At 37.8% G+C, this 144,179-nt stretch overlaps 1 protein-coding gene and 1 long non-coding RNA gene across 9 annotated transcripts; one reads left to right on the top strand and one right to left on the bottom strand.

The window, feature by feature from the left end:
* Positions 1-5,422: 5,422 nt before the first annotated feature.
* On the bottom strand, positions 5,423-13,661 carry LOC148791088 (uncharacterized). 2 transcript variants are annotated; one of them, XR_016077839.1, is made up of 3 exons: positions 12,821-13,661; positions 6,845-6,959; positions 5,423-6,673 (listed from the first exon to the last, which is right to left on the bottom strand). It is a non-coding gene; the product is annotated as an uncharacterized LOC148791088 (long non-coding RNA). The 2 variants fall into 2 exon arrangements; XR_016077838.1 differs by having other exon boundaries at positions 6,850-6,959; positions 12,821-13,660.
* Positions 13,662-28,609: 14,948 nt separating this feature from the next.
* LOC104601937 (vacuolar protein sorting-associated protein 52 A-like) lies at positions 28,610-123,103 on the top strand. 7 transcript variants are annotated; one of them, XM_088890782.1, is made up of 22 exons: positions 28,610-28,809; positions 29,024-29,122; positions 32,562-32,630; positions 33,093-33,187; positions 50,531-50,591; positions 58,062-58,157; positions 60,665-60,766; positions 61,639-61,722; positions 72,139-72,219; positions 77,624-77,767; positions 85,955-86,046; positions 99,866-99,947; positions 101,246-101,428; positions 115,234-115,349; positions 115,451-115,509; positions 116,576-116,676; positions 117,900-117,950; positions 119,673-119,852; positions 119,941-120,075; positions 121,018-121,092; positions 122,215-122,272; positions 122,364-123,103. In XM_088890782.1, exons 3-22 carry the CDS (start codon positions 32,604-32,606, stop codon positions 122,666-122,668), a joined length of 2,127 nt encoding a protein of 708 aa, XP_088746908.1. In that variant the 5' UTR covers positions 28,610-28,809; positions 29,024-29,122; positions 32,562-32,603; the 3' UTR covers positions 122,669-123,103. The 7 variants fall into 7 exon arrangements, with proteins under 7 accessions (XP_088746908.1, XP_088746910.1, XP_010263753.1 ...); XM_088890784.1 differs by having other exon boundaries at positions 28,636-28,809; positions 50,534-50,591; XM_088890783.1 differs by having other exon boundaries at positions 28,676-28,809; positions 29,053-29,122.
* The last annotated feature ends 21,076 nt before the right edge of the window (positions 123,104-144,179 follow it).

The following is a 144,179-nucleotide window of genomic DNA, read 5'->3' as shown; positions in this document are numbered from 1 at the left end:
TTGTTTCCTCTTGAAAAAAAGAATCTTACAAGAACCCTAACCCATTTAGGGTCCACTTGAATATGACTTTATGAAAGTTAGTGGGAGTCATTATGGTAAAACCTAAAACCGTCTTAGGGACTAATATAATTGTTCTCTCATCAATGATATAAGTGCTAGATAATAAGGAATATCATAAAATGACATCTCTAAAGACCTTCCGTCATTAACATGAAAATGGGCTTATAAACATCCCAATTGGTTTGAAGGTTCACTCCATTATAGATTCACCACCCATATATTTGAAAGGCAAGGAGTAATGGATGTTCCATGCTTAAAAATAACAAAGACTCCCATACCCTAATGGAATTTCTAGGCATCACATGGGAGGGAGAGGGAAGGTGTTCGGCACCCCTCTCCCATAGTTTGTGTGTAATGTCAATCCTCTTAAGAAATCAAAGTTTGTCCCAACAATTTCAGCAAGTGCATTTGGGAACCTTCTCATTATGAGTGACAATCCATTGGAAGTTAACCCCTTAGTCCTTTCGGAATTCTCACTTGGAGCAAAGTGTGGTAGGGATTTCCCCTTCCTCTATTTTTCATCCAAGTGAGCTTCTTACAAGTAACACCTCTTTTGAAATTCCTAGAGGGAAGCAAAGCAATTGGGAGATCTCATTCCAATCCTTTTTTAGAGGACTTGGGAGATCTCATACTCCCAACATGTCTCTAGAGGACTAATCTCCAACCTTCATGCTTCATTAGCAAGCTCCCAACATGCATAAATTCAAATACAAAATGGCATTAAGAGGCAAGAGAAAACAAGAAGACCATAGGTGGCAAGTCATCTAAGTGGATATTGATTTTTCTATTGCTAATTGATGTATGCATGAAGCAGCACAAAAGTCAAAACCGATTTTAGATGTACTTAATTTCATCCCATGGAAGCAAAGAAATCCTTAATGCAATAAACTAGCCGCATTTTGGAAAGTCAGCTTGAGGGTGATAACTAATTAAACAAAATAAAATAATTCACCTAATAAAAGGATTATATGTGCTGCATGGAAGATTAATTACCACTGAACTATCGGTTGCCTATGTCCAAATCAAATTTAACATTTAAACAGAGTAAGGCAAAATAATAATAAAAAAACAATAGTAAGCAATTCTCAAATTGGTCAAATGAAGATTAATTTCCTAAGGTTGTGTTTGATTGTAATGCAAATTTATTTGTACTGATGTAAAGTCATGGTAGTACAAATGATTTCAATGCAAATTCTGATTTATTTTTATTTCAAAAACTAACCTTATTTTGTTTGATTGTAGTACAAATAAAGTAAAATAAGACCTTAAGCAGAATAAAGTAAAACCCAAAACAAAATCAAACTAGAATTTGCATTATTTTCATTTGCACTCCCAAGCTTTTGTACTAGTGCAGATAAAATTGCACTACAACAACCAAACACAGCCTAAAGGACTTCTATTAAATGAACTAATGGAATAAACTAAAAGTGGGACATATTATTCTCCTCGACAGCCATGATTGAAACCAATGTTTTCAACCCAAGGTTGACCCGGCCGATCGAACCATTCAAACCATGACTCGGCCAAGATTTCAAGTCCGGTTCAATCAGGACCCATCATACGATAAAAAAACGTTGTCTTGGTCAAGAACCATTCGACACGACCGGTTCGACCGTTGACCAATTCGACCCGGTGACTAGGTCACAGGTTGCACACTCAATGCATACAAAACTTTCGAAGGCCATATCTTTGCACTCCAATGTCCGATTGGAGTGATTTGTTTTTTTTTTATTTTGGGTAACTTTCCGAGATCTATGTGTGTCGTATGTGCTTTGCCCCGCTACTTTCTCGAAAAAAAAAAACCTTTTTGGCCTCAAATTGCAATAAAAATTTAAAAACTGAATTAAAAAACATAAATTAAATATAAAATAATACATATGACATATATATATATGTAGATAGATAGATAGATATATGTATATAAATAAATATATATATATATATATATGCAATGATGTGGCATGATGTGAACTGTTCAACCTGACTAGTCGAGCCGATGACCTGCGACTTGGAGGGAAAAACGGTTCGGCCTCCGGATCTGTTTTTAAAATATTGATTGAAATGGTAATCTGAACTAACCATGCTGGTTGCATCTAACCATAACCGGTGAGCACCAAACACTACCTACTTAATAGACCAACTAGTTATTTAGCATTTGTAGTGAGCCATGGAGGTGAAGATGTGCCTTCGACCTTGCAATTTATTGGCACGAAGGTGAGAACACTAAAACTGTTGTTATGGCCTGCTTCTATATATGGATCTAAGTATCCAGCTTGATTGGAGCAGTTAAGAACGGCTTAATCGAGAACAGAGGCACTCTGCTCAATCTGACTTAATCGAGACAAAACCTAGGGGGCAGGAGGGGCTTCTCCGTTGCTAACGGTGAGTAGTAACTGGGTCTTGGTGCTGGTTCAAGGTTGCTGTGACTGGTAGCATTAGAGGTTGCAAGTGAGATTTGAGAAATGTCACCGCCACTTCTAGTTCTGGATCGTGCATTGAATTGGGAAGGTTTGATGGAGCAGCTTTAGAATATAAGCACGACTTTAGAACTTGATGGCAGCTTTGATGTAGTAGCCTTAATTTTCTAGGTGAGACAATGGTGCAACTCAGCAGGGGTCCGTTCGGCGGCGTTGGTTCATTGGTGACAGAGAAAATAGGGAACGGAAAGGAGCTAGAAGACAAGGAAAAAGGAAATTAAAGAAAATAGAAGAGAGAGAGAGAGATGAAAATGCCACTTGCAGCAGCAGGGATGATGGCAACTATAAACAGGGGCGGAGATGATGGAGTAGAGCGAGGAAGGAGGAAGGGGGAGCCCGGAGAGACTGAGGGACGTGAATTGAGGAAAAAGAAGAAAAAAGCTTTAAAAAAGGAAAAAGATAAAAAAAAAAAAACTAGAGATTGAGGAAGGCAACTGTGAATTGTGTCACCTTTTTCTTATTCTAAGAAACATTCGTGGATTTATATCAGGGCATTTCGAATATTTTCATTATTTTGGAGAACATCAGGGGTATTTTGGTAACTTTACAAATTTTAGTGGTATTTCGATCATTTGGGGTTAGGAGAGGTCAAACTGAAATTCTTATTTGATGGTGGGGAGTCTAGGTCTAATTGTGAAGGGTTGAAATGGGTCCGAGTGTACATGAAAGTTCTATGTGTGCATGTCAACAAGATTAGTCGAAATGGAATCGTTTTAGATAAATGGATAAACAAGGGTATTTTTAGCTGAAATTTGGTAGGGTAGGGCTTTTGGTTATTTTGGATCGATTGGTGGGGCCAAATTGGTCCAATAGTGCTCGAATCAAAGGATTTTAACATATAAGCAATTCGACTAATGAGAAAACCCAAAATAAAATTTCCTTTGCTAGATGGGTAAATCGAAGAATTTTAAGTTAAAATTTAATAGGATGGGGTTTCTGAGGGGCCTAGATGAAACCTTAGGGTTTGATCAATTTGGATATGTTCGGATTGGGGGAATCAAAGGTATAGGTGATTTGACCGATAAGAAAGCTTGAAATGGAATCTTCGTCTGATGGATGAGTAGATCGAGAAATTTTGAGTTGAAATTTTGTGCGATCAGATTTCTAAATGTCTCGAATGATTTGGAAAGGTTTGGTCAGTTCAAATGTGTTTGCATCCGGGGAATTTAAGGTACGAGCATTCTAACTAACTAGAAAGCCCATAATAGAATATTCATTCAATGGAGGGGTAGGTAAAGGAATTTTGACTTGAGATTTATCTAGGTTAGGTTTCTGACATGCCTAGACAAATTGGTAGGGTTTGATCGGTTCAAATTATTAAGAGAATTTATGGTATAAGTGGTCAAACCAGTGAAAATTATTAAAATGTACTTTGTGTATCATAAATGGGTAAAATGGAAAGTTTTAGAATAGAAATTATCCTAGGGGTTGAGTAGTCCCGAGGTGTGTTGGGGTAAAAATCATGATTTAAAAAGTAGCGGGCAACAAGAACAGTTAGATTGAGATTTTTCTTGATAGAAGAGTAAAATGGTCATTTTGGGTTAAAAAATGAGGAGGTTTGATCGAGGTGTCTAGGAAGGTGACAACAAGATCTAGGTGTATTGGAGGGCGTATCATAATACAAATATTAAATTTGGGTAATTACGGTATACGAAGGAGCTTGATTTGGAATCTTGGCGTACAAGGGGTAAAACAGACATTTTTCGGTCTGAAATTTGTTAGGTGGTTAATGAAAGTTTTGGTGAGGTTTGGGTATCTTGGGAGTATTGTTGTGATGGAACATAAGAATTTGAGAGTAGTGAGCAACGAGGGTGGTCGATTTAGAGTCTTTTTATATGAAGGGTAAAACTGGAATATTTAGGTCCAAAATTTGGTGGACATACATCTTAGGATATTTTGAGTCTAATGGGTGTGTCTGATGGCTTTAAAAGTACTAGAATTATTAAAACCAAGGTTATAGGTATTTTAGCTAATGAAATGACTCAAAATGAAATCTTGGTTCGATGAATGGATAAAATGGTGAACTTTTAGGTTGGACTTTGATGAAATGACATGGATTTGAATTAAAAGATTGCTAGGAAGGTTTGATCATTTAGGGTCAAATGGATCATAGGCTTTAGGCTCAATAAATGTCGTAGTATCAAATTCGTTAAAATGGAATCTTTGACGGATGAACAACAAAATAAAGGAATTTAAGGCTGAAATTTGGTGTAATGGGTTGTTTAAAGGTTTTGCTTCACGTGATGGGGTTTGATCGTGTGCAAGGAAAGTGAGAAGTGGGTTTTATGAGGGGATAGAGCAAAAATCGGGTGTTAACAAGGCTGAATTGGTGGGCAGAGATGTACCATAAAATTACGCTATATTATTCGATGAGATAATTAATTGAATTACTTAATTAGATGATAGGGGCATCATAGACTAGTAGAAGAGACTTATCCTAAAATGGAAGATTCTTTCACAGTACATTGGGTTTCCCGATATATAGGATCAATACTTACTGATTATAAAGGTTTAACCTAAAATGGCAGGAACGAGGAAAATATTTTTTCCTGAAACCGGGGATGGGGCAGGGATGTGGTTTGCATATAATTCCCAAAACCTATTGGTAAATTAATAACATATTCATAAATTTAGTACTGATTTTTAAAATATCTCTAAAATTTCCCAAAATTCTTAGGTCTCGTTTGACATCACTTCTTAGGATCGTTTTTGGTGATTCTCACGATTCTTAGAATGAGAATCGCATTTGGTTTTGCCTAGCCCTTGTTTCTCATTCAAAATGGGATGAAAAAAAACCTTCTGTCGGCTCGACCCATTAAAGTGAAAAAAAATTGAATTCTTTGAATAAGAACTCTCGGTCAAATTCATTTTTGTTATGTCCTTTAAAAAATGAACACGTGTGACAAGAGTCGCACGTGATAGTGAGGGTACAATGGTAATTGCAAACATCTTCGACCTAAAATCCTCGTTCTCTTCACATTTTGCCTTTCATCTTCTTGCAAGTTGCAACGACTCTCTCCATCCCTCCAACGTCGTCAACATCATCTTCCTCATACTCTATCTTAGGTAATATTTCAACCAATTTTATTTTCTCCACGTCACCTTCCTTATATGACATCTTATTGCAGGTTGCAATGACTCTCTCCATCATTTTTTTTCTTTTCTTCTCAATCTAAGGGCAATCATTCTTTCTCCATCGGTCATCTCCAACACCATCGTCGCTCTCCTAACTCACAAGTATGAAACTCTTGATCTCAATAAATTTTATTGTTGGTGCATGATAAATGCCCTCATAAAATGATAAATTGGTTGTTTCGTTCTCCCTTGATCCCAAAAATTTGATTGTTGCTCATGGATGGTGATGTTGTAACTAGGATGACAATGTAGCAAATAAAAATATTTTTATTTGAAGTCCTTGTATTGCTCATAGATGGTGATATTGTAGATAGGACGGGTTGTTTCTCATGGATTATTGTATCGTTTTGTCTATCAAAGAATTTATTCAAAAAAATTGGTTGCTGTTAAACGTGATTCTATTTTTGAGAAACATGAATCAAATGATTGTGCCAAATAGGAATGCAGTGATTCTCATGATGCAAATTCTCATAATCCATCCTTTTCAGGAATATAGTGATATGTCCTAGTCAAATCAAAAGAAATTGTTAGTGAAAACATCATTAAATGTCTATATAAAATTAAAGCATGTTGTGCGTGTGCTGAGAGGAAATCAAGAATAGATAAAGCATCAAAAGTGAAGTGTGGATGAATGTATTTAAACATAAATACATGACACTAACATTTCTAATTCAGCAATCCAAGATCAAAAAATAAAACCACTTTTTTTGAAGGGTAAAAGGAAATTTTTCAATAATCGAGAAAAAAAACGCAATCTGAGAGGTGTCAACTACCCCATATCAATGTTCGACATAAACAATCTTAGTTTGCTAATCAAAAACCACCACTAAGCCTAATTCCCTAAGTTATCTCTATTCATACAAATAGTGAATCATAAGCTCCAACCATGAAAACTCATTTCGATCCTTAGCCCCCGAAGCTGAATATTTCAAATGGAACAAAACAAATAACTCCATATTGTTTGAATCCACAAAAAACCACCAAAAGTTTATGAAATCCACCTGTCGCAAACAAACAATCTCCCGGATTTGAGCAAGACAATCAAATTGATAAAAAAAACAAAAAGATACAATGGAATACACACGAATTCCAATATGAAGGTTTTGAAAGAGTAAGCTATAAAGGGTTAAAGATCAAATGTTAAGCATTTCAGGTAGAGAGAGGGAGTGTACTTCACCGTGTAACCGGAGTCGAAAGCGAAGACCGAAAAAGTGTCAAGTAGAAACAAGATGAATGCAAAGTAGAAGGACATTCAAACAGTCGAAAGCATCGGCGTTACAGTCCGATCTGTCAGAATATGATTAAAACGAATGTATTGAGTCTATTGCTCTATTGACAGTTTGATTACAACTGAAAATGCTGAACTGAAAAGATTTGTATAAGGCTTTGAGGAGGTTGTGGCAAAAGCTTTCTTTGATGACTCTGAATCTCCTCTTTTCGACATGTCTACCCATAATACACTACCTCCATATAAAGGCTAAAATATTGGTATCGCGTACTGTATCGGATAGTTTAGATACGGATACAAATATAGATACGCTATGCACACTTGATACACACGACTGATATCAGTATGCTTCAAAAATGCATAAAAATCACATAAATACATTAATAACATTAAGTTTAAATATGGATTATAAATAGGCTATAAACATATGATAAATGTACATTTTAATAAGTTATATAAATAAACACATAACAACCAACAATTATTGGTAATTCTTTACTATATACATGTCATATAATAATATTACAATTTCTATCTAACATTATTTATAATTTTAATATAATAAAGATTATTATAAAATGCATTAATCACAATGAAATAAAGAGGATATAAAATAAGAATGTACTTTCGAAGTCCAATATCCACAACCCAAGTGAGCTAAATCAAATAATTTGATACTTTTCATGACGTAGACAATATATAATTAAGAATGAGAAAATGTTACATGAAAATAAAATTATTAAAAAATAATAAAAAGACTTAGTCATTTAATAACATACCTAACACTAATACCACATGGACTTATGTTGAGACTGATAATCAAGATCAAAGTGGCTAATATCAATGTTATGTGCATTTCTAACATAATTGCAGTATTAGACCCAACTCATAAAATTGTGATAATAATCTTTAATTTCATTCAAGAGTTGTTGATATCTTTCTTGAGGAACATATTATGTTTCAAATCCATGTGAAAATCTACTACCACTATCACCATATCTTTCAAAACGATCAAAACAAAAAAACTAAGAACCAACTACAAACTAGAAAAAATTGTAAAATCCATATAAACAATAACCATATCCATATGAATCATATCCTAAAACTGATGAAAACAAACTCATACTATTAAAATCTTACACCATTTCATCATAATAATGAAATTGTCTTTTCCGATTACGATTTTGTGTCTAATTGTACGGTTAGAATGATTTTGATCTTGTGTAGCATAATCAAAAAAATGTTATTTAATAAATACAATCCCTTCATCATTATTAACATTGCCTCTTGGTGGTGTATATTAAGTTTCACTATAACCACCACCATTTCCTCATCATTGTCACATTCATCATTATCATCATCATCATTACCACCATTACCATCATGACTATCATTGTCATCATTATCTTTGTCATCAAAAGATTGTATTTCATTTGTACCCCTTTGGATGCATTATTCCTTAACACAACTATCAACATATACATGTAATTTTTCAACAATGAATGTGCTAGGTCTAAGTGAATCACCAGGTTCATCAAATAATATTATATTCCTTTTGATGCATTATTCCTTAACCCAACTATCAACATTTACATTCTATTAGTGGATCATCGTTATCATATATTTCATCTAAATTTATAGATCAAAACATCCCTCTAAATGTTTCCTAACATTTATAAGATTTATGATCTTTAACCTCATATTATAGTGGATATAAACTAACATTTCCAAGTTCTAATATAATAGACGATTTCACTACTTAGACATATAAGGTCAAAAGTGCTCTAATTACGTTCACACACACTAGATGGTTCAGTTTGTGATAATATTTTCACTGCAATTTATTTTAGAATTTGAGCGCTTTCTCCAAATAAAAACCACCATTCAGGTGCAAAAAAATCATATATTAGTATAAAACATAACTTATAATAATATATTTAATATTATAAAAATAAAAAAAACTAGATTACCTAAGTCGGAATTCTCTTAATATTTTACTTGACGAATTTCCAAAAGACTTTTGTGCCTCATGAAATATTTTTATATATTTTGTAACAACGGTTGTTAATATAAGAGCTTAAATATGTTATTTTAAAACCATTCAAAATTTTTATCTTTTACTTTTTCTAATGCCCTAGTTGCCTTATCCTAATCTCTTTACAGTTTCATAATAACAAGACTTTACAGTTTCATAATAACAAGACTTAAAGATCTTAATAAATCTTAATTGATACAAAGATCCAATAAGTATTGATATTTTGAATGTAAATATTCTAAAATTCAAAAATAACAAAATATTATTAATATCAATTTAAATAATAAAATTATGTAAATATAATTAAAAATAATTAACTAAATATACATGTTGCATGCAAATCATGAAGTAGTTACTTATCTCATCTATTTTCTATGATAGTTAATATCTATTTACAAGATCTTAGACCGACATTTTCAATAGCATCACATGTTTTACGCATTATTGCACAGACAACACCCATTGTTATTTATTTTTCACCATCTACAATCCTTAGAATTTTCACAATTGGCTCAATCATTTAACAACATAGTTCACACTGCTTCCAAAAGTTAATGTCACTGATTATGATTTCACATCTCTCACAATTAATGTTGGAGTTGCTTTCAACTTTCTCCATTAATCAGAATCTATCATAGCCCTCAAACATGTTCTCTAAATAAGAATGCTTTGAAGTGTAATAAAATTTGTTGCAAATCTAATATACCTTGGACGCATTATTTCACAATTTGTATAATGTTTCATTAAATGAAGAATTAAATGGTGATTATAAATAAAATTTGTAATTTTTCGACATTCTTCAATGAGTTTAGCAACATGTGAAAGTTTTGAAAATCTTCAAACATTAAGATAATGCAACAAATTATATTGTTGTTTTGAAACCATTCAACATGGAGTTCAATATAATTTGGTTTTAAACTCCATGTGCAACATTAGAACGACCTAATGTGGAAGTTTTACAACCATTCAACAAGGAATTCAATATAAGTGATTTCTCTTATGTTCTAATAACTTTATAACTTCCTTATATATACTTCCATTGTTAATGATTATTTAATTGACTTTTTTGCTCTAACTTCATCAACAACTTTATCAATCAAGTTATACAAATAATCTGCGTCATTGTTTCCTAATGCATCAATTGACCTATGAAAAATTGTTTGTCCATAACAATAAACCATGAAATTAATGATGGACAATCTTATTGGTCCTACCCAATTATCATACATGATGGTAAGTCTATATGTATTAACTTTTTGAAAATAAGAGTTGAAATACTGTTTAAGCCCTTCAACTTCTTCATCAAGAAAAGTACTCATAATCTCATATGGTGTAGGGCCTTTAATTCATTTTCTTATTGCAGCTATCTCATCAATCATTAGTTTATAATATAGGGATGTGGCAACATGTGCTGCTTTGTGATTATAAAACAGGAATTTTGCAATTAACTTCTTGCCATTAAATCTATAACATTTTTCCTGAAAAAGCACATTCATAGCATTCCTTTAATTTTTTTCTACCCCACATCTTGATGCCTGTACATATATGGATTAATTTTTTTAACACTTGGAAATTGTCCCTTTAATCTTGATTATTTCTTGGATAAACTAAATTTACTTAACAACTCTTTCATAGAGTATCGTTGTGCTACTGTATTTTGACTTCTATCCAATGATAATTATGATGAGACTCTTTATTGATGTTGTGATTCTTGAAAGACGTGCATTTTTCTTTCTAATCTACACATTTGCTCTTGCTCCCTTTTATCAGTTCGGGACATATGTCTTGTTGTATTAAAATTTATTTCTTCTTCTTCCTTTTCATCATTATTCATCATCCTCATTAATAATACCACAACTCACCTCTTAGTCTTGTTGCTTTTTTAGTGTCATTTCAATACAAAAATATTTTCACTATATCTAGTTACACTTTGATAATAATGATACATAAATAGTAATTATTTTATTATGCATGAACAATATGCAAAATTTGTATATGCATAAACAAATTACATGTATAAACAATTTGTACAAATGATAAATATGCTTTCATTTTTGTTTTTATGATTTTAATTTTTAATATAATTAAAATTATAATTTTTTTATTTTATTAATTTAGTATATTTAGTATATTTATACAAGGGTAAATCTCTTAAACTATCCCTACTTTTCACGAAATTGACAAATTGTACCCTTACTATTTAGATATTGTCTTGCGATACCCTTAAGTTTTCTTACAATTGTCCAAACCCTCCCCTATGGTTAGTCGACTGTTGGGTCCCATTTGCATGTGACACCACGTGATTGATAATTGTGAACATCTCATTGAAATTGAGTTTGAGGTTCACTTCATGGCTAAAAGGAACATGGGAGTGATGGGCCTCCCAAGTTTAAGAAACAAAACAAGACATGACTTACACCCAAAAACAAAGCGAATCTAGGTACTTTTTAGGGGAGAGAGGGAAGGTATTAGGCACCCCTCTCTCACAATTGGTAAGTAGTACCATTTCCTTGATTGACCAAAGAAAATAAGTAAAAAAAAAAAGAGCAACAAAGAATCAAAGGTTTTTTATGAGGGGTAATTTGGCACGACATAGTAAGTAAAGGTCACGTGGACGCGATCTGCCAGCAGGATGACAACTTGGCAAGGGAAGCCTAGTTAGCAGTTTGGGAGTTCGAGTGTTTGAGCACCTCGGTACAAAGCCACCTCGACACCTAAGCCAGTTTAAGGCCCAGGGACCGAAGTGACACATAATCGACTCCAGAAGCTTCTCATCAGACTCCGAACCTCCCAGAATCACATCACGTAATGGCAAGCCTTATCCTCTCCCCGCCCGGATCAGGCGGTAACGATAAACTTCATTGACTCGTACGTTACTCCTCGTCTAAAGCAGAAACGGATCTCATCTACTCAGGCTGAGGATTCCGGAATCGTTTCGTGAAACACACGACAATTCAACTATATAAAGGCATCAACCCCTCCAGGGTCTAGGTACGCGTGATTATTTACACACAAGCTCTCTAGCATTCAAGCTTTCAGCTTGCAACCACAACAAAGGTACTAACTTAAGCATTAGAGCGACCTCCCCGGGTTATCCACCCCAGTCTCTATGATCTCTATTTTGTAGCTTGGTCCAGCTCGCTACACGAACAACGCCCAGGCATCCATCCAGCTAAGAGCTTTCAGATCGCGCATCATTAGTTTTGTATATCCGAGAGTTAGCTAGTCAAGGTGAGTTTGTCTCCCAAGTGGTTCAATCCTCTCATTCTCTATTCGGGTGTGAGGAACCCTTACAGGAGAGAAGGAATAGACAACTACATGCATCATCCTTTTTTCCAAGGTCCCTCACACTTCTACTAGTCAAATGAGTGAGGTTGCAACACAAGGAATATGATTTCCATGAGCCATCTCTCTTAAGGCAATTTCAACTTAAGACTTATGGGAAATATGGAAGCAAAAAAAGAAAAACAAAAGACAAAGAAGAAATCTAATTCAAATTTGTATTAAAACAGAACTAACAACACCCATAGAAATAAATTATAATATTCAAGCAAATAATTCTAAAATGCATGTCCACTTAACTAAACAAAACCAAATTGAGACACCTATGAAAATGAGCATATTTCAGCACTGATATTAATTTAATCAAGTTAAAAAAAAAAACTAAAAGAACCTAGAACACTCATATGAATTAACTAACAAGTCAATCTAATGTTTCCTACATCTCAATAACATGAAATCAACTAAAAACATGCATAATATTTAATCCATAAGAAGGTAATTCAATGTTGAAAGTAAAAAAAATACTAGAGAATGAACTACCATATCAATAAGATTTAACAAAATAATAAAAAAAAAGTAGATTAGATGAGGTGAGAAGTTCACCTCTTTGTAGGCCCTTTGACAAACACTACAAGATAAGTGATTGAAATTGTTGGTTGCTCTTTTTGAGGTTGAGCCTTGCTTGAATCAAATGGGTAGAGGGCTATTTCTCTGAGGCTCCTTTGAGACTTTTCTTTTTATTCTTTTTTTTTCTTGGATTGAATGATGATGGAGGATTGGTTCAGCTAGACTCTTCGAAGGGAGATGAGAGTTTGAGAGATGGAGAATGATTTCGGTGAGGGTTTTTGGTTTCTGAAGAAGGAGATAAGAGCTTGGGGATTTTGGTTCAAGCGTGAGGGAAAGAGAGATTCGATGGCTAGGGTTCTTGGAAGATCATGGAGTGTTGCAAAGATGGAGATGGGAGTAAGGATTTGGTGGGTTTTAGTTGAGGGAAGAGGGTAACGGAAGATTCTTCTTACCTTGGCCGAAAGATGGAAGAGATCCAAGATTTCTTCTTCTTCATAGCATGGCTGAGAATGGTCTTTTTCTTGCTATTTTCATCTTTGTTCTTATCCTTTATTCTTCCTTCTTCTTCACAGCATGACCGAGTGGAGCCTTACAATATGGAGAGCAGAGAGAGCTTTATAGGGGTTTTGATGGTGGGAAGTTAGTGAGGGAGGAGGGTTGGTTCTTTGGTTTCATGGAGGTTTGGGATGAGAGAAGGAAGGAGGAGGATCAAGATGGAGCTAGGGTTCGATTGGGTTCTGTTCCATGGAATGAGAGTAGGAAGAAGAAGATGGGGGGTTAAGAGTTCAGTGGTCTTGGTGTGGGAGAAGAGAATGGAAGAATGAAGAGAGTCCCCCTTTAGATTTTTCTTTTTTTCATCTTTAGGGTTTTTTCTTTTTTATCCAAAACCCAATTGGGAGAGGGGTTTGCTAGGTTGGTTCAGTTAGGGACTGGTTTGGTTAGGCTTGGACTAAATAGGAAAGGGTTTATGGTCTAGTTTGGTTTGAGAAAGAATGGTTAGGGTTTTAGGGTTTTAGGTAAACTCTCAAGATGATGGATGGCTAAGATTTTTTTTATACTAATCTAAGGGATGGAGGGCTGCCACATTTTTCCTTTTTCGTTGTTTTTCTCTCATTGGTCTTTTCCCCTTTTGACCGAATTTAATGCCTTGGGGACAGCTCACCTTGATTTTCTCCCCCTTGTCCCCTTTCCTTTAATGCCTAGAATAAGAAGAGTTTTAAATTTAAAATTTGAATTTGAGGGAGAATGGATAGGTGGCGGTTAGGGTTTTTGGGTGTGGAAGTGAGGGTTAGGCCAATCTTAGGGTGGAGAAACAAGGGGGTCTCAAATCTAGGGTTAGGATTGATTCTAGGTTTAGTGGGGGCTTTGGGTGATTTTCGAAAATGTGTAGGGTCCTAATTGAAAATATCCAGGGAGTTTTTGCAATGAAAGGGCAAGTCTAAGGGGTTTGGTGTGCAGGATTCAAGGGTTGAGATTAAACTCAAGATATTAGGGTTTTCCTCAACCAACGAGATCGCATGAATTGGAATCTTCGTAGATAGAGGGGCAAAATGGGGAATTTTGTAAAGAAATTTTTAAGGGGGTTCTAAGGTGTTTTAAAAGGTAAATAATGGGGTTTGATGTCCTTGAGGAGTGTGTCAGAGTGAGAAATCATGATTTAGAGTGTGTCGAGCAATGTGGACTGTTGAATTAGGATTTTTCTTGATAGAAGGGTAAAATGGTAATTTTGGGTCTAAAAATGGAGGGTTTATCCAGGTGTCTAGGAAGGGGATAATGTGGTTTAGGTGTGAGAGTAGCGGCCAATGAGAGCCCTCGATTTGGAATCTTTATAGATAAGGGGTAAAATGGTAATTTTAAGGTTTGAAGTTTAACGAATTGATGAGCAAGAGGTTTTGATGAACTTTAGAGGTGTTAGATGATGTGTGATGATGGATCTTGAATTTGGGGTGTATCAGGCGATGAGGATGGTCTATTTGGAATCTTTTTAAATGAAGGGTAAAATGGTAATTTTGGGTATGAAATGTGATGGATCATCTATCAGGAGGTTTTGATGGTATTTGGAGATGTCGGATGATGCATGGTGACGGATAACTTGAATATGGAGCATATCGGGTGATGAGGATGGTCTATTTAGAATCTTTTTAAGCGAAGGGTAAAATAGTCATTTTGAAATCTGAAGTTTGACAGATAGTCGATTAGAAGGTTGATAAGGGTTTTGATATAGTTTGAACGTCCCAGATAGTGTGTCGTGATGGAAATCTTGGATTTGAGGAGTGATAGCCAATACGGATCGTTGATTTGGAATCTTTTGGAATGAAGGGTAAAAAGGTAGTTTTAAGGTCTAAAATTGTATGGATGGTTGATCGAGAAGTCCATGGAGGTTTTGGTAAGTTTTGGGGGTCTTAGATGATGTGTTTCGATGAAGATCTTTGATTTGGAAAGTAGCGGCCAATGAGGATCATTGGTTTGGAATCGTTTTGGATGAAGGGAAAAATGGACATTTCGAGGTTTGATGTTGGACATTTGGTTGATCGGGAAGTTGATGAAGGTTTTGGTATGTTTTGGGGGTCTTAGATGATGTGTTTCGATGAATATCTTTGATTTGGAATATAACGGCCAATGAAGATCGTTGGTTTGGAATTGTTTTGGATAAAGGACAAAATAGACATTTGTTTATGTCTGATGTTGGAAATTTGGTTGATCGGGAAGTTGATGAAGGTTTTGATATGTTTTGGGGGTCTTTGATGATGTGTTTCGATGAATATCTTTGATTTGGAATGTAGCAGCCAATGAGGATTGTCTATTTAGAATTTTTTTAGATGAAGAGTAAAATGGGTACTTTTGGGTTTGAAATTTGTCAGATGGTCAGTCAAGTGGTTGATGAAGGTTTTGCTGGTTTGAGAGTAGCGAGCAACGAGAGTGGTCGATGTAGAATCTTTATGTATGAAGGGCAAAATGGGGATTTTTGGATCTGAAATTTATGTGGTGGATATCTTGGGATATTTGGGGTCTAATGAGAGTGTCTGATGGTTCCAAGGGTGTTGGAACTTTGGGAATTTACGTCATGGATCTTTCAGTTAATGAAGGGGTTCAAAATGGAATCTTGGCTTGATGGATGGGAAATGAGGAAATTTTACGTTTAAGCTTGGTATAGTGGCATGGATTTGAATTACAAGGTTGTGAAGAGGGTTTGGTCATGACAAGGTGGATCATAGGTTTTTTGTTCGAGAAGTACCGTAGTGTGAGATGTGTCAAAATGGAACCTATGAAGGATGAACGGCGAGATCAAAGAATTTATGGCTGAAATTTGGTGTGTTTGGTTGTTTGAAGGTTTGGTTTCATGTGGTGGGGTCTAATTGGGTAACAGGCATGGTGATGTGGCGTAATCGGGACCATCTTATGGATTTAACGATGGATTTGAGGGTATTTCAGTTAAAATTTGGTTTCTTAGGGTTTTGGCATATCCTAAAAATGTTGGCAAGGTCTGATCGGGCATTTAGAGTATGAGAAGTGGGTTACAAAGGGGACCGAGCAAAAATTGAGTGCTTACAATTTTAGTTTTACTTCGGGTTCGCTAGCTTGGTCAACATTGGACCGTTTTGACTGTTACTTCTCAATAGCACTGGAACTACGGGGTAGGTCTCACCGGCGTCCTCTTGCTCGTCACCAACACTGGACCGTTGTTTGTCAGCGTCAGCACCGTCGGTCTGCACTGGACGTTTTCTTAAAGTATGACCTGTCACTGACGTCCTCTTATAGAACAACGTCATTACCGTCATTGGTGACCCATTTGTAACCAACGGTGGGTTTTGGAACTACAATGTCGGGGAGGATACAGGAGAACGGCGGTGACCAATGGCACTGCGGTGTGGGGGAGGAGAGAGGAGAACGGCAATGGGTTTTCAAATAGATGAAGTCATTGACTGGCATCTATTTGACAAAATGCCTAGCCACCCACCCCTTTCTGCATGCAGCCCCCCACCCCCACCCCGCACGCCTAGCCCCCCTGTCGCACGCAGCCCCCATGTCAACTCTAACACATCTACCACCTCTAACAGACCTCCCCTCCTCCTTGTTCTACCACCCCTACCAGACCTTCCACTTGTACTACCAACTACTGATCCTGATGATGACCCAACTTCATAAGTTGTTGGAGTTTGATGGGGCATGTATGAGTCAACAACAACTTATGTAGATATAGCCCCTCTCTTGGGTGGCAAGACTTTCCTTCTTGCAGCCTAGGTAGGATCATGATCAGCAACAGGCCTCTATACCTACAATTCAAATACCCTATTTAGTACATAGTACACAAAAAAAAAAGATGGTAACAAATTCATTTGTATTGAGGCTTGTGTGATTTTACCTCTAGAGTCTCTTTATTCATATTCGAAGGAGGGGCTCTACAATTCCATCTATTGTGCTCCGATATACCACAAATTAAACACCTGACTGTCTTACATTTTAGTGGGTCACGGTACAAAGGGGCTGCTTCATCCTCTTCTCTTCTTCTTCTGGTTGGGGTCGACCTGACCTCCTCCTCACTATGGGAGGTCTAACTGGGTGGTATTGTACTTGTTTCTAGTATATCTACCCTAGGAGAGCATGAATAAAATGATTGTACACCTTTGCATAGGTTGCCATGTGGAAGGCCTTGTCAAATAGGTCCTCCACCCTACCTCTTGTAAAAGTAAGCACCGTAAGTGCATGAGCACAAGGTATGCCACTTATATCTCAAACCTTACATGTGCATGACATTACATCCATCTTGGTGATAGTGTCAACCAAATCAGCTCCTAGTGTTTGATACACATATTGTCCTGATTGGAAAACCCTAACATGCCTATTAATGCATTATACAATAATTAAGTACATGTACAATGAACTTCTCAAGCCAATAACACACAACATAATGGATCTAAAGTATATGGGCAATAAACATCACCAAGCTTCCTTTTTTTTCTTGTCAATGATTGCTTGCACCTTCGGCAATAGATCAAACCCAGGTGCAATAGATGCCTTGTGTCTATAATATATCTTCTACATTAATCTTTTCCTTATGTCCTCCAACATCTCAACAATAGGCATTGCTTTGTCCTCCCAACCGCATTAAATAACTCTATTTAGTTGTTTGTTATGTCATTAAACTTAACTACTGGGTCAAACCCATGCTTGGACCGACCATGTCTCAGGGGGGATTCTGTTAAGCCATTCATATGCATCTCTAGATATGTTTTTTATTACTTCAATGTAATGAACAAATTCAACATGGGTATATGATTTCCCAAACCCATATGACATCCTTCAATGCCTTCCCCGTGAAGATTTTTTTGAAGTTGCTATAATAGACAGAACCTATGATTTGCACCAGGCATGCAACATGATACTGCTTCAACAATGCCCTGCAAACAATGATCACATTTATTAGTGCTAGTTGTACTCAAAACAAAGGAAATTAGGCATTAACTATAAACAAATATATACATACATTCTACCTATTTGACATAAATGTCCACCTATGCGGGTCATCAATACCGAAATCTTCTCTTAACTCAACCAAAACCATGTCCAACTATCCATGCTTTCAGCTTTCACCACAGAATATGCAATAAGAAAGATGACATTATTACCATCAATCCCTACAACTATAAGTATTATACCCCCTATTACACCAGTCTTGGTGTGGCAGCCATCCAGTCCAATAATCTTTTTGTATCCATCCAAGAACCCATCCCTTGGACATGCAAGGCATATAAAGACTCTCTTGAAAACCCTAAATGTGTTTTCTTTTAAGGTAAGTGGGGCATGTAGCTTCACAATAGATCTAGGGTTGCTTGCAAGCAAGGTTGTACAATACTGAGGGAATACTGCATATGATTTTGTCAATGACCCCCTAATCCTATCAACAACCTTAAGCTTAGCCCTATGTATTTTCCTCCAGGAAGCATCTACCCCATACATTCTCTAGATTTCAGACCTAAGCACATAGCTTGACATGTTAGGATCAGCCCTTACCGGCCCTTTAATCTTTATTGACAGCCATGTATTTGTTGCCTCCCGATTTGTAGTCACCCTAAAACAACTATGTGTATTATTGAGGGTCTTCACTATGAAACTGCCTTCATCATGGTTAAGGGATGCATGAATCCTCTAGCCACAATCAACTGTAGGACAAACCCCAGTAAACCTACTATTCTCATTTTTCTTTCTTTTAATCTTTATACCCACCACCACACAATAATGCCTCAATGCTTGCCTAAAATCTTTCATAGTGACAAACTTCATACCAACCCAAAATCTTAGATTGGAAAAGTCAAAATCCCTTGTATTGCCCTGGTCCCTTGGACTATCATACTCACTAATAGGCTCATAGTCAGACAAATCAGCACCAATACCATCATGTACACCCTCATTACCACCATCCTGTACACCCTTGTTGTCAACACCTTGATCATCCCGACCTGCATGGTCCACACCGTCATGGTCCCCACCATCATAATCCAAACCCTCATGATCCCCAACATCATCATCTTCATAATCCTCACCATCATCATACAAACCTCCAAATTCCCCATCATCAACCTCATGATGACCATATACATCATCAACATCATCATCAAATTCCATCCCCTTATCATGGCCATGGCTATCATCAACAACACCTCCTTCAACATCAACTACATAACAGTCGATATCATCATCATCTTGCAATTGGTCGTTTCCCTTGCCACTGCACCCATCATCCATACCAACACACTTGGCTTCGGTATAAGTAATATAGAACATTATCTTACGGAGGTCTCCGTGGGTGGCAAACATTACCATCACATCATTCTCACAACGAAAAACACCTAAATGCTCATCTAACTCCATCATGGTATCTTGTAGTTGATAGTCACCATGCTTCCAAGAAGTATACCAACCAATGAACAGAAGTCATTCAAGATGTTCAAATAGCATATTCTATCACTGTCCACATTATCCACATATCCAACCTGACCATTTACGTATGATAATTTTCCATCTGTGGTCTTCCAATGACCACTATAATTGATGATGAACTTGTATCTACTTCCATCCATCAACTACATCATAGATATGGACAAATATAGTTAGAATATGTTGATTATAAGCAACAATTACTATAGTTTATAAGCTATACTATAACTGATATAAGCTATTGTTTCCTCTTGATTATATACATTATTAGTCTACAATATAAGCTACACTATTACCTACGCCATAAGCTACACTATAACATACACCATAATCTACACAATAAGCTACACTATAATCTACACCATAAGTTACACTGTGAGCTAAATTATAAGCTACATTATAACATATAACATACACTGTAATCTCTATAAGCTATATTTTAAGCTACACCGACTATATTATAAACACACACAATCTAAAACATAAGCTAAATTCCCCATTTATAACATTCCAATCATGGGCCCTACATTTATTTACTATTATTGGCAGTTTCATGTGGAAATAGTGTTTTGAACATTTTGTCGAGCACCTGGATCCATGTGTGGATCCCATGTGTATGAATTAAAGCATACACATGGGTCCCAACACACCACATATACCCACATTTGTGAGTGATCCCCCAAAACCTAGCTATCTACCACAATTCCATGTGTCGTTTTACCCAAATCGAATGGGGGGTTTTCAACGAATCTCTGTGAGTGGTCCCCCCTAAACCTACCTAAAAAGCACATAAAAAGCTGGACCATATCTCTATGGTGACAGAAAACACAGGCTTTTAAAACTCCTTTTGGAATCCCACTGCAAAACATTGAATCAGTTGTAAGAAAAAACTCTAAGAACAAGCTCAAAGAGAGGACAAATGTCATCCTTCCATCGAAAAAAATATGATGGAAACAAAAACTTTTCCATACAAACCTGTTGTGCACCGCCATACCACTTGTCGAAGTTTGCAACGAAAGTCGTAGAAGATGATTGTGAATCCTTCTCCACTAGAACGGTGATAAACAACTTTTGGGAGAGAATAATATCGATTCGAGCCTTTAATCGATCCCTTGTTAAGGGTAAGAAAATAATTTGCAAAATGGGTTCGACCTAAGTGAGACTTAACGAAAGGGTAAAAATGTAAAATCAACTTTTCCATCCCGATTTAACAATGATGACAATTGTCAGAAAACTTAAGGGTACCGCTAGACAATATCTAAACAATAAGGGTACAACTTGTCAATTTCGTGAACATTAGGGGTAGTTTAAGAGATTTACCCTTTATATAAATGATAAATATGCTTTCATTGAATTATACTATTAAATATATTCTTTTTCATTGTTATAATTATGGGTTTGTATATATCACTCTATTTTAGTTTTTCATAATTTCCATTTTGATTTTTTCATTGTTTTTAAAAACATTATTTATTTATATAAATAATAGCTATAATTTCTAAGTAATACAAATGTTTTTAAATAATTACCACACTATTTTAGTTTTTTATGATTTTAATTTATAATTGTTATTATAATTATAATTTTTTTATTTTACTTATTTAGTATATTTATATAAATGATAAATGTGCTTTCGTTGAAATATTTTATTAAATATATGCTTTTTTCATTGTTATAATTATGGGTTTTTATCACTATATTTTAGTTTTTCATAATTTTAATTTCGAATTTGTATTTATTATTATTTTTAAATTATTTACTTAGTTATTTATATAAATAATATCTATAATTTTTAAATAATAAATATGTTTTTAATTAATTACCACTCTATTTTAGTTTTTATGAACTTAATTTTTAATTTTTAATATAATTATAATTTTTTATTTTACTTAGTATATTTATATAAATGATAAGTATGCTTTAATTGAATTATTTTATTAAATATATAATTTTCATTGTTATAATTATGGGTTTATATCACTCTATTTTAGCTTTTTTTGTAATTTTAATTTTGATATTTTTATTAAATTTTTAAAGAATATTTATTTATTTTTTACATAAATAATAGCTATATTTCTAAAATAAATATGTTTTAAATAATTACTACTCTATTTTAGTTTTTATTATTTTAATTTTTATTTGTATTATAATTATAATTTTTTATTTTATTTATTTAGTATATTTATATAAATGATAAGTATGCTTTTTGGAAATTTTATTTATTTAGTATTTTTATATAAATAATAAGTATATATTTTCAAATAAAAATATGCCTTACTTTTAATATATATGTAGAATAAAACATATAAATTTGTTATATTAAATTACTTTTTTATTTTTTTAATCTTTAGTTTAATTTTTTCTAATTAGAGAAAACTAATTGTTTAAAATTCTTATATGATATTAATAACATCATATAAATTGATATCAATTTAAATAGTCAAAATTTGAGCATGAATGCATGGCATATAAATCATGTAAATCTATCTATAAATTACAAATAGAACTACAATTACAAACATATTCTTTATCTACAAAATAAAAATATAATTCATAAAAATTTAAATAAGAAAAAAGTAAAAAGTATACTTTCCTACGATGAAATCTTCTTCTTCTTCTTTTTCTTCTTCTTCTTCTTTTCTCCCATTTTTTACTCTTTCTTTTGTCCTAAAGTAGAGCTCTTGGCGGATGGTTGAATATACTTTCCACCGAAAAACATGTAAAAACTATTCAAAAAGTAAAAAACATGGGCAAAGTTCTTGTGAGCAGCAAAGGTCTTGTGGGTAGACGTTGGTAGAGTTCTTGTAAGCAAGAGATCCACACTCTTCTTTGATATCAATCCTTGGAAAATGAAATGGAACTATAGGAATGGCGAGGGAACAGGTTTTGGGTAGGGCACCCCCTCCCCATCCCTAACCTGTAGTCAAGATACTTTATCCCGTCCCTTACTCATTTATAGTGGGGAGATGGGTTTAAAGCAGGGTGATTTTTCTTCATTGAGGTAGTGAATTCTCGATCTTTCCCTACCCCAAACCAACCACTTAAAAATAATCTCATTTATGGACATTTTACAAATAACATTATTGGAATTTGGAGATATTTTAGGAATTGAATTATGAAAATTTAGGGGTGCTTTAGAAATAGAATTATGGAATCTTAGGATTCTAAGGCTCTAATTGGCATCAACCAAGATAATCTCATTCTCAGAATCCTTTATGAAAATGGATGGAGTCTGAGAATTTTCATCCTAAGAATCACTGTATTCCTGTTTGGCACAATCATTTGATTCATGTTTCTCAGAAATAGAACCACATTTAGCAACAACCAATTTTTTTGAATCAATTCTTCGATAGACAAAATGACGCAACAATACATGAGCAACAATCCGTCCTAGCTTCACCATTTGTGAGCAATACAAGGACTTATTAAAAAAGTTTTTAGCTACTGTATTGTCATCCTAGCTACAACATCACCATCTGTGAGCAACAATCAAAATTTTGGGATCAAAAAAGTATGAAACAATCAATTTATTGTTTTGTAGATGCACCTGTAATTGCCCATGCACCAACAATAAAATTTATTGAGATCAAGAGTTCTATACCTGTGAGTTGGGAGAGTGACAACGGTGCTGGAGATGACCAATGGAGAAAGAACGACTGAAAGAATTCTTAGATTGAGAAGAAAAGAAAAAAAAACAATAGAGATAGTCATTACAACTTGCAATAAGATGTTGTATGAGGAAGATGATGTAGAAAAAACAAAACTAGTTGAAATATTACCTAAGATAGAGTTAGGAGGAAGATGATGTCGACAACGCTGGAGAAGGATGGAGAGAGTCGTTGCAACTTGCAAGAAGATGCAAGACAAAATGTGAAGAGAACGAGGGTTTTATGTTGAATATATTTGCAATTACCATTGTACCCTCACTATCACGTGTGACTCTTATCACACGTGTTCATTTTTTAAAGAATGACGTCACAAAAATGAATTCGACCGAGAATTCTCATTCAAAGAATCCAATTTTTTTCACTCCAATGAATCGAGTTGGCGGAAGGTTTTTTCATCCCATTTTGAATGAGAAACAGGGACTGGGCAAAACCAAATGCGATTTTCATTCTCAAAATCATGAGAATCACCAGAAATAATTATGAGAATTGATGCCAAACGAGACCTAAGAATTTGAGGAAATTTTAAAGATATTTTAAAAATAATACTAAATTTAGGGATATTTTATTAATTTACCAATAGGTTCAGGGAATTATATAAAAACCACATCCCTGCCCCATCCCCGGTTCTAGGCAAAAATATTTTCCTCGTCCTTACCGTTTTAGGTAAACCTTTCTAATCGGTAAGTGCTGACCTTATATATTGGGAGCCCCAATGTTCTATGAAAGAATCTTCCATTTTAAGGTAAGTCTCTTCCACTAGTCTATGACGCCCATATTATTTAATGAAGCAATTCAACTATCCCAATGAAACATATAGCTTAATTTTATGGTGCATCTTCAATTTTAGGATAAGTCTCTTCCACTAGTCTATGACGCCCATATTATTTAATGAAGCAATTCAACTATCCCAATGAAACATATAGCTTAATTTTATGGTGCATCTTTGCCTACCAATTTAGCCCTGCCAACACCCAATTTTTGCTTGGTCCCCTCATCAAACCCACTTCTCACACTCCTAATGCACAATCAAACCCCATCATATGAAGCAAAACCTTTACACAACCCATCACATCAAATTGTAACCTTAAAATTCTTTATTTTGTTGTTCATCCGACAAAGATTCTATTTCGATGAATTTGATACTATGACATTCTCGAGCCTAAAGCCTATGATCCATTTGACCTTGACACGACCAAACCTTCCTAACAGCCTTTTAATTCAAATCCATGTCATTCCACTAAAGTTCAACCTAAAAATTTATCATTTATCCATTCACCAAACCAAGATTTCATTTCGAATCATTTCATTAGCCGAAATACCTATAACCTTGATTTTAATAACTCTAATACCTTCAAAGCCATCAGACACACCCATTAGACTCCAAATATCCTAGGATGTCTGCCAACCAAATTTCATACTTAAATATCCCAATTTTGCCCTTCATATAAAAAGATTCCAAATCACCCACCCTCGTCGCTCACTACTCTCAAAATCATATGTTCCATCACAACAATACTCCCAAGACACCCAAACCTCACCAAAACTTTCATTAACCACCTAACAAATTTATGACTGAAAAATGTATGTTTTACCCCTTATACGCAAAGATTCCAAATCAAGCCCTTTCATTAGCCATAATTACCCAAATTTAATATTTGTATTGCGATACGACCTCCAATACACCTAGACTCTGTTGTCACCTTCCTAGAAACCTCGATCAAACCTCCTCCTTTTTTCTCAAAATGACCATTTTACCCCTATATCAGGAAAATCTCAATCTAATGGTTCTTATTGCTTATTACTCTTTAAATCATGACTTTTCACCTCGATACACCCCGAGACTACTCAACCCTAGGATAATTTCTATTGCAAAACTCCCCACTTTACCCTTTTATGATACACAAATTACATTTTAATAATTCTCATTGGTTTATCCACCTGTACCCTAAATTCTCCTAATTTGAACACATTTGAACCAATCAAATCCTGCTAACTTGTCTAGGCATGTCAGAAACCTAACCCAGATAAATGTTAGGTCAAAATTTCTATACCAACCCCTCTATTGAATGAAGATTCTATTATGGACTTTCTCATTACTCAGAATGCTCGTACCTTAATTTCCTCGGATTCGGACACATTCAAACTAACCAAACCTTTCCAAATCATTCAAGACATTTAGAAATCTGATTGTACAAAATTTTAACTCAAAATTCCTCGATCTACTCATCCATCAGAGAAAGATTTTATTTCAAGCTTTCTTATTGGTCAGATCATTAATACCTTTGATTCCCCCAATCCGAACATATCCAAATTGAACAAAGCCCATGGTTTCATCCAGGCCCCTCAGAAACCCCATCCAATTAAATTTTAACTTAAAATTCTTCGATTTTTCCATCTAGCAAAGGAAATTTTATTTTGGGTTTTCTCATTGGTTGGATTGTTCGTACCTTAAAATCCCTTGATTCGAGCACTACTGAACCAACATGACCCCACCAATCGATCTAGAATAACCAAAAACCCTACCCTGCCAAATTTTAACTAAAAATACCCCCGTTTGCCCATTTATATAAAAGATTCCATTTCGACTAATCTTATTGACCTGCATACATAGAACTTCCATGTACACTCAGACTCATTTCAGCCCTTCACAATTAAACCCAAATCCCCACCATCAAATAAGAATTTCAGTTTGACCTCTACTAACCCCAAATGATCGAACTACCTTTACCCGTATAGTTACCAAAATTCCCTTGACTCTTAATCCATGTTGGACACAACCAAAAGTTACTAAAATTGCCCTTTAATGTTGGGTGATTGGAAAATAAAAAAAGGGGGTTCTCGTTTCTTTCTCTATCTCCCTCACACTCTTTCACTCACAATCATATTTATCTGCTCAACGACTATGTGATTTGAAAATAATAAAAATGGTCTTTGATTTCTGTATTTACGTTCTCTATATCAATTTCTCTCATTCTCTCTCTACCTATCGTTCTCCCTCAATCTCTCTCATTCTCTTTCTCGGTCGATCTTTCATTCTCCCTTAATTTCTATCATTCTCCCTCTGTTTCTCTCTCACTCTCTCTCATTTTTTTATTTTCTTATACACTTATATGGTATTAATCAAATCGTATAAAAGAACATGAGACTAACTTGGTATGGTTAAAAAATTATTACACTAATTTGATAAAATTTCACAAGAAGCTCTTGGTTATGAAATTTACACCAATTGGAGAACGATAGAGATTGAGGCAAAATGAGATATTGACCAAGAGAGAGAGAGTGAGGGAGAAGAATGAGAAATATTAAGGGTATAGAGAGAGATCAGTTTTGATTTAGTTATAGACCAAAGTTGAGAGAATGAGAGAGACAAAGGGAGTAGGAGATCGAGAGATGAATGTGAGAATGAGAGAGAAGGGAGGGAGATCGAGAGACAGAGGGAGTGGGAGAGAAACTACAATCCTATTTTTGGTATATGTTTTTTTGTTGTGTTCAACATGAACTAAGAGTCCCATGTTAGCAACAACCACATAAGCCTCCGATGACATGGCATGGGATTTTATAATTTGAAATGTAGAGCCGGTTGTTAGAGATCTGTCAGTTTCTGGACTTACCTATAACTTAATTTTAAATGTACAACTGACTTTGACTATAATTTTCCTTTTAAACTGTATATTTCATTTACATTATATACAATATTTTTTACTTCACACTTAATTTTTGTTTGTCTATGGTATCATTTGACTCAGACCACGAACCCACCATCTAAAAAAAAATTATTTGATTTCTAGGTTGACATTAAATTTTGTATTACATTTCCATCATTGATAAAATTGTTTGTTATGTATAAAACTTATTTTTGTTTAACATAATGATTGCATAATATTAGAGATGTATCCAATATTTTATTTTTTATAAATATATAACATTAGATATGCGCCCGAAATTTTCTCTATCTTTTTTATTTTTTTTTATTTTTGTGATTCTTTGTATTATTTATTATTAAAAATTTTATTATTTAACTATGACATCATTTAATTTCTAGGTAGATTTTGAATTTGACATTCCATTTTCATCACTAATAAAATCTTACATTTTATAATTATTTATTATTTAATCATGACATTATTTATTAATCCATTTGACCCCCAATGGTTGAATTGCTTACCCACCAAGAGGGAAGAAAATGTTTTATTTTCAAATTACTTTTCAAAATATTTATTTTTATACTATTAAAATTAATATTGTAGATTTAATTGCAAGAATTTAATGATGAGAAAAATATATTTTAAATATAGGATTTAATGAGAGAGAATAGGAAACTATTTTTATTTCTAATTGGTTTTAAATTTTACATTCCATTTCCATCATTAATAAAAATATTTCTTATTTATCATACTTATTATTGTTTAATATGTATGTTAAAAATTTTTCCAATTTTTTAAATTTATATTTTTTTTCATTTTATCTTATTTATCATACTTATTATTGTTTAATCTGGATTAACCCATTTGACCCAAAATGATTAATTTTTACCACCACCTAGATGAAAATACTATTTTTGCTAGGTAGATTTTAAAAGTATAAGTTTTTATGTTTTTGGAATTATTAATTTATTATGTATAGATTTAATTAATAGAACTCAATGATGAGAAGAAACAAAAATGACTTAAATATATGATTGAATGGACATGAATGCAAGTTAATAACTTAAATGTTGGATTTTATGAGAGAGAATTGAATGCATTTAATATCTTTAAATTACCTCTTTTCAACTCATTAAATATCAAAACCCATTACCCTATCTGCTCTTATTTTTTTATCAATAAATTTAAATATAGAGGAGTAAATTTTGTCCTTAGAAATTCCATAAATATTCTTGAAGCCATTCGTGCTTTTTAAAATAGTATAGATTTACTTTTTTCTCTTTGATCAAAGTGGGTTTTTGTGATTGGAGCTTATGAATTTAGGGGCAACAATTTTTAACCCAACCCGCTCAACCCGCCCAACCCACCCATTTATTAGCGGGTTGGATTGCAATTTTAATACTGGGTTCTTAGTAGGTGGGTCAACCTAATAACAAAATTTTAAATGGATTGGGCGGGTTGGGTCATGGGTATCCAATGGATATCCGTCAATTATGATCCGTTTGGTTGCCGATCCGTTTGATTGCCGTTTGGTTGCTGAGAAAGTATGTATAAGAAGAAATGAATCTTTAAAGAATATATTATTTTCCAGGTGTTTGCTTTGAAGGAAGAAATGGAATGGGAAGAGAAAGATCTGAGAGAGACCCCACTGAGAAAGGAAAACAAAAGTCATTCGTGAGAAAATACTGTCGAGAGCGCCAACCCAGAGTGTCATCTTCTCCTCACACGCCGTCCAATGGTTATCTCGCCGGCGCCATCTCCGACGATTTTTTCGAAGGCAAGCTCAGATTTTGCATCCTCTGGCGATTTGCGTTCATTTTTTAACCATTTTTGTCTTCTTTGAGCTCCCCCTTCAAATCTCACCGTTGTCTACCTTCATCCCTGCTCGTCCTGACCAATTTTCATCGCCAGAAAACGGCTGATCTACCGTTCAAGGCGTTGTTCTTCCATATCGACAGCCATTTGCGTTCATTTTAACGTTGGAGCTCCAGATCTGGCTTCCGGCGTCTGCCTCTTCCAGATCTGGCGTTTTATTTTTGATTTGTTTCAGGTCATCTCAAGCAAACCAAGTAGGGGATTTTTAGCCTGAGGTACCACATACCCTGTATATGTTGATCGTATAATCTCTCTTTCATTTTTCCCATGTGTTGATCGATAGAAGTCTACTTTCCATTGTCATTTTTTGTTTCGTTTTTACATTCATATGATTATCTGTCTCTGGATCAGAACAAATGTTGAATAAACATCAGTCACCATGGGTTGCTGTGTTCATGTTTTTTTTTTTTTTTTTTTTTTTTTCATTTTTCTTTTGAAGTTGTCATACCAGAAAAATTAAAAACACCTTCTTGAAATGTATTTTTGCATTAACATTACCTGTCTGCTTCCTCAGTATAGAATACACTGTGAAAAATAAAATACACAGGCCAAGATCGATTCCCACAGAAGTTAAAAGAGCAGAGAGTCAGAGACAATCATTACTTCAATTTGTTATCAAAAGGAGGTCAGAACAGAGTATCTTCCTATTCTCTTAAATGCCCAAATTCAACTTTTAAAAGATGAAGACCTGTAGAAAAAGAGGGGAATGTTGTTCGAAGCAAATCACTTAATTGTTGGAAAGCAGGTAAAAATAATTTTAATGTAAGAATCCCCAAAACAAACAAGGAGCTACTAGGGAACAATTATTTTGATGGGTGGATAGTGAAACTAGTAACTTCATGCTACAACCCTCAAAGCTCCAAGGATAGGTTCCAGATTACAAGGATCAATTGTAAGATCCAAAAAGAAATCCTTCAAAGTTCCAAGGGTAGGTTCTGGTTGGGCCAGAAATAACAGCCCTCAAAGCTCACAAAAAAAGAGCCAAGAAAAATAGATTATTCTGGTCAAAACATCTGTTACAGATGAGCAGATCTCCTTTGCTTGTTTCTTATCTGATTAGCATAAAAGTAAACAAAAGAATATAAATAAGTTTTAACTACAATCTCATGGAATATGACAAGTAATTGGGTGACTGATCATGATTTTGTCTTATGATCAGAACTTGGGGTGAATTTAAACTTTTGCTCATTTCTTCCCCTTCTGTTCTGAGATGGATACCATGGAACCCGACATGTATAGTGGGTCATCTCTTCCTTTGTATTGCTTTATGTATAGCATTTTTTAATTATGACTGTGCTTTATGGGTAGCATTTTAATTATGTCTTTTTGTGCAGTAGTATCTTAGAGAACTCCATAGACTAGTGGTTATCCATAGCATAGGGTCTTGGGTTAGTTTTGACTATTGAAATGAGTTATTTACATGAAGAAGGCTTGGGTTGCCGAGCTGTATTGATTTTTGCAAAACAGAGGGATTCATGGGTGTTTTCTTGATTAAGGCCTTCATGAGTTTAATTTGTGATGCCCATTCCAAGCGAAGATAGAATGGGTCATGTTGGTCTGTGCATGGTGTCCTATAGGTCTTTACAACCCAGATCCCCTATTCTATAGTTCATTAAAGAATAGGCTGGTTTGACGGAACCATTTATATTAACTATTACAAGTAAGCTATATATTTAATATATAGGACTATAGGAGCTTTTAATTGTGCAATGTTAGCACGACACATGGCAATATTAAAATACTATTGTGCCATGTCATCCAATAAACAAGTCTTGTATTGTGGAATTGGAGATTGCATGGATTTGTCAAAGTGGAATGAATCCAACCATCCTGCAAAGTTTTCTCAGCAACCAAACACTGGAAGCAGATTTGGTAGGATAATTGGTCTCAACAACCAAACACAAGTGACAGGATTGAGAAAAAAAATTCCCTTCTCATCCCATCCCATCCCATCTCATCTCAGCCTTTCTCAGAAACCAAACGGATCATTAAGGATTCTATTTTTTCATCATTTGTTTATATCTTGGAGAGAAATCTTGACAAATTTCTCTTCCTCTACGAGTGGCAAGTCTCCTCCTCTACAACTCTGAAATCTGAGGGCAACAAGTCTCCTCCTCCTCTACAACTTTCAGATCTGAGGGCGATAAGTCTCCTCCTCTACATATTTGAGATCTGAGGGCGACAAGTCTCCTCCTCTACTAATCTCTCTCTCTCTCTCTCTGGACCAGAACCCTAATCTAATGGCAATAGTATCAGTTCGGAAGAACATTGATTGTTGGAGGAAGAGAAACCATCATTTGAGTTAGGGTTTTTTCTTGGATTGCCTCCGTTCAACTGTTTTTTTTTGAGGGAAGCGGTTCATTGGAATATGGAATCAATAGTATTAATGTGTGTGTGCAATGGGGCTACTGTTATTGTTTGCTAGATATCTAAACGACAAGTATCCTTATATACGACGAGAGGCATTTTTCCCAACAGTGGTTTTTCTACAAATTTTTGTAACTTTTCCAGTAGCTATTTATATTGTCTGTAATTTCTATTATATTTCTTCACTCTATGTTTTTCTATGATTTTTTATATCATTCTTGAATTTCTGTTCCTTTTTTTGCAATTTCTAGTTTTTCTTTGTTTTTTGTAATTTCTGTTATTTTTCTTCATTTTCTCTATAATTTTTACTATATAACTATGCAATTTCAGTTTTTTTTTGTAATTTTCTGTTTTTTCAATTTTTATGTCATTTCTATTAATTTATGCATTTTTGTTTAATTTCTATTTTATTTCCTGCAATTTCTATTATTTTTGTGTAATTTTCATTATTTTATCTAAATGGGTTGGGTTGGGTTCAGGTGGGTTTGGGTTGAACCCAACCCATTTAATTCTATCTAATTGGGTCATTAATGGGTTGGCGGGTTTGATGGGTTGGGTTGAAACTCAACCCAAAACGAACCCAACCCAACCCGCCCAATTGCCACCTATACTTATGATTCACTATTTGTATGAATAGAGATAACTCGGGGAATTGGGCTTAGCAGTGGTTTTTGATTAGCAAACTAAGACTGTTTCTGTTAGACATAGATCTGGGGTAGTTGACACCTCTCAGATTGTTTTTCCTTTTTTTTGAAACGCAGTTTAAAACTACATACCTTGTTTAAACACGTAATGTAAAACAATCCCCACGGACTCCACTCCCTCAAACCTTATCCTCTCCTCTCCTTCTAGAATCATTAAAACTACCAACCAACCCAAATCGAAGACAATGAAAAGCAAACAACCATGGCCTCAATACTTCTCTGTTTTCTCCTTCCTTCAGTACCTGTAGTGAGCAGGCTTGTATGGACCTTCAACGGGGACACTAATGTATGCAGCCTGTTCGGGGGTAAGCTTGCCAAGCTTGCCAAGGTGAAGAGTGGTGACCTTCTCGATTAATGAAAAGTTTCTTTTTACTCTTCAAAAAAAGTGCTTTTCTTTTTTGATCTTGGATTGCCCGAATCAGAATTGTCAGCGTCATGCATTTATGTTAAAATACATTCATCCATACTTCACTTCTGATGCTTTATCTGTTCTTGATTTCCTCTCAGCCCAGGCACAGCCTGCTTCAATTTTATATAGACATTTGATGATGTTTTCACTAACAGTTTCTTTTGATTTGACTAGGTCAATTGTTAAAACTTGCAGTGAGTGAGCTGTAAGCTTAACATGGATGCTTCGGTGAAGAACAAAGTTGTAAGCCTCAAATTTCTCCTTTTTCATAGTAACTTCTATTATATTAAGACTCATAAAGATCACATTTGTGAAAAAACTCACTAAAACTGAAATAAATCCCACTGACTCGGCACAGTTGTTTCCACATCAGATTAAGTTTTCTCATTTAAGCCAGCTTATTTCCATATACCACTCATAAAGGCACTTCAGTTTCTTAACTTATTTTTGCATCTAAAATTTGAGAGAGCATACTACACATCCACTAGATTCATGGCCACAATCTGATACCATCTCCCTGACAAAATGGAAGAGAAGAGCACAATATCTAAATATGCCATCCTTGTTTTTTGGAATGTTGTTACTATGATAAGTTTTAATTGGCTCACTATTCTTGACTATACTATGCTTTCCTAGCTTTCTAGTGTCTATAAATGAACTATTTTATGATATATCAACCTAAAAGAAAATTAACATTTATTGCAGAGTGACTCCTATAATGAAACACTTGACATACCAAGAGCTGGATTTGATTTGGGAGTATTTGTTGGTGATTTGGCTTTTGAGGAGGATGCAAGCAGGTATTTCCTTGTGGTTTTCACAAAGTATATATGAGAAAATTGGCTTTGGCTCTCCCAAATACTGTAACATAATGAAATTCTATGCATGTTCTTTGCATATGAGAATGCTTTTATAGTGAGAATGCAAGCAGATTTCTCTCCTAGTGGTCTTGAAAAAGTCCATATAAGAAAAATTGAGTCTCCCAGTCCTAAATACTGTATCCTTGTGTAACTTTGATGTAAATCCCATCTGCAATAATTTGGAACAAAACAAAAAATAGAAAAGAAGAAGAAGAGGATTGAAGAAGATGAAAGAGAGAAGCAATGGAGAAAGAAGATGAAAGAAAGGGAAGGAAGAGAGAATGTTGAACCTCTCTCCAGCCACCACAGTTGTGCTTTATTCTTTGATTGTTAAAATGGAATAATTACATGAATACATTCATAAAAAAATAATTACATGAATACCCTTAGTAGGGAGGCCAGCACTAGAAACTACTATAAAAGAGATCAGGATGGTGTCTCTCCCCAAACTGGTGCTACCTATGTGAATCTAATGGTGAAACTGCTTATCATGTTTTTATCTCTTGCCATTTTGCTTGCTGCATTTGGGATTGGTTCTTCTCACTCTTTGAGTGCAGGTGGAACACTCCAGGAAGTTTGGACAGGTTGTTTGACCCTTCTACTTTTAGGTGGCCGAAAAAGAGAGGGAGAGTAATGTGGAGATGTATGAGGGCAGCAATCATATGGACCATTTGGGAGGAAAGAAACCTGAGAATCTTTGAGGAAAAGAAAAGAAGCAAGGAAGCTGTGATAGAAGGGGCTATGGTAAGGGTGTACATTGGGTTAAGACTTTAAGTCTGTTTTCAGACTTTAGTCATGATGATTTAACTAGGAACTGGAAGGTAATAGCAGATTCTTCTCATTCAAAGAGGAAACTGATAAAATCATGGGATCCACCGGTGAATCACTTCCTTAAACTAAATTTTGATGAAAGCAGTTTGGGTGATCCGGGGCCCTTTGGAATAGGAGGGGTGGTAAGAGATGACAGTGGAACAATTTTGGGATTATATTCCTGCCCTCTTAGTCCAGGGGACTCCATAACAACAGAATGGAATGCTATGACATTTGGGATACAAAAAGCTGTTGAAATAGGAGTCCATAAATTGATAATAGAAGGAGATTCAAAGGGTAATCATCAGCTGGATGAAACAGCCTGAAAAAGCTCCATGGTACTTTCAAAATGAGATAAAAAAAGTCAGAAGATTGCTAAGTAATAGGCAAGTGTAATTTCAGTGGGTCCCAAGGTTGGCTAATAACATTGCAGATCAACTTTCTAAACAAGGGGTTAACAGGGCACGGGGCTTTTGGGCTCAATTATAATGCTTTAGTCATTCTTACTGTTGTGTTTTCTTGTTGCTTTTTTGTGTAATGGGGTAGCCGAGGCTGCCCAATCTTTTCTCTCCTAATTAATAAAATATTTCTTGGTACTTATAAAAAAAAACAGGGAAATGGTGCAAATTTGGCTCAGGGGAGAGGATCTTTTAATTGAATTCTATGATAAGAGTCATTGACATGCAATAGTTTTCCCAATGGGGAAGAGAATGGAAGGATGCAGAACTCTACAAGAAGTTGGGGAGTGCCTATGAGCAGATCTCAGTGACACTAAAAAATACAGGAATGTAAATATTAATGGTGACAGGTGGTCCATTGCTAGGGGGGTTGGTAAATGCAATGGCCCAAATTAAAAGTCCTGACCCATGCAGAATTTGGAGGGAGGCAATGGCTTCAAAGTCCTGATCTGTATTTGGTTTGTCAACTTGACAACCATCATGTTGAGCTGTATTGCTTCTTTTTAAATTTAATAAAATTTCCTTTTTATCCTTAAAAAATGATGGTCACTCAGTTTAGGATGTGTTAAATCCTTAATTTTGCTGGATTGGGAGCAGGTTTTTAAGGTACTCCCAATCACAACTAAAAAAAAGAAAAAGGGCTTTGCTTCCAGTTTGATGTTTTAAAGCCCAATCAGTCCTATTGGTGGGCTGAAACAATTTAGGAAAGGGGCATGCAGTCCAGTTTTGTGAACACCAGGCCCTAAGTTAATTGGGCCTTGTTTACAATGCAATAAGCATTTAATTTGCTTGCAGTAGAGCCCATTTAATGGGACAACAAGCCCTAAAAGAATTAAATTTATATTAATTAATAATCTTGTGAGGTCCCACTTATTTATAAAGGGGATGCCACTTGTCCTATCTTAACAAGATGACTATTTTCCCTTCTTTAACCACTTGAAGTGGTGGGGGGACACATGTCCCACTCATTATCTTTTTTTTTTTTTTGTTTTTGTTTTGATCAACAAAAGAAAACCAAATTTTATTAGAATAAAGAAATAGCAGTACAACAAGAGGTTGCAGATTTACATTACAAATATAGAGAGTGAGCATAGCCCCTGCTATCCCACTCCACTTCAGATTTGATTCACAACTGAGCCCAATACAGCTGATGTCTAGTAACCCCTTGCTTTGCTAAGCTATCAACCAAGCCATTTGCTGATCTTTGTACCCACTGTATTTCTATTTGCATATGTCTTGATATCCCATTAAACCTTATAATTTCATTTCTTTAACACCAATTAGCTTTACTTCTATCCAACAACCAGCTTATAATTATTTTGGAGTCACCTTCAACAACTAGTTTATCAGTACCCACTTCCTTTCCTTTTTGCAATCCGATCACTGCAGCCTTTAGCTATGCTCGAATAGAGTCTCCTTGCCCAATGGGCCCTGAAAATAAAGCAATTTTGTTCCCCTTGTCATCTCTAACTACTCTAATTCCTAAAGAACTCGTCCATTGTGAAGTTTGAAAATAGGTCCAAAGTCTTTATCCAGTGTGCTACCCTTACTGTGATGAGATGGAACATGGTTGCAGAAGCTTCCTGCGAGATGGAACATGGTTGCAGAAGCTTCCTGCTAAAACTGGTAGGACTTCCCTTCCACCACCTTTGGAATGAGGCAGACCTGGGAAACATAGTGACACTGCTAGGTTGGGCGATGGAGGAAGTCCAGTTGCAAGATTTACAAGTTGCAGAGGTTAGGATTGTTGGGGTGAAACCAGAACCGATTCCAAGAACAATTGAAATTCTTTCTAACAGAGCTTGGTATGGAGTTTGGCTTATTTCAGAGGTAGAGGCAAAGCTCTGGGGGCGAAGAACCAAGGTAGAAGACGATACTGACGTGGCAGGCTGGTTTACATGTGGCAAACAGGTGTTGGCGAGACAGGTCGATGAACATTGCTGGCCCAAAGGGGAAGCTAGAAAGTCGATGGAAGAAAACCAAAAGGCACGCAAGCTAATAAAAGAAAGAAATTTGGAAAATTTTGAATTAAAGGAAAAGTTGGGGGCCCAAGCTTCATTTGCTGACGTGGTTAAGAAGGGAGTTGAATCAGTCAAAGGTTTGGTGCGGGCCGGCTTATCTGAACCAATAGGAGGATAATGTGGTCCAACAACAGGGTTGAAACCCGACCCACGTGGACTGTTTAAGTGAGCATGTGGATCGGGGGAAAGAACTGGGGATAGATGATAGAAATAGTCTATCTTCTTCAAAGAAGGCAAATGGGGGTATTCCAGCTTCAACTAAGCGGATAGAGTAGTTTCCGATAGGCTCCTTATAGTGGACTTCTCGCCCAACTTTTGATATAACTAAGGCAGGCCATTTGTCACAGGACCGGCCAAATCCCAGGTCTGCAAGAGACTTCAACGAGGAAAGGGAGGGTTTGACGAGGGCTAGGTAGACTGTAACTTGGAGGAAGAGGAAATGGAAGAAGACTCTGATGACTAGTCCAGCATAGGAAGTGTTGGACTCAAGAAGATGTCTGAGGAAGAGCTCGCAATGACTCTAAATCTCGATTCGCTATTTACAGGAGAAGTAGAAGATGAAAATTGCGAAGAACAACCTCTTTGGTTTGTCAAAAAAGTGCCAAGCGGAACACAATCTCAATTTTGGGGGTGGAAACTTTGACTCACACTCAGAATCTCTATTACCAAATCATCTTGCAAAACAAGATTTGCGTAAGGAAGTATTTGAGATTTCTTAGAAGCAAGACAGGGGTACAAAAGTGAGGGACAAAGAAGAGGGTTAGGGAAGAGATCCTACTGTACAACAAATGAGACGGGAAGGCAAACTCTTCAGAACCGAGCCAAGGAGTTAGGTGACTCCCTCACTCCAAAACAGGGCCTGACAGATTTTGCCTCCACTTCCAGCATTCTTATCCTATCTCAGCATAACCCAGGTATCTGTGTCCTTTTAGTTTGTGGTACTAATGACCGCTTTGTATCTTGTGTCCAGATACTGATCCCAATCCAAAGGTTGCAGCCCGTGTGGGAGAAGAAGGGGTAAGAGATAGCAGTAGAGATAGGGAGGGTCAGGTGAGAGAGAGGTAAGAAGGGAGGAGGAAGTAAAAAGAAATAAAAGAATTCTGGAAATCCTCGAAAGTTTGTTAAATGAAGTTGAGGAGAATAATTTATAGAACGAAGGGGCAAATGGGGTTTGTATAGAAAGAATTGAAGAGGAAGGAGGTAGAGGTGGGGAAACAAGTCGGGAAGGAAGGAATGGAAAGATTGACAAAGGAGAGATGATTAGTGAGGATTCTGTGCCAGCCTTTGGGGAGAAGTTGGGGTGCAAATCGAAAGATCCAAATGATCTCAAAGTGTTTCTATGAAAAAAGAGAGAAGTTTAGGTAAAAAAGAGAAAACTGAGTGAGGCTGAAAGGTTGATGAAGGATGTGGAAGGAGATAAAAGTTTTGGTGTTAAAGGGAAAAAAGAGGAAAGGAAATAAGTGAGGGCATTAAGAGTAGGGGGTGGAAAATAGGGATAGATGAGGATCATAAGCTGGAATGTTAGAGGGTTTGGAAGTGCAAGGAAGAGAGTAGTAATCAAAGAGGCCATCAAGAAAATAAATCCAGATGTAGTAATGTTGTAGGAAACCAAAAGAGCAGATTTTGACATTAAGTGGGCAAGGAGTGTATGGAGAGGTAGGGGCATTAGTTGGGCTGCCCTGCCTTCCCGGGGGTTTGTAGGGGGCATTGTGACAATGTGGAAGAATGATGTACTTTTAGGTTTGGAGGAGTTGATAGGACAATTTTCAGTCTCTTTGAAGTTTAGGCAAGTGGAGGATGGATTTGAATGGGTGTTATATGTTAACCAGTGTTTATGGGCCGAATGACTATAGGGAGAGGAGGAAGTTATGGGAAGAACTGTTTGGTATAAGGGGATTGTGGGAAAGTCCATGGTGTTTATGAGGTGATGTTAATGTCATTAGATTTTTGGAAGAAATAAACAGTTCTAGGCAGAGGTTGACTACGAGCATGAGGAAATTTAATCAATTTGTGGATGCTTTTGAGCTTAAAGAATTCCCATTGTTATATAGCTGTTTTACTTGGTCCAATCTCCAAGTGAGTCCTATTTGTTCCAAGTTGATAGATTCTTATTTTCAAATGACTGGGAAGAACATTGGGGGAACTTGACCTCTAGAGCACTTCCAAGAGTAACTTCGAACCATTGGCTTATTGTAATTTGTAAGGAGGAGTTTGGAAGTGTAGGGCCTGTTCCATTCAGATTTGAAAACATGTGGTTAGGACACCCGAGATTCATGTAGAAAGTTAAAGAGTGGTGGTTAGAGAGTAATCCGGTAGTGGAATGGGGTGAAATGAGGTTTCACAAGAAGCTCCAATATCTGAATGATAGAATGAAGGAATGGAATCTCTTAAGAGTTTGGGAGGCTGGAGGAAAGGAAGCAACCTGTGACTGCACAAATTCAAGTCCTGGATATCAAAGAAGGGAGGGGATGCTTTACAGAAGAAGATAAGGAACAAAGATGGAAATTGTGCAAACAATTAGAGAATTTCTGCTTAAGGAGGAAATAAGTTGGAGGCAAAAATCAAGATGCAAGTGGCTGAAAGAGGGGGGGATAGAAATGCCAAGTTTTTTCATGCAGTGGCAAATGGAAGAAGGAATTTTATCTCAAGTCTGGAGATTGAAGAGGTAACAGTTTCCAATCAAAGAGAGATTGCTGGGGCCTTTGCGGATCACTTTAGGTCTATATTTAGAAGACCCCTAAATAATAGCCAATAGGGTGTGGCTTGAGAGGTTGGAGTGGCCAACTTTGAAACTAAAGGATAGGGAGTGGCTAGAAAGGAAATTTGACTTGGAAGAGATAAAGGAGGCGCTGTTCTCCATATGTCAAAGGCACCAAGTCCAGATGGATTCACGATGGCTTTTTATTGGGATTGTTGGGAGATACTAAAAGAGGACCTAATGTTGGTATATGATGATTTCCATAATAGAGGAGTGATTAACCCTGGGCTGAATTCCACATTCATTGCATTGGTGCCTAAGAAAAGAGATGCAAACCATTCGAGAGACTACAAGCCGATCAGCCTAGTCAATAGCCTTTATAAGATTATCTCTAAGGTGTTGTCCATTCGGATTAGGAAGGTTCTCCCAACAATTATAGCAAATAACCAAGGAGCTTTTGTGAAGGGGAGGCTGATAACAGATCAAATACTTATAGCAAATGAGAGTTTGGAGGATTTCAAGAGATCCAAGAAAAAAGGGGTGGTATGCAAATTGGATTTGGAAAAGGCTTATGACTTGGTTGATTGGTATTTCTTGCTAGAGGTGATGATCAATTTTGGGTTTGGAGACAATTGGTGCAAGTGGGTGATGGGCTGCATTAGGACTTGCCACTACTCCATCTTGGTGAATGGGGAAGTGGTGGATTTCTTTCAAGCTCTGAGAAGGATTAGACAAGGCGATCCCCTTTCTCCTTTTTTATTTACTTTGGTTGCAAAACTGTTGGGGAGACTAATTTCCATAGCAGAACCTAGGGAACTAATAAGGGGGTGGAGAGTTGGAAAGGAAAACATTACCACTCACACATTTGTAGTTTGCAGATGACACAATACTTTTTTTGTGAAGGAGGAGATCTCAATAAGATAAGGAATTTGAAGCTCACTATACAACTCTTTGAGCTAATGTCAAACCTTAAAGTGAATTTTGAGAAAAGTTGTATAGTTGGAGTTAAGTTGGGGGAGGGGGAGATATCTGAACGTGTAGACATTTTGGAGTGCACAATGCCTAATTGGCCCTTAAACTACCTTGGTTTGCCATTGGGAGATACTCCTTAGAAAGGAAAGTTTTGGATTCCAGTTGTGGAGAGGTTTGAAAAGAGGCTTGCTACTTGGAAGAAAAAGTATCTGTCTCTTGGAGGGAGAATCACTCTAATTAGGTCTACATTAGCTAACCTTCCTGTCTACTTTTTGTTAGTCTTTAGGGTTTTGGCTGGGGTGGCTAGCAGGTTGGAAAAACTAATGAGAGACTTCCTTTGGGAGCCAGGGGAGGAGAAGAAGGATCACAAGGTTAGGTGGGAGGTGGTGTGTAAGGAGGGAGGTCTGGGTATTGGGAACATAAGGAATAGGAACATGGTACTACTAGGGAAATGATTGTGGAGATTCTTAGTGAAGAAAGAAAAGCTTTGGGTTAAGATAATGGGAAATATTCATGAGGTTGCAGACAATGGATGTGACTTTGGGATTCTGGTATGGACTACAAGAACATCTCCCTAGAAAGCTATTCAAGCTATTTTGCCCTTGTTCTCTCCCTGGATCAGGTATTACTTGCACTCAGGCAATCTCATTAAATTTTGGGAACATGTTTGGGTTGGGGATTCTCCTTTAAAAGACCAATATCCAGCCCTTTTCGCTATCTCTACCCTTAAAAATGAACTAGTTTCCACCTTTCTTGTTCCTTCTAACTCAACTTTTGAGTTTAGCTGGAACTTGGGTTTGAGAAAAGACATCAGGAACATAGAGTTAGACTGTACTTTAACTATACTATCAGTAGAGATCACTATTTTCTGGTTCGGTCAAGCTTCTTGTGAAAGAAAGAGGAGGAAGATGAAGATTTCAGCAGTAGAGAGGGAAGGAGAAGAAAAGAGTAGGAGGTCAACTAGGATTATGAGAAACTTAACCCTAGCCGCCAGCCCCTCATTATATTTATATTTAACTTAAAGATGAGATATTACAAAGATGCCCTTAGTAGGGCGACTACTGAAACTGAATAGTCACAACTTTTAAAAATAAAAAACTAATGGGCCTAAGGCCCAACAACTTCCTAATTAAATAAAAGCAAACTAAAGACAAACCGGGCCACTCAACAAAACAAACCGGGCCACTCAACACTCCCCCTCAAGTTGGGAGTAAATGTCACACATTCCCAACTTGCGTAGATCATGCTCCGGCTTGTTCTTTGCAACACCCTTTATGAGAACATCAGCGAGTTGCAGATCAGAAGCAATGTATGGAAGACAGACTTCTCCAGAAGTTACCTTTTCTCTGATAAAATGTCTATCCACTTCAATGTGCTCAGTTCGGTCATGCTGGACTGGGTTATGGGCAATGTTAATTGCTGCCTGGTTATCACAGTATAGCATCATTGGTTCTTCTGCTTGTACACCAATTTCTTCTAACAGAGAACGGATCCAGAGAAGTTCTGAAACTCCATGCGCCATGGCCCTGTATTCGGCTTCAGCACTTGATCTTGCCACCACTGTTTGTTTCTTACTCTTCCATGAGACTAGGTTACCCCCAACCAGGGTGCACACTCCTGAAGTTGATCTCCTGTCATCAAGGCATCTTGCCTAATCGGCATCTGTATAAGCCTCTAGTTTCAACTGTCCATGATCAGTAAACAATATGCCTCTGCCTGGGTGTCCCTTCATATAAGCAAGGATCCTGCCAACTGCCTCCCAATGCTGGACTCGTGGGGCATGCATGTATTGATTTACTACACTCACTGCATAGGAGATGTCTGGTCTTGTCATACACAAGTATAGCAGCTGACCCACAAGTCTCTGATATCTCCCAATGTCCTTTATTGGTTCACCTTCTGTTGCACTGATTTTATGGTTCTGATCAATAGGGGTGCTAATTGCCTTTGTTCCAAGCTTCCCTATCTCTTGAAGAAGGTCCAAGACATACTTCCTTTGAGAGATAAAAATTCCATGTTTCGATCTTGCAACTTCAATGCCTAAGAAGTATCTCAGTTCTCCAAGATCCTTAATTTCAAATTCCTTATGTAGGTTCCTCTTCAGACTATCAATCTCACTCAAATCATTCCCAGTGACAACAATATCATCCACATAAACAATTAGGACTGACACCAAAGATCCCCTGCGCTTCACAAACAAAGTGTGATCGGATTGAGTTTGAGTGTAGCCAAAATCAATCAAGGCCTTTCTGAATCTGTCAAACCATGCTCTAGGAGATTGTTTCAAACCATATAGTGACTTCTTAAGCCTACATACCTTTCCCTTTTCAGTATCTTGTAAAAACCAGCAGGAAGATCCATATACACTTCTTCTTGCAAATCCCCATTTAGGAAAGCATTCTTCACATCCAGTTGAAACAAGGGCCAAGAGTATGAGGCAGAAAGGGAAAGGAGTATCCGAACGGAGGTCATCTTTGCAACTGGCGCAAAAGTCTCTAAATAATCAATCCATAGGTTTGTGTGTACCCTTTTGTGACAAGTCTTGCCTTGTACCTCTCTATACTTCCATCTGCCTTATATTTTACTATGTAAGCCTATCTGCATCCAACTGTCTCCTTGCCTTCTGGTAGGTCCACAATGTCCCATGTCTGATTCTTAATCAAAGCTTCCATCTCTTCCTGCATAGTTGTCTTCCACTTAGGTTTGGAGAGAGCCTCACTAACACCCTTGGGTATAGACACTGAATCAAGAGAAGAGAGAAAAGCACGGTAGGAAGGAGAAAGTTCATTGTAGGATAAGTACTGTGAAATACAATGAGCAGTACACTTTCTCTTCCCTTTTGTAAGAGCAATAGGGAGATCAAGGTTATCTGTAATAGAGTTAGTAGGATCAATGAGAATTGAAATAGTAGCGGGATCAAGAGGAGTACTTGAATCCATATTAGCCGAATCTGGAGTCTCCAAGGGATCGACAGGAAGTGATGTGAGTTCTGTTGTAGTGGAATCAACCACCTTGTGAAGTCTCTGTCGTGAGTAATGCTGAGAGACAGAATGCAAAGGAGGTGGCAAGGTAGGTGGCATCGGGTGGTGGTCAAGCACAGGAGGTGACATAGGGTCTGGAACTGGGAGAGGGATAGATTGCTGACTTACTTCCCCAAAACACTCCCCCTGAGAAGGATTCTATGAGAAGAAGTACGTGGATTGAAAAAAGGTGTCATCCATGGTAACATATCGGTTCCCAGAGACTGGATCATAGCAGCGGTACCCTTTCTGATTCTCTGCATATCCAAGGAAGACACACTTCTTTGGCTTGGGATCAAGCTTCGAGCAGTGAGGACCAAGGATGTGTGCAAAGCAGACACACCCAAACACCCTGAGAGGAATATGAAACATTTCCCCTTGAGGAAAAAGAAGGCTGAATGGAGTGCTGAATCCAAGTATACGAGAAGGCACCCTGTTAATTAGATATACTGCTGTGAGAATTGCATCACCCTAAAACCAAACCGGAACTGTAGATGTGATCATCATGCTTCTTGCAGTCTCAACAATGTGTCTGTTCTTCCTTTCTGCAACACCATTCTGTTGTGGACTGTAGGAGCAGCTGCTTTGATGGACAACACCATATTCTAACAAATATGAGGCAAGATGTCTTTCAAAAAATTCCCTAGCATTGTGAAATCTGAACACCTTTATTCTTGTTCCAAACTGTGTTAGTACCATCTGATGAAATTGCTTCACCAAGGATGGTACTTCATCGTGGGATTTCATCAGGTACATCCAAGAGTATCGGGAGAAATCATCCACAAATAGGAGAAAATAGCGATAGCCTCCCATAGAAGGAACATGGTAAGGGCCCCACATATCTGAATGAATAACATCAAAAAAAGAATAACATCTTTTATTACTAGGTTTAAAAGAATGTCTACAATGCTTTCCAAGTTGACAACCTTCACACTCCAGACTTGACAGACTAACAAACTCAAAGAGTTTTGGAAACAAAGAACTCAAAGAAGAAAAAGATAAATGGCCCAAACAATTATGCCAAAGCATAATCTGACTCACAGATCCTGACTCACTGTCCCTGCTAACATGATGACTTTGGTGAGGAGGAAGAACATCCAGGAGGTAGATTCCATTCACTTCACGACCAGTCACAATCGTCCTCTTTGAATCCAAATCCTGCAAAATACAACGTCCAAGAGAAAAAATTACTGAGCAGTTCAGATTCTTAGTCAAACTACTAACATATAACAAATTAATGCTCAATCTGGGAACATGAAGGACAGAGGGTAAACAAATAGAATCATTAATCTTGACAGATCCCTTCCCAGCAATAGGAACATGGGATCCATCAGCTGTGGAGACCCTATCTCTGTCAGAACAGAGCTGGTAAGAGGAAAAAATAGTGGAGCTATGGGTCATGTGCTCTGAGGCTCCAGAATCTATAATCCAAGGAGGTCCCTCCTTACCTGAAGTGGAAACATAATTTGCAGTGAAATGTGAACTACCTGTGTGAGCAAAGGAGGTAGAGTGAGCTCCACCAGTGCTACCTGTACCTTGTTGTCCACTTGCGGCTGAACTGGAACTAACTGTACCCCGTTGGTTCAGAAGTAGCCCATACCTCTCAAGTTCGGCCCTTACTGCAGCAGCTGCAACAGACTCCAAAGCAGCTGTAGTAGGAGGGGCCGGAGTGTCACCAGTAACTGCCATGAGCGCATTTCCCTTCTTATTTTTCAATCTAGTTGGCACAAGATGTGGGTAAAGCTTCCAGCAAGTATCTCTTGTATGTTTATGCTTCTTACAGTAGTCACAAACCAAGTCTCTTTTGTCTTCCTTCTTGATTTCACTGTCACTTTGTTTGCGTTTCACAACACTTACCATGGCAAACTGATAAGAAATTTGGGTTTTCATCATCACATTCCTCCTGCACTCCTTCCCTGACACAAAAGCATATGCTTGGGAGAGAGTGGCACTATCCCTGGAAAGAAGATGCTGTCATGCAATATCATATACAGGGTTAAGGCCAGCAAGGAATTCAAACACCCTATACTTCTCTAAATGTCTCTGATAGGTAGCTGCATCCTTGGTGGTTTCCCAAGCAAAGGTCTCCAAATGGTCAATCTCTTGCCACAAGGTCTTAAGGACTGAAAAATAGGCTGCAACAAATCTATCTCCCTGCCTTGTAGCAATAATCTGATTTCTCAGCTGATAAGCCCTAGCAACATTCTCCCTTTGTGATAGGTTTCTGCAACCCCATTCCGTATCTCCTTAGCAGTATTTGCCCATAAGAAATTTTTACTTATATGTGGCAACATGGAATTACACAACCAAGTCATCACCATATAATTTTCCTACACCTATCGGGAGTTGCTAGTTTCGGGTTTCACCTCTTCACCAGTGATATACCCTAATTTCCCACAAGCCCCAATGGCCATCTTTGCAGATTGTGACCATTCCAAGTAGTTTGCACCATCCAACCTAACTGTAGTAATGGTTCCAGCCCCGAAGGGGTCTCCAACACCCCCTCTCATTGGTCCCATTTCACTCCCAGGCTTATTTTCAACTCTGTGGCCCTCCATGCTTCTCAAAAAAGGTAAAGAAAATAAATAAAATTTGCAGCAAGATCAAACAAGACACCTTTTGGAACCAACAACACTTTCTTGGTGTCCCGGGCTTTCTTTCCACAAAAGATTCCTTTTCTATGGAATGGGAGAAGAGAGAGAAAAGACAACCGCCCTCTCTAGAAGCCTCCAAACCACGTGGGACTTGAATCACTCTTTACAAAAAACTCCAAGGAACCTTAAAATACTAGGGCACCTCTTCCTAGGTCAAAATTGAAGAGTCCAACAAAAACAGTACTCTTCCCCTTTCTCCAGTTTTTCCTGATTTTGATGAGAAACCCTAGACCAGCTACAGGGCACACAGATCCATCAAGAAAATCCAAAAATTGGGCTTACCTGAGAGCTTCGATCAGCCTCTTAAATCACCATGCAGTCGGCTGATCTAGGGCTGCATGAGAGAACAACTTCAAGAACCTTCAACCTGCTCTGATAACAAGTAAAGATCACTATTTGCTGATTCGGTCAAACTTCTTGTGAAAGAAAGAGGAGGAAGATGAAGATTTCAGCAGTAGAGAGGGAAGGAGAAGAAAAGAGTAGGAGGTCAACTAGGATTATGAGAAACTTAACCCTAGCCGCCTGCCCCTCATTATATTTATAATTAACTTAAAGATGAGATATTACAAAGATGCCCTTAGTAGGGCGGCTACTAAAACTGAATAGCACAACTTTTAAAAATAAAAAACTAATGGGCCTAAGGCCCAACAACTTCCTAATTAAATAAAAGCAAACTAAAGACAGACCGGGCCACTCAACAAAACAAACCGGGCCACTCAACACTATCCATCCTTGATGGGGTCTTCCTGGAGCTATCCAAGGCAGACAATAGAATCTGGAGACTCACTCCCTTGGCCTTGGGTTCCTTCACTTGTGCCTCAAGCTCTATTACAACCTTCTTCTTTTGGACTGACCTTCCCTGTTAAAGAGGTGTGGTGTCAACCTATACCTCCGAAGGTTGGGAGTTTCTGTTGGGAAGCCTTTTTGGAAAGAGTTAATATAGGAGATTTGCTTCAAAAGAAAAGACCTAATAGTTGTTTGTCTCCTCATTGGTGTGTCCTCTGTAAAGCTGATGGTGAGTTTGGATAGCACTTACTAATTTCCTATCAGTTTGCTAAACTCATTTGGTAGTGGTTTACTTCTCTGTTTGTGTGCAGGTGGACTCCCCCATTGAATGTGCAAAGCTTATTCACATCTACTCCTAATTGGTCTACAAAAAGGGCTAAGATTATGTGGTGATGTGTTAGGGCTGCAGTTTGTTGGATTATTTGGGAAGAGAAAACTCATGAATTTTCTCAGAAAAGGAGAGAAGTTTGGAAGTAATATCGGAGGTTACCCATATTAGGGTGATACATTGGTTGAAAACTTTGGACATGTTTGCAGATTTCTCAGTAGATGAGATGCTAAGAAAGTGGAAGTAGATTGCAGAATCAGCTTTAGCTAAGAAGGTTTTGAGCTCTTGTTGGACCCCTCCACCTCACGGTTTTACTAAACTGAATTTTGATGGCAGCAGTATGGGCAATCCAGGGCCATTTGGAATAGGGGGAGTCATAAGAGATGAAAAAGGGAATCTATTAGCCATGTATTCTGGTCCAATTGGGGTGGGAGACTCCTTGATGGCTGAAATACTAGCAGTTCTTGAAGGGGTACAAAGGGTTAAAGACATGAATATCAATAAATTGATCATAGGAGATTCCAAAATTGTGGTGAACTGGCTAAAAGAGGACAACTCTAGGCTTTGGAATTACAGCAATGAAAAGAGGAAATTTAAGTGGCTGGCTAAGGACTTTGAAACTCAATGTACATGGGTAAAGAGAAGTGCAAATTCATTGGCAGATGGTCTAGCTAGGCAGGGGGTGAACAGAAACTCTATTTTTTGGACTGTGTTGTAATTGCTTTTTATTTTGGGTGTACCTTGACTGTATTCGGGAGTTAAGATTGTTTAGCTCCCTTTCTATGTAATCGTCTCAATCTTTCAATAAAGTTCATCGTTATTGATAAAAAAAAGTAACTCATAAATTTGGCATCTCTATCTGAAACAATAGTATTAGTTAGGCAATGCAAACACACAACTTCCTTAAAGAATAGTTGTGTAATGTGTACAGCATCAGATGTCTTGCTACTAGGAATGAAATGAGCCATTTTGGATAAGCGGTCAACCACAACATAAATGGAATCATGCCTCGGTAAAAAGATGAGAGATGGTGAGAGATGGTTGGTTCTAGGGATGAGTAGCACAAAATCCATGCTTTGTTCTAGGGTGGTTGCAGGATAATGAGTAGCTCTGTGGTCTCATAGAAATGAGTTAAAGATATTTAAATGGCTGACTAGAGGCTTGGATGTGAGGGTTTGAATGGGTACAAAGGGAAGTGAATAGCACGGTTGATGTTTTAGCCACATAAGTGGTAGGAAGAGATCATTTATTTTGGATGCAACTGTAGGAAAGTAAAAAGATGAGAGATGGGTCCTTATCTCTTCTAAGGGTGAATGTATATGTACATTGTTCTTGTAAGGGCAGCGCAATGCATGAGGCTCCCGCTAATGCAGGGGTTTGGGGAGGGACTGAAGTACACAGTCTTACCCCTGCACATACATTATTCTTAATTAATAAAATTAATTTGATCATAAAAATAATAAGAATATAAGGGCCTGTTCATTTGCTCTGAAGTCTGACATCTGAAAGTGCAATAATTACATTAAGAGGTATATTGGTATTGGTGAACTTTTCTTTCCTCTGAACTCTGAATGTAGGGAATGTTGTTCTGAACTCTGAATTCTGAATTCTGAAAATTATCAAATATCCATTTTGACCCCATATATGAGAGTTTTTATTTGTCTTTTTTGGGGGTATCATTGGAAAACAAAAACTTGTATGATTGCACTTTAAGAGATAAGAGATAAGAGGAAACGAACAACTATTTTTCTCTTAAAGTTAAAAGATTCCTCTTAAGAGATAAGAGTTAAGGGGAAACGAACAGGCCCTAAGTAGTTGTTCAAAAAACACGGATGTAAGGTTTCTAGATGAGTCCTTTGTATTTCTTTACTGGAAAGCTGAGCATATGTAGTCTAATATTTTTTTGATCAGAAACACAAAAATTGATTCATTAAATTTAAAAAGAAGATATAAACAAGAACTCGTGGGCAGAAACAACATGCCCAAGAAGAACTATCCCAATATTTAGAAAACAGCCCAGAATATGGATTGTCTCTGAATTCCTTGTTTAGCTAAACCATCGGCCATACTGTTTGCAGATCTCTTAATCCACTTTATTTGAACTATCATGTCTTTATATATCTGTTTGAAGTTCTTGAACTCATTCCTTAGCTTCCATGTTACTTTTTCCCCTTTTCAGCCAACCCACAACTATTTTTGAATCACCTTCAATAATCAGCCTATCAATCCCCATTTCTTTAACTTTCTCTACTCCATACACTGCTGCCATCAGTTCTGATCTCACCACATCTCCATGCTGAACAGGACCTGAATACATGGCTAGAATGTTTCCATCTTCTTCCCTAATTACCCCACCAATACCTGTTGGGCCAGGGTTGCCCATGCAACTACTATCAAAGTTCAATTTCTTCCACCCAACACATGAAAGGCTGTCTCACCATACAACTTACATAAGAAGCACCAACTTGGGGACAAGCACCAATTGGTCTTTTCCTTTGAAGCAATCCGCAGGTGTTAATGGAGCCATGAAGCACTTCCCAATAGAAAGCATTGACTTTTGGAGGAATAGGCCGAGATCAAATCTCCATAATAAGGAAAGGAGAGTGGGAGGTGGCTACAAGAGAATTCATAAAAGATTTGCAGGAAAATGGCCCTGATTGATTATGGGCCCACACTCTAGAATCTGAACCCCCCCTCCTCAAAGCCCAGAGTTATCAAATACAGGTTTTCCTTTGAAACTAGAGAGATCAAAGAGAGAAGGAAAGACCTCTTATGTAGTCTAATATTAACAACTTATACTTTGCACTGAAACTGTTGTATTATTATTATTATCAGCAACACAGAAGAGAATTCTTTGTACTGAAACTGTTCTGTTTCTATCATCAAGTTTTGGAGTTTTGGATGATGCACATGGACTGCAATAATGTTTGTATTGTCAGGATTTTTCATACATGCAAAAGAACCTTCTATTACACCTGCTTAGTTGATGATTAAGCATTTTTTCTGAACAAGCTGATTGTTGAAGGAAATTCCAAACTAATGGTGGATTGGCTAGAGTCTGCAAAACTGTTATTAGGGCTTATAAGGATGAAATTAAGAAGCTTAAGTGGTTAACCAATACTATGACAGTGAGTGTGCATTGGGAAAGGAGGTTTGCAAATAACCTGGTTCATTTTTCTAGCTAAACAAGGGGTGTATAGGGGTCACTGGATCAGTTATATTGGGTTCAATAATAATGCTTTTTTAGTTTTCTATGGATGAGGTGAACCTCACACCTCTCCCTTGGGATGTTTGTAATGATGTATAATATTGATCTTCTGATGAATTTAAGTTACTTATCAAAAAGGTTTAGCATTTCTTCTGTTCTCTTTTTCTTTGTGAAGTATATATTTGTGAATGAAAGAAAATTGATACATTTTCTGCCTTATTTTTCTTCAAGCTCTTTTTTTTTAAAATTTTTTAAGCTATCGACTTTTGTTGTCACTTGCTTTCCTTCTCAATATCACATCACGAGGAATATCTTGAACTTTTTCCAGCAGTGATGATTTGTCTCTTGAAGGACTTCAAGAAGAACTGGAAGAATGTAAGAATGATGATGTAAGTAATCAAGGTTTTATTTTCTTTTAGGTCTTACTGGCCTTATGAAGCATCATTATATTGTTTTTCTGATGGACATTCTTTCATGAGAAATTAACAGTTCTATAAAAAAGAAAGCAATTTTCTGAATCAATGATATCTTGAATATCATATATTATAATTTATAAATATTTAAATGATATCAGATAATCTAATTATTTGCAAATATCTTTTCATCTATCCAAATATCTATCTACTCATTTGCTTCAGACATATTTTTTGTTTTTCCATCAGAAACAACAACATTCATTGCATGAACGTGCATAAAACCCACAAAACAACAAGTACTCACTTCTTAGGACGAATGGTTGATTTACATACTACTAATCTAGAATCTAGACTCTAGACCCTCCTCAGTCTCCTGGTCTTTTATTGATAAAAAATGGTACAGGAAAATAGAAGGCTCAACTCAAAACAGTTGTCCATGGATCCCTTGATCAAACTGATCCATGTTATTGAGCCTGTACTTTGGCCCAACTCCTGGTATTCTTGTGTCCCTAGAAGCTCCTTCCTCCTCTGTCCTTTGTGGCTCTTCCCTTCAGCAAATGTTCCTGATTTTGTAGGCTCTTTCCTTTCGTCCCTCCAGGGATAATAGTCTCTCCTTGTCTCGCCCTGGCATCAGGTTCAGCTCTTTCCTGTGCCAGTGCCTTTCTTCTCACTTCTGTGTAATTGTGAAGCAAGTTCGCTAAGGAAGAAAGCACTTTCTTTTTTAGTTAGGTGGAGACTCTTTTGTGATTATAGTGGAGGGCAATGTTCTGAAAACTGTATTGTATTGTAAATCGTAGAGAAAATTGAATTGAAAAACTTGTAAAAAATAAAATATAGATATGCTAAAGGCAAAAAATATATAGAAAAGTGATTCTACCCAAATTTTAATCCATATCTACCATGTATGAACCTACATCAACAGAATTTACCACTTATACAATAGAAGTCTTAAGATGATATAATCAAGTTTGACTTGAAAGTCAAATAACCCACATACCATGACTCTTTATCCTATCTATGATGGAAAATAAACTCAATATATGGTTTAAATAATGTAAATAAGTTAATTTCTAGTAAGCTCTTTAAAACAAGTCACCTTTGAGGCTTTGACAAAATAAATATTAACAAAATAAAATGACAAAGTAGAGAACTAATTCTTAATTGAATTGATTTGAATCGTAAGAATTGTATAAATCATAAGGTTTATGATTCAAACTGTAGGATTCAAATAATAATCGTAAGATTTTTGCAAAAAAGGATTCGAACATAAGATTCGAATCGAAACCCTTGGGATTTGTGATTCAAATCATGAATCGTATCGTAAATCGTAAGATTTTAATGACATTGGTAAGGGAAGAGAAGAAACACACTTGTAAGAGAAACTGCCTGTGAGCGGTTAGCTGGTGGAGGTTGAGACATAGTGACAGACATGGTGGTAGAGGGAGAAAGGAAACACTATGCGAATGACACACTTCCACTTGAAACACTTCAGGAGGAAGGTTTCTTCAAATTTTAAATTTTCAAATGTCAAAATTTAATCAGTTTTTTTTTTTTTGATCAGAAACGATAACTTTCATTACAGATAAATTAAATTGAAACAGTAGTCAACCCTTATTAGAAGAGGTTGATCCAATAAACATCAAATATTACAACACTGCCCAATAAAGTCTCTTCCTTACAGTCCCTTGTTTTGCTAGGGCATCAGCAAAACCATTTGCTGATCTCCTTACCCACTTGAAACAAACACCCACCTCCCTTATTATTCTAAGAATTTCCCTTATCAACTGTCTATATTGCCAAATTCCTAGCTGCCCTGATTGTATCCACCCAATTACCAATTTGGAGTCTCCCTCTATCTCAATCTGCTGTAGCCCCAATTGTTTGGCCAGTTTTACACCTTGATGTAGTGCCAAGATTTCTGCTCTTAAGGAGTCTCCAACTCCTACTGGACTTGAATATAGAGCTATTATCTTGCCTTCATTATCTCTGAAAACACCTCTTATTACCAGATGGGACCGGATTTCCTATAGAGCTTCCATCAAAGTTCAGTTTCACCCTTTGTTGTGCCGGTGGGGACCAAACTTCCTGTATAATAGCTTTGGAAGTAGTAGTAGATGCCACAATACCCCAACTTCTATAAATCTATTCAGCTGATAAATCCTTAAAAAGATCATAGGATTTCAACCAATGGATAACCTTATTAGTTCTCCTTAACCTCTTGGATCTACAACTACCTTTGAAGATCCTATTGTTTCTTTCCTCCCACACTGACCACAATACAATAACTCTAGTGGCTCTCCACATAATCCTTCCACGAACCGTTGGTTGCCTGCAAAACGCTGGATCAAAGAGGTTCACCACGCTCGAGGAGGGATTCCAACTGCAGCCAAAGAGAGAAGAGAACCAAGACCAAATAAAGAACACAAAGGGACATGAGATTAGTAAATGTGAAATTGTCTCACTAGAACCCAAACAAAGACAACAAACATGGGGGGAGTGGCACATATTTGGCCTCTTTTTTTGCAATAAATCCAAGGTGTTGAGTTTTTGGAGTGCCACTTCCCAGCAAAAGGCCTGAATTTTTTTGGGGGTACAGGGCTACCTCACACCTCCTTTGAAGTAAAGTTCCCTACAAGGTTAGCGGTCTAAAGCAAAATGTTATAGAAAGAAGAGCAATTGAAAAAACCAGAAGGGGAAGGTTTCCAAATTCTGCTATCTCTACAAGACTGATTAAGAAATACTTCCCCTAACTAAGTGATCAAATCATCAACCATCCCCATTTCAGAATCCCTTAGACCTCTTCTCAAGCCCAAATCCCAGGAGTTATCAACAAACACTGAAGAGATCACTTTTCTTTTGTTTTCAGCAAGGAATAAATAGAAGGGAAGGAAATCTATCTCTAAGGGAGTTTTCACCAACCCAAACATCTTCCCAAAACAAGACTTTATTTCAGTGCAAACATCATATTTGAAATAAGGGAGCATAAGAGGCAAAATACCTTGAATAGCTTTCCAAGGAGAACATTGAGAAGCCCCAGGGTCGAGTCCTGCATCCCAACCATTATTTGCCAATCCATGAATACTAACAATCACTCTAGACCAAAGTCTATCCTGTTCCATCGGTAGTCTAAAAATCTGTTTCCCTAGTAGAGCCGTGTTTCTTAATCTTATATTTCCTAACCCAAGGTCTCCATCATCCCTTCTCCTAGAAACCACCTCCCACTTCACTAAGTGATCCTTCTTAGTGTCCCTTGGTTCCCACAAGAAATCCCTCATTATCTTCTCTAATTGGTTAGCTACTTTCATTGGTACTTTTAAGGTAGACAGGAAATAAACTGGTAGGTTGGCCAAGGTTGACTTGATTAAGGTTATCCTACCCCCTAAAGAGATGTAATTCCTCTTCCAATTTGCTAACCTCTTGGAGAATCTTTCAATCATAGGGTACCAAAAACTCTCAACCATTGGGTTCCCTCCCAGTGGTAGCCCCAAATATTGTAAAGGCCAGTCCCCCACTTCACACCCCAAAATCCTAACTAGGGAATCCACCTCCTCTCCCCCTAAATTGAGCCCTACCACAACTTTTTCCCCAGTTCACTTTAAGATTGGACTTCCTTTCAAATTGAAGCACTAGACTCTTTAAGTTCCGTAATTCCCCTTCCTCCCCGTCACAAAACAAGATGATGTCATCCACAAATTGCAAGTGTGTGACCACCACCTCCTCCCTACCAATCCTCCAACCTCTTATCAAATTGTTAGCATCAGCCCTCGAAATCATGGCACTCAAAACATCAGTTACTAGGGTAAAGAGGAATGGGGGCAACGGATCTCCTTGCCTAATACCCCTCTTTGCAGGAAAGAAACCCCTAGCTACACCATTCACTAGTATTGAGAAAATGACATGAAGAAATGCATTCCTTCTCCCATTTGCACCATCTCTCCCCAAATCTTTTCCGCTTGAGAACCTCTATTTAAAAATCCCAGTCCACCATGTCATATGCCTTTTCAAGATCCAATTTGCAAATCAACCCCTTTTCCTTTCTCCTCCTCTTCACCTCAACACATTCATTGGCAATAAGTATTTGATCTACAATTTGTCTTCCTTCTACAAAGGCCCCTTGATAGGGTGAGATTAGAGATGGGAGAATCTTTTTTAATCTTAGCGCTAGGACCTTAGAGATGATCTTATACATGCTTCCCACCAAGCTTATAGGTCTGAAATCCTTTGGTTGGAGAGCGTCCTTCTTAGGAACCAAGGCAATAAAAGTTGCATTTGCTCCCAAGTTAAATTTTCCCCTCTCATAGAACTCTTCAAAAACCTCCAACATATCCTCTCTAATTATCTCCCAACAATCTTGATAAAAGGCCATTGAAAAACCATCAGGCCTAGGAGCTTTAGATCGATCCATGGAGAAGATTGCATTTCTCACTTCTTGGGCCTCAAATCTTTTTTCAAAAGATTCCAATAAGACACTATTTTCCACCCACCACTCCAAGTCCTCTAAGCTCAAATTAGGTCTCCCTGGGCTGTCATACACTAATTTGAAGTGATTAACCAAAGCTTGAGCTATATCCTCTTCCCTTGTGAGCAATTGTCCATCACACTCCAATTTTGAAATAGAATTCTTCCTTTTCCTCCCATTTGCCAACGAATGAGAAAACCTTGTATTGATGTCCCCTTCCTTTAGCCATTTGCACATGGTTTTTGCTTCCAACTTATCTCCTCCTTCCTAAGAAGATCTTCTAGTTCCTGTTTCAAATTCCATCTTTCCACCCTACCCTCTTCCCCCAACCTTCTTTCAACTTCTAGTCCATCTAACTCCTGCACTCTCAGACTGATTTTCACTTTCCTTTCCTCTATTCTACCAAAAACTTCTTTGTTCCAAATCTTGAGTCTAGCTTTCAAGAGTTGTAGTTTCTTGTAAAACGTATACCCCTTCCATTTGGAATTCCACTTGGTCCACTTCCCACCATTCTTTTACCTTATCTAGAAACTCTGGATGAAGTAACCACATATTTTCAAACCTAAAAGGGCACGGGCCTCCATCCACTCTTTCTTGAGACAATCTGATTAAGCAATGATCTGAAGCAGGTCTCGGCAATGCTGTAACACCTAAAATTCCCCATTCAGCTTCCCAATCCACTGTAAAGAGGAACCTATCTAAATAACAACAGGTAGGGCTTTCTTGGAAGTTTGACTAGGTAAAATTTGCTTGCTGAAGAGGGAGGTCCCACAATTCAAAATTCTCCACAAAGAGATTAAACTTTCTCATGCTAGATGTAATCCTATGACTGGGGTTATTGGACTCGTTCAAGAATCTTATTACGTTGAAATCTCCACGCAAACACCAAGGGACATCCCACAAACCCCTAACGGCTGCTAGTTCTTCCCAAAAACCTTCCTTTTCCCTATAAGAGGTGGGACCATAGACATTAGTTAACACCTAAGCCCACCCATCTTCCTTTCTCTTCAGTTTTATTGACACCGAGAAGTTCCCAATTAATTCTTCACACTTGCAGTTTTCATTTCTCCACAAAGTAATAATTCCCCCTGAAGCTCCCCAAGATTGTGCAAAGGCCCAACTCAAATTTCTTGTTGACCAGATACTCCTCACCCATTTCTTGTCCACCTCAGTCAATTTTGATTCTTGTATTAAGACCACATCTGGCTTTTCTCTTCTCAAGAAGTCTTTGATCACTCACCTTTTCTTTAAACTCCCCAAACCCCTTATGTTCCAGCTTATTAATTTCATGGACAAACATTTCAGGTTTCCCCAACCACACCACCCTCTTTACTCTTTTTTTTATCCTTCCTACCCCCACTCGCTTTATCATAATCTACCCCCCTCTTCAACCTCTCCACCTCACTCAGCTTTTTCTTCCTCTTTTTAGAAAGCTCTCCTACCGTCTTACTAGACTCTTCCACCTTCTCCTTTCCTTCTAGTTTCTTACCTGACCCCTTCTTCTTTTTCCATTGTCCTTTTGATTTTACACTATCCACTTTTCTCCATTGTATTGGGATTTTGAATAATCTCCTCAACCCTACCCTCTTTCTCATTCAGCTCCTCTTCCATTCTGATTCTAAATAGTTCCATGATCAACTCCCAAATTTGGTCCCCCAGTTCTCTCTCTTCTGCTTCAGAATTTATCTCCCTCACTACCTCTGTCACTTGCCCTGAATCAAATGAATTGGCAGACTTTATATGAATTGGCAGACTTTAATCAGTTATAGGCCTGGAACCAGGTCCGGTCCCAGTCTAAGGGCCTAATAGAGGTGCCTAGCCTGGCCCATGATCACTTCTAGCAACTATGCACCTTATACTTGCCCATGGGAATTTTCTTCCCCCCTCTCCACTTGCTTGTTGTAATAAGACTTCAACAGAGAAAATACCATCCTTGCACCATCTCCATTCCCTTCTATCAGCAGCTTCTGATCTGCTTGAGTTTAAGCCTATATATCTTCTGCAAAAGGTAAGCCATTTGCCCCATCTCTCAATCATTTAAGTTCCTCCTAAAAGTAGGGTTCCATACTGTTCTATCATTGTGAAAGGAGAATATATGCTTCTTTGTTCTGAGCTATATCAAACAATCAGAGGTACAACTCCTTCAAGCTAGTCCCTTCACACCACGGGTCAGACCAAAACCTTACCCTTGTTCCATCACCAATGTTATATTTGATACCCTTCAAAAGATCCAACTTAGCTATTTTTTTTTCAAAAAAAAAAGGAAAAATTCAACTTAGTTCATTGGATTACTTTCCACAAGGCGTAACCAGAACTAACATTTACATCAGCAGGGTCCCATCTACCATCCCTTTGGTCATACTTACCATGTATATAACTTCTCTCCTCAAGCTAACTGCCTCATTATATCCCCAATGCTAGGTACCCAATAAAGCCTTGTTAAAATACTTCAATCTTCTTATTCCCAAGCTGCCACTCTTTCTTGGTTGGCAAACCCTATTCCAACTAGTAGCAATGAACGAAACCAGTAAAATAAGGGGTGTCTAATGAATTGACCCGTCCCCAAAGGGATATCTATAGATTCTATACTATTATAAAGTGGACACTTGCCTTGGTTTTGGTGCAGGTCATAAAGTTAATTTGATTTTATAATGTTATTTACCCTTTATTTGAACACGTGCATAGCAGGTGCCTTTTACACTAGTCTTTTATTAAGAAGAGCTTTATATTTACAATTACAGAAATGCCCTTTTTGGGAAAAACAAAGACATAAAAAGAATAGTATTGGTAGAAGATTCTAAGTGTATACTAATACTAAACTCTACTAGTATAACATATCTCTCAAAACATCTTTCATATAATTGGCATTTTCTTTTTGCCATGCTTCTTTTTATGCTATGTTTTCATTGATGATCCTTTTGTGGGGTCATATTATTCAATGGATTGCCTCTCATGTGGACCTTATGATTTATTGTTTCATTTAGGTGGTTGCAAATATATTGTCTAAAGGCACAAAACTGCGGGAGTATGCAAAGGGTGTTGAAAACAATGTACGACAGGTTGAATTGGACTCTATTCAGGTTGGTAGGTTTGAGTTATATATAAACACCTTTTGGCAATTTGTAACTCTGGTACTTATTTGAAATGCATAAAGGAACCCTTAGTGCTATCTTGCCATGATGCAGGGTATCTTTGTACACTTTTGTTGGCACATTTCATGACAATTTGTATTTTTCCTCACTTCACTTCATTTTGCATGAAATCCATACAGTATGCTATGCTAATTTTATGAATTTGTTCCCAAAATGCCAAAGGTTAGGACCATATCTAGTCTACCCCTCCCAAGACCCTAGATAGCTAGGACCAATATTGGGTAATGGCCTTTAAGTGTTGTCATTACTTCGATATGTTGTTATCACAGTTTGTAATAGGTAAAGAAATAAATGAAAGAGGGTAAACTACTTAACCTATTGGCTGCTTTTTTCTGATCCCAGATTTCCCTTTTAGGGTTCCCTTATGGATCAAATAGTAACTGTAATGGCTTTGTATGCATCCTATGGTCTAGAAAAGTCAGTAAGGTAGTTATGAATAGACCTGTTCATGGCCCAGGCTGGGCTGGGATTGGGCCAGGGTTTGCCTCTTTATAAACAAAAAATGTCCAGGCCTGAGCTCGAGCCTGGCCTATATAAAGCCTGAAGCCTGGGCCCAAGGCTGAAGCCCGATCTAGACAGATATTTTATAATAATATATTATTATTATTACTGTTAATATATTATATAATATATAATATTCTATATAACACTTTTTTGCTACTAATTTTATTATTAGGCTTAAACTTGGCTTGGCAGGGGCAGGACCTACAAAAAATTACAAATGGGTCTACAAGAGGAAAAGATTGAGAGGAATCGGGACATCTGGTTCTGAACGTAGGGGGGCATTGATGCAAGTGCAGACCTCGATCTCACTTTTGGAGAAGGAACAACAGGAAAACGAGTTAAGTGGTGGGAGTCCTGAGTCTGATATGAACTGTTTGCAGCAAAATAATGATGAAAATAATGGGGATTTAGGTGAAGTGAATATCCAGAAAATAGTGAAAAGAGAGGTTTTGGTAAATGCCTGGGTCTGTGCTTTTGGGGTGGGGAGGAGTTTGCCAGAAGGGCTTTTGAGGAATTCAAAAGAAAGAAGGAAGAGAAGTTGAAGAAAGTCTATCGGGAATGAGCTAAGTCATGGGATGAGGAGATTCCAGATCAGGAAGACCGTTCACAGATGAAGACTGAAGTTTTGGTTGGACGGTGAGGAGGGGTTTCTGATTAGGTCAGATGTTGGTTCAAGGGCCTTTATTTTTTTTGGGTGTTTTTTGTTGGGGGTCTTTGCTTTAATCTTCCACTTGGAATGGGTGGGATATCCTCATGTTTGTAAAGTGGGAGGTTTGCGGGTCTATTTGGGGGTCCTGAGGCTGTTCTTCTGGTGATGCCTTATCACCATTCTGATGTACTTCTTCTCTTTTCTTTTTAATAAATTTTTCTTTATTCTTCAAAAAAGGGGTTTTTTACCATTCACTCCACCTCAGAATTCATAGTTTGATCGTACAGTTTGGGTCAGTGTCAAGGGGGGAATGATTCCCCTTTGAGGGGGGAGATGCTGTTTGTAGGGGGAGCTGGGAATAAATACATTTGGACAAACAATTTCCCAATTCTGAGGTGGAGTGGACTGTAAAAAGGGCAAAAAAAAAACCATACTATGTTACAATTTAATCCATCAATCCATGCTTAGATAGCCCCACACTATTCCATCTCTTTCTGTCCTGGTTGAAGCTTAAGCATCTGCAAGAATATTAGCTATGTGAGGGACCTGCTTGAATGAGCAGTTCATGGTGGCTCTTAATTTCTTAGCTTCTCCAATCGCTAGAGTGGAAATTATTTCCAGTCTCAGATTGCCATTGTTATGGTTTTTGCTTGGCTCATTTTAAAAGCTATTTCGCATATTGTGGCTAGTTGGATGGATGGACTCCGGGATCTCTTAGAGACTAGGATACTTCATTAGAGAGGCAATATCCCTATCTTTAAGTCCTTGTTCCACTAATAAACTTTCCACTCTCAGAGTCTCAGTTGTGGAGTATATTTTCTTTCAGTCTATCATTGCATTACTAATCAGTAACTTCTCTTCCTCTTGTAATTGAATATGTATCATTTGAAAATTTGACTTTTCTAACCATACAAATGGTGCTTTGATCTTAAGATTAGTCCATTTGTCTTGCACTCTTGCTTTTCTGTGTGGTATGCCAAGATTAAACACTCGATATGCGGTATCCAAATGGTGTTCCAAATCCAGTTCGTATGTGAAGATTGAATATGTGAACCAATTATTGGCATTGCTCTTAAGCTCTAGATGGAAAATTTTCCATCATTTATGAAGAACCAATACAAATCACATACAATAAATAATAACTGCTTTTCCAATCTCCTTTGAAGAACCTTATCAAAAGGGTAAAGTTAAAAAAAATTGAAGCTTTTCTATATTCAAACTTAGTGCACTTCTCCTTTTGCATGTATTCATCTACTCTTTCTCTTCTATTTGAATTATACAGGATTATATAAAAGAGAGTGATAATTTAGTCTCCCTTCGAGATCAAATTCATGATTGCGACAGCATCTTATCCCAGATGGAAACCCTTCTTGGTGGATTTCAGGTATCTTGTTATACTACTTTCTTTTTTCTTAAATTATCAACATCACAAAAAATGAATTTTTACGTGCTATCAGTGGTTCCATGGTTGAAAGGCTTTCTGGTTGTTCTTGGTGCTGATTTTTATTTTTAAACAAGATTTGCAAAATAAAGGATTTTCAAGCTATTGTTTATAGCTTGGATATTATATCAGTTATTTTGCTTTATGCCCAACTTCTTTTCTTTTCTTGGTAGAAATGCTCAACTTCTTTTGGTTGCAACATTCTCCTACCTCAGTCCTGGCATTAAGCAGAGTGGAATGGTGAAAGAGGATTCATGTAGCCAACACCATATTGTTGGGATAAGGCTTGGATGATGCTGATGATGAATGGAGAAAGCGGAATGTTGGTGAAGGGTAGATTACTTATGTCCTGATTTTATGCAACACAATTACAATTTACCACATCACCCTTCTCTTGAGTCGAAGATTGAATTTCAACCTGCATGTATAGTGTCTGAAGAAGGAGAAAAATTGAAAAAGATATGACTTCTCCAGAAAAACTGCCCTTTATTCTGACTCTCTAAAATGAACTAGAGAAATTTGATTTATTTTTCAGCCTAATATCCTGTTACTGTAATATCAAGTAATTTTTTTAGCTTGAAGTGCATGTGGACTATTAACCATGTGAAATATTCTCATCCTTTATGGAGTTTTCTTAATTTTCTCACTCATTGCATAAGTTTCACCATGGATGGTCCTTGCTCCTCTCCATTATTCAATCTTCAGATTCTTGTGTGCATTGCTGTTTATTTATTTCTCTTTATATGCCCTATTACTATGAGTAATTGGATTTCTTATTATAGAAATCATTAATATTTACAGAAATCTTGTGCTAGGCTGAGATTGGTTCTATTAGTTCAGAAATAAAAAGTCTTCAGGAGAAGTCCATGGATATGGGTCTGAAGCTGAAGAATCGGAAGGTATGAATTGTACAAATTTCTATTTTATAATATGTGCTATAAAGTAGGAACTGCAAGAAATTGTCTTGTGGAATGGTACTTGGATTTCACCAGAAAGAACTTTGGTGTGATAAACATGACTATTTTATGTCAGCACAACAATCTGTTTATTCCCATTTCCCGATTTCTTACATGACTATTTTACCTTTTATAAAGTTGTGACTTGGTTCTATACAACAATTGTCTTACCAGTTGATGGCACTTTTTCTCTTTTTGATCAATGACAACAATTTCATTAGCATCTAAAAACAGAAAAATTATACAAGTGCTATACCGAGTTCAAAATATCACAATACATTGGTATATAACTTATGGTATGTATCAGTTTTTGAACCCACCAAAATGCTATATACAGGGATTTAGGGGGTTCTTTATGTTTAAACATTAGAACCCTCCCACCATGTTTATCATTGAAATACCAGACTAAAAAATTTGAAAAAAAAGAGTATCAGCTCTTTGAATCATGTAATATGCAAGTTTTGTGTATTGCACATGTTGATTCTTTGAACCATGTGGTACACTTGAGATGGGAAGCCTAAGGAAGAAAATAAACAAGATCTTATTTCCTGTTCCCCCTCAACATTGAGAGGCCAGCAAGTCATATATAAACAAAAGAGTGCAAAATCACCAGCAAAGAAAAATTTATAACCTACAAAATAACTACAATGAATTAACCACATTGAACAAGGTCACTCCTCCCCTATAAAGGCCTCTGTCCACAGGACAAGTGAAACATGCTGAAGAAAGAAAAATAACTGCACCTACCTCCCTTAGCAGCCAAGAACCCTTTTGCATATCATCTCCGCCGTTGCTTTCTCACATCCACACATTACTGATGGGAGCCCTTTCCTCTCCTCCCTCTTTCTTTGGACCAATGTTTTAAAATGTGGAGGTGTGGCATGAAGTGTTCCACTAACTGGATGCCTGAGGCATAGTTCAGAACGTAAGAGGTGAAAGCCTCCCGGACACAAGGGGGTGTAAGCCTCCTTAAGAGGAGGGGGATGAGGAGGAAGGAGGAGAGGGAGAAGGAAGAAGAGGAAAGAGGATTTCATTTTTCTTTATTTTTTGTCTTTTTGTATGAGGTGTGCGTGAGGCGCACGAGGCATATGCCTCTAGCAAGCCTCATGAAAAAGGCATATGAAGCGTATGTGTCTTGCATACATCTCAGAGGTATCAACACCTCTGGCATATGCCTTAGGGTGTTTTGGTGGAACCTCACCTGGAGGTGCACCTCCAGGCTTATGCTTCTTACGCCTTTTAAAACACTTCTTTGGACTAAGTTTTCCACCTAGAATCCATATACTTACATGGTGTTATTATTGATCTCCTTATTTCTTCTGCCAATTTGCTTCACATGTATTCCAACATCTTGGAATAATCATGCTGCATAGCGTGCATTGTATTTAAGGAAAAAATATCAAATTTGTAGTTAGTCATTCCATACTCTTAATTTTTTTGATCATTTTACCTTACTTTTAGGTTCATTTTATCCACCTTTTTAGGTATGGTCCTAGTGTTGTTAAGCCTGTCAGCTTCTCCAATTCTGCTTGCACCTCCTCCAACTAGTGATCAGCCAGAAAAGTCTGGATGACCTGTTTTGATATAGAAACTATAAAAGAAAGAGAAGAAAAGGTTTCAGCTGAGAAAGAAAGAGAAGAGAGATAGAAGAGAATGGGTGAAGCCAAATTAGGTCTGACTGCCCCTTTCATTAGATTATATACTCACAAATAAGAGGGTTCAAAGACAAGTATGCCCTTAGTAAGTCGGCTACTTGCAAGAACTGAATAAGCACTCTTAACTTAAAAATAAACTAATGGGCCTAAGGCCCAATAACTCCCTAACCATGTTATGTAAATACAAACAAGTAATATCTGCTCAAAACTCAATGCTCCCCCTCAAGTTGGGAATAAGTGTTACACATTCCCAACTTGCGTAGATCATGCTCCAGCTTGTTTCTTGCAACACCCTTTGTAAGAACATCAGTAAGCTGCAAGTTAGATGCAATATATGGTAAGAAAACTTCTTTGGATGTCATCTTTTCCCTTATAGTGTGTCTATCCACTTCTATATGCTTCATTCTATCATGCTGAATTGGGTTGTGGGTAATGTTAATTGTTGCAATATAGCATCATAGGTTCTTCGGCCTCAACTCCAATCTCCCCTAACAAAGAACGGATCCAAAGGAGCTTTGAAACACCATGTGCCATGGCTCTGTATTTAGCTTCTGCACTTGACCTTGCCACAATTGTGTGTTTCTTACTCTTCTATGAAATTAGATTACCTCCAACAAGAATGCAAACCCCTGATGTAGATCTTGTCATCTAGATACCCTGCCTAATCAACATTTGTATAAGCTTCTAACTTCAATTGTCTATGGACAACAAACAATATGCCTCTACTTGGGTGTCTCTTCAAATATGAAAATATCCTGTCAATAGCCTCCCAATGCTGAACTTGTTGGGCATGCATGTATTGATTCACCACATTCATTGCATAAGAGATGTCTGGTCGTGTCATACATAAGTATAGCAACTGCCCCACTAACCTTTGATACCTTCCAACATCCTTCACTAGTTCACCTTTCGAAGCATTTATCTTGTGGTTCTGATCAATAGGTGTATCATTTGCCCTTGCCCCAAGTTTTTCTGTCTCTTATAGTAGATCTAGAACATACTTCCTCTTTAAGATAAAGATCCCATGCTTGGACCTTGCCACCTCAATGCATAGAAAGTACTTCATCTCCCCAAGATCCTTAATCTAAAACTCTTTGTGCAGATTCTTTTTCAAGGTATCAATCTCGCTTAGATCATTTCCTATGACTACAATGTCATCAACATACACTATCAAAACTAACACTAGTGACCCCCTCTTTTTCACAAAAAGAGTGTGATCAGGTTGAGTTTGAGTGTAGCCAAATACAACCAATGCACTTCTAAACCTGTCAAACCAAGCTCTAGGTGATTGCTTCAGACCATATAGAGACTTCTTCAACCTGCATACCTTTCCTTTTTCCACATCATTGTAGAAGCCATCTGGAAGATCCATATACACCTTGCAAGTCCCCATTGAGAAAAGCATTCTTCACATCAAGTTGGAAGAGTGACCAAGAGTTTGTAGCTGCTAGCGATAGAAGAATCTGGATTGAGCTCATCTTTTCCACTGGTGCAAAAGTTTCCAAGTAATCTATGCCATAAGTCTGAGTGTACCCTTTTGCAACCAGCGTTGCCTTGTACCTTTCCATACTCTCATCAGCCTTGTACTTCATTGTATAAACCCATCTACATACAATTGTCTCCTTGCCATTAGGCAAATCCACAATCTCCCACGTTTGACTTTTAATCAATGCTTTCATTTCCTCCTGCATTGTTGTCTTCCACTTCGGTTTGGAGAGAGCCTCACTAACACTCTTGGGTATAGACATGGGGTCAAGGGATGAAAGGAAGGTTCGGTAGGAAGGAGATAATCCACTATAGGAAAGATAGTGTGAGATGCAATGAGCAGTACACTTCCTCTTCTTTTTTTTGAGTGTAATAGGGAGATCAAGGCCATCTGCAATGGTGTTAGGAGCAAGGTTAGTAGTATCAATAGGAACTAAACCATCAGAGGAAACAAGAGGCATACTTGGGTTTGTGTCAATCGAACTTGGAATTTCCGATGAGCCGATAGGGAGTGATGTGGGTTCCTTTGCTGTGGAATCAACCTCCCTGTGCTATTATAGGCGCTGTCGTATAAAACACTAAGAGGCATGACACAATGGAGGTGGCAAAGTGGATGAGATATGTAGGTCAGACACTGGAGTGGACAAAGGAGCTATAACAGGAAGTGGTATAGATTGCTCACTTCTTTCTCCAAAACACTCCCCTTGTGAGGAACCCCTCAAGCAAAAAAGGTGTGGACTCAAAAAAGGTAACATTCATAGTAACATATCGACTCTCGGAGATTGGATCATAACAACAATACCCCTTTTGATTTCCTGCATACCCAAGGAAGGCACACTTCTTCACCTTAGGGTCTAGCTTTGAGCGAGCAGTGAGGACCAAGAACATGGACAAAGCATACACATCCAAACACCCTTAGAGGAATATGGAACATCTCCCCCTCAGGAAAAAGAAGGCTGAACGGAGTGCTATATTGAAGGACACGAGAAGGCATCCGATTAATCAAGAAAGCTACTGTAAGAACTACATCACCCCAAAAATGAACTGGAACAATAGAGCTCAATATCATGCTTTTTGCTACTTCTACAATATGTTTGTTCTTCCTTTTTGCTACACCATTCTGTTGTGGAGTGTATATACAACTGCTCTGATTGACTACACCATGCTCCAATAGGTATGATGCCAGTTTTTCTTTTTCAAAGTATTCCTTGGCATTGTCTGATCTAAATATTTTCACTTGTACCCCAAACTGCGTCAGCACCATCCGATGGAATTGAACCAAAGGTGGTACCTCATCAAATATATCCAAGAGTATCGAGAATAATCATCCACAAACAGAAGAAAATACCGATAGCCACCCATAGAGGAAACACATCAGTATGAACAATATCAAAAACAGAAGAACATCTTTTATTATTTGCTTTAAAGGAATGTCTACAATGCTTTCCAAGTTGACAACCCTCACACTCCAAGCTAGACCAACTGACATACTCAAACAATTTGGGAAACAAAAAATGCAAAGAAGAAAAAGACAAATGCCCTAACCGATTATGCAAAAGTATAATCTGACTCACTGACTCTGACTCAATGCTCCTACTGACATGATGACTGGGAAGCACATCAAGAAGATAGATTCCATTCACCTCACTACCACTCCCAATTGTTCTCTTTGATTCCAGATCCTACAAAACACAATGACAAGGAGAAAAAATTATTGAACAGTTCAAATTCTTTGTCAAACTACTAACAGATAAAAAGATTAGTGCCTAGTCTAGGAACATGAAGGACAGAAGGTAGGGTAATGGTGTCAGTTATCCTAATAGACCCTTTCCTAGCAATGGGAACATGTGATCCTTCTGTTGTGGAAACTCTATCTCTACCAAAGTAGAGGTGGTATGAGGAGAAAATGGTGGAAATGTTGGTCATATGTTCTGGGGCTCTTGAGTTTATAATCCAGGGAGGTCCCCCCTTACCTGTAGTGGATACATAATTTGCAGTGGCATGCGAACTACTTGTTTGTGCAAACAAAGTAGAATGGCTACCTCCTGATCCACCCGCACCTTGCTGTCCACCTAATAATGAGTTAGAACTGGTTGTATCCATTTGATTCAGAAATTGCCTATATATCTCCAATTCAGCTCTCACTGTAGTTGCTGCAACAAACTCTAGAGAGGCTGTAGTAGGTGGTCCTGATAAATCACCAGTCAATGCTAGGGGTGGGTTCGAGTAGAGCCGAGCCGAATACTTGGCTATTCGAGCTTGGCTCGTTGAAATTGTGTTAGGCTCGAGCTCGAGCTTAGCTCGGTTCAAAGCTCACATGTTCAAGCTCGGCTCGACTGCTTGCCAAGTTTTTTCTAAAAAATAAAAATTAAACATATAAAAAATATTTTTTATTTTACATACAAAAAATTATTTCTTATAATACATACATAAATAAATGATAAAAAATCATTCATTTATTATACTAGGCTCGCGAACCTCATGAGCCGAGCTTCATTGGTCTCGAGCTTGGCTCGAAGCTCGGTTTAAACCGAGTCGAGCTTTCAACGAGTCGAGCTCGAATAACTCGTGAGAAGCTCGGCTCGTGGCCACCCCTAGTCATTGCCATATTCACATTTCCCTTCTTGTTTCTGAGTCGGCTCGATACAAGGTGTGGTTAAAGCTTCCAACATGTATCTCTATTATGTCTAGTTTTTTTACAGTAGTCATAGATCGGATCCTTCTTGTCCTCCTTCCTCTGTTCATTTCCACCCTTGTCCCCACTCGGTTTAGGATTCACTGTGCTAACCATAGCTGACTGCTCAAGGCCTAAGTTCCTCATCATCACATTCTTCCTACTCTCCTCTCCAAACACAAAGGCATGTGCTTGAGAGAGAGTTACACTGTCTCGGGAAAGAATATGCTGTCGTGCAATGTCATATTCAGGGTTAAGTCCAGCTATAAACTCAAAAGCCCTATTCTTCTCTACCAACTTCTGATTAGTTGCTGCATCTTTGCTACTTCCCCAAACCATAGTCTCTAGATGGTCTATTTCCTGCCATAAGGTTTTGAGGGCTGAAAAATAAATAGAAATAGACTTATCTCCCTACCTAGTAGCAATCACTTGGTTTCTCAATTTGTAGGCTTCTAGCAACATTCTCATTCTGTTAATAGGTTTTTGCTACTCCATCCCAAATCTCCTTATTTATGTTAGCCCATAAAAAAAAGTTCTTACTTATATGGGGTAACATGGAATTGCACAACCAAGTCATCATCATGTAGTTCTCCTCACTAATGACATACCCCAGTTTTCCACGAGCACCAATGGCCATCTTTGTAGATTGTGACCATTCTAAGTAGTTTTTACCATCCAACTTAACTGTAGTAATGGTCCCAACCTTGAAGAGGTTTCTAGCACCTCTTCCCCTAGATACCATTTCACCTGCAAATTTATTTTCAACTCCACAACCCTGCATAACTCGTAGAATAGATTAGGAAATCAGATGAAATGAAAGGTATTTATCTCTTTTAGAAACCTCAAACACCTTCTTGGTACCCTAGAAGCCCCTCCCTCCAAAGATTCCATTTTCCGTGGGAGTGGGAGAAGAGAGAGAAGAGACTGCTGCTCCCTCCAAAGACCTCCAAAAAGGCTGGGACTTGAACCATCCCCTTTAGAGAACCTCAAGGAACCCTAGAAAACTAGAGCGCCACTTCCTAGGTCAAAATTGAAGAGTCCTACTAAAATCAGGATTCTCCCCCCTTTCTCCAGTTCTTCCTTATTTTGGTGTTAAACCCTAGAACAGCTACAAGGGATTGCAAATCTACTAAAAAAATCCAAAAACTGGGCTTACTTGAAGTCTTCAACCAGCCATTTACCTCATCATGGAGTTGGCCAATATAGGGCTACATGATGGAGCAGCTCAAAAACTCTTTAAACTTGCTTTGGTACCAAGTAGAAAAGTTTGGATGACCTGTTTTGATATAAAAACTGTAAAAGAAAGAAGAAAAGGTTTCGGCTGAGAAAGAGAAGAGAGATAGAAGAGAATGGGAGAAGCCAAAATTAGGTCTTGCCGCCTCTTTCATTAGATTATATACTTACAAATAAAAGAGGGTACAAGGACAAGTATGCCCTTAGTAAGTCGGCTACTTGTAAGAACTGACTAAGCACTCTTAACTTAAAAATAAACTAATGGGCCTAAGGCCCAATAATTCCCTAACTATGTTATGTAAATAAAAACAAGTAATATTAGCTCAAAACTCAACAACCCCATTTGATCTGACCCAGCTCCTGTTGCATATCTCTTTGATTTGCTTAGGGCATCCTGATTTGTTTCCTTGGCCCGTAGATTGCATCTTGGCATGTTTCCCACTTTCCCTTGCATCTACACTTGCAAATAGGAACTGCCATTGACCTGAGGAGAATGAGTTGACCTCCTGCACCTTTGGTTCTAAAAGTCTTGAAGTTTTCTTCTTCCTATTGTAATAGAAGCTGTTCTTTGATCTGCCCCTTGGCCTGTAGATTTACAAGTTAGTGGACAAATCACTGTTACATGTTGTTGTGACTTTTAAGTTGGATCACATTTTATTCATTTTTTGAGGCACTGTCTCTTTCCACTTTCACAGTAGGACCAAAAAAGTGTACCTTCTCCATCAGATCTTCTACTGGAACCAGGCAACTTGGACAAATTGATTCAATGACTGACAATGATTTGGAGTTATTCCAGGAGTCCAAACTGACCTATCTCCAGTTTCAAAATTCAAAATTAAAATTAGACGTTTGGTCAATTAGGATGTTGCAGACTTGCAATATTTTACAAGTGCAAAAGCCTTGTAGAGACTGAGGTGCAAGGTGAGCTGCATGCCTTTTCAGAGCAAGACACACATTTAAAAAAAATTAATAAAGGAACACATAAAAAATAAAAGCGTCCATTTTAAAAGAAAATGTTTTAGAAAGCCTATTGGCTCAATTTAAAATACATAATATAACATGTAAAACATATTCAAAGTGAACATATTGAAGTGAAAACAAACATTTGTGCATTGTACCAAAGTGCTTTAAGCACTTAACAATTCAAGCATGTGAAACTTCCAATTTGTTTATTTATCTCCTAGTCATATTACTTCAAGTGGTTAGTGTGATGTTAAACATCTTGCATCCTAGGAGATCAGCCTTCTGCCCTTGTAAAACTTCCTTGAGGCAAGCTTAAACAAAAACCTGCAGGGATTTGGGACAGAACCTCTAACCTAAATGTCTGGATTGTATGTATAGATGGGTTAGTTTTGTGAGCTTAGTTGTAATTCATTCTATTTAGGACTGTATCCAGTCTACGACTCCCAAGACCCCAAATAGTTGGGACTAACATTGGGTAATGATCTTTTTTTCCCCTTAAGTCAGAAGTCTTTCTATTTTAGGATTAGAGATTAGATATTAGTTCTATAGTTGTTACTTCTTTAATAGGGACCATAGTTGGTGTAATGGTAAAATATCAGGCTGGCAAACTTGACAATGCAGGTTCAATTTGAGTGCAGTCACTACACCAAATGTTAGGACTGTAGTCTACCCCTTCAAGACCCCAGATGGTTTGGAACAACATTGGGTAATGGCCTTTTATTGTTGTTACTTATTTAGTTGAAATTTTGCTTTTAAGATCCTAGTTAGAAGAACTAAGGCTTTAGGTATTTGAAAGGTCTTTATTTTTGTTCATTTTAAAAACTGATAGCCCATAACTAGTGTATAAATGACTGTAAAAAGGTAATTTAGAAGTTGATACCATTACAAAGGTGTAAAATACATAGGAATCTAAAGAATGACAAAAAAGGTATATTTAAAAGAGGGGTGTGCCTGGGATGAGGTGCAAGGTGCACCAAGTGCATGCCTTTTGAAAGGGGCTGTGCTTTGGTTTAGGTGAGGCTAGCCTGTGTGCCTGAGGTGCACTTTTAAAACATTAGGATGTCCCCCCGAACATGTTGCCTTTATGGGTGCTGCCCTTTGAACTCCACCCTCCAATAAACCACGAGATTGGAGCCTTGTTGCAAGCTCCTAACCCCATGAACAAGTCTCAAAAGGATCTCTGAGGCTAGATGAGCAACTGTGGTCAACATCAGCCTGCTCAACACCCTCATCAATCACCAAAGAATCAAGAGGAACAATTCTCCTCAGTGGTCCTCTATGAATGGAGACAACATTTACTCCCACTTCTTGAGAGATAATTATGAGGGTAGACGAGCAACTGTGTTCAGCATCCACTTCCTCAACATCCTCATCAATCACCATAGAATCAAGAGGAGCACCTCATCTTTATGGTTCTCTAGGAATGGAGACCACAATCACTCCCACTTCTTTATAGATCTTTGTGAGATTAGGACTTCAAGTGTGAGCAAAACTTTTCCCCAGCCTGACCTCAGAGGACCTGCAATGGTGGGGGCTATGAGAATAGGGGATTACAGTCTTAGGGGCCGTTTGGCAAGTATTTTTGGGAAGATCTTCTGGTAGCTCTAACAGTTAAAAGACGCATTGAGCTTTTGCATGAAGATCTGAGCAGCCCAAAGCTAGTTTGGCGACCGTGCATCTTTTCGTGCAAGAATAAAGTGGAAAGACGTGAAAAGCTCCATTCTCGCATCTTTTTGGCGCACTGACTTTTGGCGGCTAGATCTGTTACGAATCAAACAGAAAAAGACCGCGGTGTGGTCTTCCCGGCTTTTAAACAGAAGAAAGACCGTGTGGAAAGACGTGCCAAACGGGGCCTTACGCCGTAGATTCACATGTGTTCCTACTGATAAGATTATTTAGCCATCCTATGTGGCTAACATTTCAATTGAAAAATTTCCAAATGGTTTGATTCTTTGCCTTCCACCACAATCCTAGTTACATTGTTTACCCCCATCACATTGATTGGCACAAGAAGTCCATCTCTTGCAGTCTTGCCACTTGTCCAAACTAAACTCTTATTTATGCGGACATCCTTTTTGGTTAATTTGTCTTTGCTTCAAGTTTTTGGCCAATTCAGAGGTTTTCATATCTGATGGATGGTCTGGATTAGCCATAGGATTCTTCCATGTGTCAAATATGGTGAATCTCATCTAGGAGAACACTTATCATTCTTACAATATGGGACATTAGTATTATCCTACTGGTTCCTACCTTTTTTTTTCTCTCTTTCCTTGAAGGTTGGTTATTGTTGTTGCTTTTCTGATTTTTTCCAGGTTATTTATTTTTCTAATTTGATTCTTTATATTGCAGGTTGCAGAATTGAAGTTGGCAAGATTTGTTGAAGACATTATTGTTCCACCGAGAATGGTTGACATAATTGTTGATGGAGAGGTATTCTTTGTGTTCTGAAATTTGTATTTGTTATTTCTCAGATATAATTTGTAGAGGTGGACAAACATGTTTGGTCATGTGTAGTCAATGGGCTGGGTTTAGTACGGGTTTGAAATAACAAAGACCTGAGCCAACTAAGCTCCATTTTTTTTTTGATAATTAAAAATGATCAATTTCATTAATAAAATTTAGTGCAGTTACAAGTTTCCTTTGGAGAGGCACGAGCTGTGTCCTCTCTTACCAGTAGGAATAAAGACAAAAGATAGAAGACAGGTTCAGTCTACAATTGAGCCCAATACAAACTTTCCCTATTTATCCCTCGCTTTGCAAGACCATCAGCCATAGAGTTTGCTGACCTCCCCACCCATTGTATTCTTACAGTCAAGCTTCTTATTAGGCAGTTGAACTTTTTAATTTCATTCTTAAAACACCACACAACAGATTCCGGATTTTGTAGCCAGCCCACTACTATCTTGGAGTCCCCTTCTATTATCATCTGTTCCACACCTATCTGCGCTGCTAATTGTACTCCCTGAATAGTGGCAGCAAGTTGCACCCTAGTAGAGTTTCCAACTCCTATGGGTCCTGAGAAAATAAGGACCACATTCCCACTCTCATTCCTCAGTACCCCTCTCACCCCTGACAGACCAGGATTACCAAGACTGCTCCCATCGAAATTCAGCTTCAAGAATCTTTCAGGAGGGGGTTCCCAAGCCATGCTCACTTTAGTTTTTTTGGATGAGCAATTAGCCACTGCTAACCAATTCCTCCACACATCATTGAATGAGAATTGATAGAATAAATCCAGTGATTTTAGCCATAAGATCACCCTATTTAGAATGCAGTCCTTCATCTCTTCTGGGCTTCTCTCCTTCTCTTGGAAAATTCTGGCATTCCTTTCTTCCCACACAGACCAAATCAGCGCTGCTCTTGCACACCTCCACATAATTCTTCCTCTTCTGTGCCGCCAAGGGAAGAAAGCAGGATCAAAGAGCAAGCTTGCATCTGCTGGCCTAACCAACCTGCACCCAAACAATGAGAAGAGCCACTTCCATAACTCTGCAGTAAATGAACAAGATATTAGTATATGGTTATAGTCCTCACCATGTGACCTACAAAGAATACACCAGGAAGGTGAGAGGCAGAGAAAAGGTCTTCTCTTTTGTAGAATGTCAAAGGTGTTTATTTTCCTATAATACACTTCCCAGTAAAAAGCCATAACCTTAGGGGGAACAGGCCTGCACCAAATTTCCTTAAAAGGGAAAGGCTGGTTGGGGGTAGACTGAGTAATGGATTTAAAAAAAGAAGCACATGAAAAGGATCCACTCCGCTGGGGTGTCTAAATCCGAGTGTCATGTTCAGAAGGGTCCAAACATACTGTATCAAGTAGACTTAGCAGATTTGTGAGAGACACAATTTCCTCTTCCCTTAAACCTCTACGAAACCCAAAGTCCCAGTTTGGTGTTAATGGGTTATTCATAATGGAAAAAAACTTTGACACAACATGCTTTTTGTACCTTGAAACAGAGAACAAAGAAGGGAAAAGGTCCTTCAATGGAACCTCTCCCACCCAAGTATCCTCCCAAAATAGGACTGAGTTACCATTGCAAACATCATACCTGATAAAACTGAGACAACTAAACTCTATTCCAACCTGAACTTGTGTGCAATGTGTATGTAGTGGGCCACGGGGTGTGCTGTGTTGGGGCATGAATCTGGGCAACACTGGGTTAGATGGAGAAAGTAAAATGTTAATAGAAAAGGAGAATAAATAAAAAATACATTTGGAAAAACATGCATGTAAAGAAAAAAAAATGAAAAAACATATAAAAACAGTTGAAATCCTAATGCCATAACTATATAGAAATAGGATGCATGATGATCCAAACCTGTCACTAATTCAAATCCCACTACCTGAACCCAACCCTGGACTAATTCCTAGCTGCATGTGGCTATTTATTTCTTAGTCCAATAGGGCCTATTATTGTTCTTATCTGGTTTGAAAAGGCTATTGAAGTGAGCCCAAAATAGGCATCCAAACATGATTACTATAAATTATGTCAAAATTCAATGATCTTTTTTGACGAGTAACTACAATAAGTTTTATTGATAATTCTGGAATAAGTGTACATGTTGTCTTATATCCTGAAGAGTCGTTAGCCTCATCTAACAAAAACTCAGAAAATAAAGATCTCTTGTACAAAATATTTACATAACTTGGCCTCAAAGCATGCTGTCCCTCAATGCCCCTTGTTTTGCTGAATGCTAAACCATTTACTAGTCCATTAGCATATTGTGGTATCCTTTTTTTTTTATCAATAACAGAAACTTTATTAAGAATTATGAAGCTTTAGGTACAAAAAAGGGGGAGATAAAGAGTCTTATCTCCTCATCAGAAAATTACAATGAAAGAAGATTAAAAAATAGTCCAAAAAATAGCCTCCCTATTCACCCCTTGCTTGGCCAACCCATCTGCAAAAGAATTAGCAGTCCTTTTCACCCAGCTGTATTGTATCTCAATGCCTCTACATAGCCATAAGAATTTTTTCTTTTCATTATTGTAACTCCACAAGCCACTGTCCTCTTTCTTCAACAAGCTAATCACCACCTTTGAATCACCTTCCAAAATCAGCCGACTGATATTTAGTTCCCTTGCTCTTTGGACTCCTTCCAAAGCTGCAAGGATCTCAGCCCTAATAGAGTCTCCTTCTCCAATAGGGCCTGAGAACAGAGCAATAACAACCCCTTCCTCATTCCTGAAAACTCCCTCAATCCCAGAGGGCCCTGGATTTCTTATGCTACTGCCATCAAAATTCACTTTTATAAATCCGGAGGGAGGAGGGGACCACAAGGGACTAAGAGTCCTCTTACACAGAGTAGAGGTTGCTATCTCTTTCCAGTTTCTTAACAGGTCAGCAATAGGAAAGTCTGAGAATAGTTCCATAGTTTTTAGCCAGTGGACAGCCCTTAAAAGTATTAGGTCTAATAGTTCTTCCAGGGATCTTTCCTTTTCTGAAAATATTCGAGAGTTTCCTTCCTCCCATAGTGACCAACACACGGTTGCCCTAATACTCCTCCACATCATCTTCCCTCGCTTCTTAGGCCATCTGAAAAACGAAGGGGAGAACAAACCTTGGACACTCTTAGGAGGGTTCCAAGTATACCCAAAGCGAGAAAGTACCCACTCCCAAACAGTTTTAGTAACCTTACAAGAGACCAAAAGGTGGTAACCAGATTCCCCATCATCTTTACAGAGAGAGCATCTATTAGGAAGTAAACAAGAATTGAGTCTCTTTTTCTGAAGTAGATATTTGTATTTATTCTTTCCAGGAAAATTTCCCAACAAAAAACCCCAACCCGAGGAGGAATGGGCTTGCTCCAAAATTCCTTAATCGGAAAAGACACACCATAAGGGACAGATGACTGAGTTAATGTTTCAAAAAACGAAGCACAAGAGAAGGTTCCTGAAGTATAAGGGATCCAAATTCTGGTGTCTTCCCTATTAGGATCAATGAAGATATTCTCAAGGATGGCTAATAAAGGTAAGAGGCTGTCCAAGTCTGTATCCCTAATTGCCCTTTGCAGGCCGAGGTTCCACCCAAAACCAGAAGTGGAGTCTGAAGGAACTAAAAAAGAAGAGATAGATTCATTTTTCAAATCTGACAGAGCATATTGTGGTATCCATTTCACTACAGTTTTCAGTTCCACTATCATTTTCTTGATTTCATGCATACGTTATCTGTATTTCTTTGAAATTGTGTAGGTTTCACTTAGCCATCCAGTTACAATTCTTGAATCTTCTTCAACCATTAGGTCTCTGATGCTCAAGGATTTTGCCTTTCTTATACCATGGGGAAATTGCCCATTTTCTGCCTTAATTGCATCTGCACTTCCTATAGGTCCTGAGTACATTGCATTGATGTTTCCTTCCTCATTTCTGAACACTCAAATGCATATCAGACCCAGATTTCCCAAGCTACAGCCCTCAAGGTATAGCTTTATATAGTCTGGTCTAGGAGAGGTCCATCTAACAATGGGGACTGCTTTGGTTGAAGGCAAATCTGCCACATGTTTCCAGTTTCTGATGTCATCTGTTGTAAAAGGTGAAAAAATATCCAATGTCTTCCCCTTATGGTGGGAAAATGAACACCAATGCATAGACTCCTCTCTCTCACAAGCATATTGCCCACCAATTTGGTAGAACATAGAATCAAGTGGAATGGGGAATTCAGTCTAAACACCAAGGGTCTTGTCTCTCTGATAAATGCTTAATCTCCTTCAGCCCAAGGAAGGTATTGTTTTTCATTTTACTGAGAATCACCCTCATTATTCAACCCCTGAAAGTTCACAGAGAAGGATAACCCGAGTCTGGAGGTAAAGAAGCTCTGCTCCCACTGGATCTTTATCTCTCACATGTTCAGAAAGACATGGTTGCCTAGGGAACAACTATCAAATTTGAGCTTTTAATAATAGTCTCACTTATTTTTGGTGGTTTGATGGGTGGACATCCAACAGAAATCTCAGCCCTTTCTCATCTAGTCCACCCATAAATCTAATGAATCAGGGAATCGACTAAAATGCGTCTACTTCCTATACTGATGGATGGATCTAATATGGGCCAATTTTGATATCTCCTTCAGGAGTGCTCTCTGCAGCAGAAAGACCTGAGGTGTCATGCATTGCCACATGATCTTACCCTCCGTTATATGGCAATATTGTCATCTATGACTTTGCATGTTAACCACTTTGCATTCCACATTTCATATCCCTTGAAACACAAGATAACTTGTTTACTTAAAGATAGAATCTTCTTCTTTATCTGTTTGATCCCCTTGTCCATTTATCCTAGCTTTTGCCTTACTCAAATTTAGAGTCTAGACTCTGAATCTAATTTTCGATTCTGCATCAGATATCACTTAAAAGACAAATTCAAACTTTAATATAAACTCCTTTTTCTTTAACCATTTGACTCCTCCCTTTAGTCCCAGTTTTTACTTTTTTATACTTTAGACCCTGAATTTTCAATTCTCCTTACAAGTGTTTTATCCTGATATTACATTCAAAAATCATTATGATATTATGATAATGAGTTTGAAATTCGTATGTATCTGCAATCTTCTTTAAGTTTTCCTTCCTCGTGATATCCATCTCTTCTTGTTTTCCTCCTCAGAATTTTGGGTACAAGAAATTTATTTAAGAAGATAAAATGGAGCCCAAGAGCTCTTGCAGTTTCTTGATTCATGGAAAGAATAACCTTCATACTAGATGTAGCTTATATCCTTAAACCTGTTAAGAATACAGACATGTATTGCTTTGCATTTAACTTGCCTGTTTTTAAAACTATATGTATTTCACTTGGTTTTTCATATCAAGGGAAACGTGATAATCTTGACTTCTTCTTCAGGTTAATGATGACTATATGAGAACTCTTGAAATTCTAAGTAAGAAGCTGAAGTTTGTTGAAGTTGATCCTATGGTCAAGTCATCAAAAGCCCTGAAGGATGTTCAGCCTGAGTTGGAAAGGCTAAGGCAAAAGGCAGTCTCAAAGGTTGTCAGCAGACTTAGTAGATGGATATTTTACTATTGGTTAAATACTTGGCAGTGGTATGTTAAATTGTTATGACAGAAACATGTATGTCATTGCATAATGTGAGTCTTGCTGAAAAACTTAAAAACCCAGCTTTATACTTCGGTTTACATCTTTGTTTCCATGATGGCATGCTTTTCTCTTATGATCAATAACAAGATATTTCATTTACATGTATGTTAATATCATTCTTCATTAATTTAGTGTTCCACCCATGAGTCCTGGATTGTTTTTCATCTTAGAAAGTTGATTTATTTTTCTTTGTTTGACAAAATTTCAATACTCATATTTTTTTCAATGTTGTTCCACATTATCAATCACCAACTTGCATTATAACCAGTTTCTTGGTTGGTACTGATATACAACAAAATAGAGATGTACAGTCAAAATTTTCCATTCCATGAATATGCTCTGGCATAGAAGATGAAAGCATTTAGCATTATACCTATTAAATAATAATTGGAGTGCAAAACAGGGTACATATAGGATTGGAGACCAAGAAGTAACTCAATGTGACCTTTTCTGGTGACTTTTTTCGACAGTTCATAAGCAAGGAGAGATTGAGAATGTTGTCCATGGAATAAGAGTAGGATGGGCAAGATGGAAGGGTGCATCTGGAGTCTTATGTGGTAGAAAATACCACTTAGATTAAAAGGAAATTTCTATAAAACAATTGTAAGACCAGCTATGTTGTATGGAACAGAGTGTTGGGCACTCGAGAATCAACATTTGTTCAAAAAGTGAGTGCAACAGAAATGCATATGCTGAGATGGATGAGTCGAAAAACTTGAAAGGATAGGATCACAAATGAGTCATTCATTGGAGCTTAGGAGTAGCTCTAATAGGTGATAAAATGAGTGAAAGTGGACTTGGATGGTTTGCTCACGTGCATAGAAGACCATCAACAGCACCCATATGAAGAAGTAATTTGTTGCAAGTTGAAAGGGCTAAAGGGGCTAGGGTAAGACCAGAAAGGGCATGGGTAATAGTTAAAAATAGGGCATTTTCCTCGGGTTAGTAAGGAGCTTGATGGGATTCGTGGTTTCTCCAAGCCCGAAGATGCAGTTGAATTGACCATAGAGGCTAGATATGAATCTGAAAAAAAACGTGATGACAGCAGAATTTCCTGTATTTGCGGAATCAGAGAGGTGGAAAGGGGGGAGGAGACAGTTTGGAAAAAGATATGTTAGCGCTGATGTAGAGTTGGAGAGTGAAGGTGAGGATACAGGAAAGGAAGAGTCTGGTGCTGAAGAATTACCTGAAGGACAGGGTGAAAACCTTGTAGAGGATAAACTACCCTACAAGGAGGTTAAGGTTGGAAGGGTGGGCATCGATTTGGGCAGAGGGAGCAATTTCCAGGAGGAACAGATTAACAAAATGACCAATAAGAAGCCACGTAATTTGAGAAACCATAACATCGTACATGTGACAGATTTTTTCAAGGCTAAAACGTGGCTTGGCAGGGGCAGGACCTACAAAAAAGCACAAATGGGCAAATGGGTGTACAAGAGGAATATCATCAATTGCATGCTCTCTCGGCTACTAGAGTATAAGGCCCCACATCAGCTCTTATTTCCTACAGCCCCGCTATCTACCATTCCGATGCGTGTTTTTGGGTGTCGTTGTTTTGTTCACAACCTGTCCCCTACTCGTGGTAAGCTTGATCCTTGGGCTATTCCTTGTGTTTTTCTTGGTTACCCTTTATCTCAAAAGGGGTATCGCTGCTATGATCCCATTGCTCGCAAGTACTATGTTTTCATCAATGTCTCATTCTTTGAGAATCAACCTTTTTTCTCGGTTTCTCCTCAGGGGGAGAGTAGGGTTGAGGAGAAACAGGCGACGACTCAAATTCAACTACCTCCTTTACCCGATCCTCCTCCATTCCGGGTTTTTCATCGTCGCCATAAGAGCCAGTAGAGTTCAAGAACCGTGGAGCCTGACACTATGCAACCAACATCATCGGATTCACCCAAGGCAGATCCGTCTCATCAGCCAGATACACTTGCTCCCATTGATATGTCTGTTCCTCTAAATGTTGAATCACCTGTCATCAATGATCTTAATATTCCTATTGCTAAGAGGAAGGGTGTTAGGTCTTGTACCACTAATCATCCTATCTCTAATTTTGTGTCCTATGAGCATGTTTCGCCTTCATATCGTGCCTTTCTCACTTCTGTGGATTATGTTCCCGTTCCTAAGACTGTGGCAGAAGCTTTGTCTAAACTTGAATGGACAGATGCAATGCAGGAAGAAATTGATGCTTTACACAAAAATGGCACTTGGGAGTTGGTAGACCTTCCTGAAGGGAAGGAACCAGTGGGGTGCAAGTGGGTGTTCACAGTGAAACACAAGGCTGATGGAACTGTTGAAAGGTATAAGGCTAGACTGGTAGCAAGAGGCTTTACACGGGTATATGGAGTGGATTATGCAGAGACTTTTGCTCCAGTAGCCAAGATGAACTCTATCAGGATTCTTCTTTCCTTGGCAGCAAATCTTGACTGGGACCTTCACCAATTGGACATAAAAAATGCTTTCTTGAATGGTGACTTGGAAGAGGAAGTGTACATGACCCAACCCCCAGGGTTCTGTGCCAAAGGCAGTGAACAAAAGGTGTGTAGGTTAAAAAAATCTCTATATGGGTTGAAACAATCACCTCGGGCTTGGTTCAGTAAGTTTCATTTAGCAGTTCAACAGATGGGGTTCAAACAATGCCAGTCAGATCATACTCTATTTGTGAAAAGAGGTGAAGGTAAAATTGCAACTCTTATTGTGTATGTAGATGACATAGTGATCACAGGAGATTGGGAGGTTGAAATCCGGAGACTGAAAAAATTCTTAGCCACTAAATTTGAGGTGAAGGATCTAGGCCCCTTACGTTACTTCCTTGGAATTGAAGTTGCCCGCTCTCACAAGGGCATCTTTATTTCCCAACGGAAATATGTACTAGATCTACTAGAAGATACAGGCAAGTTGGGGGTAAAACCATTTGATTCACCTATTGAACCTAATCACCATCTGGGAGACAGTCAGGGAGAGTTTTTGAAAGATGTAAAGATGTTCTAGAGACTCGTGGGGAGACTTTTGTATTTGCCTATGACCAGGCCTGATATTACCTATGCAGTGGGTGTCCTTAGTCAATTCATGCACAGCCCTAGGACAACTCACTTTGAGGCTGCAGAGAGGATCTTGAGATATCTCAAGAAGTTTCCTGGAGCTGGTTTGTTGTTCCAGAAACATAGTCAGTTAAAAGTGGAAGTATATACTGATGCAGATTGGGCAGGAGCAGTCAATGACCGAAAGTCTACCAGTGGGTATTGTGCCTTTGTAGGAGGAAACCTTGTCACATGGAGAAGCAAAAAACAAAGTGTGGTAGCTAGATCCAGTGCTGAAGCAGAGTATAGAGCGATGGCTCATGGGGTTGTGGAAATCATGTGGATAAGAAATTTGTTAGGTGAACTGGGTTTCGCAGTGAGCAATCCTATGTCACTCTACTGTGACAATAAAGCTGCCATCAATATTGCTGCTAATCTAGTTCTGCATGATAGGACGAAACACATTGAAGTGGACAAGCATTTCATTAGATAGAAACTTGAAAGTGGTGAAGTGTGTACACCATATATCAGCTCAGAAGAACTTGTAGATATCTTCTCCAAAGGTCTTCATCATGTGCAGTACAAAGATTTGTGTGACAAGTTGGGCATGATTGACATCTATGCTCCAACTTGAGGGGGAGTGTTAAAATAATTTAGTTGCTGATGTTAGGGTCTGTTTGGCTAATTAAAGTGTTTTTTATTTCTGTTATGTCTGTTATTGTACTCAGGGGCACAAGGGTCTTTTCCCTTGTTATTTCTGCCGCCCTATATATATCAAAATAAAGGCTGGCGCCGCCAGCACTATTACATTGCAAAACCCTTCTCTCTTCTCTCCTCTCTTTTCTTCTCTGCTTCTCCTCTTCTCTTCTCTTCTCTTCCTCTTATTTCTGACCGGCCATACTGTCAAGAACAACTAGCTCAGTGTTCGTTCTTGCATTTGGGATATGTTGAGGAAATCTGCCTTAGAGGAGAATAAGAAGGATAGAGTGTGAAAGAAGTCGCTTCTAGAGGAAAAGACAGCTGAGATGCTGAATCAAAGAGCTATTCTGAAAAATTTTTAAGTTCTCTATGTGTTGAAAACCTTAATAAGAGTTTGATAATGGGGGTGGCTGAGGTTGAGCCAGATTTGTTAGAGGATTTAGGTTACCAATTACCAAGGCTTCTTCTATATTTGTGTGGGACCTGGTGGTAGAGATGATTGAAAAAAGATTTGGCAATCAAAATTTAGATATCTTTGCATTGGGAAGGTAGACAATTCATATCAAGACTGCTTTGGCAAGTACGATAATTTATTTTCTCTCTCTTGAAGGTCTCGATAGTGATAGTGAAGTACATTGAAGAAATCCTATAAGACTTTTTGTTGGGTGGAGGAGGTGTTGGGAAGAGATTCCATTTTGTAAAAAGGAAATGCATTTATAGGCTTAATAGAAGAGGCGGTTTGGGGTTTGGGAGGAATGGCGATTTGAATTGAGCACAGTATAGGAGGTATATGCTTGGAGGTGCGCCTCTAGGTGAGGCACTCCCAAAATGCATTGAGGCATATGTTAGAGTCATTCATGCCTCTGAAGGATATGCCTCATATGCCTTTGGCATGAGGCATGGTAGAGACGTACACCTTGTGCACCTCATGGACGCCTCAGACAAGAAGACAAAAAGAAAATAAAGGAAATGAAAAGAAAGAGAAGGGAAAGAAAATGAAAGAAAGAAAGAGAAGGAAAAAGAGAAAAGAAAGATAGAAGTGGAAAGGGAAAGGAAGGAAACAAAAGGGGAAAGAAAGTTTGGCTAGGGGCTATGTACTCCATCCCTTCTTCCTCCTCATCCCCCTCCTCTTAAGGAGGCGTAGCCATTTATGTGTTCGGGAGGCTTATGCCATTTATTTTTGAACACCTCACCCCTCCAGGTAGTGCAATGCCTCACGTCACACCTCCACATTTTAAAACATTGTTGGAGATTTAGGTCTTTGGTGTAGGGTGGTGATGATTTAATATGGGGAAGCAATGCTTGAATGGGATTAAAGGGAAGTCTCCTCTTCTCAAGGTTATGTGCTTGGATGTGCATTATGAAATTTCAACAAGTGTTCATGAGGTACACTGAATTTGTGTATGGGTATGGAAGACTTGAGGATGAGGTTTTGGGAGATGACTAGTTTGGGGAAAGGAAAATAATTAGCTCTATCTTGGGCTTTACTAGATGAGCACTAGATTGGTAACAATTAATTAATGTTTTGAATTGCGAAGTTGACAAGTGGTGTGGTGCCCTTTTGATGACCACTTGTGCATAGAGAGATCAAGGAATGCATAAATCTGTTTTGCAGACTTGTTGTAACCCAGACAAAGCCATAAAATGCAGGCTTGAGATGGTGGGAAGAATAATCAGATGGTTCACAATTAGATGCTTCGGATATGCTTTTGTCAGAAATAGAATTGAAGATTCTTAGTTGGGTATATGGTTTAATATGCTGTGACATTTTGGAAATGTCACCCAACATATGTTGATGTCGAGACCCACTGACATAACATTAACTTGAATAAAAAATACCAAATGTTGGTTGATATTTCCCCTATTTCATTAAATATTGGCCATGTCACTCCAAAAAACAAAAAAATAAGATACAATATTTTGACCATATGTCAACAGCTAGAATATTCTTCATGTCAACCAATGTTTTAAAACGTGGAGGCATGACGCGAGGCGTTCTACTACCTAGTGGCGTGAGGCGTAGTTCAGAACACAAGAGGCGTAAGCCTCCCAAATACAAGGAGGCGCATGAGGCGTATGCCTCTAGCACGCTTCATGAAAAAAGCGTAAGAGGTGTCAGCGCCTCTGGCATACGCCTCGGGGTGTTTTGGGAGCACCTTGCTTGGAGGTGCGCCTCCAGGCATATGCCTCCCATGCCTTTTAAAACACTGATGTCAACAAAAGGAAGCGCATGAGGTGTACGCCTCTAGCACACCTCATGAAAAAGTGTAAGAGGTGTCAGCGCCTCTGGCATACGCCTCAGGGTGTTTTGGGAGCACCTTGCCTGGAGGTGCGCCTCCAGGCATATGCCCCCCACGCCTTTTAAAACACTGATGTCAACAAAAAGAGAAGAAGAAAGAAATTAAAAGGAGAAAAAGGAAGACGGTTTTCAGTTTATCTAAGCTTTAAAGGTGAGAGGTGAAACTCTAAAAAACTACAAGCATGTATCAAGTGGCCTCTATCCTCAAGTCATGCTCTGAATACATCTGAGCAGGAAACAAGAGCTGCATGATGCTGGACCTCTGAAAGTCTGAAGAAATCGGCCTCGTATTCATTCAGGTTTGTAAAGTAGCCCTCTTTCTTTCTCACAGTGAATGAGCATGAAAGAAAAAGAGAAAAAATGAAGAGTGAAAGAGGAGATGAGGATTTGACAAGGAGAAATCTTTGTCTTTTTTGTTTCTTGAAGTTTCAGTCGTTCAATGGTCGCAACAGTCTTAGCTGCGTCCTTTGCTCGAGTCTTCTTCTCTTTGATAGATTAAGATTAAGGGTTCAATGAATGGTGAATTCTTAAGCCTTTAAGGTTAAGTTATATAGGGCCTTGTACAATATGTGATATTGTGATCGTCTATGGACCATTGCAAAAAGGCTTTAAAAAGAATCTTTAATACATATATTGTAGTGCATGAAGGTCTATAGTATAATTGTAGACCCTCATTATAAAAGCCAATAAAAAAAGGAACAAATAATAAGAAAATAGCAATTTAAAGTTAATATTTGAGATAAAATATTCATAAAAATGAAAACAAATGGTTAAATTAATTACTTATAAGAATATAAGTAAATGCATAAATAATTTTTTTTTTATAATAATAAAAATATTAAATATTTTATATTTTTTATATGATTTAATTCTAGTTACTTGTTAGAAAAAAAGTTGTATTAATGCTTCTTTTATCATTTCACAGAATAGCATTATAGTATCAATAGATTCTCTTTTGTTGTGTTAATGATGATAAACACCTACTATGTTCTTTATGTTAAAATCTATGATATCCTTCATTCATTTGTGGCTTTTCCCCAAGTCCAGGGTGATTTGGAGTTTTTTTTTTCTTTTGATAAACTATCTGGTGTTTATACCACTTTTATGCATTGCATTTAATATAAAATATAAATTTGTAGTTACTGTTTGCGAAGAAAAACATTGAGTCAATTCTTCGTTAATTTTAGATGCCCATATGCACCACGAAGAAAGGATTCTCTCTTCCCACCAACATGGGTACCATAGCATGACTTGTCTCTCATTTATGACCAAATAGTTTGATTAATTTTGAGGCATGGTTGGTATTGAATGTATCAAAGACTATTTATTTACTTTTGTTTGATGAAAGAAAATTTACTTATAAATGTTATTGAACTCCTGGAGATTTAATAGAAAATAAATGACTTCCTGGTTTATCATCACTTTTTATTTAATTGGAAGCATTTTCTACCTAGTATTAAATATTGCCTTTTGACCTGGTTTGGGAAGATCAGACAGACCAAACAGGTCAAACTCTAAGCTTCTGTAGCATTTTATGTAAATTGACGAGTCATGACACATTTTTGACATCTGAGATTATAAGCAACAACTTGTTTCTGATGCTTACCTTCTTGATCAACTTTCTTATGTGACTTGACTTGTTGGACTAGCCTTAATGAACCAGGATGGTTGGGGGGGGGGGTCAAAGTAAATAGTTTAGTAATCTTTTTAGTTTTATGTGACTTCCTTGGATGGCTAACCCTATAGCTGAGAACATTCAGCGGATAGAGTGGAGTGATCCTTCAGCAGATAGAGTGTAGCTAGAGATGGGCTTGTCAGGAGTATATTGTACTCGATTAATCCTTGTTAGCTATTGTTTCTGTTTAGTGGTTTTCTTTGAATGATCCTGTGCCCTATTCTCTCCCCATCCATCCCCTCCCCCCATAGTGAATTAGAGGAATGTTCTGTTTATTTCATTTTTTGTCTCTAGTACATGTTTTGGTAATTACAGTTTATATTATTTATAAAACCTATTGCTTGATAATGTATGCTGATATTTGTTGAGTACTCTTTGTGTAGGTATTTGAGTTCATTGTTCAGAAACTTTATGCCTTGAGAAAGCCCAAAACAAATATTCAGATCCTTCAACAGAGTGTTCTTCTAAAGTACAAGTGAGTTATGACTGTTTGGATTTTACAAAATGCTTTTTGTCAAATTTGTAGTTTTTTTATTTGTACATTTCATGTGAATTTCCAACAAAACAAGATGAATATGCTTACTGATCTCTTATTTTGCTTTTTTTTATATGATAATGATTTTTCTACATTAATTAACAAGATAAGAAGGAAATTCCTATTTTGTCAAGGTACATGTTATTTTTAGTACTGCTAGAGTCACTAATCTTACTTTTATTAGCAACCTCTATATGTTCTGTATTTAATATTTTCCAAAGATAATTTCTATGATAATAGGAAGGCATGATACCTGAAAAACCTTAACCAATAGGACCCACATGAATTTGTATGAATACCAATTGGATGGTATTGATGGCTATCAGGTTTTTAGGTATGATACCTGTTAGAGTGAGCCGAATAGGAGTAGTTTAGTAATCTCATGTCAGTTAAGTACTTTGCTTATGTGGCTGTTTTATTAGAGTACTCTCCCCCACACTTAAGTGAGGGCAGTTTAGTCTTTGTAAGTGTAATTAGAACCTAATAAACATTAGGGGGTCGACTGAATGTGAGACTAATCAGTTTCGACTAAACCCTCCTGTTCTCTCTTTCTCTTGTCTTCTTCCTTCTTCACTAAACCCTTCTGCTTGTAAAGCATCTCAGCTGTGTTTGTGACACCTTCTTCTTCGTTTCTGGTTAGTTAATGGAGAGAGCTGGTTCGCTCTAGGTCTCAGACATCACAGCTCGTTGCTCTCTGCTGCGCACAGTTTTCTTCATCAAGGAAGGTGATTTCAGCAGTGAATGGTTGGCTGATACTCTCAAAGGAAGGTTGGTTATTTAGTCATTTTGTGTTGCTGGTATTTCTGGGTAGGAACCCTTCAAGAATCAGTTAGTACTGATTAGAACCTAGAGAACTAGGTTCATTGTTGCCCTAGGAAGGGCTGTGTGTGCAGTAGCCGAATGGTGTAGGGCTGCTGTGAGTTGTTGAGTGGTGCTAGGGCTGCTGTAGGTGGCCGAGTGGTGTAAGGTGGAATGCAATGACCTTGCCAAGCTCCTTGTGGTTGTGTAATGCCCTCTTAAGTGTGTTAAACAAGTATGAACTGGGTGTAGCAGTTTGACTGTGTTGTGGTGCTTGTGATGCACAATTTTTTTTTTTATTGAGTGGTTGTAAGAGGGTCTACTGTTGTGTTGTGGTGCTTGTGATACTTATGTGGGTCGTAGGTGTGTGAAGTCAGTAGTAGTGTGAAGAAGAACAAGTGTGTGCTCCCACTGTTGTGTTTAGGGGCTGCAATAGGTGCTGAAGTATCAAACTGTGAACAACATCAATCAGCTTGTAGCTGAGAAGTAAGGTTAGAGGCAACTGTGAAAGAGTACAATGGCAGCAATAGGAGATGGTTACAATGATCAGAAACCTAATGTGGTAATTTCCTCCGACTACCTAGGGGTACAAATGACCTCAATTAAGCTGAATAGGGAGAAGTATGTTCCATGGGCTAAATCAGTGGAAGTGTTTCTCAAGGCAAAGAAGAAAGTAAAGCATGTAAGAGATGAGAAGCCACCAGAGGACTCTCCAGGGTTTGATGATTGGGAACAAGAAGATGCTCAAATCATGACTTGGCTGTGGAATAGTATGGAACCCAAAATTAGTGCCAACTTCATGTTCCTTGATACGGCTAAGGATATATGGGAGCATGCTAAGAAGCTATATTCTGGACAAGATAACACAACAAGAGTGTATCAGCTTTATCAGGAGTATTTTGATTTACAACAAGGAACCAAAACACTAGAAGAGTACTATGCCTGCATGAAGAATATAAGGAATGAACTCAATGTCTATCACCCCCTTACTCCCGATATTAAAGTTTAGCAACAGCAAAGGGAGCAACTAGATGTTACAAGATTTTTAGTGGGGTTGAAGTCGGAATATGAACCAGTTAGAGCCCAAATATTGGGGGCGCTACTCTTCTTACACTTGAGGAAGTATTCTCAAGGCTTCGTAGAATTTCTTTGGGACAAATAGAGAACTCCACACAGTCTGATAGATCAACACTTGTGACAGCTAGAGGGGTTGGACATAGTACAAGAGGGGGAGGTCATGCTCCCCGAGGAGGCCGTGGTAGTTCCATGATTAGTCGGGGTAGTCGTGACTCAGGGGGAGGCCGTGGCAGAGAGAAGAATAAATCTACAAGGAAATGTACTCATTGTGGCAGAGAGGGACACACAGTGAATTTCTGTTATGATCTACATGGCCCTCCCTCTAAATGGGCTAATCATGCTGTAGCAGGTGAAGTTGATATCATTGACAGTAAACCGGCAGACCGAACTCCTCCCACATCTACATCTACCTCTGGGAGGGAGATGGTGAGCGTACCGCGTGATGAGTATGAACGGTTCCTTCAAACTACTTCACAGCATACCACTGCCACACTTGCCCAATCAGGTATTGCTTGCATGTCATCTAAAACCTCTCCCTGGATTATTGACTCTGGAGCCTCAGATCATATGACCGGGAATCCAGGTGTGTTCTCTTCTCTTTCTGAAACCTCCACATCACAAACTGTTACACTTGCCAATGGGTCCTCATCCCCCATATGTGGTGTTGGTAATGTTGACATTGGCTTCTGTGCCCTTATCATCTGTTTTATATGTCCCTAAGTTTCCATTCAATCTTATGACTGTTAGTAAAATAACCAAAGCTCTTAACTGTTCTATTACCTTCTTTCTTTCCACTTGTGTTTTTCAGGATCTTAAGACGGGGAAGAAGATTGGTGGGGGGCATGAAGCTGGTGGATTGTATTATCTTGACGGTGGTGGATCTTCAATTGCTCTTCAGACTTCACCTACTCCTCTACAATGACATTGTTGATTGGGACATCCATCTCTCAAGGCTCTCAAGATTTTGGTCCCGTCATTGAGTCATTTGTCAATTTTGCAATGTGAGTCATGTCAGTTTGGGAAACATCGTCGTGTGTCCTTCAGTCCAAGAGTTGAGAGTTGTATGTTGAGTCATTTTTCTTTGGTTCATTCAGATGTTTGGGGTCCAATCAAAATAGTCTTATAATGGGTACAAGTATTTTGTCTCCTTTATTGATGATTGTTCAAGAATGACATGGATTTACTTAATGAAAGAAAGAAGTGAATTGTTTTCCATTTTTCAAAAATTCCATGCTGAAATACGCACACAATTTGGTGTTCCAATCAAAATTCTCCGTTCAGATAATGGTCGTGAATACTTTCTTACTTCATTTCAACAGTATTTAGAACAACATGGCATTATTCATTAGACATCATGTGCATTCACCCCTCAACAAAATGGGGTAGCTGAACGGAAGAACCGTCAGCTTCTTGAAACTGCTCGGTCTATTCTTCACCACATGAATGTTCCTAAACGGTTTTGGAGTGATGCTATACTCACTGCATGCTTTTTCATTAATCGGATGCCCTCCTTTATCCTTCATGGTCGGTCCCCCTTCTCTATCTTGTTTCCCACTTTATCTCCATTCCCATTAATTCCTCGTGTCTTTGGTTGTGTGCGCTTTGTCCACAATCTGAGCCCTGGAATAGACAAGCTAGATGCACGCTCAATTAAATGTGTCTTTCTTGGCTACTCACGGACTCAAAAAGGGTATAAGTGTTGTAATCCCATTACCCGGAAGTGCTATGTCTGCCCTGATGTCACCTTTTTTGAGTCAGTCCCCTTCTTCTCAAGTCCTGAAGCGCCTTCGTCTCCACCCGTCCTTCCTCTTCCTCTTCTTGTCAGTGATCCAGTTTCAGATGTTGTTGTTGGAGTAGACTCATCACTTCATCCCGTGCAGATCACCACCGAATGTCCACCAATCCGGCAAGTGTATACACGTCGAACGACACCGGCCCCTTCTCCAGCTTCTACCTCATCTGCGGATCCTCTCATGGCTTCTATTGTTGAACCTTCAGACCTTGATCTACCCATTGCCTTATGGAAAGGTAAACGTATTTCTACCCTCCATCCCATTTCCAATTTTGTTTCATTATCTCGTCTTTCTACCTCACATCGCTAGTTTGTTTCCCTTTTATCCTCTATTTCCATACCTAACAATGTTCAAGAAGCTCTCAGTTCACCTGATTGGCGGCGGGCAATGAAGGAGGAACTTTCTGCTCTTCAACATACTAAAACGTGGGAACTTACTACTCTCCCACCTAGTAAGCATGCTGTGGGCTGTAAATGGGTGTATACTGTGAAATACTTGCCAGATGGTAGTGTGGAGCGTCTGAAGGCCAAACTTGTTGCTAAAGGTTACTCATAGTTGTATGGAGTGGATTACATGGAGACATTCTCTCCGGTGGCTAAGATTGGTTCTGTTCGTGTACTAATTTCCCTGGTAGTTATGTATGATTGGCCTCTGTTTCAGCTTGATATAAAGAATGCCTTTCTCCATGGTGATCTTGTGGAGGAGGTATATATGGAGCAACCGCTTGGATTTGTTACTCAGGGGGAGGATGGTAAGGTATGCAGATTGAAGAAGGCAATTTATGGGTTGAAACAATCGTCGCGTGCTTGGTTTTTGAAGTTCAGTGAAGTGGTGAAGAGTTTTGGAATGAAGCAGTGCCAGGTAGATCACTCAGTGTTCAACTATGACTCAGAAGCTGGGAAGATTCTATTAGTGGTCTATGTGGATGATATTGTCATTACTGGCAGTGATAAATTGGGGATTGGAAAATTAAAGGTATTTCTGCAAAATCATTTCCAAACAAAAGATCTTGGAACATTGAAGTATTTCTTGGGAATAGAGGTTGCCAAGTCAAAACAAGGTGTAAATCTGTGCCAAAGAAAATATGTTCTTGATCTATTGGAAGAAACAGGACTGTTAGGTGCAAAACCGGCTGAGACCCCTATGGAACCAAATGTTAAGTTGAGCAGTGATACAGGAGAAGTATTTGAAGATCCTGGAAGGTATAGACGACTAGTGGGGATGCTGAACTATCCGACTATCACGAGACCCGACATATCCTTTGCAGTCAGTGTGGTGAGCCAATTCATGCAGAACCCTCGTATACCTCACTGGGATGCAATTCTTAGAATTGTGAGGTATCTGAAAGGAGCTCCAGGCCGTGGACTATTGTATAAACCAGGAGGAAAACTTGAAGTAGTGGGGTATACAGATGCAGATTGGGCAGGCTCAGTGAATGATAGAAGATCTACTACGGGCTATTGCACATTTCTTGGAGGAAATCTTGTGACGTGGAAGAGTAAAAAGCAAACGGTTGTGGCCAGAAGTAGTGCTGAAGCTGAGTATAGGGCCATGGCACATACTACCTGTGTGTTAGTGTGTTGAGGAATCTTCTACAAGAAATTGGGTTTCACATGGATAAACCTATGAGACTGTATTGTGACAACCAAGCTGCACTCCATATCTCATCCAATCCTGTATTTCATGAGAGAACAAAACACATAGAGGTTGATTGCCACTTTGTGAGGGAGAAGGTCCTTTCTGGAGAGATAAACACAGAACATGTGGGCTCGAATGATCAATGGGCAGATTTGTTTACAAAAGCTCTAAACTCAGGGAAAGTGAACTATCTATGTAACAAGCTGGGATTATATGACATATATTCTCCAGCTTGAGGGGGAGTGTTAGAGTGAGCCGAATAGGGGTAGTTTAGTAATCTCATGTCAGTTAAGTACTTTGCTTATGTGGCTGTTTTATTAGAGTACTCTGCCCCACACTTAAGTGAGGGCAGTTTAGTCTTTGTAAGTGTAATTAGAACCTAATAAACATTAGGGGGTCGACTGAATGTGAGACTAATCAGTTTCGACTAAACCCTCCTGTTCTCTCTTTCTCTTGTCTTCTTCCTCATCTTCTTCTTCCTTCTTCACTGGTTTGGGTTACTGTAGCTGCTCCAAAACAATACCTTTTTAGTATCATATTTGTGCTCTTGTTTAATACAGTTTTCCATCTTTCCTCTACTTCCCCATCTTTTTTATCAAGACTCTTTGATCTTCATCTTTAATGCATCTAACATGATTTAATGAAATAGAAAGGTGCTGAAATAAAAAATCAGTAAAAGAAAAGAATATTTCTTGAAGAAGAAGATAAGAAAGGAGAAAAAGGAAGAGAAGAGATTTGAGAGAGAAAAGAGAGCAGTAATGCTGGCTTCCCTCTTCACTATTATTTATAGTCTGAAATAATAAAGAATACAAAGACAAATATGCCCTTATAGGGTGGTTAACACAAAGCAGCATAAAACAATTAAAATAACTGCTCAAAAAGGACCCAACAAGAGTGTTGTGGTCTCTACTTCCTTTCTAAACAATAAATAATAAAAATCTACCACTATAGACTACACGATTTGTCTAAAACCTCAACACTCCCCCACAAGTTGGGAGTAAATGTCACACATCCCAACTTGCATACATTGTATCAACCTTATTCTTTGCAACCCCTTTGGTGAAGACAATCAGCCAATTGTAGTTTAGAGGAGACATAAGGCAAGCAGACTTCTCCACTTGTCACCCTTTCTCTTATGAATTGCCTATCAATCTCATTGTGTTTAGTCTTGTCATGTTGAATTGGATTGTGGGTAATATTGATTGCAGCTTGGTTGTCACAATATAACATCATGGGTTCCTCAGATTTTATTCCAATCTCACCTAGTAGAGATCTCACCCAAAGTAGTTCTGAAACACCATGAGCCATATAGCTATATTCAGCCTCTGCACTTGATCTAGCCACAATTGATTGTTTTTTACTCTTCCACAAGTTTCCTCCCACAAAGGTATATACCCCTGATGTGGATCTCCTGTCATCTAAGCAACCTACCTAATCTGCATATGTGTAGAACTCCAACTTTAAATTTTCATGGTCTAAGAAAAGAATCCCTCTGCCATGATGCTTCTTTAGGTATGCAAGTATCCTCTCAGTGGCTTCCCAATGCTGAACCCGAGGAGCATGTATATACTGACTCACAACACTAACAACATAGGAGATGTTTGGACGTGTCATACATAAATATAGTAGCCGACCTACCATCCTCTGATATCTTCCCACATCTTTAACCAACTCACCATCCAAAACATTAATTCTATGATTTGGGTCAATAGGAGTATTAGTTGGTTTAGTTCCTAGCTTCCTAGTCTCCTAGATCCTTGATTCCATACTTGGATCTTGCAACCTCAATCCCCAGAAAGTATTTCAGTTCACCTAGGTCCTTGATCTCAAACTTTTGTTGAAGTGATTTCTTGAGTGCATCATTCTCCTTCAGATCATTTCTTGTAACAATTATATCATCTACATATACAATCAATACCGACAAGAGTGCCTCTCTCCTTTTTACTAAGAGAGTATGGTCGGATTGAGTTTGTGTGTACTCAAAACGGATATGTGCTCCTTTGAACCTATCAAACCATGCCCTAAGTGACTGTTTCAAGCCATATAGTGCTTTCTTCAGTCTGCAAACTTTTCCCTCACCAACACTCATAAAAACTAACTAGAATGCCCATATATACCTCATCTTGTAGATCACCATTAAGGAAAGCATTTTTAACATCAAGATGGATAAGAGGCCATGAATAGGTAGTTGCTAGGGACAAGAGACTCTGAACTGAGCTTATCTTAGCAACTGGTGCAAAAGTCTCCAGGTAATCAATACCTTAGGTCTGTGTATACTCTTTTGCACCAACCTTGCCTTGTACCTCTCTATGCTGCCATCAACCTTTACAGTGAACATGCATTTGCATCCGACTGTCTCTTTGTCTGTAGGAAGATCAACTATTTCCCATGTCTAATTTTTAACCAAGGCTTTTATTTCTTCTTGTATAGCTAGTTTCCACTCAGGTTTGGAGAGAGCCTCACTAACATTCCTGGGTATAGACACAGAATCCAAGGAAGAAAGGAAAGCACGGTAGGAGGGTCATAAGGCATTGTAGGAGAGATGGTGTGAAATGCAATGGGTTGTACACTTTCTCTTCCCTTTGTGGAATGCAATGGGAAGATCAAGATCAAAGGGATCAACTGCCACAATAGTGTTAGGTACAAAAACATCATTATCTGGGGAAATAACAAGCTCAGGCTCAAGGGAAATACCTGGAATTGTATAGCCAAACCTAGGATCTTAGATGGACTGATGGAGAGTGGTGCAGGTTCTTCTATCTAAGCATGTGTAGAGTCAACCCTCTTTTGGTGGCGCTGATAGATCTGTGAGGCTGGCCGTAGTGGATCAGGCAGTGGGACTGTAGTTGTTGATGGTGGAATAGGTGGATCAGATGAAGGAACAAATGACACTGGAAGAGGGACGAATTGTTAGTTCTCCCCAAAACACTCCCCCTAAGGGCAACCACTCAAGAAAAAGAAAGTAGACTCAAAAAAGGTAACATCGATAGTAACAAACCTGCTCCCCGACACTGGATCATAATAACAATACCCCTTTTGGTTTTGACCATACCCAAAGAAAACACATTTCTTGGCCTTAGGATCCAATTTCTTGTGATGAGGACCAAAAATGTGAACAAAGGAGACACCCAAAAACTCTCAAAGGTCTATGAAATATCTCCTCGTTTGGAAAAGAAGCAAGTTGAAAGGTGCCTTAAACCCAAAGTGCATGAAGGAATACGGTTAATCAGATACACGACTGTAAGAATTGCATCCCCCTAAAAATGAATAGGAACTGAGGCACACACCATAAGGCTCCTTGCCACCTCCACAATGTCTATTCTTCCTCTTTGCTACATCATTCTGTTGCAGTGTGTATGCATGACTACTTTGATGAATCATACCATGCTCCAAAAAGTATGAGGACAAGTCCTCAAAGTATTCTCTATCATTATCTGATCTGAAGATTTTAATCCTCACTCCAAATTGTGTGAGAACCATCTGATTGAACTAGCACACCAAAATGGGTACTTCATCACGTGATATCTCCAGATATATCCAAGAGTACCTTGTATGATCATCCACAAACAAGAGAAAATAACGGTAACCACGCATGGAAGAAATGTGGTAAGGACCCCATACATCAGTATAAGCAATATCAAAAACAAAGAAACTTCTATTACTACTTTCTTTAAAAGAATGTCTACAATGTTTTCTTAATTGATAGCTTTCACATTCCAAATTAGACAACTGAACAGACTCAAACAACTTTTGAAACGAAAACCTCAATGAAATGAAAGAAAGATGACCTAAACATTTATGCCTGAGCATAAACCTCAATGAAATTGATAAAATTCCTCAATTTTATCAGACCTTTGGGCTTGGCTACTTTCGTTGTTTGGGAGTAGTTGGAGTCTACCAGCAAAAGTTCACATGCTCTTCAACCATTCTACCTTTTATTGGCCTACAACAATAGGGAGAATTATGTGGAGATGTGCTTGTCCTGCCTTGATTTGGACTCTTTGGGAAGAAAGGAATATTAGAATTTTTCAAGAAAAGGAAAGGAGTAGTCAGGAATTGAAAAACTGTGTTAAATAGGGCAATACCTTGGCTGAAGACCTTGGAAATCTTTCATCAATTCTCCTTTAATGACCTTTGGAGAAATTGGTCAGTAGTAGCGAGGTGTTCATCTCTAAAGGACAAATCAATTACAAGCTGGTTTCCATCCGAAGGCTCACTAAAATTAAACTTTGATGGAAGTAGCATGGGTAATCCAGGATTATCTGGAATGGGGGGTGCTTTGAGAAATGAGAAGGGAGAGATTTTGTTGCTCTACTCAGGTCCCTTGGGAATTGGGGACTCCATCAGGGCATAACTTTTAGCTGCTGTACAAGGGGTGCAATTTACAAACCAGGTGTGGGTACAACACCTAACAATCTAGGGGGATTCCAAAGTGGTGGTGGGTTGGTTGAAAAATCCTGAAGAGGCTATGTGGCGTTACAAGAATGAAATGAAGAAATTTAATTGGTTGACAAGGAATATGTTGGTCACTGTACAGTGGGTGGGGAGATCAGCAAATACTTTGTCAGATGTGTTAGCTAAGCAAGGGGTAAATAGGGAAGAATTGTTTTGGGCTCAGTTGTGATTCTTGCTTTTCTTTCCTAGTTTACTTGTAAGATTAAGGAGGGGCTGCAGCTCGTGCCTCTCCCTGGGATGTTGTATGAACTCACTCTAAATCTGCTTCTGAATTAATAAATTTATTATCATTCATCAAAAAAACAATTATGCCCGAGCATAATCTGACTCATTGACTTTGATCCACTATTACTGCTACTAACATGATGGCTCCGATGTCTCGGAATCTCATCCAGAAGGTAGACTCCATTCACCTCACGACCACTCCCAATCGTCTTCTTTGGTTCAAGATCATGCAAAACACAATTATCAGGAAGAAAGGTCACTGAGCAGTTCAAATATTTCATCAAAGAGCTTACTGAAAGAAGATTAGTGTGGAGTTTAGGGACATGTAAGACAGAGGATAAAGTAATGTCATTAGTCACTCTAATTGTCCCTTTCCTAGCAATGGGAATATGGGAACCATCTGTTGTAGAGACTCTATCTCTACTAGAACACAATTGGTAAGAACTAAAGAGGGTAAATATATTTGTCATGTGCTCAGGTGCTCTTGAGTCTATAATCCAGGGAGGTCCCTCCTTACCTGAGGTGGATACATGATTTGCAATTGCATATGAACTACCTGTATGAGCAAATGAAGTAGTATGGTTGGCTCCTGCACTGTTCCACCCATTTGAAGAACTAGAATTGGCTGAATCCTTCTTACTCGTAAGCTGTCATACTTTTCCAATTCAATCCTCACTGTTGTTGCTGCAATGGACTCTAGATCAACTTGGGAGAGGGGTCCTGAAGGGTCTCTTGTAAATGCCACATTTGCATTACCCTTCTTGTTCTTGATCCGAGCTGGTACGAGACAAAGGAGATGTTGCCTAGCAATGTTGAATTTAGGGTCAGCCCAGCCAAGAACTCAAAAACCCTATTCTTTCTACCAATCCCTAATAGGTTGATGCATCCTTCATACTCTCCCAAACCACAATTTCTAAGTGGTCAATCTCCTGCCAAAGAGTTTTCAGCATGGAGAAATAGGTGGCAAGAGGTCTTTCCTGTTTTGTACTAATCACCTGATTCCTTAACTAATATGCTCTAGCTACATTTTGTTTATGGGAATAGGTTTCAGTCACTCATCCCAAATCTCCTTTGCAATATTAGCCCACAAAAAATTTTTACCAATGTGAGGTAACATAGACGTACACAGCTAGGTCATTACCATGTAATTCTTCTGTACCCACCAGGAGGGATCTGTATTAGGTTTCTTCTCCTCCCTAGTGATGTACCCCAGTTTCTTACGAGCACCAATGGCCATTTTGGCTAGTTGTTGCCCCTTCTAGATAATTTGTACCATCAAACTTCATTGTAGTAATAATTCCAGACCCAAAAATATCACTACTACCTCCAACACCCAGACCCACGTTATTGGTGGACTTCTGCTCGGTACTCCAACTCTCCATTTTACTTCAAACAATTCAAAAACAGAAAAAATTAGGTAGAGAGCCTCCAAGATCAAAAGCAGAAATCTCTCTCCTCCCATTGTTTCTCACCGGAGAGAAAAGTGAATCGACCACTCCAGAAGGCCCAAAAAATTCCAGAAACCTAACCGTTGCCCCCTATAGAAAACCTAGAGCAGTCCAACAATACCTGAGCGCCCAAAACATCGATCACCCTCCTGATGACTAGATTACACAAAAAAATCCAAAAATTGGGCAATCTGAAGTAGATCGATCAGCCCTTTATCTCCTCATGCAATCGGCTGATCTAGGACTGCATGAAAAAACTTCAAGAAATCCTACCCTTGCTCCGATACCAAGTAGAAAGTTGCTGAAATAAAGTAACTCAATGGTCTGATACCATATTGATATTATATTATTTTCAAAAAAAAAACCATCAACCCCTAAGCTTGTTAAACTACTTAAAGTAACTCAATGATCAAGTGAGACCATGCCCTTTGTAACCATGAGTGCTTGGGTTCAAATCTTCACATTCCCAAAAGTATTCACAAGGTGCCAACCAGCTGGTTGGTAAGGTCTCCTGCTAGTCATAGCATTGACTTGGGATCAAATCCCGTTTGCACCTGGGTAGGGGAACGGGTTGGTCGGTTTCATTAGTTTGATGGATTAACCTAATTGAAATTAATTATTGTTATTTTTGTATTATAAAAAATTTATTAAAAGTAGTATATAAAATATGAATAATTATTAATTATTTAAAAAGTAGAAAATATAAAACAATTGTTTACTCTTATGTGTTTCTATTAGGGTCATTTACTAGAACACACCTTATAGTTTTTACATATTTACTTAAACCTACCTTATAGTTTTCATTTACTAAAATATACCATATATTTTACAACTTATTTACTTAATCAACCTTTCATTAATGAGTGTTTGTTTTGCCATTAGGCCCATATTTTTTATTCCAAAAATACCCTTAACACTTTTTTGAATAGAAAACAAAATTGACCAAGCATAGCCAATAGAGTGGTTGCTTGTGCTTTATTAGGGGCAAAAATGGTATTTTTATTTGTTTTTTGATTAAATTTATTTAAATGAACATTAGGGTCGACACTATCATCTAATGGAAGATTGATTAAATCCATTGCAAATTATAAGTGGTGTTTTAGTAAAATACAAACTATAGGGTAGATTTTTGTAAATCCATGAAACAATAGGGGGTGTTTTAGTAAATAACCCTTTCTATTATATTTAGCTTTTGCTTAACAAATCCAGTGCATCGCATGGGTCCCCGCTAGTTTTTTTTTTAATTAAAAAAGGGGTTCCTGATACACCTAATATGATACAGTACGCCCGATATGTGGCGTATTGTATCGAAATTTTGATCCTTGCCTACAAATAGTGTTTAGTGGATTCTCCTAAATGGATGGTGTTTGTGTTGAATACATGTTGGTATTGTTCTTTCTCATTGTCTTTATTAAAAAAGGGGGTTCTTGAAACACCTGTAAACAGGTGTATCAGGACCCCAAAGATATGATACAGTACGCCCGAATAGCATTGATTCGAACCACTTCTTTTTACACTGTTAAGGGTAGTTGCCTGACATGTCTCATTGTCTTTATTATCGTTTTATTATCTCTCTTTTATTTGCTTTTATTTGTTAGTATTGTTCCTTCTCTTTGGTAAGTGAAGGACATGGCCAATTATGTCTTTTTATTATTGTTACTTAAGTGTAGATTAGTCACTACATTTTATTACTAAAGAGCGGTATTGATGTAATTTCTTCAGTTAAATAAGATTGATATACATAGAAACCTAGCCAATTGGGAGACCATCCAATTCTCCCATTTGGCAATTGAGTTCTCTCTCTGACTTGTCTACTTCTGTTTTATTTTTTTCTTGTCACAAATTAGATTGGTTTATTTGGATTTCAGTTCGATTTGGTTTTGTTTTTACAAAATTTCGGTTTTCAAGCTCAATTTGGATTGGTAAAATTTCTTAACCAAACCGAACCAAAAACCAAAATAGCTGAATTATATAATAGCCAGACTTGGATATTAATCTGTTTGGATATGGTCAGGTGCCAGTCTGATCCGATTAATGTATTTTCATCTGAATCCAAAATAGTTGGATTAGATCTCAGGTTGGATGTTGGATTTTATGTGTCCATTGACAGCCCTATCTGTATATAGCCGACCTCTCCCATGACCCTACATATATCATCATTGGGTTCAGGTCCCAAGTCTACAGCCGATGGTTATGCATTTATTCTCTATATAAAATAGCAATATTCCATTATCTTCTAATGCTTGGGCGATTAATATGGTATGGTTTTGTCAATCCTTTTTGGTCTTATATGATATTCTAACAAAATGTAACATCGAAGTGTAGGTATGTGGTTCTTTTTCTTAAAGAGCATGGAAAGGAGGTGTATATGGAGGTCCGTGGAGCATACATTGACACAATGAACAAGGTAAGTGCTACCAAGTCAGCCCTAAAATTTTGAGTGTAAGATTTACAAGGACCTGGTATTTATCATGATGCTTATGTTATTTGTGCCTTTGTGGCAAATGTAACTTCATTAACTATTTGAAAAGAGGAGATACATAAACGTAAGAAATAAGAAAGAAAAATGTGAGGGTAAATCCAACATAAAATAATGAAACTACCCCCTCCCTCCAATAACAAACTGGCCCATATGAATCAAAGCTTATCTGACTTCAACCCCACACCCCACCCCAATTATCAATGTGAGTTTTGACAGCCTTGCCTCTTCTTCCCCTTACATCTGTTTATTGATGTGACCTCCCTTACCTTTTTGAGTTGAGTCCAATATTCTCTGCTCTTTGTACTTCACCCCTCCCACACCCCACCCATGCAGTTGCAACATCAGTTCCCTCCTTGTACTTCACCCCTCCTAACAAGTATTCAGATGATTTTCTCCCTAGATGTAACCTTCATTTAGAAGGATTTAACCACAGATTGTAATTGAGCAACATTTTAAAATGGTTCAGTTTAATGAAGATAAAAAACATGCAAAATTCAACTCTGCAGATCCCCTTCCTGATGTCTATGGGAGATAGCATGCTCCGATGGCAGGATACCTTTACATGTCTAAGCATAAACAGTTTTAAAATATATGTAAAGTATGAGCAATGCACATCAAGAGTTGGTCAAGTATGTACTATTATGTAGGCTCAGGTTGTGACAGAAGCAGTGGAGTAAAAGTTCATGCTTCTTAATAAAACTTTTACTGATCCATTAATGATAGAAAAAATACCAAAAACTCTGAGAAGAATTAGAAGCTGTAAAAAAATGGTCAATTTGATCTAGTGGCATACATGGCCAAAGCCAAGTTTTAATGCAGCAGATGCAAGCTCCTTCTTCTTTTTCCTTGCTCTTATACCAATTAGTATAGGGATAATGTGTAGATGAAGAACCAGTAAAAGAGACGAGGGTTTGAAGGGAAGTAATTCTGGACTCTATTTTCTCTCTTCTCTCGATTTCTGTCCAGGTAAATTGAAAAAAGTAACAATAAAAAGAAATTCAGAGGCTTGTCATAGATACATAAAATGTATACATAATTATAAGTACCCCCCAGGCGCTCATACACAAAATGGTTTCCCAAAATTACAACTATGCTCATTCTAGACGAGTTGGTTTAGTTATTCACTATGATTTTCTATAGTATTTGTCATTTCAGAGAAAGTGTACTTGGGAAGTTTACAATTTCATCATTATCAAAATATGATTTTTTTCTTCTGTTTTCAGGTTTTGAGTGCACACTTTCATGCTTATATACAAGCCCTGGAGAAGCTACAGCTGGATATAGCAACAGCAAATGATTTGATTGGAGTTGAGACAAGGGCTACAAGCCTCTTTTCAAGAGGAAGAGAACCTTTAAAGAATCGGTCTGCTGTTTTTGCTTTGGGGGAGAGGATAAACATTTTAAAGGTCCCTACTTGCAGTGAGACGTAGTCTTTGATGATAATATATCTTAAAATTATACATTTGTATTGTTAATAGGATCTCTTTTCTGCTCAGCTAAATTGATTTTCAATCACTTACTCTATTTTGAACTTGTCTGTTATTCTTCTATCATAATGGTCTTCAGAGTTTTCCTTCAAATAATTTACCGTAGTTCTTAACTTTTTTTTTTATTCGAAAAAGGCAAAGTATGGAATTTCTCAACTTATTTCGAGATATAACATCTTCAGTTTTCTATTCAACCGTGGTTAAGCTAGAAAATGAAACATCTTCAGTTCTAAATATGACCTATTTTGTTTTTTTGATAATTGAAATATGATTTTATGTTTTGTTTTTTTGATAAGTATGACCTATTTTGCTTGCAATGCAATTTCATTATCAGTTTAGCACTGGTGTAAATGTTTTTTTTTTTTTGATCAGTAGAATGAGAATTTTATTCTTATCAGAGAATTAAATACAGAAATACAGCAATTAGAAAACAGACATTGCACCAGAAGTTGTTACAGAAAAGCCCAAAAGAGCTGTTGCCTTTGAACTCCCTGTTTGGCTAGAGAATCAGCCATTCCATTTACAGTTCTCCTGATCCATGTGAACGAGGCATTAAGTTCCCTTGCTATACTTACTATCTCCCTTAGTGGATGTCTATATATCCAAGGAACATTCCCGCTTGATTTGGTCCAAGGTATCAGTTTATTTTATTCCCCTTCTATGTCCAAGTTTTTAAGATCTGCTTGCTTGGCAAGTTTTAACCCTTGTAGCAGAGCTAATAGTTCAGCTTTTAGAGAATCACCTTCTCCTGAAGGTCTTGAGTACATGGCCAATACTTTGCTTGAGGAATCTCTGAACCCACCACCAATGCCTGACATACCCGAGTTTCCTATAGATTTCTCATCAAAGTTCAGCTTAATCTTGTTGGGACTTGGGGGCTTCCAATCCATCACCTGTCTTTCTTTCTTCTCAGCAGTGTGTGCCACTTCATTTCACGCTCTTACTATATCAGAAATTGAGAAATTTTGAAAGAGACGGAGTGATTTCACCTAGTGTGCAAATTTTATCTTTATGGCATCCACTAGATCTTATGACCTATACTTCTCATTGAAAATTCTTGCAGTCCATTCCTCCAATATTGTCCACACCGCCATTGCCCTTACTGATTTCCACATAACCGTTCCTCTTTTTGTTGGCTGCCTAAGAAAGTTTGGATTGAAGAGGCTTTCTACATCTTGGGGAGTATACCACCTGCAACCAAAAAGAGAGCAAAAAGATTCTCAAACAAAAAGAACAAAATGGCAATGTATTAATAAATGGGATAGGGGTTCACCATTTGCAAGGCAAAAAATGCACATATGAGGGGAGGCATTTATTTGGCCTCCTTTTTTGAAGCATGTCATAGGTGTTCACCTTCCCAAGAAACATCTCCCAACACAGAGCTTAGACTTTGGTGGAATGGGCTTGCTCCCAACCTCTTTCACCGGAAAATTCTCACCCCCAACAGGAGTTTGTACAAGGGTATTGAAGAAAGAAGCACAAGTAAATGTGCCATCAGAAGAAGCAGACCTTACTCTAGTGTCCTCCAAAGATCGACCAAGTAAACTGACTTAAGAGACTCAAGCAAACAGATGTGGGACTCAGATTCATTATCCCTCAAACCCCTTCTGAAACAAAAATCCCAACTCAAACTAGAGTAAGATAAGCTAACGAAATTTGAAATGGGTTGTAACTTGTAGGTAGAAACTGAATAAAGGTCAGTGAAATGGGAACACAAAGGAGTACCACTCAGCTAATGATCTTTCCAGAAAAGCACCCTAGAACCACAACCCATATCATATCTAATGAGATTAAAAAGATAGGATATACCTCTTGAATTGCTTTCAACGAAGAGCTTGAGGAAGATGTGGAGGCTATCTTTTCATCCCAGCCATTGTTCATCAGCCCGTGAATTCTTTCTATCACCTTATGCCACAACCTATCACTTTCCAAAGGAAACCTCCAAAGCCACTTTCCTAACAAAAAAGTATTCCTGTGGACTAAGTTCCCCAATCCTAAGCCCCCCTTTTCCTTTGTTTTGCTTACTTGTTCCCACTTTACTAGATGATCCCACTTTTCCTCCCCAGGTTCCCAGAGAAAACCTCTCATAAGTTTTTGTGGCAAGATAAAGAGGAAGAGAAGAAGAAATGAAGAGGGAGAGAAGAAGAAACACTTCTGTATTGATAATGTGTTGATAAAACATGTTGAGCATGCAACTTAAATAAGAAAAGATAGGAGAGACAAACTTCTAGGATCTCTCTCAATTACTCCTAGAATCTCTCTCAATTAGGGATTGATTAAATCTTTCCCTTAATCCTAGGATATGACTTTCCTAATTTTATTTAAATCTAATATTTCCTAAATTTATTCAAATCTGTAATCAATCAAATCAAATCTTTCTAAATTTGCAGCAAATCATATCTTTCTTAATTTGCCGCAAATCATATCTTGTCGACACTCCCCCTCAAGTTGGTGCAAAGATATCTATCATGCCCAACTTGCTAACTTGAAGTTCAAATGGCTGTCTCAACAAGCCCTTAGTCAAAACATTTGCAACTTGCTGCGTGGTTGATACAAACAGAGTGCAAATTATTCCTTCTTCAAGTTTCTCCTTTATAAAGTGTCTGTCAATCTCAACATGTTTAGTCATGTCTTGTAGAACTGGATTATGAGCAATGCTGATAGCTGCCTTGTTATCACAATACAATTTCATAGGAAAACTCACTGGTCTCTTAAGATCTGCTAGCACCCTCTTTAGCCAAAGAACCTCACACACTCCTTGAGCCATTGATCTGAATTCAGCCTCAGCACTGCTTCTAGCAACTACACTTTGCTTCTTGCTTCTCCAAGTAACTAAATTTCCCCAAAGAAATGTGTAGTACCCCGAAGTTGACCTTCTATCAGTGATTGAGCTTGCCCAATCCACATTTGTATACACTTCAACCCCTCTCTTCTCATTTTTCTTGAAGAAGAGTCTTTTTCCCGGTGTGCCTTTTAGATACTTAAGAATTCGATACATAGCTTCAAGATGTTCTTCGTACGGAGAGTGCATAAATTGACTCACCATGCTCATAGCGAAGGCAATGTCAGGACGTGTATGGGACAAGTAAATCAATCTTCCTACCAGCCTTTGGTATCTACCTGCATCTACTGGAACCCCATCTTTAACTTCTCTGAGTTTAGCCTTAACTTCTATCGGAGTGTTTGAAGGTTTGCATCCACTCATTCCAGTTTCTTTCAAGAGGTCTAGAATATATTTTCGTTGCGAAACCACATTGCCCTTCTTTGATCTAGCCACTTCCATTCCAAGAAAGTACCTTAGCTGGCCTAAGTCTTTAATCTCGAATTCCTTGGCTAAGTTCTGCTTTAGTCTCCTCATCTCTTCAATATCATCTCCAGTCAAGATTATGTCATCAACATAGACAATCAGATCCGATACCTTGTCTTCGGTGGATCTTTTTGTGAAAAGAGTATGATCAGATTGTCCTTGACTATATTCTTGACTTTTAACGAACCTTGTGAATCTTTCAAACCAGGCTCTGGGAGACTGTTTAAGTCCATATAGAGACTTTTTTTAGCTTGCATACCTTAGTTCCAAACTTCTCAGTGAAACCAGGTGGAGGCTCCATATATACTTCTTCTTCCAAGTCTCCATTCAAAAAGGCATTCTTCACATCCAATTGATTCAGTGGCCAGTCAAGGTTAGCTGCAACAGATAAGAGTACTCGAACTGTATTTAGTTTCGCCACTGGAGAAAAGGTCTCATAGTAGTCCACTCCATACGTCTGAGTAAAGCCTTTAGCTACTAGGCGAGCCTTATATCTTTCCAAGGATCCATCTGAATTGTACTTCAGAGTGAACACCCATTTACAACCAACAACTGTCATTCCATCCGACAGATCCACTTTCTCCCAAGTAGCATTCTTTTCCAAAGCTCTCATCTCCTCAAAAACTTCTTTCCACTCAGAAACATTTAGAGCCTCCTGGATACTATTAGGAACGGAAACACTAGACACTTGTGAAATAAAGGTACAATATGAAGGTGAAATATTTTTGTAAGATACAAAATTTGATAGAGGATGTTTTGTACAAGACCTAACACCTTTCCTAAGAGCAATGGGAAGATCAAGCTGACTGGAAGAATTAGAATTACCTGGAGGAATATTTTCAGGTATTTTTGGAGAATTATCATGAATTTCATGATCCACCCTCAAATCGGATTCTTGTTGATGTTGCGGAATAGTGCCTCTCCTTTTCAGTACTAGATGTTCCCTTGATTATACAGGGCCTTTATACTGTTTCGCACACATCTCTGTTGTTTCAGCTTTTTTATTTTGAGATGGCATCACCCAAGGTTGTTCATTTTCAATATTTAATTCATTTGTTTCCACTGATTTTGTATTTTCTGCCTTACTTTCTTTCGGTGACTGGTTGTGAGGAACATCATTATGGACAAATTCAAACATTAAATCAGAACCAACTAAATGACCATCTTCACTAGTGTTGCTCTCCCCCTGAAGATGGGAGTGTCTGTAGTAGGAGGTTCCTTCGAAGAATGTGACATCCATAGTCACAAACATCCTTTTCAAAACTGGATCAAAGCATTTGTAACCTCTCTGATTAGTGGGATAGCCTACAAAAATACATTTATGTACTTTTGGATCAAGTTTTGAACGTTTAGGATCATGGTTATGAACAAAGGGCACACTTCCAAAAATTTTTAAGAGAATGTTTGTCACTAGCCGAGAGTTTGGAAAACAGTCAATGAAAACCTGTATGGGTGTTTTAAAATCCAAAATTCGTGTAGGCAGTCTGTTAATCAAATAAGTGGCTGTTAAAACGGCTTCTCTCCAAAGATACTTAGGAACCTTAGTTTGAAAACTTAGGGCTCTAGCAACTTCAAGGAGATGTTTGTTTTTCCTTTCAGCCACTCCATTTTGTTGAGGTGTATTATTACACGAACTTTGGTGTACAATTCCTTTCTTAGCAAAAAAATTCCCTGACACATTGTTAAAAAATTCCTTTCCATTATCACTTCGAAAAATTTTAATCTGAGTCTGAAATTGTGTTTGAACCATGTTATAGAAAGTTTTAAACACAGTTTCAGCATCTGATTTCTCATTTAAAAGGAAAACCCAAGTGACCCAAGTATGATTATCAATAAAAGTAATGAACCAACGCTTTCCAGAAAGAGTTGTTACTCTAGAAGGACCCCAAACATCACTGTGAATCATGGTAAATGGTTTTGATTTTTTATATGGTTGGGACGGAAAAACAACACGATGATGTTTTGCTAATTCACAAGATTCACACTTAAAACACGAATGATTTTTATTCATGAATAACTTGGGAAATAGATGCTTTAAATATTGAAAGCTAGGATGTCCTAACCGATAATGCCATAACAAAACTTCACTATCACTAGAAACTGAGATAGAGCTGAAACAAGTCTGTCGGTCTTGCCTTCCAAAGGTTGATCCTTTATTAAAGAGGTAGAGGCCACCATCCAGTTTAGCACCCCCAATCATCTTCCCCGAGGTTAAATCCTGAAATTCACAACAAGAAGACCAAAAATTAACCCGACAATTATGATCAAGGGTTAGTTTGCTGACAGATAAGAGATTGTATGATAGGTTAGGAACATGTAGAACATCTTTAAGGTTTAGAGAAGGAGAAATAGACACAGTTCCTTTTCCAGCAACAGTAGCAAAGGAACCATTTGCAATTTTAAACTTTTGATTCCCTGCACAGGGTGTATATGAAGAGAAGAATTGTGAAGTATCGGTCATATGATTAGTGGCACCTGAATCTAATATCCAGGAGCCATTAGATTTGGTACAAGCAATGGCTGCAGTGAAAAAATTACCTGACTGAGCTAGAGAACAGGATGGGTTAGAGTTTCTTAACGATTGAGATTGAAACATTTTATTATAAGTGCTCTATTTGTTCTTTTGTGAAAGGAAGAGACTATGAGGATGATTGCTGCCCTGGATCCGAATTGCTTACTTGAAGCGTGCGGACATGTCCCCCTGACTTGTTGTCACTGTTTGATTTTTTCCTGTTAGTTTCCTGTGCAGTTTCCAGCAGGTTTCCCGAGTATGCCATGGTTTTTTACAATGATCACACCAAGGCCTTTGCTTTCCTCCTCATTTATCTCCGTCTACGTCTGCACCTCAGGCCACAAGAGCGGACCCTTCATTCTCAGTTTTTGTTTCATTAACATTCTTTAACATCACTTGCTGCTGTGCTTCTTCTCTACGCACTTCTGAAAAAACTTCTCTTATAGTAGGCAAGGGCTTTCACCCTAAGATACGTCCCCGAACCTCATTGAGTTCTTTATTCAAACCAGCCAAGAAGACAAAGACCCAACCTCTTTCTATCTTCTTTTTGTATCGAGCACTATCACTCGGACTTTCCCATTCTTCTTCTTCAAATAAATCCAGCTCCTGCCAAACAACCATCATCTCATTATAATAAGCAGTTACTTCACGCTTACCTTGTTGCATTTTCCTAACAGCTTCCCACACATCACGAGCAGTCGGCAGGAACATGAATGGTTTTCCAACCACAGGATCCATAGAGTTTATCAGCCATAGAATTTTCATAACGCCACTGCCTGTACTTTGGATCATCAGTGGCTGGCGGTTTTACTTCGCCATTCAAATAGCCGAGTTTCCCTTTGTCGTCGATCACCAACCGCACGGACTGAGACCACTCAAGATAATTCTTTCCATTCAATTTGTGAATGGTAATCTGAAGAGAATTCTCAGAGAGAGAGATGGTCGCTGACTGAATACCTCCCTCCAAAGATGTCACACCACTGGTAGCATCCGAAGAGACTGAACCAGAGCCAACCATGGCGGCCTTAAAATTCATGATCGGACCCTAAAGCTCTGATACCATGTGGCAAAATAAAGAGGAAGAGAAGAAGAAATGAAGAGGGAGAGAAGAAGAAACACTTCTGTATTGATAATGTGTTGATAAAACATGTTGAGCATACAACTTAAATAAGAAAAGATAGGAGAGACAAACTCCTAGGATCTCTCTCAATTACTCCTAGAATCTCTCTCAATTAGGGATTGATTAAGTCTTTCCCTTAATCCTTGGATATGGCTTTCCTAATTTTATTCAAATCTAATCTTTCCTAAATTTATTCAAATCTGTAATCAATCAAATCAAATCTTTCTAAATTTGCAGCAAATCATATCTTTCTTAATTTGCCGCAAATCATATCTTGACGACAGTTTTTCTAATTGTCTTGTCACTCTAGCTGGAATTCTAAAGGTTGATAAGAAATAGACTAGGAGGTTTGCTAGAGTTGCTCTAATCAGGGTAATTCTCCCACCTATGGATAAATAATTCCTCTTCCAAAGTGCCAACTTCCTTGTAAACTTCTTCACCACTGGCTTCAAAAAGACTTTTGATCTTGGATTCCCTCCCAAAGGTAATCCTAAGTACTCCAATGGCCACTGTTTGACCTCACACCCTACACACTCAGCTAGCTTTCTCACACTTTCATCTACCAAGTTAATCCCTGTTATATAACTTTTTCCCCAATTTACCTTTAAATTGGAAAGTGATTCAGAGGAAGTAATGAGCTAACACAAATTCCTTATACTCTCTTGATTGCCTCCCTTGCAGAATAAAATGATGTCATCTACAAACTGCAAATGAATAACTTTCACCTCAAGTCTTCCTACCCTCTATCCTCTAAAAAGGTTTCTCTATTCAGCCTTCATAATCGTCCTACTTAGGACATCAGCAATTAAAGTGAAAAGGAAGGGGGAAAGGGGATCCCCTTGTCTCAATCATCTTTTCGTTGGAAAGTAATCCCTAGCTACACCATTAATCATGATCGAGTACTGCACTGAACTAAGGCATCTTTTCATCCACATCCTCTACCTCTCCCCTAACCTGATTCTCCCCATAATTTCTAAAAGACAAGACCACTCCACAAAGTCATAAGCCTTCTCTAAATCCAACTTGCACACCAAGCCCCTCCTTCTCCTCCTCTTCTCTGCTACACATTCATTTGCTACCAATACATGGTTGATTATTTGTCTTCCTTCAACAAAGGCACCTTGATGTTGTGAGATGACCAAAGGTAACATCTTTTTTAGTCTCCTTGCTAAGACCTATGCTATAACCTTGTAGAGGCTTCTCACTAGGCTTATTGTTCAGAAATCCGTTGGACTTTTTGCTTCCTTGTTTTTGGGAATTAGGGCAATGAAAGTTGAGTTTATACCTTGAGAAATCACCTGTCCAATGTTGAACTTGTTTAACACTTCCAACAAGTCTCTTTTGATAAGATCCCAACATTCTTGAAAGAAAGCTAAAGAGAAAAGTGCCTCTTTGATTTCTTGTATAGAAAACTCCACCTCCAAGGCTGCAGCCATAGCTTCAAGCACTTTATTACATTGAACATCTCATAGGAAATGGCTCCTCTCCCCTTGACTCTGGTAGATATTCCTAAAATGATCCACAAAAACCTCGATAATCTCCTCCTCCCTGGTCATCTCAAGGCCATCCACTTCTAGCCTAGCGATTTGATTATCTTCTTCTCCCATTGGCTAGAGAGTGAAAAACTTTGTATTGCCATCCCCCTCTAACACCACTTGCATCTAGATTTGCCTCCAAGAAATCTCTTTCTTCCTAAGTACTTCTAACTCACATTTTAACTTCCACCTTTCCTCTCTTTCCTCACCACTCATAGTTCTAAGAGCTTCTTTCTTATCTAGCTCCTCAATCCTTGACATAATTTCTTCTTTGATCTCCTCCACTTTACGAAAAGTATCCTTGTTCCACGCCTTATTTTCTCCTTTAGACTCTTAAGCTTCCTCAAGAAGTTAACCCCTTTCTTCAAGCCTCTACCCTTACCTCCTGCCACCAACGTCTAAGCTTTTCTACAAAGGTAGGATCCTCCAGTCACGTGTTTTCAAACCTAAATGGTGAGGGGCCCCCTGGAGCTAGGCAAATAGGGCAATGATCCAAAGTCACTGTCACCAAAGCTCGTGAAATTAGATCATCTGACAAGACTTCCCAATCCATTGAAAAAAGGAATATGTGTAATTTAGAACAAATTGGGGAGTTTTGAAAATTTGACCAAGTCAAGTCAGCTTGTAACAATGGTAACTCTTTCAGTTCAAATAGGTCTACAAACACATTAAACTTCCTCACACTTGTGATTCTTTGGCTTGTAACAATGGAATAGAGTAGCGTTTGGAAATGTGGCAACAAGGAAAGTAGAAATTTTAAAAAAGATGGCAGATTGGGACGGGGTGGAGGAGAGGAATGTGTTGACAAGAGAAGGCAGAAGGGAGAGGGAGATATTGATGGGGGAGCTAAATAAGGTAATTCATGAACAGGAAGTTATGTGGAGACAGAAGTCTAGGGCTTTGTGTCTGATAGAAGGAGATAAAAATATTTCCTTTTTTAGTGCAAGACAAGACAAAGGAGGAGGAGAAGTTTATGTTCAAATTGGAAGAAGGGGAGAGAGCTATTGATGATCCAAAGGAAATTGTGGAGACAATTAGAAGCCACTATATGGATTTGTTTAAATCCTCTTCAAGTAAGAGATGGTTTTTTGGGAGATTGGAGAGGGTGTGAGGGATTGATTAGAAAGATAGTTTGATGAATTAGAGGTGTGGGAGGCAGTAAAAAAGACGAAGGGTGGCAAGGCTCTGGAACCAGATGGGTTCAATCTTTCTTTCTAAAAGTTGTTGGAATATTGTCAAGGAAGATGTAATGGGAATGGTTAAGGAGTTTTCGCAAGAAAAGTCATTTGAGAAGAGTGAAAATCAGTGATTTAAAAGGCATGCCTAGGCGCGCATGCGAGGTGCATTTTAGGGTAGGCGCCTCGCCCAGGTCCTAGGCACAGCACTTTCAAAGGTGCATGCCTGGTGTGCCTGATGCGCCTTGTTTTTTTTTGAACCTAGCGGCTGGCCTGACCACGCCCCTCGAGAAAAGCCCAAACAAATCTATGTTAACGGGGTCATCAATCTCATTTTCAGTGATTGTTAATGGGGTTCTAACTCAGTTTTTTCAGGCATCAAGGGGCATAAGGCAAGGAGATCAACTTTGACCTTTGTTGAAAAGTTCAATGAGCAAGGGTTCAGAGTTGGGAATGATTGAATATTTGAAGGCTTCAAAGTGGGGAGGGATGGTGTCACTATTAGACATCCTTCAATCTGTTGATGATATTTGATTTTCTTAGATTTTTCAGTTGACCAAGTGCTGAAATTGATGGTGATCCTAGGGACATTTGAGGCATTTGCTAGGAAAAAATTAATTTACCAATAGGTGCAAAGGCTCTCATTAGCTTGGAGAATTTCCTGGATAGAATTGATCAAAGATTGGCAGGGTGGAAAGGAAAATATCTATCCTTGGGGGGGGGGAAGAATCACTTTGATCAAGTGTGTTTTATCCCACTTGTTAGTATATTACTTATCTCTGCTTAAAATTCCTTGATGGCAAATTCTATTGTAAAAAATGCAAAAAGAATTTTTGTGGAATATCAAAGGAGTGAAGAGGAAGGTTCTCCTGGTAAAGCTGGATTGAGTTTGTAGGAAGAAAGAGGGAGGATTGGAAATTAGAAGAGTGAAGGTGTTTAATATGGCACTACTGGGAAATTGGTTATGGAGGTTTTGGTTAGAGAGGGAAGCTCTTTGGAGGAAAGTTGTGGCTTGTAAATATGGGGTGGTGGATTTTGGGTGGGATACAAAGGAGGTGAGGTTTTAATCTTGTTTCTTTTAAGGTAGGGAATGGCTTGACTGTAAAGTTATGGGAAGATGATTGAACAGGAGTTGGAAAGTTGTGATTTGTGTCCATGTTTATATGGATTAAGCAGGAAGAATATTGATATTTCAGAAAACTTTGAGATATCACAAGCTTGGGTAGTTTGGTGCCCAAATTAGAAGGCTGTTGTTGGATTGGGAGATTGGGAGATTGCGGCTTGTAAATATGGGGTGGTGGATTTTGGGTGGGATACAAAGGGGGTGAGGTCTTCCTTAATCTTGTTTCTTTTAATGTGGGGAATGGCTCGACTGTAAAGTTATGGGAAGATGATTGAACAGGAGTTGGAAAGTTGTGATTTGTGTCCATGTTTTTATGGATTAATTAGGAAGAATATTGATATTTCAGAAAACTTTGAGATATCACAAGCTTGGGTAGTTTGGTGCCCAAATTAGAAGGCCGTTGTTGGATTGGGAGATTGGGGAATCTTTTTACTATCAAAGTTACAAGTGGTTGAGCTGCTGGTTGATAGGAGGGATATAATGTGGTGGAAGGAATCAAGCAATGGAAGGTTTTCTGTTGTCTTTTTACAAAGCTCTTATAAGGAACCAAGTTGAGCGGTCTGAGGTGAAAGGAGTTTCGGGAAACCCTATTCTACCCAAGCTGAAATCTTTTGCTTGGCTTGTAGCTCTGGACAGTATATTGATCTTGGACCATATTCAAAGTAGATGGTTTCAAATGGCAGTTAGATGCTACCTATGTGAAGATGCTGAAGAGAACTCTTGCATCTTTGTTTTGGTTGTCCCTTCTCAAAATTCATTTGGGATTTTTTCTTCAGATTATTTAAACCCAAAATGATGGAACCAAGATCACCAGCAGATATTTTTGCTTGTAGGCCCAAGTGAGAGGAAACATCAAGACAAAGATAATGTGGAGCTGCATTCCTTTTCCATTTGTTGGGAGATTTAGAAGGAAAGAAACAGAAGAATTTTTGAAGATAAGGCATGAGGAAGGGATCAAATCACTCTCTTGGTCCCTACATGGGAAAAGGATAATGGATTGGATGCTTATACTTCCAGAACTTGAAGGAATCTCAAAGGAAGATTCCGGTGCTAATTTTTGGTCTCTCTCCTTTTTTTGGCAATTTTGGTCCCTCTGCTTGGGTTGGAGTCGAGTAGTTAATATCTTTTTTGTAATTTTTTGAGTGATATACTACTTTTTTGGTTTGTTGTAAGAGCTTGATGGTGATGTCTCGTCACCTTTACAGTTGTACTTTCTCTTTTCTTTAAGATTTTTTTTTTCTTTTTTATTTATTACCAAAAAAAGAGTGAGGAAAACCCCTTGATAGATTATCATAGCTATTTGAGGTGGGAGCAAGAAAACTGGTAATTATGTCATGGTTAGATGGTTCAGTACAGCCACATATCGCCAGGAATATGTTCATTTTGATGCTGAGGAGATGTGGGACAGGGTTACTTTAATGTACAAGTACATAGTATTGTTATAATCTATAGCTATGTAGGGAGGTTAGCAGTCCAAGACAGGGAGAAGTCTTACCATGTATCTCTTCTCTCCAATCTCTTTGAGAAGAGATAAATCACTTGGAGACCCAAATGTGGATAGAACTGCTAGATGGTGAGTAGTACAAGAAGCATGTAGAAAAGCCTAGGGTGTTTGAATTCTTAGTTGGGCTTAATCCTAATTTTGACTTCTAGGCAGCAAATATTAAGCAATTATGCTATGATTCTTTCTACTGCTTCTCTAATCCAATGGGAGGAGAGCCATAGGGCTACTTGCACTTGTAGCTGATCATTTTGCTCTGGTATCCACTAAACCTAAGCAGTTAGAGGGGTTCAAGTGACTGAAGGAGAGGAAGTAGTGTCTGGTTATTGTAATTTGTAAGAAACCAAAGCACACTAGAGACAAGTGCTAGAAATTGCACCTAGAGTACAAATTAGCCAAGTATAAGTGTATGAAGCGTGGTAATGCATTTATGGCTACTAGTTCAGAGATTTCTACTGCTACTACCTCTGCATCTACAAGTTCTAGCCGTGAGGGAACCTTAGCTACTATTGGGACTGATATTGAAAGACTCAATTGCCTTTTAGCACAGTTAGAAAACTGCAGTACTAGTTATTCTGGATCCATTAGTCCTACAGCTTTTTGCAAAGTCAGGTAACCCTATAGCCTATCATGTCTCTGCACCCACCTCTTAGCTTATTCTTTCAGGTGCGTCTGATCACATGACAAGTATGTCTTCATGTTTCAGTAACATTATTTGTCCTCATAAAGAGATAAAATTACAATAACTGATGGAACAAGTTCGAAATGCCTTGGGACATGGAACAAGTTCAATCAGTGTTTTAAAAGGCGTGGTAGGCATACGCGCCTCCAGGCGAGGCGCTCCCAAAATGCCTTGAGGCATATGCCAGAGGCACTGACACCTCTGAGACATTAGCTTCAGGTGCAAGAGGCGTATGCCTCATGCACTTTTTTCATGAGGCGTGCTAGAGGCGTACGCCTCGTGCACATCTTATATAAAAAGACAAAAAAAAAAGAAAAAAAAAAAAGGAATGGGAAGGAAAGGAAAAGAAAGGGAAGGGAAAGAAAAAGAAGGAGAAGAAAAAAAAAAGAGAAAAGGAAAGGGAAGGGAAGAAAAGCTCTCTCACCTCCGCTTCGACAAGACCCCCCCCCCCTTTCAACTAATGTTATGCATCTTTATTCTTCTTAGTATAAAAGATTTTTATTAAAAATAAAGAAAAAATGAGATGCCCCCTTCCTCTTCATCCTCCTCCTAACCTCCCTCCTCTTAAGGAAGCTTACGCCTCCTTGTATTCAGAAGGCTTATGCTTCTTGCGTTCTGAACTATGCCTCACGCCTCTAGGTAGTGGAATGCCTTGTGTCACGCCTCCGTGTTTTAAAACATTGAGTTCAATATGAAAATATTTTCTGCTATTCTTTCTGTGAAAGACTAGATTTGTAGTTTTTGACTTCCATTCTGTTACTGTTTTCAGGAGATTGACCAACCTGCCTTGATTCCACATATAGCAGAAGCAAGTTCTCTTAAATATCCATATGAAGTACTCTTCAGAAGTTTGCACAAGCTTCTAATGGACACTGCTACTTCAGAGTACTCAATAACAAGTTTCATACTTTATTATTGTGTTCTTATTTGTAGTTTTATCCCACTATGTAGCTTGAAATTCTGATCCATCTCTTCTTGTTCTATAGGTACCTCTTCTGTGATGATTTCTTTGGGGAAGAATCTATATATTATGAAATTTTTGCAGGTAATCATGATAAATGTTCCTGATCATTTGATCATTGTATTGTTTGTGGGTGGGGGTGTTAAACTTTTTTATTATTAAAGTGGAAAGAATATTAATGTACGTTTAGAAGGTACAAGGAAATGGATGTGTTCCCCAAGAAAAAACGTGTCTTTTGTGTAGATATGGGCTTTTCCTACCTTCTGTTTTGCACCCTACTTCCCCCTTAGTGTGTGATTCCCCTATACAACTGATATCTCATAGCACCCTGTGTAGCTAGTGCATCTGCTATCCCATTAACTGATCTCTCTACACATTGAATATTTGCTGCCATTTCCCCTTTTAAGCCTCCATACCTCTTTCATTTTACTTTTATGATTCCAATAACCTTCTTGCTTGTTCCTTATCCACCTCACCACCACCTTTGAATCACATTCCACTACTACAGCTATCAAAGTTGAAAGTTCTTGCCATTTGTAGCCCTGGCAAGACTGCCAAGATTTCAGCTCTTGTGGAGTCCAACACCTATAAGCCCATAATAGAAAAATAGAAATATAATATGTTGAGCACAGTTTCTAAGAACTCCCTCTATGCTTGAGATTCCTGTGTTAGTGAGACTGCAACCATCAAAATTCATTTCGATTTGGCCAATTAGAGTTGGACTCCACACCACCAAAAGAAAAAGATTAAAAAAGAAATATTAAAAGATAAAGAAAAGAAAAAAAAAGAAGCAAAGAAAAACTATGCTTTCGGATGCTTTTTTGATTTGTGTTCAAGACATTCTTCTTGTTACATTGCATTACCTGGAATGGACCTGATAAGGAAATAAACAAATCCAGTACCAGCTCTTTGTTCAAGAAATTCCTCCTGTCGGCTGTTGCATTGCACAGTATCTGCTACCAGTTTTTTAAGAGCTAATCATATTGTTACTTAGAGCTGTAAAGTATTTTGAGTAAATATTGACCACCTATGAAGAAATAAGGGCTGTTTAAGAATCAAGTGGTCACCAAGGAATACGCCATGGTGTTTTTGAGATATTTTGTTATAATGATACTGTGCTGATGTTTTACCTTGTTTTGGTCATTTGTAGGTCCTTTTTCTGTTATTGATGAACATTTCAATTCAGTACTTCCAAATTGTTTTGATGCTATTGGCCTTATGATCATGATCCGCATCATACATCAACATCAGGTAAGGATTAGAGCCTTTCCTACAGATGATACTCTTTTTTATCGTGTGTGCATTAGAGGTGGGGTGTTACATATGCATTATGTCAGGTTGTTAAAAGATGATGATGATGATGCACATAGATACATAGTGATGATCTCTGTGATATATTTCTCTTGACCTTTAACACCGAACTCCTCGCTACAGCTCCTCAATTCCTCCAAAGATCATCAAAGGAAAAAAGGGAAAAGATATCTAGTGTTTTAGCCCACAGTATGACCTTACTAACAATGCAGTCCCAAATAGCCTCCTCATTCCTTTCCTTAAAATTAAAAATTCTATCATTTATCTCTTCCCAAACTGTTCAAACCAAAGTAGATCTAGCATATCTCCAAAGGATTCTGCCCCTTCTCTTAGGCCAACTGAAGATGGTAGGGTCAAAGAGATTACTGATCTGCAAAGGCAAAGACCACTTGCAACCAAAACGATCAAACAACCTTTCCCACAAGCCTGCAACAATAGAGCATGAGACTAACAGATGGTAACAACTCTCACTATTAACTTTGCATAAAATACACCAACTCGGGGAGAGACAAAGGTTCAGTCTTCTTCTCTGTAGGTTGTGCAAATTGTTTAACTTTTGATGAAAAGCTTCCCAACAAAGAGCTCCAGTGATCCAACCTTGGGAGGGATAGGCTTAGACAACACTTCTTTAGATGGGAAAACAGGGGCAGACAAGTCCAACACGAGGAGAAAAAGGAAGCACAAGAGAAGAGGCCTTTAGGATTAGGGGACCACACCTGACTATCGGAGGAGGAAGGACTCAACAAAAAAAAAAAAAGTCAAGGACCTTTGGAAGTGAGGCAACCTGATCAAACTGATGGTCCTTCAGACCTCTTCTCAAGCCTTTGAACTGACACTGGTTGAAGGAGAAAAGGATGCAAAACATTGTATAGGTTCATTATTGATGATAGAAACAGAGTACAAGGAGGGAAAAAGGTCCTTAAGAGTACAGTTGCCAACCCAAATATCTTCCCAGAACAAAACATTATTTTTTATTTCAATATATTATTTTCTTTTGTTGCCAAAAAAGAAAAGGTTCTTCCATGAATTACAATTATGCTAATTGGTGGCTTTATCTGACTGGTGCTTTTGCAATAGAATTGTTACCTCTTTATTTGAGCCATACATGCATAGCTAGCGAGTTCTTTATTCTAAGTGATTACTAATTGAGTTTCATTCTTCAGCTCATTATGTCCCGACGGCGGATTCCATGTTTGGATTCATACCTAGACAAGGTATGCATATTCTGATTTTGAGAATTTTTTTGGGATGTTGTAGTGTTCTGATAGGTTCACAAATAACTATTTCCTTTCATGTTATCTTCATTTATATCATCTTTCTTCACCTTCTACTTGCTTATAAGACAATTTCTTATCTTTCATGGAAAAACAAGCTGGATAATAGCAAATTGGAACATGATAATAGTAAAATTAGGTCAGGGGTATAATTTTGGCCAGGTTTTCGCAGACCCAACCCAAAAAATGTTGGGTTGAATTGCACTAGGTTGAAGGTCAGATTAGGCTTAGTCTTGAAAATTGTAAACCTGCGTTAACTCAGGTTGAGTTAAAACAGTGTAACTTCATCCCCATATATGTACTAACTCTAAAGCAGTGTTTAAAAGGAGTGGGAGGCGTACACCTAGAGGCGTGCCTCCAGGCAAGGTGCTCCCAAAATGCCCTGAGGTGTATGCCAGAGTGCTGACACCTCTGAGGCGTACACCTCATATAAAAAGAAAAAAAAGGAAAGGAAAGGAAAAGAAAAGAAAAGAAAGGGAAGGGAAAGAAAAAGAAAGAAAGAGAAGAAAAAAAAAAGAGAAAAGGAAAGGGAAGGGAAGAAAAGATAAGGGGAAAGAAAGTGGTCTGTCCCTGGCCCCTTCGGCCTCGCTTGCTCGCCTCCACTTCGACAAGACTCCCCCCCTCTTCAGCTAGTGCTATGCATCTTTATTCTTCTTATAAAAGATTTTTATTAAAAATAAAGAAAAAGAATGAGATCCCCCCCTCCCTCTTTTTCCTCCTGATCCCCCTTCTCTTAAGGAGGCTTACGCCTCTTACATTCTGAACTATGCCTCATGCCTCTAGGTAGTGGAATGCCTTGCGTCATGCCTCCACGTTTTAAAACATTGCTCTAAAGCTAGCTAACTCTAATTAGCTAATCCCAAATCTAAGAAATGAGAAGATAGCTAACTCTCCCAATCTTGTAATTATCTTTTTATAATTCTAATGAAATCCGGTTGTTGATCAAAAATAAGGGTGAAGAAATTTTGCCAACTCGAACCAACCTGACGTCATTGGGTTAGGTAGGGTTTTCTAGTGATGTGATGGAACTAACTTTAAAATTAGAGTTGTACAAGTTAAAAGGGTCTAGAAGATCTTGGAGCAGACTAATAAAGGACATAGGTTAGAATAGTGAGAAAAAATAAGGGCCAGACCGGTTGAACAGGATCATGTAGCATATCCCAAATGGTTGGTACCAGGCTTAGTTGAGTTGAGAGTTTATGGTATCAAAATTACTAGTAATGGCAAAGTATCAATGAAGTATGGTGCATATAACCAATATTGGAATATTAGAATTAGTGTAAAACATAAGTCCGTATACAGCGTACACCTCCCAAGATCACAGATAGCCAGGAGCATTATTGGGTAATGTCCCTTTGTATGGTGATGTATAAAGCACATTCAGTGGGGTACTAGACACTTTACTGCTTCTTATTATCCAAATATGTAATGATTAAAGTTGATAAATTAGCTCCCTTTTCTAAACAATTGGAAGGATTTGTCTTTGCCATCTGTTTCCTTCTTTTAAAACGCAACGAGACGACCTAGAAGTGTTGCAAAAGTGAAGTATGTATAGAAATGAGTTGAGCAGCATTTCATAATCAGCAATAAAGTACTAACAAATAAGTTGACTGAATTTTTCATCAATATTAGTTGTAATAATCCTGAACTGAACTTGAACAGGTCAATATTGCACTATGGCCTCGTTTCAAGATGGTATTTGATTTGCATCTTAACAGCCTGCGTAATGCAAATGTGAAGACCTTGTGGGAGGATGATGTCCACCCTCATTATGTAATGAGGCGATATGCTGAGTTCTCAGCCTCACTTGTTCACCTCAATGTTGAATATGGAGATGGCCAGGTTTGCCAACTTTGAAGGTTGAAAATTTTAGATTTCACTTAGCAGGTATAGTAATCACTTGTAGTTTGTCTCCATTTGTTTCTTGCAGCTTGATTTGAACTTGGATAGACTGCGAATGGCTGTCGATGATCTTCTCATTAAGCTTGCACAATTGTTCCCCAAGCCAAAGCTGCAAACAGTCTTTCTTATCAACAATTATGATATGACAATTGCTGTTTCGAAGGTATAGAGATCAAGATTTTACTTCAAATTTTGCTCTTCTTTCCTGTATATGGGCCCTATGAGGTATAATTCGTTAAGATCATCATTGTGCCACCACAAAACAGCTTCACTGGAGAACAAGCAGTATAAGAAAATCATATAGGACCGTTTTAAAAGAAATAGATGTATGGCAAGTGCATGCTAGGAGCATGGAGCTCAAGATATATCTGCTGAATCTTCTTTACTAAAAATTAAAAAAAAAAGGAAACTTCAACTTCCTATACCAACTAAGGACAGTGCAGAAAACTCATTTGCACTAATTTTCCTTATTTCTAAAGTCATCCCCAGTTCCCCACCAAGTCCTAAATGTAGTACAAACCTCATTTTTGTGTTCGATATTTTATTGCTTGTGATAAAATATAAAAGAAAAAATGAATGGTTATTTATATTCTTTCCCCCTTGGAAATGTTACTTGGTCTTTTAGAGTTATATGTTGTTCAAAACCCAAATAGATAAATGATTTACTAAATTATATAGACACAAAATAAAAATAAAATTAATTATATTTCTAGCTTTATAAAAATTCAAAGACAAAAGAAAAATAAAACAAAGAGTGTACAACTACTTTTTGGTGAAAATTTCCTAAACAATAATGACAATCAAAGAATGCTACTGGGTGTCTAAAAAGACATTTTAGGAGTATTTGGGTAGAAGTTGAATATGAAGAGAACCTAATGGGCACAAGTTTCAGTTGGAAGGTAATTTTTGTAATGATTATGCTTTGCATTTCTTTTTTGTAAGTGAAAATTTAAAGTGCCCGTATCAGTTATTTTCCCCGAAAAACACGCTGAATCTTAAACTTTCTTCATTATTTGTTACATCTATAGCATGCGACTTTGGTCCTGGCAATGCATTGGGAGTCTGTTTTTATAACTTTTTTTTTTTTTGTTAAATTGGTTAATAGGAAGCAGGTCCAGAAGGTGGGAAGACACAACTGCATTTTGAAGAACTGCTTAAGAGCAACACAGTGATATTTGTGGTAAGCACCCAAGGACTTTTGTATGACTTGTTAGGCCAGCAATAAAACTGTTCAAGTGTCTGATCCTGTCAGACAGACATTGGCCGTGGTTAATACTGGCTACTGATAAGTGACTGGTATTCTCAATTTACCAGATCCTCCAAAAGTCCCTCTTGTTTCAATGAAAAACAGACAAGATTTTTCAGGTTGAAACATCTGAGCTATATCTTCTACCCTTCTATGATGAAAACTTTGTTTTCTTTTCCATTTAGATCAAAACAAATTTGAAGGGGTAGAAAACAAAGTCCTTAGGAGGAAAAAAAGGAAACCTGTAGTTCTCTTTTCTGTTTGTACCAATCAACAATATTTCCCTTCCTTTATGGATCACATTTTAACATTGGATTAGAATGCATGACCTATCTTTGTATCAGCATTAGTCTCACCTGATACCACTTTGACAATTAAAAAACTGCCACTGGAGTACAGTTCCACCACCCTGAATTTCTTCTTTGCTTCCCATTGAATCTTTTAAGCCCACGTTGGATTGCTTTCAAGTACTCTTTGATCATCTTTGTTTCTGTTTTAGATTGTGGCCACTTTGTGTTAGAGAGAGAGAGAGAGAGAGAGAGAGATGTGAAGGTTATGAGAGTGTGATCATCTATGCATGTTAGTTGTTGGCATTACCTACACATCACTGCACGTGACATAGTAAAATTAATTTGAGTGAGTTTAGAATATATGTTAAATAGAATTTTCAGAAAGGGTGGTGACTACCCCCATTTGACACTTGCGGGCACCAAGTCTAACATGACACTTTAGAAACTCTTCTCTCTCACATCTGTAAGATGCAAATATTGAACTCACTTTTAAGGATAAATTTTGGACATGAATTGAATTTGTAATACTTGATAGTTTAGTATAATTGATTTGTTTGCTTAGTATTGTTTTCAGTGATATTACATCTATTTTCAATCCCCTTTTTTTCAGGCTTCCAAGTTTGGCATCATCTACCGATTTGCCAATCTTTGTACCCATTGGATTTTTGATTGCATATTCATAGGCAGTCATTTAATCTCCCTTGGTTCATTTACTGACATTTATACCAATTGGTAGTTAAGATTATTTATCCTTCTATTCCTGCAGGAAGAACTATTGATGGAGCATTTCAGTGACTTAATCAAGTTTCTAAAGACCCGCGTGTGTAAGTATTGGGAAGAAACCTTATTTTGAATAGTCTATATTATCATGATATTTTTTAGGTAATGGAGTTTATTAATATATTCCTATGTCAGCCGAGGATCCAAGTTCTAGCTCAGAGAGGCCAATCACAGTTGCTGATGTAGAGCCACTTGTCAAGGACTTTGCTAGCAGATGGAAAGCTGCAATTGAACTTATGCACAAAGATGTCATCACTTCTTTCAGCAACTTTTTGTGTGGCATGGAGATCTTGAAAGCTGCATTGACCCAACTGCTGCTTTATTACACCAGATTCACTGATTGCATCAGGCGGATTGTTGGTGGTTCTGCATTGAACAAGGACCTAGTTTCTATATCTTCAATTATGTACGAAATCAAGAAATACTCGAGGCCTTTCTAATTCTGTTTTGTAGGTTAAACAAGAGCCTTTAAAATCCCTTGTTCTTTTTGGAACGCCAAAGGATTTTGAAAAAAGTTGCTTTGATAATCTCCTATTTACCATTTTGTTTCCCATTACTACCCCTGTTTATGAAGATGATCTGATGCAAGGTTGAAGGATATAGAAGCGACAGGAGAGGCCAAAAATTGGTTGAGATAATGAGGGTTATCTGAGGGCACAAAATGAGGAAACTGGATTTGTGTATCCAACCCCACGTAGTTGGGTTAAGCTTTGTTGAGTTGAGTCCTGTTGTTTACGGCATGACTCAACTATTTATCAGCTAGTGTCAGGTGAGTCTTCATCTGCTTGATTTTATGGTGAATGTTGTACTCTCTAATAAATGGCCACATTTCAGAATTGCAATAATCAAAAGCATCAAAGGACGTCTAGGGTTCATTATTTGCGAAAATGTCCACATTTTCCATAGGGTTGCTAAAATCGTGGAATTGAACGTCCAAACTAACTTGAAGTAAAAGTTTTTTTATCATTTTTTCTTCTATAAATTTTCTATTAAAAAGTAATTAGTAAACTTCTTACATGTAAAATTACCAAATTTGGTCATGAAAATAATTGCAAAAACAGTAAACTGAGAAGGTTCTTTCTTCAAAATCTAGCAATGTATCCATGTATAACCAAGGTTCAAAATTGTCACATATCGGCCTGTATTGGTCGATACGTATCGTTTCGTTAGGTTTCCAGCATGATATATGGTATCAAATCAAGGGTATCGTATCTTTTCATCGTATCGTGGCTGTATCGTGGCAGTATAACATGAAATACAATACGTATTGGTTTACAAAGTTATTGATACTCCAAATAGGTGTTCCAATAGTTTTAAATATTACAAACCTTTTTAATACAGCCTTCCTCCAATTATTATAAATCTTCTTACTATTTAAATTATATTTGTTTCTTTCCCTTTCACTCTCACTGATATTGTTCAGTATTTGTCTCTGATGAATGGTTGAAATTGAAAAATGAAGAGAAAAATCTACCACAATTGGTGCTAAAATCTTTAGCCAAGATCTAAATTCATGATGAGATTAGTATGATTATGATTCAAACCGACAAACCTGTAGGGTTATCAGTTATACACCCACCCCTTTCGAGGGTTGTCGAAGGGAATTTTTTGCACATGAAGTAAAATCCCATTTATTTTTTGTGAGATTTGAAAGGAATGAGGAGTAATGGCAAAGTAAAATTCGTAGTAATTACATGGATTTGACAATGAAGCGGAAGAGACATGATATTTGAAAAACTTGTGAAGTAACCAATCAAGTGGTATTTAATACTACCACAAAAATCAGGTGGTATTTAACAAAATGCACGAGTGGGTTTTGATTGGTCAAAGCTATTCCGGTACTGGCGTGTAGATTATTAATCACGTTATTGTAATTACTGTAATATTATTTTACAATAATAAAAATAACAGTAATTAAAAGTTATTATTGAAAATTGCCATAATTTAGGCAAATTAATTATTCAATTGTTTGAAAAAATAATTTAATAGTAAATTACCATATTTAATGAATTATTTAAGTAAAATAACAGTAATTTAATAGTAAATTGTTGCTTAATTAGTGAATGAACCATAATTTTGTTAAGTAAAATAGTTGACTAAATTACTGAGTTATCTAAGTAAAATATCACAATAATTAAAACAATTTCACATATATTTACTTAATTAGGTAAAACAATTAGGCCCAACACTTAGAATAGTTAAGGCCCAAGCCCAAGGTCAAGCTGGATTTGTCCAACTTGAGCCCAGTCCACACTAAAATTTTATGCACTTGGATTGAGCGCAGGCTTGGGCCACTGGGCTTGGATTAGTCAATAAGCATACACTAAAATTTAAACTAAATATGCATGTGTGTGTATGTATGCATGCAAATAATGTGTCTATATGTGCATGTACATGAGTATATAGTTCGATTGGACTCGAGTTAGGATAAGGTCGGGCTTGGCTCATATTGCCCATGAGTTAGGATTGGGCCCAGCCCCAAAAATTTAAAAAGCCCAAATACTTAGGCATAGGCCCAATCCAAGGACCAAATATCCAAGCCCAATCCTTATAAAATTGTGGGCCGAATTGGTCCAGACTCGGGCTGGGCTCATCCAAATTGTACCCCTAGATATAGGTCCTTTTTGAGTTTAGGCTCATACTACATATGGGTTCATTAGTTTGATGCCAATATGTACTCATATGAGCAATTGTAAGTGCAAATTATTTAACAAGCTTGTACTTTAAGTTACCTATTTAATTAGGCAACTTATATATGTAGTTAAACAAACCTAATTAACTTAATTAGGTAACACAATTATTAATTATTATTACTAATAAAACTATAAAAGTTATAATTTTAATCCATTTAAGGAATATTTAAAATTATAAAAATTGTAAATATTAATTCAAATCTGTTAATAATAATTTTTATTAATTAAAAGTGCAATTAAATTACTAATATTATATATATAATTAATAAAAAATAGTAATCATATACAATTAATTTTGCTATGAGAAATTATTAATTTCAAAACTAACTTTTATAAATTCTATTTAAAATAATTACATTATAAAGATTTATAGTAGGCCTATAGCCTAACATAGCCCATGATTACACCAATTTCCAACTTAAATTAATGACTCTTAAGTTTTCAAAATGTTTTCACAAAAATGGGTGGATTGGCATGGGTTTGACTCAACCCTAACCCCCTCCCCCTACTATATAGTTTCTTATCCTATCAACCTAACCTGTCTCGTAGTCTTTCAATTGTATTTTTACAAGAGTACCCTACACTAGATTTGGGTTAAAACAGACACCGAAAGAAGTCATAAACATTAAGGTTAGGAGTCAGAAGTCAGATCAAATTACAAGAATATCACTTATATATAAGTGTATTATGACCTGATGGGCCAGGTCAGCCAAACTCGCACCCGCTTTGAGTTAAATAATTTACGTAAATTATGCTACTTAATTAGTTAGAACTATTTGAAAAAGTAATTTGATTGTAAATTAACATATTTAATGAATTAAATATGTGCCCTGTCCTCATTCTAGGAGCATGTCCATCACTTGAACTACATGCTAAATTGCTAATTTACAAATGCTGAAAAGTGGAATGTACTTATTTGCCCATTGATGCAAATATTGAAAATCAACCATTGACTAAATGGAAAGATTTGCTTATGAGGGATCCCTAGATATCATGAAGAATGATTACATACAAAATCAATGCAAACAAGCATGCCTTCCACTCCGATGTATAATACAGACAACACAAACAGCTATTATTAAATAATCAAATCAAACACCACCTTCCCCCTAAACGAAAAAAAAAGGTAAACCATGCTAAACTTGAGACAAATTTGGCACACATTTGTGCATAATTACAATCAATACACAAATTAAATTAGAACAAAGGCAGGAAGGGAAAGGACATCAATAGACAACAGAACCTGGTAAAACACAAATTATCCTGTCCTGTATTTTATTTCTACTCTGTTATCTTTACCTACCCTTCTATTTTAGTTTATAGATTGTATTTATCTCTGAGAGTCCATCGAACTTTTGGGTCTCTCATCTGTTGCAACAGAATATTATAAATACACAATATTGATCACCCGTTAGTGCGTGACCAAATTACTTCACCTCAGAATTCTTTCATGGTATCAGAGCCTTCGTCCCAAAACACAATATCAGCCACCTCAAATACTTCGAATGGCTCTACTCTAGTTATCAACTCGATCCCTCTGAATCTCGTACTCACCGATACCTCGTTTCTGGTCTTTGGCAACAGTAATTTCTCAAATGGCGAGTTGCAACACAAGATGAGATTGATGCCCTCATATGCAATGGAATTTGGGAACTCATACTGTAAAACCAGAGCTTTTCTGGTTTATTCTTTTCTGTATTTTATTCATTGAGAATTCAAATATATATACACATGAATACAATCACCGAACCTCCTAAGCTTATGGCAATTAGAACTCCTAAGTTTACAGGGACTCAAACATATCTTTCCTATCCTATCTGAACTATTCATGATAAGAAGATATATACAAACAAGATAATACATTGATCAGACTCCTAATCCTAACACCCTCCTCAAGTCGGAGCATGTAGATTGTGAATGCCCAACTTGCGGATAAAGTACTCAAATTCTCTACGACCCAGTGCCTTTGTAAAAATGTCAACCAGTTGAACGGTAGTCGACACATAAGCAAGACGAATGCAACCATTTTGTATCTCATCAACTTCAATATGTTTCGTACGCTCATGAAACACTAGGTTTGTTGCAATATGCAAGGCTGCCTAACTATCACAATATAATCGCATTAGGTTTGAATGCGTAACTCCAAGAGTCAATAGCAATCCCTTCAGCCATTTTAATTCACACATGGTCGTGGCCATAGAACGATACTCTGCTTCCGCTGAAGAACGAGCCATAGTGTGTTGTTTCTTAGTTTTCCAGGAAATAGGTGATTTCCCAAGCAAAATAAACCATCCAGACAGAGAACGTCGGGACAAAGGACAGATCACCCAGTTTGAACCACACCATGCATATAACTGTAAGTTACAATCTGAACACAAGAGAATTCCTTGACCAGGATTTCCTTTCAAGTAGCGCACCACTCGCAAGGCAACCTCCCAGTGTCTTTCTTGTGGTTGCTGCATAAATTGGGATAGAACATGCACACAATAAGACAACTCTGGACGAGTTGCTGAGAGATAAATAAGCCTGCCCACCAAGCGCCTGTATCGCTCAGAATCAGATAAGAGAGGCCCATCTGTCAAGGTGAGATTGTGATTCTGCTCTAGAGGAAAATGAGCAGGATTTGCACCAAGTAATCCAACTTCAGAGATAATATCCAAAGCATACTTACGTTGAGACAGAAAAATTCCTGTTGTGTTTCAGGCAACTTCAATACCCAAAAAATATTTCAATGATCCCAAGTCTTTCATATGAAAGCAGTCACTCAAATATTTCTTGAAGACTTGAATTGCCATACGATCATTACCTGACACGATAATGTCGTCCACATACACGAGAACAAGCACATGCACTCTGTCTCGACGAAAGGTGCAGAGGGAGTAATCTGAACATGATTGCTGAAACCCATATGTCTTCAAGGCTGCGGTTAATTTAGCAAACCAACATCTTGGTGCTTGTTTCAAGCCATACAGAGATTTTCGCAACCGACACACCATACCTGGTTTATCTGACTGAAAACCAGGAGGCATTCGCATGTAGACTTCCTCATGGAGGTCACCATGCAAAAATGAGTTATGTACGTCCATTTGATGAAGCTCCCAATTTCTATCTGCTGCGACTACAAGGAAGGTACGGACAATAACCATTTTTGCAACTGGGGCAAAAGTTTCATTATAATCAATTCCCTTAACTTGCTTGTTCCCCAAAATCACGAGACGGGCTTTGTATCTTTCCACTGTCCCATCAGCGTTATACTTGATTTGATACGCCCATTTGCATCCTATGGCTCGTTTTTCGGATGGCAAAGGCTTCACAGTCCATGTCTGATTATTTTCAAGTGCCTGTATTTCTTTCTGCATTGCATCCTTCCATTTTTCATCCTTTACGGCATCAGCAAAAGAAGTAGGTTCAACTCCTGCAGTAATAGCTGCCAAGAAAGCACGATGTCGACAAGAAAAATTGTTACAGTTCACATAGTTATCTATGGGATAAGGACTACCTGCAGAATGTGATTGATCGAGTGAGCTTGCAAAGGGGCGCGGAGAGGGACTCAAGCGCCGTGTGGTGTGAAGCACATAATCTCTCAACCTTGTGGACTAATGTTTCTATCGATGCCCACGCCCCAAATGAAATTCAAAGTGCTATTGTTGCTCAACATCGCTACTCCCCTGACATCAGGATTGTCTTCGCTTGCATTTTCTATGGTGGCATCACAAGAATGCATGGGCTCACCAGCATTTGCATTCGGGTCTACGTAGGTTTCTTCTTCTACACAGACTCCTTCAGTGAGTGCACCTCGCTGGTTAGCCTCCATCTCGCCATTCACTAGTCCAGGTAAATAAGTGGATGGTTCCAACACCTCATCTGTCCCACCTATTCCACAATTAAATTGGCATTGTGCTTTGTTCGGCTGTGCATCTTCCTTATGTGCATACGGGAATTCATGCTCTAAAAAAGTAACATCTCTTGATGCAAAGAACATGTCGGACTCTAAATCATACAAGCTCTATCCTTTCTTTCCAAGAGGATACTTAACGAAAACACACCATCTGCTTCGACTGACAAATTTATCCCCTCCATGTCCATGATTGTGCGCATATGCTAAGCAACCAAAAACTCGCACATTATCATAAGATGGAGGTTGCCCAAATAACATTTCGTAGGGAGTTTTTCCCTTCAACAGAATGGACGATGTCCGATTGATCAAATACCATGCGGTCAGGACACACTTTCCCCAAAAATCAATAGGCAAGCTGGCTCGAAAGTGCAGGGCTCGAGCAACATTGAGTATGCGGCGGTGCTTGCGTTCAACCCTCTCGTTTTGTTGAGAGGTCCCGACACAAGTGGTTTGATGAATAATACCATTTTCAGCAAAATAACTAGCCAAGCAGACAAACTCAGTCTCATTATCAGTACGGATCACCTTTACAGGTTTGTTAAATTGCTTTTGAACCATAGCAAAAAAAATTCGAAGAACTCGTCCCACTTCCATCTTATCAACCAGAAGATAAATCCAAACGCCTCTAGAAAAATCGTCTACTATGGTCAAGAAATAATGAACACCACAAGAATCTGCAGTTCTATAAGGACCCAACAAATCACAATGAATTAAATAAAAAATATCGGATGCTTTATTATTACTAGAAACAAACTCTTCTCGACATTGTTTAGCTCGGAAGTATACATCACAACCCTTAATACTGTCATCATTATTATTCTTAGTACTAATAAAAGGCAGCAACTTAACAATTCTATAAGAAGGATGCCCTAACCTTTGATGCCAAATATCACACGTCCTGCTCTCTGTAGTTTTCATTGCTCTTGTTGATGCAATGCTCCGGAAATAATACAGTCCCTCTCGCTGCTGGCCCGCTCCAATCAGCATCCTCGTAGTGCGGTCCTGTATCACACATAATTTATTAGTGAACTAGACAATACAATTCAATTCCTCAATCAATTGCGATACAGAAAGTAAATTGCAATTCAAACTAGGCACATATAAAACACTAGTCAGTTTTAGATGATCGTCTAGTGCATCTGTGCCTTCTTTCTCTACTATTGTCGCTTTCCCGTCTAGTAGCCCGATAGAGCACGGAATGACATTCTTTATGTCTCTCATCGACTCGAGGCTTCCTGTCATATGATGAGTCCCCTGTGTCTATTATCCATTTTGACAATTTTTGCTTACCACTTAGTCGTTGACTCCCCTCTTTCTGTGTGTTCAAAAGGTTGAGTAACATGTTCCACTTCTCACTACTCAGTCCATTTAACCCAGTCTTGGCTGCATCAATTGAATCTCCTTGAGACGCATTGCCTTGCGCAAAGGCTTTGGCTGTATTGGCCTTGACTTGGCTGCCACGACCTTTTCCTCTTGCCCCTACTCCTTGTTTCTATCCACCACGCCCTCGACCTATTCCACGGGCATTATTTTTTGGCCGATCACCCCACCATTCAAGGTAGTCGATCAGTTGGAAACAAGACTCTGCATCGTGGTCTGCCTTGTTGCAGTGAGTACATACCACGTTCTTGTCTCTGCCTTCATTTTGCCTCTTCCCTGCGTGGGCTTCGAAAGCCACAGTTTCAATCTTCTCTTCCTTTGTGCGAGTCATGGTTTGAACTTGCTCCTCTTGAATCACTATGGCATAGGCTTGATTCAAATTTGGCAAGGGTTTTGTACTCAGTATATGTGAACGCACACCTCAATAGACCGTGTCATCTAGCCCCATCAAATATTGATGAAGTTTCTCTTCATCTCGCTTCTTATCCCATGTCCTGCTTATGTCGCAGCTGCACTTACCACATTGACAAGTGGGATATTGCTCATAATTTCCCAATTCCTCCCAAATCATCTTGAGTTTTCCATAGTAATTCAGAGTCGTCTTACCTCTTTGTTTGCAATTTGCCAACTCTGATTTGAGTTGTTTAACTCGTGGTCCATTACCAACAGAGAATCGCTCCATTATGTCGTCCCAGAGTGTCTTCGCAATCTCAGTGTACGTTACGGTTGAATGCAAATTATGTTCAATCGTATTCAGAATCCATGACACAAGCATGGAATTCACCATCCACTAATCTTCCAATTCCGTCGATCATCTGAAGGTTGTTTCACCGACCCATCGATGAAGCCGAATTTCTTCTTGGCTCACAGCGGTGTTCTTATCACTCAAGCCCATTCATCATAGTTGTCGCCTCTAAGCTGGATTTGTGTGATAATGCTACCTGGATTGTCATTGGTTGATAGAAGGTAGGGCAAGATCACGTTCCTTGTCCATTGACTGCCACCCTGCTCTTTTTCTCTATTTTTAGTCATGCCGACTATTGTGTCTGGAAGCCCACGATCGGTGCCACAAGAGACAAAGAACCAATCTCAGGATCTCCCTAAAACCTGACAGAGACTTGTCAAAAATCAATGCGTTTGAGAATGAACCCCGAGTTCTCTGTTACTCGCACAAGAAGAACCGTCCAAGAGAAAACCGAAGGCGAAGATCTGAACTTCTATAGAAGGAGAACGAGTTCTCTGTTACTCACACAAGAAGAACCATCCAAGAGAAGACCGAAGGCGAAGATCGGAAGAACTCTGCAAAAAACACAGTGCCGAACTGAATCTGGAGTGCAAAGCTTGTCCTTTGTTGGCGCCAAACAATCGTTGCTGCCGCCACTGATCTCCAGAGGTCTTGGAACGTAGACCTCTTGCTCCTGTTTCGCGGCTTTGATACCATGTAAAACCAGAGCTTTTCTGGTTTATTCTTTTCTGTATTTTATTCATTGAGAATTCAAATATATATACACATGAATACAACCACCGAACCTTCTAAGCTTATGGCAACTAAAACTCCTAAGTTTACAGGGACTCAAACATATCTTTCCTATCCTATCTGAACTATTCATGATAAGGAAAGGATAAGAAGATATATACAAACAAGATAATACACTGATCGGACTCCTAATCCTAACACATACCTCCTGCACCCAACATCAATGTAGTGGGTTGCAAGTAGGTGTTTCGTATTAAACAGAGACCCGATGAAATTATTGATAGATTCAAAGAATAACTGGTTGCCAAGGGCTATAATCAAAGAGAAGGCCTTGATTATCATGAAATCTTCAGTCTCGTGGTTAAGCCCACTACAATTCATGTGGTTCTCAGTCTTGCAGTCTCCAATAATTGGGATGTTCACCAAATCGATATATAGAACGCCTTCTTGCATGGCAATCTGTTGGAAGAGGTTTACATGTGTCAACCCCCAAGCTTCCAAGACGCTGATCATCCTAACTATGTTTGCCACCTTCGCAAATCATTATACGAGCTCAAGCAAGTTCCTCGACTGTGGTATTTCAAACTCCAACAGTTCCTTCTCAGACATGGCTTTGTTTCCTCTGAAGAAAACTCCTCTCTGTTCATTTACAATGATGGGTCTGTGACAGCATACATTCTCATATACATTGATGACATTCTCCTCACCGGATCTGATTCTTCCTTTATCTCTTCCTTACTTGATCACATGAGGCACCAATTTGCTATAAAGGACCTTGGTCATCTCTCCTACTTCTTGGGTATAGAAGCTATCCGAACTTCCTCTGGTATCTTCCTCAATCAGTGGAAATGCATTCATGACCTCCTTCACAGTCTTGCTCTTGATGACATTACATTAAAACTCCCATGTCCACCTCTCTCACTCTAACCAAAACAACTAGTGATCCTCTCCCTAATCCATCCACATACAGGAAAGCCATTGGAGGTCTTCAATATCTACTGATTACACGGCCTGATATGGCCTATGTCATCAACAAAGCATGTCAATACATGCATGCTCCTACTATAGTCCATTGGGCCTTTGTCAAACGGATCCTTCGCTACTTCTGACTATGGTCTTTGCTTAGTGCCTTTGCTGTTTACTCATCTTCACATCTCCGGTTCTGATTAGGTAGACTGCATGGATGATCAACGTTCTCAAAGCGGTCACTGTGTGTACCTAGGCAATAATCTGGTCTCCTGGTCTTCCAAGAAGCACACCACGATCTCTCAATCCAGCACAGAGGCTGAATATCACAGTCTTGCTCTTGCCACCTCTAAGGCTCTCTGGCTATGCTCTCTTCTTCGGGAATTAGGCATCACCATCTCCCATCCACCCACATTATGGTGTGATAACATAGGTGCTATGTACCTTGCTGCCAATCCCATATTTCATGCCCGCACGTAACATATCAAAATTGATTTTCACTTCGTTTGCAAGCATGTTGCCAACAAGACACTCCCATGTCCAATACATCTCTACCATTGACCAAGTGGCTGATATTTTTACTAAAGTGCTTGGAGCTCCTCGATTTCACAACCTTCGTTCCAAGCTTCGGGTGATCAATCCACCCATCAGCTCGACGGGGGGTGTTGACAGTTATGCCTCCTTAGCAAACTTGAAGACTCCTACGTGATTAGGAACTTATCCTTATCCCCTGAATCTTATATGTATCTTATCTCTGCTCTGTTATTTTTATCTACCCTTCTATTTTATTTTATTTTATATATTGTATTTATCTTTGAGAGTCCATCGAACTTTTGGGTTTCTCATCTGTTGTAACAGAACATTATAAATACAGAATATTGATCACTCGTTAGTGCATGATCAAATTACCTTCAATTCAGAATTCTTTCACAACTTATTCACCTCCATCAACACCATCAATGATCTCAACCACACCATGGATGCCATTAAAAAAAATAAAAAAATACAGCATTAGCTTTTCTATACATACATGAGAAAACAAGAATAACGAAACAGCTGCTCATTTTTTTATTTCTTTATCGACCAAAGAGTATTCCATCAACAACATGGAGCAAAATACACCTTCATCACAAATCCAGCTTCGTGGCTGCTGGAATTTGAAATACCGCCAACATTTATTCAAATGGACATTAAGGTTAAAATTGTCATTTTTCACTGCATATCATGGATGATTGTTAAGTAATTATAAATTTTAAGAGGTCTGTTGGGGTAAGTTTTAGTAAATTCAATAGGGGTGTTTTAGTAAATAATCTTTTTTTTTTAATTGGATATGAAATATCTATTACATAAAAGTTGAATTCATTATAGATTCTGTCCTACAGCAATAGCATAGTTTAGTTTAAGATTCTAAAATGGCACTTGCAGGAAGGACAAAAGGAATTGCCTTTCAATCGGATTGGAATAACCTTTCAGTCAAGAAATTGATAACAGATGCCATTCTATGTGAATCTTTTCTTTATATCTTAGTTTTATGAGGTCTACAGTGAGACGTCAAACTGTTTACTTCTGTTGCCTTCTGTCTTGTAAGAACAATGCTTTATAAAAGTGTAATGTGTTGTGAGACCAGAATAATCTCTCCCACTAGAACGAGATCAGCTTCAGTCACTGCAAGGTCCGTTTGAATATTGTTTTTGGCTTTGCATCGGAAATATTTCTGTACTTTTATGCTTTATTTCATGGGGAGATATTCCCAATGCAAGGCTATGATGGTTGTTCGAACGGGCCTTGCAGTGACTGAATCCCAGAACACTACTACATTTTGCACCTTCATTGTCCTGAGGAATTAATAAACCACACAAAAGCACACATCGATGACTCCATTAAAACCCAAGAATATTACACATTGCAGTATGGTAATGAGTAATGACCACATGGATTTAGCACCTCAGCATTTATCAATGGGGTATAGAAATCAAATCCGGATTTGCTCCTCACAAAGCATGCCTCACACCAACTTCACAGTGCTTTAAGTCGTGTATTGAGAACATCTCCTAATACTTAGTTTTGTCATTCATGGAAGATGTTCTTAATGCAGGACTGCCATGTGCTGTGAGGTGTGTTCTATGAGGAGAAAATCCAATTTTATAGAAATTATGTGGAATATGAAGTAAGGAAATGGTCAAAACATAACCCCTATCCAATACAAAGGCACAAAGCACGGTTTGGAACTTTGGATTGACCACAAAAACCTTAGAGAGAATAACTGCTTTGAATCTTTTAGGAATGTGAGTCTTCTTTCTCTCATTGGGAGAAGCTAGTAGAGGGATTGCTTACTGAAAATTCCCCATCTAGCTCCTACCTAGCAAGGCATGATCTACTTTTTCATGCTTTTCTTGTCTCTGTCACTTATCTCTCAAACTTTCACATCATGGGGCACACTTTAAATCGATTAAAATGGCATTTTATTAAGCATATATGTTTAACTTTACCAATGATGACTCATTTCTTGTCCTCCTTAGTTAAGCTTCCATTGGGGAGAGAATTTTTACATGATAATTCCCCTTTATATTAAATCAAGGGTGGGGATGACTTTTGAGGTGATATATGGTGAATAGGAGCATTGCCGATGCTTCTAAGGCATCGTTCACTTTTCAGAAAGTTATTTATCTGGATAAATGCACTTATCCAGGTACATGTTTACCATGAAAGATTTATCCGGGTAAGTGCATTTACCCATGTTTTTTCATTTCCCATGTATATAATGTAATGACCATTTTAGTCATAAAAATTGACAACTTTCCCCCAAGTGAAAAATTTATTTATCCACTTAGGAGATGGGTATCCCTATATAAATCTGAAAAAAAAATGGGATTCTTAGTCAATAAGAATCAAAATCCCATTAACCAACTTTCTCCCCTCTCACTCCCCCTAAGACCTCAATCTATCCTAATGATTTGATATTGTTTAACTTTGAATCTGCAACCTTGTTTCGTTCAATTTGCACTTTACCCAAAATTACACAAAAAGAGTTGTTGATTAAGAAGTGATTTGACCTTGATGAATTGCCATCAATAGTTTGAATTGGTGTTATGTAGGGAGGGGGAGCATTGGATAATTGAATATATATGAAGGGAATAAAGACAAAGGAAAATTCGCTACTTACCAATGAGAGAAAAAAAGAGTATGTGACATTGAAAGGGTAGAGAGAGAGTGGAATTTTGCAATTTTCCACTCATAGAAAGGACAAGCCATCACTATCGTTGCTTACACTTGAATTTTAAAGGAATGTCAAGCATCCCACAATCTGCAAATTTCTAGAGGCCTCTGTGACTCTGTCCCTAGGATACTCTTTTCCAAGGGTTCCACTATGATGCCGGAAACAACATGATACCGCAAAGACTTAGTCAATCAACCGGCATCATAAAAGTGGTAACCAACCACATGGGTTTTAATTAAAATTTATAGGAGGTATTGATTGGTTAAACCTTTCTGGTATCATGTCTTTTCGGTATTATAGATTTTTTTTTTCTAAATAAAACAAAATTAGTTAACTTGTAGAATGGGGGCACAAACTATTACCTTTGATTCCATTTCAACTCTAATCCAAGGTTTTAAAAACTGACTCAGAAATAGAACCATTCTGGCCACCGGTTTTTGGGTCAGTGGTTTGACCATTCGGGTTAAATGGTTCAAATAGTTTGAACATCTTACCCATTAGATTGGAATATTAAGGTAAAATGCATATAAATATAATTATATAAGAGAAAATAAGGTTTAAATGAGAGAGATTTGAGAAAATTGTCCGCTGAAAGAGTTTAGAAGAAGAAGAAGAAGATGAGGAGGAGGAGGAGGACTTGCAGGTTGCAGCGGCGATGACGACGGTGATTTATAGCAGCAACAGTGACGGTGATGGCGACAACGTCACCATCTCCTTGCTAAGGCTAAGTTTGGAAGGAGTATGAGTGCAAAATCCTGCATTTTGTATTATGTTGTATGTATTTGTATTTATACTTTCTCCAAACTGAACTCGAGCCTTAAGCCCAAATTTTAGGGTTGGGCCTAGGTTGACCAAAAACCCGACCCAACCCGCCTGACTTACACCCCTAACCAAAACAACTAATAAAAAGGTATGCGTATACTTTTTAGAACTTTTGGATATATAATGTCCTTATATTAGGGCCCATAGCATAATTGTGTAACTTTTTTTAATTGGTAATAAATGGTTGTTTAATTTAAATTCTTCTCTTTTATTACATACCCAAGGTTCAAAATATCCAAACATATTGATGCATATTATACAATAGAAATCGGTTTTAGAACCCACCAAAGCACCATTTAAATGGATTGATGATAAGTTCCTAGGTTTAATCATTATTACCCCTCTTTTCTTACTTAATCGGGCTTTAAGCATTTTCATGACTGATGTTTAATAATTTATTCATCATAAACTTTGTGCATCGCGCTTTATTCTTCTTTTCATTCATTTTCTCTGAATCAACCATGCAGCTGCTACTTGATATATCCAGGGTCCAATGGTGAAGATTGTGGGTCTCATGTATTTTATTACCGGTATGAAATATTAGCATTGGTTTCACAGTTTAATGAACAACTATTGCATTCCGAAAATCCTTTCTGATGGGCCTGTATATAGTAGGCACATTAGGTAAAAACAATGAGTGAGCACGTAATAGCTGTGTGACACATGTTCTAATTAATGTGCCTTTTATCCAAACGTTTTCGATTCATTAGATAGAAATTATCCATTATTTTATTATCTTTGTCAAAATAATTAAAAATAAAAAACAATGAAAAAAATGTAAATGAATCCCAACTCTCATTTCCTTTTTCATTGTTTTTATTTTTAATTATTTTAACAAAAAGAATAAAATAATGAATAATTTCTGTCTAAGAACAAAACGTTTGAATGAAAAGCACATTAATTGGGATATGTGTCACAGCTATTACGTGCTCACTCATTATGCTTATCTAACGTGCCTACTACATTCGGACCCCTTTTTGATTGGGTGAATGGTCATGAATGGGGGACTCATTTAGTAGTTGCATCTTGAAAGATATTGGGTATCCACCAAAATGGATATTGGTAGCGAGAAAACAAACTACATGTAGCCAGTGGTGGACTGGACGTCCTCCATGTGACATGTGATGTTGTTGCAATAAGGACCCCTTACATGTGGTCTCTTTATTTATTTCAAACGGTAATTTAAATAACAACCCATAACTAAACCATGCATTGTCATATCTCCTATTGTGATGCTCCTTGAGACCCCTATTCATTTAGGTTGCATTTGGATAAACTTTATGTTATTTTCAGCTTTGTGATTTAGGGAGTGTTTTGATTCGGCATAATAATGTTTTTCTTAATGCAATCCTTACTAAATGCTCAAAGCATTAAGGGTTCATTTGGTTTACAGTCCGAATTAGAATTGGAATCGGAATGATCTATTCACATAGTCTATTTGGTTGAAACAGGAATGAAAATGAAAATTAGAATTAGCAAGAATGAGATTTCATTCCCAAGGGAGAGAGGGAGGGGCAGGGAACTATCATTCCCTCAAATGGGGGAATGCCATTCCAACAGTAATAGAAATGGGATTCTAATTCCACCCAACCAAACAGTTAAAACCAGAATAGCCCATTACAATTCCGATTTCAGACTCCTATTCCTACAAACCAAATGGGGCCTGAGGCATTGTCACTTAATTTTGATCCAATTGAGTCAGACATTTGATTAAGTAATCAAATCAAATTCAAATAAAAGGAAATTATCATGCATCTATCAGATTCAAATGGAATTCTGGTATAATTTTCTTTTTGGATTAAAATTAGATATATCCCTATCTGAATTCGATCTGATCTGTTTGTGGTCATATGCCTGATTTCAAAATACATAAAAATTGGTTTTATATAATTGAATATATTCTGCCTTCGGGTTTAAGATGTTTTCATTTTCAATCCATAAGAACTGATTTTGCTGATCCAAGTGGTTCTTGCCCCAAAATCACAAAAATCCAACAATTCAAGTTGAAGATCACTAGCCAAATAGTGCCGCAAATGGATTACATTTAAGTCAGATCCAGATATCCATTTAGTTATAATCAGATTGATCATATCTGAAAATATAATCCCTTCATCAATTGGATTGAATTGAAGTAGTACTTCGATCCAATCTGCTAGCATCCAATCCAATTACATACATGTATAAAATAATATCATTAGTATTAAATTTCTTTATAATTAAGTTTTTTTTTCTCCATGGGGCTGGCTACACACGGGCTTTGTGGACTTAATTTCCTAGTTTATTACATAGACCACTTTATTAGAACTATGTTAAAAGAATTTGATGGACTATGCCCATATGTGCTATTAAACATTTTTAAAACTCTAAAATGCCCTTCTCTTGATTTGTAGGATGATTTTACCCTTTTTCATTAAATATGTAAAAGAAAAAATGGTCATAATTTTCTGACCAAAGAACTAGACCATTAAACGTAGTGTTTTCAAACCATCGTTGACCCAGGCGATGAGATCATTCAGCTTGGAAACCATCCAGGCAACAGGTTTCGTTTCACTCTTAACCTGGTCTTTGGCCTAAAACCATTAACTTGATCAGCAACCTGCTAACCCAAGTGGTCGAATTGTCAACTTGTTTGACTTAGACAACAGTTTTGACCATTTTTATTTTAATTATTTTTTTATTTTTTAATTTGAAACTGGCCATCCATTCGAACTAGATGGTTGAACTGCTGACCTAAAAACCGATGGCCAAAGCAGTTTTGGTTCTGGTTCCCTTAGGCATCAACATGTCCATTGCCTCTTATCCCATGTGAACATCCGGTTGTCGAACCAAACAACGTCAAGATCCACTGCCCTCCCCTTTTCCTTATTCTACTAGCATTTACTCCTCGTGTCAGTGTTCTTCATGTGAATGGAGACAACTTCAAAGCATAGTTGCCTGAAGGGAAATGGAGTTATTCCAAACACAGATCCCTTGCATGCACGATGTAACCTGGAGCTGCACTAAAAAGCTCTAGTCTTCGAACCTGTAGAAGAAGCCCTGTGAATCACGGACCCGATATTTCCCTAACAACAGGTTAGCAAGGAAACTCTGGAGACATATGTATGTCAAAATCTTATAGATAGGGGCAGCAATTTTTAACCCAACCTGCTCAACCCACCCATATATTAGTGGGTTGGGTCGTAATTTTTAATACTGGGTTTCATGGTTTTCAAAACTGGATTGGACCGGAAAAACTAAGAAACGGTCACCTGATCGGTTCCATTTTACCCAAAAGCCAGATTTCCCCCCAAAACCATTGATTTTGGTCAGTGAACTGCTGAACTAGGCGGTTAACCATTCAAACCGTTTTGACCATTTTTTTTTTATTTTTCTATCAGAACGGGCTGAGCATTTGGTTTGAACGGTCGGACCATTTGACCCAGTAACCGGACACCTGACCGGTTCGGTCACCGGGTCGGTTTTAAAACCATGCTAGGTTCCTAGCGGGTGGGTCAACCCAATAATGAAATTTTAAATGGGTTGGGCAGGTTGGGTCATGGGTGTCCAACGGATATCCATCAATTAAGGATTCTAGTTTTTCATCATTTGTTTATATCTTAGAGAGAAATCTCGACAAATTTCTCTTCCTCTATGAGTGATAAGTCTCCTCCTCTACAACTCTGAAATCTGAGGGTGACAAGTCTCCTCCTCTACAACATTCAGATTTAAGGGCGACAACTCTCCTCCTCTACATATTTGAGATCTGAGGGCAACAAGTCTCCTCTACTAATCTCTCTCTCTCTCTGGACCAAAACCCTAATCTAATGACAGTCGTATCAGTTCAGAAGAAGATCGATTGTTAGAGGAAGAGAAACCATCATTTGAGTTAGGGTTTTTTCTTGGATTGCCTCCGTTCAACTATTTTGTTTAGGGAAGAGGTTCATTGGAATCTAGAATCAATAGTATTAAGGTGTGTGTGTAATGGGGCTACTATTACTATTTGCTAGATATCTAAATGACAAGTATCCTTATATACGATGAGAGACATTTTGCCCAATGGTGGTTTTTCTACAAATTTTTGTAACTTTTCGAATAGCTATTTATATTGTTTGTAATTTCTATTATATTTCTTCACTCTTTATGTTTGTCTATGATTTTTTATATCATTCTCAAACTTCTATTATTTTTTCTACAATTTCTTTGGCTTCAACGAAAATGGTGTTTGATGATGAACTCCAAGCCTTATTATTACTGAGTTCATTGCCGGAAAGTTGAGAAACGCTTGTGGTGTCTCTTAATAACTTTGCACCCGAAGGAAAAGTCACAATGAGTATGGTAAGAAGCAGTTTGTTCAATGAGGAAATTAGAAGAAAATCATTGGACACTAGTAAATCAGATGCACTTCTTATAGAAAGTCAGGGTAGAAGTCAAAGCTGAGGTCCATACAACCATGACAAGTCTAGAGGTAAATCTAGGTCAAGAAAAGACATCACTTGTCATTAAAAAGTGACAAAAAGAAAGAAAAAATTGAAAAGAAAGAAGGAAATGAGACGATTGTAGTGGTTTCATATGGTGAGGTTATGATTTTTGCAGGATGTGAAGAGTCTTGTTTTAGCCTTACATGCCAAGACATAGATTGGATTATTAACACCGGTGCATCATACCATGCTACTCCACACAAGGAACTCTTTGCCACTTACAAATTAGGTGATTTTGGTATTGTAAAAATGGGTAACAACTACACATAAAAAATTGTGGGGTTAAGTGATGTACAAATAGAGACTGATGTTGGCTGTAAATTGGTTATCAAGGATGTGAGACACATACCGGTTCTTTGCTTCAACCTAATTTTTGCAGGAAAATTAGATGAAGAAGGTTATAACAACAATTTTGGTGAAGGAAAATGGAAACTCACCAAAAGATCTCTTATAGTGGCAAAGGGGCGAAAATGTTGCACTCTTTACAAAATGAAAGCTCAGTTTATGCAAGGGGCAACTGAATGTTACAGAAAAAGACTCCTTCAACCTTATGGCATAAGTGGCTTGGTCACATGAGTGAGAAAGGACTTCAAGTTTTTGTCAAGAAACAACTCCTCCCAAGCTTAAAAGGTACGCATTTAGATTCATGTATTCATTGTTTTGCTGGTAAACAACATAAAATGTACATAGAATTTCTTTTCAAAGAAATCCTCATCATAGAAAGAAAAATGTTTTAAAATTGGTTCATTCTTATGTATGTGACATAAAAGCCAAGTCTCTTAATGGTGCCTCTTACTTTGTTACATTTATTGATGATGCATCTAGGAAAGTATGGGCATATACTATGAAATATAAAAATGAGGTCTTGGAAATATTTAAACATTTTCATATTAGAGTTAAAAGAAAAACAATAAAACTCCTCAAATGCATCCGTACAAACAATGGAGGTGAATATATTGGTCCATTTGAGGAATATTGTAAAAGTAATGGTATTTGGCTTGAACAGTCAGTTCCCAAGACTCCACAACATAATGGTGCGACTGAAAGGATGAACCGCACCATTAAGGAAAGAGTTAGGTGTATGCTTTCACATGCTAAATTGCCAAAATCTTTTTGGCGTACTACTTGTTATTTAATTAATCTATCTCCTTCAATTGTTTTGGATAGAGATATGCCAGAAAAGATATCAACAAGGAGAAATGTCTCATATGATCACCTACGGGTGTTTGGTTGCAATGCATTTGTGCATATTCCCAAAAATGAAAGGTCCAAGCTTGATGAAAAGTCCAAACAATGCATTTTTTTGGGTTATGCAGATGAAAAATTTGGGTACAAGTTATGGGATCTAGTTGATAAGAATCTAATAAGAAGCAGAGATGTGATCTTTATTGAAGATCAAATGGTTGAGCTTGAGAACTCTACAAAATCACAATCAGAGTTTGAAAGCTTTACTAATTTGGATCTAGTTCTTTTCTGTTGTGCATGGTGAAAACAAAGAAGATTTACAAGATAATGTGGTTGATGATGATAGCGCCTCAGGTGGCAACCTAGGTGAAGTTCATCATTAAGAGGGGGAGCAACCTATAAAAGCTCCTCAAGTATCACAAGAGCAACTACAAACTCAAGAAGAAGAACAACAATTGAGAAGATCTACTAGGGGATGAGTGCCATTAAAGAAATGCTCTCTTCATGTGTATGTTATGCTTACTGATGTAGGTGAACCACAATGTTATGAGGAAGCTGTAGAAAGTAAAGAAAAGGAAAAAATTGTTGAAAGCTATGCAAGAAGAATTAAATTCATTGCATAAGAACTGCACTTATGACGTGGTGGATTTACCAAAAGGCAAAAATGCACTCAAGAACAAATGGGTATTTAGGTTGAAAAAAAAAAGCTCATAGCCAAGGTACAAAGCAAGATTGGTTGTGAAAATATTTGGTCAGAAAAGGGTATTGATTTTGATGAAATTTTTTCTCCAACTGTGAAGATGTCATCAATCAAAGTGGTATTGGGCCTAGCAACAAGTATGAATTTAGAGGTTGAGTAGCTTGATGTCAAAACTGCATTTCTTCATGGTGATTTGGAAGAGGACGTCTACATGGAGCAACTGGAAAGGTTTGAAGTCAATGGAAGAGAACATATGGTTTGTAAGCTAAGAAAGAGCTTGTACGGGTTAAAACAAGCACCTTGGTAGTGGTACAAGAAATTTGAGTCATTCATGGTGGACAAAAGGTACAAGAAAATAGCTACAGATCATTGTGTAATCATTAAGAAATTTTTTAATGATGATTTTATCATTTTCTTGCTCTATGTTAATGATATGTTGATTATTGGGTAGGACATAAGCAAGAGTAACATGTTGAAGAAAGAATTAAGCAAATGTTTTTCTATGAAAGACTTAGGTTCAGCACAACAACTTTTGGGAATGCAAATCTCTCGCGATAGGAAAGCTAGAAAGCTATAGCTATCACAAGAAATGTACATTGAGAAAGTGTTAGAAAGGTTCAACATGGACAAAGATAAGTCAATTAATACTCCACTTGCACGTCACTTCAAGTTGAGTCTTGAATAGTCTTTCAATTGAGAAAAAAAAGGAAGAAATGATGAATGTACCATACTCTTCAATCGTAGGAAGTTTGATGTATGCTATGGTTTGCACTAGGCTTGAGATTGTACATGTAGTTGGCGTGGTTAGTAGATTTCTTGCTAGAGTTGTTCATGGGCCGGGTCGGGCCGGGATTTTACTGTGTATTAACAAATTTTTCTAAGGCCCGAGCCTGAGCCCAGCCCGACCATCGGGCCTATAACTTGGGCCCGAGCCCGGCCCTCATAAAAAGCCCGAAGCCCGAGCTTGGGCCCGGGCCCAAAATTTAGCCTATACTATTACTATTGTTAATGTTGAAGCGGCTGAATAGAGAGAGAGATTGAAATTATAAAGAAAGGAATAAAATATATATATATATATATATATTAAATTATAAATATATATTTTAATAAATATTATATTATTTATATATTTTATATAATATATAAAATACATATT

This window comes from Nelumbo nucifera, chromosome 6 (genome assembly GCF_055504915.1).
Source record: "Nelumbo nucifera cultivar China Antique chromosome 6, China Antique-T2T, whole genome shotgun sequence".
Lineage (NCBI taxonomy): Eukaryota > Viridiplantae > Streptophyta > Magnoliopsida > Proteales > Nelumbonaceae > Nelumbo > Nelumbo nucifera.
Note: the sequence above shows the minus strand (reverse complement) of the source record. Positions and strands in the feature narration are given on the sequence as shown.

Coding starts and splice junctions, on each gene's coding strand:
- LOC104601937 (XM_088890782.1), top strand. CDS start 32,604: ATGGATGCTTCGGTGAAGAACAAAGTT. Junction 32,631..33,092: donor CTTCGGTGAAGAACAAAGTT/GTAAGCCTCAAA, acceptor CATTTATTGCAG/AGTGACTCCTATAATGAAAC. Junction 116,677..117,899: donor GCATCATACATCAACATCAG/GTAAGGATTAGA, acceptor TTCATTCTTCAG/CTCATTATGTCCCGACGGCG.